The sequence below is a fragment of the Cyrtonyx montezumae genome, unplaced genomic scaffold, assembly GCF_038088225.1.
Source record: "Cyrtonyx montezumae isolate F1298 unplaced genomic scaffold, pur_monq_1.0 scaffold_0, whole genome shotgun sequence".
Taxonomy (NCBI): domain Eukaryota; kingdom Metazoa; phylum Chordata; class Aves; order Galliformes; family Odontophoridae; genus Cyrtonyx; species Cyrtonyx montezumae.
Window position 1 is genome coordinate 4751079 of NW_027071824.1, and position 142369 is coordinate 4893447.

The window sequence follows — 142369 nt, forward strand, 5'->3', positions numbered from 1 at the left end:
AGGAACAAATTCCACTGGTTTGACTGACCACAGCCTTGTGCTATAAAATCTTGGGACCTGATGCACACTAAAGTTATCACAGGACCATAGGGCTGTGTAATGGAAATCATTTAAATTTCACTATTTCACCTAGTTGTGCAGACAGGCCTGCAGAGTGTGTCATTTCAGCTGAAATATTTATTGAGGCTGGCCACTGGTTTCTACAGCAAGAGTTTAAAGGTTAAGAATTCAACTCTCCAGTTCTGAAACAGAGAAGAAACAGAAACGCCAGAGAAATGAGACACTCAACAGCCTGTGAGAAAGTGACGGAAAATTCATTGCTTTCAGTCACTTACAGCACTTGTTATGCAGAAATGGGCTGAACTCAGTTTTGCTTGGAGGCTGTGTCATTTCCAATCTTCCCAGAGACTCAAGCGTGGTTTATCACAGTGATTTGCATGTAGATGAAAGACACCTCTGCTTTCTGTGATTGCGTTTCTGAAATTTAGTCTTTACTAGCTCAAAGAAAACAGCTTCAAGGGGGGGGAATATTACTCCTTAAAAACCTTTTGTGTTCTGAGCAACTGCACTCAGACTAACCTGTTTCAAAAATGGAAAACGAAGGTGTCAGCAGATACAACAGAGCAGCATTGATTTGCATTTTCAACTGACATCACAGCAACTGGAGGACTGTGTTCACTGTGTCACCAGCTAGAAGCTGCACAGGCCCACACAGAACCAAGTTTTGAACACAATTTTTTTCCTCAAATATCATGGATCTGTCAGGGAAAAACACTATTTAGAAATCCCTTCAAAATGTTGTCTGGGAAACTCATCCTGCATAGCATTTTTCATAATCAACTCTTCCAGATGTTCTTCTCACTTTCTTAAACACATGCAAGTAATTGTAGGACAGTACTCTGTATCTCATAAGGAGGTTACTGATGTGGTACATCAACCAGAAAAGATACATTCTTATTTTATTAGCTTGGTTCATTGAGAAAGCCAACTTACCTTCCTATGAATACTGACAGCAGTTTACAAAGAAAATACAGAAGCCAGAGAGCAATAAGAATTCAATAATGATCATCAGTGTTGAGCCACGTGCTTCATGAAATAAGTTTTACATGTTTTCAGCCTGCTAAGAGTTCCTTTCTTTTTTTCTTCTCTATTCTGCTGCTTTGACAAACAACAAAATACTGGCAATGGCCCAGAACCAAACAGCACTTCACAAGCTGATTTGGATGTACCAGAATACTGAATTGCACCATACTGTCCCATGCAACATATTTTCTATATTCTGAAGCATCAACTAACGATGGGTCCAAGATCACTTAAATGGGAGCCAGACAGCAGAAGCTCCAACCAGAGCTTAAATAAAGCAGTCAATGCTACAGAGGTCCCTGATCCCCCCTTCTCTCTTCAGTGATGGCATTGCTGTTTTAGTGTCTGGTAGGTTAAAAACATACTGTACTGTGAAAATACAGACACGCTATGCTATAGCCATGCCTACGTTCATAGCCTATAGTCTGCCTTACTCAGAGGCATATCAGGATGGCAGCATTCAGTATTTAGTAATCAAGACATAATATGGGTCATACATACAGAAAGGCATTAATTACATAAAAGGTAAATAGCTTTGGTATCTTCTCTTAAAGCACTGACAAACAGTTTCAAGTGCTCCCATTTACCACTACACACAGCTGATTTATAGCTGTAGTTCACACAGTAAGACCAACATATTTACAATACCAGAAGCTGGAAAACATATTTAAAACAAATCTTGAAAAACAACAGTGTAGAAACACCAGCTGCTGATCTGCTACTATGCTTTAGAAATTGATCAGTTTTGGTTTAGCAGCAAAAAGCTACAAGAAGCTGATGTTAGAGACAGCCTCTTCCGGAGCATGGGATTCTCCTCCAGCTCAGATTTCAGCTGTGAAACCTCCTCTGTTACCCTGCTACTCTCAGATTACTCACTCTCTCCCCTATCTGAGCCTGATAAAATACAAGTAAATGGGTTTGTGCACCAATGGTTCAAATTTAAGAAGGTCACAGATAAATAAGAATAGCATTTGATGAATGAGAATCGAGCTCAAGTAGAAGACTGAAGAAAACATAAGCAGAGCTGAGGACTTCTAAAAATTCTGTTACAAAGCACTAGAACTGGGGAAAGCAAATTTAGGAAAGCACACTGACATTTTTAAAGATCCCCTCCTTCAAAGCAGACATTCATTTTATAGAAAAACTGGAGTGAGCTGGAATTTCAGGCCTCAGGGAAAGATGTACTGTGCTGATATCACAAGAGCTCATGCCTGATTCACCTCCAAAATTAAAATTCAGGCCTCAGAGATGCAAAGTGAATGTAAAATGACAAAGTCCATAAGCCTCTATTCCTCTATATTAAAATAATCCTGTCTTTGGGTGTTTTTTTTTCCTTAAAAAAAAAATTACTGCTAGAAAAACTTGACTCCAACACAATTTTCATCTATCTTCAGCAGTTTGCTCAAGAAACAATGGGACTTTGACCAACTAAATGCTGAACCCTTATCACAGCAGTCAATAACCACTCTCAACATAACAAAGCAGAGCAGGTTATTTTGCTCCTGAAGGGGATTAGTAAAAGAACTATTGGAGCTGTGTAACATTATTCAGCTGTGTTACCCAAGAGCCAACACCACTAATAAAAACAAGAGTGTTGCAACAGAGCGATACACTCATAGAGGCATTCAGAGAGTTAGTGACAGCAAAAGAAAAGCATTCCATAATTTGTTTTTGGAGAATGGTTTTCTATCACTCACGTTCCCAAGAGTGCTTCCTGCTCAGAAAATGTTTTCTAAGGTGCCTCTCAATTTCTTAAGATTTTTCCTCAGAAGACACTGCTAACATGATATCCTGACTCCCGCCCCCAAAATGGGGCCAGTATTCATCCCCAGGGCCCAGAATAATGTTCATTTCTGATTCTGCTACTAGAAAGCGACACTAAAACGAACAACCTGGCTGCACACCTGCATCAACCCCACCTCATCAGGCTGGGAAATAAACCCTCCGGGGCTGTGCTAACTTCTTACCTGCTCAGTTTTGTGGATCATTTACAACCAAAATCCAGCTTAAACACAGAAACTGAAGAACATACCATAGAGGATTGGAGCATGTAACAGGACACAAACTAATCACACTTCAAACTCTCCTGAAGATTCCAAATAACTTTAATTGAAACAGTATTACAGAACCAAATTTACTCCAATAATAAATTGTTCAGGATTGAAACCAGCTTTTAAAATATCTTGTGGCATAAAGCTTAGGAGTTGAGTTAAAAAAGCACATCCTCTCCTGTATCCGCTATTGTATACTCCTCTGCTGCATATTTGTATTTAGGCTCATTCAGTCCAAACAGTGCAGCAAGTTTCCCTCCAAGGAGCTCACAAGCTAAAAACACAGAAAGGAAAATAACACCTGGAACATCATCCTTCTACTCAGGGGCTTTTTGCAAAGGGCATTTTATCTGACAGTAGGAAATGATACAGCTGTGTACATCCACGTGGACATTAAGGATCAGCAAACAAGATGACACAGGACATGGCTCATTATGTTAGTGAAAATGTACTTGGGAGTCTCTCCCCTACTTATTCCCTTCATAACCCAGCCTTTAAAACTTTTCCAGAAGGCTGGCCAGCGTTTCTGGGGCAGTCAAACCCCTTACCCCACTTGCTGTCCTGAACATTTCATCCACGCTGCGTTTTGATTGAACAAATTCATCTCAGTTTCACTCATTACAGGGCTCAACTGCTTTTCATAAAGCTGCAGTAGATTCAGCACTTACTACCTACTGATTAATACACCTTGTAGGTCACACTGATTCTAATACAGTAATGAAGATCACAAACTTAACAGACACTTTTTGTCAGTGCTGAGACATGGGGAAGAAAGGGACTTCTAAATATTTGAAAACACGGGCAGGAGTAAAATAAGTTTTCTCCAGTCCATGTTAAAACAGTTTTTATTTTATTTTTTTAACAGCCATAAGCCATGGGGGAACTAGAGTGCTTCAGTCTTGAGAATAGACAGAGGGGGTCACAGGTCCAGCTTTTACTGTTTGCCCATGATCAAATACACAAGGTATTGAGAATATTCATGTGCGGAAGGCACACAGGGCAATCCTCTGAAATACTAGGACACATCTCAGAGTGTTTCTCATTGCATCTTTTTCATTAAATCCCTTATTTACATTGAATAATGGAAAAGGGACTGTATATCCTGCTGTCAGATATCCAACCCCTACAATTCTGTGATCAGTACTTCTTTTGCATAACTTACTTCACTATCTTCAGCTCCTTTTTGCTGTTCAACTACAATCATTATAGTGATAAACTACAACTAACCTAAGCAGCTGCCATAATGTTATGTATGGCGATGCAGTGCTCATTCAAAAAAAATCACTACAGGAAAAAGTACAGTGAACGTAGGAGGAAGGAAGGACAACAAGATCGTGTTGCTTCAGATAAGAAAGGTCAGCCATGGGTCTGACTTTTCTTAGAAAAGTTGTTTTTCAGTGCAGGGATTAGCTACCAATAGTTCACAGGAGGATATCCAGAGCAAGGTTGGGCATCTATACTTCGTGATGGGTTGATGCAATAGATAAACCTACAAACACATTTTTACAAACAGTTGTGAGTAGCGTAAAAAATAGGAATACAATTCAAAACAGTATCTACAAAATAAATATTTTGTGGGGAAAAAAAAAAAACCCAACAACACCAGGATGTAAGAAAATTTCCAAAACTATTGTTTTGTACTCCAAAAGATGTGAAACAGCTGCTTAGGTAGCATATGTGCTACTCTGTCTTGGTGAGCCCCAGCTGGAGGCTTCTGTTCTGTTTTGGGCATGACAACATTTGAAAAGCATGTGGACAAAATAGTCCAGAGGACAGCAATAAGAATGAGTAAATATCTTAGGAAATAAGACCAATGCAGAAAGATGCGAAGGCACGGTGTTTAGTCTACAGACAGAAAAGCAAAGGGGAGGCATGGTAACAGTCAAATACGGGAAAAGACCGTGAAAGATGAGAGGATGATTTGTTGATAGAAAAAGAGAGAAACCTGGAATGCAGAAGCCATGATCTACGTTATATAAAGAATTTTTGGTGGAAGCATTCCAAACCACCAGAATCCATTATCAAGTGAGATGAGGCAGTAACGATGCCCAGAAGTCTTTGAGATCTGACAAGCCCATCAAGAATGATGTGATCTATCCTGGGACAACTATCCTGGGACAAGAGCCAGACAAAATGGCCTATCCTTAATGAGAATCACTCCATTAGGATTCTTCTACAAGTGCTTTCTGCCACATTGTTCTAAATGTGAAGGTGGCACACAACTAATGGTGCACCTAATGTACTGTATTCTGGTTGTTGCCTAGCTGTGTAGCAACCAGGCTTTCTCTTACTATTTTCAAATTACTCTTCTGCTCTCACTAAGGCTGCCTCTAGGTACACAAAGGCAAGGAGAGCATCTTTCAAGCTGCTCTAAAAGACCAATAGGCTAAAACCAAGCAATCTATTCTGAATTATTTGTTGATTGATTGATTATATTATCTGACCCAAAGAAAAGCTTAATTTTTAGGATTCTGTCCAGCAGGAGAGAGGTCACTTAAACAGCAAACACATTTCAGTTAATGCATCACTGAAGTAAACCAAGAAATCATTAGAAAGAACAAACCTGAACTTACTAAGAAATGAAGTGGTTGCAATTGAAACCATCCAAAACAAGATACACCCCCCCAGGAAAGCGTAGACTACAGAGCAGACAGAAGAAAGCTTTAAAACCTGAAGACAGACTCATCCATGAAGTTGCACTAAACACAGTCCTGCATCACCTAACTCATACTATAAAGTTATCCGTAACTTTACAGAAAAGCCTGTTATTGTATGAATCCATCCCTTCACAGGTTGTTGCCCATAGTTAGATTTAGCTAATATATTATTTACTTTAGAGAATTCCACCACAAACAGATTTTGTTAGGACAGTTGAGACATGCAACAGCTGTATGAAACCTGAATTTGGAAAGATATGTTGCAGAGATGCACCGGCCTGTTTTAATCACTTCCAACACCAGACCAAAATAAGATAGTTTTAAGTATTTTTATGAAATGTTTTTCCCCTTTCCATCTAGGAAGAATATCATCTTCCAGCTCAGCTCAGAAAAGTCTAGAAACAGTGTTTCATCCATGCTGCATTTCCTGTTGGACCACGGAGAAACAATAAGGGTCTCACCATATCAGCAGGTTGCTGCTGCTCCTCCTTTTCCATGTTGTATTCTCCCACAGTCTCACTATTTGCAAAGTGAATCCTTGGAGATCTTACTCAATCAGGGACTTCACTGTCTCCTCATTCTTCTGAAAAGCAGTATCCTCCTCTTGCTCCACAAATGGTATCTACTGGGAGCATGGCTCTAATGTAGTAGATACTGACAGTATTCTTAAATAAATAAATAAATAAAACATAATAGAGGACAAAACTCTGCACCACAGAGAAGGGTCACAATCTCAGGAAATGCAATTTCAGTGTAGCGGAATGGTGACACAGTAGCTCACAGGTGTCACCTTCAAGACCTTACCATTCATTTATTTAAGAGTATGCTTCTTACGTTTATTTATTTTCACTTCACTTGTCTAGGGAGTTGAACAGGAGAAACCTCAGTAATGACTGCTGAAGTTGTGAACCAAGATGGAACTGCACATCAAAACCAGGAAATCCTTGTGAGTAACTTACAACATATTTATATTCTCTTAAACACAGATGTACTTACATGCCTTGTCATTAATTCGTTATTTATATTTTTCTTGCTGTAAGTCAGCTAAGAAAAAATATATTTTTCAGTGTTTATACACACAACTTGTCTCCTGGATGAAAGATGAGGGAATACAAAATAGACAACTGCAAACAAATTGGTGCAGTCAGCACTGCTGTGCTTTAAATGAGCAATGTCCCAATTCTCCTTATAGCATAAGTTCAGTGTGGAGTTACATTCTGAAGCTTCAAAGGCAATAAAAGTTCCAGCAGACATTTGAAAAAAATATTTTAAAATCAGTGAACTGAAAAGGAAACTCACCTGTAGAATTTACTGGGGACTTTTCATGACATAAATAAAGATGTTGAAGAGGAGTATTTCCACGGATAAACAAAGAACGGACACAAGAACTGGTATATTCAGTGTTTTTGCAGAGAACCCACTCCTTTCAGATGGATCTGCCTTATAGCATTAGCAGCAACACAGGGCTAGTGGGAGAAACCCAACCCTCAAGCTACAGACTGCAAGGGCTGCTCTGCTCCTATTTCAACCGTGGGTGGATCCTGGCCATTAGCAAACTCTGTATTAGACAAAGAACAGGTAAAAAGAGGAACCACAGCAAGAAGAGAAAAAGAATTAAGCACAAAACGTGCCTGTAAATTGCTCCTGTTGAAGCAAGCATTAAAAGAAAAAAAAGCATTTGCAGGCTGTTTTAACACACAGTATTCAGCATATAATTCTGCACAGAATCACACCTAAATACTAAAAACAAACAAGAACAACCAAGCATGAAGTGCTCCACTGTAGTTACAATTTTTCTATGCATTCAATTCACCTAATTCCCCTGTGGCCATACTACAGGGCCAAACTATTCTCTATATCATTATTACATCCACACTGAATTGAAGGAAGTGACATTCAAAATAGATGCTGCCTCTTGCTACTATACTTATTCTAAATGGTGAAACAAAACACGACGTGTTCAGATTGTTTAAATATTCTGAAACTTGTGGTTATATACAATATTTCCAAACCATGAAGCTCAAGATTGTTTGGTGGCTGTCTTCATAAAATAAGCCTGCTTGGTTCAATCTCATCTGGCTTGACTGAAGCTTGATCATAGTACAGGCTTGCTTCCTATAGATGTTTCAAACCACCACAGGAAGTAGGCCTTTCTACATGAAGAGCTGATTAAGGGGCTCCTCAGCTGCCAGGTGACATTTGTTCAACTTCAGAGCACTGCCAGTGGAAAAAGATGTGAGTAAATTCAACAACTGCTGCGGAAAAACTGACATTTTGCACACTCCAAATCTAGAGACAGGTACCCACTTCAGGGGAGTGTCTGTCAACACCAGCTGCTACTGCTGTGACAATGCAGTGACCTTGACAGATGGATTTTTAATTTATTTTTCTTAAGGGATAAGTAATATACATGAAGAAAAGTTATGTTAATGCAAGAATTTCAGGCTAGATAGGAGATAGTCAGTGCAGGGACAAAGTGAAATGTATCAGCCCTGAGCCAATACAGAGAAACTTGTAACTTCTCTGAATTCACATGGAAAATAGAGGGGTTACTGCCTCCTCTTGTGTTTCCTGAATGCTGAAGATTTTATACACAGACAGTTAAAAATACATTTTAGTAATGTTTCTCATAAAAACCTTATCAACAGCACAGTAATGAAATCAGTGCAACCGAATTAAAAGGACAGGAAAGAGTATTTACAATCATAAGGTATTGTACTAAAATTGCAAGATCAGAAACTCTAAAGTGCAAAGGTGACTATATTCTACACAGACACAGCTATCTGTTTTCTTGCTTATACTACGAACCAGCACCATCATTACAGACAAACCACATATTCATGCTGAACCACCAGGTGATCAAATATTACCCCTAGGCTGACAGGCAGAACTCTATCAAATCCAGTGGGAGGTGGGAACCAGCATCCAAGGGCCAAACGCACACCTTTAGTTCTAGGAATCTCACGTGCTGGGTAGAGATTACTCTCAACCCAGAAACATGGAAGAAGCGTATGAGAGGTATTTAAGTATAAATCTTACAGATAGCTTAATAGTTTGATTTATAGAAGATTAAAGTCAATCAGTACACTTTAAAAGGATGAAGTAGAGGGCCCAGCACTCAGTATTTTATTCAGTTGCATTTCAGTCTCAGGCTGAGCACAAGTTTTCAAAGACTATTTACACCAATGCCATGGTGTAGCCAATGAAGGCTTAGCTAGCAGAGCTTCTAAACCAGAGAGAGGCCACACAAACAGGCTCTTGCAGCAAAAGAATATTAAGAAGTCATCATTCAAAATACCTCACTTCTAAAAATTACAAAAGGAAATCATAATTGAAGGAACACGGCTGCTAGGTTTCTAAATTTACTGCAGCTCTCCATCAGTTCACCTATATTCTTGAGCATATTGAACAGGCAATCTATATATTATTTACAGTAATTCTTAACTACCACCCAACAAAACCAAAGAGAGAACTGCTCACTGTCTGATCACACTCGAAACTTTGCACATTAAGCAGTCTCCAGTTCCTTATTCTTGGGCAAAACTATCCAACGTTTGCCATAGGATTTTAACTATGAGTAAATGAAGATTGCTTGAAAAGCAACACATGTTAAGTGAATTAGTTTGTTCCATTAGTCTATTTTTAAGCTACTACATCATCTTTACCGAAACAGTTATGGCATAAGAAGTTACATGGCTAGGCTTAAGTAATGCCATAATCTGACACAGTCCACTTGGTTATGCCTTGAACTATTTACAATGAACTTGATTCAAACAAACCACTTGGCTGAAGAAAACATCCAAAGAATTAAGAATTACAAGGCCTTAAAATAATCTTTCCTCAGTAGTTGTTTGGGAATTATTTAGTCATGATTTGTTCACTTTAAGATATTTATACACTGAAATACGCCCATGGACAAAAGCCTCACTGGAAACAAGTCCCAGCACCTACATAAGCATTAGCAGACTAAGGTAAGCCTTTGCCACACAGCACAGCAGATGGAAAGAGAGAGGAGAAGGAAAAGTGGAATGCAGTCTGTCTAAAATGAAAATGGATTGGGCTGAGACATACAAATACTGACACACAGGAACTTCTTAAGAACAATGAGAAACTAGAAAATTCATGATTATGAAATGCAGTTTTCTGTATCTTGATCCTTAAAGGGCACAGGCTAAGCAAATGCAGATAACTACAGCTGTAATAAGCTTTGTAAAAGGATTAAAAATCTGTTTTGTCAAAATAGCTCCACACTCCATCTTGGCAAAATTTAAGCTGGTCTTTTAACAACGCAAGACATCTGAAAATTCAGCTGATCAGTTACAAACAGATCTGAAAGCTCTTCATAAAATATACCCCAATTACTTCTACAGCATCAGAAGAAATCAGACCTATTTTGGACATAAATTGTTAGTTGTTGTTCTCTACCCACACAAACCCTTAAAGAACAGAAACTTCTTCCAAAGCAACTCATTTGGTTTTATGCTTGTTTTTGTGTACAGATCTGGCTGAAAGAAAGATCTATCAATGGAAGGTGCAAGTTCTGCATTTGATTCACCATGATAGCCAGTATTACATCCTCTTCTACAGCAATGAATTCTGCACTTTGATCTAGCACCTTGGGAAGTCTAGGGGTTCATATTAACCTCATCACAAGGTTTTTGTTCCACAGGCCTTCAAGGAGCCACACTCCAGCTTTGTGAACTAAGCTACTCTGGTCCAATGGAATGTTGAAAGTAAAATTTACTGAACTACACCACAGTGCAAAAAGAACCAATCCAGACAGTACAATGCAAAGAATATTTTTACAGCACACATCATGTTAAATGCACACGCCATCATGTTTTCCTGAAATGGGAACGTTCTCAAGCTCAATTTCCTTCTCAGGTAGAGTGAAATGCAGTAACTAGTATCTAGAGACTGTAAGGCTCTCATTTCAATACATGCACTGTTTTTTTTTTTCCCCTCTTGCAACAAATTGGAAAGCTACAGTTTTGTTGACATGGGTGGTGTTGAGTGCTCAGTACTGAAGAGTACCATCACATTTTCCACAGTAGGCAGATACAGAAAAAGCAAGTTCTGCAAAATACTTTCTCAGTCTTGACTGAGATTGGCTTTCAGTAAAATCTCTTCAAAAGGAGCTGAATTCAGTGCACTACTGCAAAAGCTGAAATGTAGCACAGTTTTCACATAGCATAAAGGAAATCTAGAGCTTGGTGTCACAGCTGTTCTTTCAGTAATTCATCTAATCTCACCTGTTAGGATAACAGTGTCTTTTAGATGTTACCTGGATGGAACCACAGCATCTTAGTTCCCATTCTACTACCTTATGCATTACAACTTCTTATATTCAAACTGAGATTTCCTACTGCCAGGAGATTTCAAATATCTGCAGCTTTCACAGTTACTAGAACTTTAAAAACTCCAAAGCTAAGAATGAACGATGTTGTGATGCATCACTTTCAAGCATTTCCATATTACTTGCTGCATTACTTTCACATACAATGTGATATTAAAGGATTTTCATTTAAGGGCAGACAAGCTCAAGTGCCTCACCAAGAATTCTTATACAAGAAACTTAATCTAGGGAGGAAAGAACACAGGCTAATAGCTTCAGAAGAATATACACTGTGCTCCAAATACTCAAAACTTAAGGATTTCCAAGTGTGAAATACCACCAGTGTTAAACACCAAACCTACATCTTCACTCACTGCAATTATGTGAATTGTAACATGGCAAGAAGCTAAGCTTCTATGAAAAGCCTGAACAAATGTAACTCCTCATGCAAACTTTTGTTTGCAGAATGTGACATTATATAGCATATATTTTAATGGAAAATCCTCAAGCATTACAGTTGTGATATTTCCTTCCTTACTTGTGGGTAGAAACCCACAAAAAGAAATTGTCTAGAGGCACAATAGGAACATTTAAGCCCATTCATTCTATGATACCCCACTAAAACCAAAAATAAATCAGATATAAATAAACTGCTAGAAATATGTCACATTCTTAAGCAAGATAGATGCATACTAACAAAAGTAAATTATATTAGTCTTCTAAATTAAAAAAGAAGAACCAGAAAAAGGGAAATTGGGAATAAAAGCCCCAGAGTCCGATCAATACAGTTTTAAAGTGAATTCAAAGCACCTATGGCACTTAGGAAATCTGGCATCCACTGTCTTTCTGAGGCTTTATATCTGGTTCCTTCAGAGGCTTTACTTCTTCATCTGGTTTTGGTTTAGCCTGTGAACAAGAAGCAAAAGAAATTAAAATACCACAAGTACAAACCGCTGGGTCTTCACAGAATTCAAGCAGCACTAACTTTACATATCCTAATGTAAAAGCTCTCCCTCTTTTCAAGGCTAAAGACTTGAGCAAAGAAGAGGGAAAAAAGCCAAATACTATTTCAGCATCTTCCAATGAATCGTTTTCTTAAAAGGACTTTTCTACAGCATTCTCTCCTGTATCTTCTCAGCATCTCATATATGTTAGAGAATTTCTTCCTATTCAGTACTCAGAAAAATATAACCCCTGTTCTCCAGTAGCTGATAGCGTGGCAGAGAGATCAACCGACTCATCTCCTTGCACAGGGGAAACACAAGCTCAGGTGGTAGCCACACATCTATGTCTTGCACTGAGGTGGGAAACATTACAGAAGGCAAAAATAGTAATTTTTTACAGACAGAATAAAGCTAACGAGAAAGAAAAACATATAGGATTATCTTACAGCATCATCCTTTGGTCTCTTGGTGAGATCAAATGCAGCAAGTGCTTCAGGAGTCCAGTGTGCATTCAAGGCAGGAAATTCAAAGGGAATAGGCTCCACTAAGCCATAGTTTGCTTTCAGCTCCAGCTGGGGAGCCTCTGTGGGCACCTTCTGAAAATAGCTGTAATAGAATACAGCAATGTACTGAAAACACAATGCATTCTCTCTGGAAGTCTCATTTCCAATTCTAAAAAAATACAGTGCAGGTTTTCACCGTGCTACACTCATTCCATTTCATGAAGGCATCATCCAGCATGCGTTCTGTCAGCAAGATCTGCAACAGAAGCAGTTCCTCCTTGGTACTGCTCAAAGAGCTAGGTGGGTTCTTTCCTGCTTCACACCCATCATTCCCAGAACGTCAATGAGAAGAGCATCTTTTGTCCAGAAATATCTTAAAAAATCTGAAAATATTTCCCAAGAAAGAAGAAAAGAGCTGCCCTCTTCATTTGCTACTGAAGAACAGCCTTAACGTGCCACACTGCATAAAAGCAACAACACTGCAACACCCACAAAGACTTGATACAACACAAAGCCTCAACAAGGGTATAAAACTACCCCTGATAAACTAACAACAGCTGACAACTCATGGTTATGATATCTGCTACCTTAGTTCCTGTGCTGTGGCAGAGCTCTGTGGCACGCATATCACCCCAAACAGCCCCTGATTATCTAGTTTCCTTTCCTATTTGGTTCAGCTTGGCATACTTGACAATCTTTGTTGTTTAGTCAATTCCCCTACCACATTGGTGTTCAAATATTGTAAAATGGGAAATAAGCCTACTATTGAATAACATAAGAGGAAAGAAAAGGAGAAAGAAGTCAGCAAGAGAATTTCAAAGCCAACTAATATTGCCATTTTAAACCATTACCAAACTTTCTTGGAAGGAGCATTAGCTGACAGAGTTCTACTGATAGTATTAATTAGACTACTAAAGCTCCTAGCACCTTAAGCATATCCTTCATGGAAGGCAGGACTGCTTTGACTTCCCACTAGTAAATCAGAATCAGCCAGCAGTCTTGCCAATTTTCCCCTCTGTTCTCTTCTGTCTACTAGATCCCATCACAAGGGAAGAGGGCACTAAGCAACACAGCAACTGCTGCAGGACTTTCTCCTGTGCAGAAGGAAAAGGAACAAAGTGGCTGTGGAATGAAGAAAAAGCTTAACCTCTCCAGTATGTCAGTCAAACCCACAAGGAGAGAGTAGTAGAGATACCTGCAATTCTGCAAGCTACATCTTATGCTCTATCACAGTATAAGAACTGGAAAATAACATTTACTATCTCATCCTGGAAAAAAAAAAAAAACAGCCCAGCAGATAAGATATTAACAGGCCATACTGACTATTGTACCAATCCCAAGGTACTTACATGAATCCATTTTCTCTCTGGCATTTTTCAAGCGTGTTCTTAATCAAACTTCCTAATTTCCTAAAGAAGAGATGTCCAGAAGGTTTGGCAGTAGTCCCAGGCCCTTTGGTTTCTCCATATTCTTTGCACAATGCCTCAGCCTTAGCAAAAACTGTGCAAGAAAAATGTAATAAAAAAAATCAGTTACACGAGCCCTGTCAAATGACAGTTCTAATCTACACTGCTTGAGCTTTAAGAAACATCAGACTCCATTCAGTCTTCTTACTTCTCAGAAACAAAAATAAACTAAAAGGCAGCACTTCCAGCCAAGATCTCCTGCATCCAAAAAATGACTAAGAACAGAAATTTAAAAAAAAGAAATTTTCTGAGTAGAGAGCAGCAGAGAAACATGCTTACTTTTGAGGCAAAATGCACAGTTTTCAAGCTTACAGTTGCAACACTGCAGAGAACAAGAACAAATACAAAGGTATCCATGCAGAGCTGATGTTTAAAAATAAACAATACTTAATATGGAGCTGGAAAAGCAGCACTTCTCTGAACAGCAGGCACAATAAAAAAAACACAATCTGTTTTACTGCATGTAATCCAGTATAGTTTGTTCTTTCTCTACACTTTGTAACTATTTTAAAATACAGTTTTTTGATTATTATTTGATTATTTGAGCATTTTTACATGGTGTGGTGCAGTTAAGCAGTGCAGGCCATTGGGATACACTGGGATACAAAGGCCACTTGTCTCTCCCAAATACAGTGTGAACAGTATCTTTGTATTTGTGTGCTGGATGTTCACCAGGTAAAATATAAAACTTTAAGTTTATAAGAAACAAACAAAAAAAACCCCACCACAATACAGCAAAATAAAGCAGGCACATCATCAGACCCGATCATCCAGTCTCAGTCACACTTACATTTTTCTGACTCTTGGAGAGATCTAATTGCTTCGCCACATTTATCACAGGCCAGTAAGGTCTGACCATGGTAACAGTATGCCTAATGAGAGGACAAAATTGTTACCAGCATCACCAGACACATTCCACATCAATTCACTTCTGTTCTTCCTTCCATCAGTTGGCTGTCTCTGAAGATGCCACCCCCCGCAGGCAGCTGACAATTTGGGAAGGCAAAGCAAAGCAGTGCTCACTGATGACTAAGTACATTTACTCTGACCAACACAGTTCAACAGAAACACTTGAGCTGGGTCTAAAACAAGACATCTCGAGTTTTGCCATAAGCATCTCGGAGCTTCATGAAGGCTTTCAAACCTTACAAAAGCAGTAGTGTAGAGTCTAGTTCAAATCTCTTCTTCACTTATATCAGTATGCAGCATTAAATCCTGTCACAGAATGAGGATCAACTACAGTGAAGTCTACAAAGACTCTCAAGATTTCAGATTCCAACTCTATAACCAGATCACAAGCTGTGACGACTACAAGAAGTAAGAAGTACATCAAGTAGTCGGTGATCCCAGTGCTATTAAACCAACAGATCCATCATGTTTAAAAGGACAGCACTTGGAATGGCACTTAGCATTTGATGCAGTTTCCTTCAGGACTTTCAAAAAAGGTGAGCAGCTCTGAATTATGCACATAATCAGATTTTGGTACATATAATGGAAAAACAAGTTACTATGCTCAACTTGATTTGCTTCAAAGGTCACAGTAAACTCCATGCTGAAGAAATTTCACCTGACTCAGCAGAAACACTTCAAATGCCAACAACACTGCAGAATCTCTTCACAGCATGGAAAGAAAGTCAAGGCAACACGTAATCCCCATTCTCCATTCAGCCCAAAGACAACATTAAAAACTTTGAATGATATCAATGAAGTACTTACATAAGCCATATAGAAACAGGTCTTCAAGTTTAAGTACTTCCTCCATTTACCTGCATAGGCAGGATCCAAACTGGATAGCGTTTGATCTGAAAATATGTATGCAAAGTTATAATTGAAAACATTTTCAAAAAGGAAATACCCCTAACCCCAACTCAAAGATCAGAATTCATAAACTCAGCAATAGAACTTATCTTTAACGTAGCTGGAAATTAATGACATGGATTATTCCCGCAGGAGCACAGAGAAGCTCTTAGAAAAACAAACGAAGGCATCTGACTGAGCTATCACACACTTATTCCTAGAATCCCTTAAAGAGCTGACCACTGAGCTTACAAAGTTAATTTTATGAAGAAGCTTTAGGCAGCACTTCAAAGTTGGCTCCCAGGACTATTTCAAGGAGTGATCTATAGGTAGTTCACTCCATCAACCATTTGTTTGTTGTTACTGCACATTCTCATCACTCTGTCTTTTCTCCACTCACTAGTATTTCCCATCCAATAACTACAAAAAAAGATTCTGACAAAAACAAAAGCTCTTATCACAACACATTTGTTACAGTACTGTCTGAAGCCATAAATGCACTAAATAGAAAACTAAATATTCAAAAGCATATCCACTGAGAAATAGCATTAATATTGCAATTAAGAAATGTCTGCTGGCAATAACAGATAAACCAGGTCACTAAGGATACAAAACAAGACACTTACCAGCTTTTTGGTAGAAGTTAGCTGTCTCATAAGCAAGGGCAGCTATTAGACCTGGATTGTGTTTCAGTTCAATAGCTCGAGCAATTGTCACTGAAAAAAAAAACCCACACCACAGTATAATGCTTAACTAAAAACATCACTCCAAATTAGTGCAGGCATTTAGCATTTTAAAACCTCTATATGAGCAGAAAACAAATATTCTGTTCTCACAAGTTGAGTAAGCTCCAGGATGAAGACAGTCTGTTTCCTGAATAGACCAATTGCAAGTTAATTGGAAAGCTGAAGAAACTGTTAGTCTGAAGATTAACCAGTGAAATGCAAGTATTTTAAAGAAAAATAACAGGGAATTTATGTTAGGCAAGCACAGAGGAGACTGCATGAAAGTTGATATAGAGGGAAGGAATGCTGCACATAGTTCTTCCAATTTAGTTAAATTTGTAATATCAGACTGATTTGGAGCATTTTCTCCTATAATTACAACTTATATTTCATTGAAAGCAACCTTCCTCACTAAGCCACAGAACTTCAGTAGAAGAGAAAAAAGAAACCAAAACAGACTTTGCATGAAACCACAGAAACCCATAGACAAAGGCTGCCACCTCCCATCCCCAATAAACAAGCACATTTGAAGATACCTTCTTGAGCTTCAGCTTGGCTCTGGATGATGTAAGAATCGATAAGTCGAGCTTCCAAATCTCTTCCTTTTTCTACAGGTGTAATCAATTTCGGAATGTGACATTCCTAAGTACAAAGCAAGCCCCTATGTCAGTTTAGGCTTAATACCACCATTATTGATGCAAAGTACATTCTTTATTCCTAAAATGATAGAACACTCAGTGAAGGTCCCAAACCAGCTGGCTGCAGGCACTAGTGGGTAGACAGAGTGAACACTCTTCAACTGCCATTGGGAAAAAGGGATTGAGAGAGAGAGCAAAATATATGAATACACTTCCACAAATCATCCAGGCAGTCTGAGGTATTTGCTTACTCTGTAACCTCGTCAGAAAAACAAAGGCTTTTCTAAGACAAAAAGTACTCAGAGACAAAGAACAGACAACAAAGACAGTTCTTCTACCTTCAAATGCTTAAAAATCCCAGCTGCTATCTTCAGGCTTCTGTGAACATCTTTTGCTTCATCTTCTGTTATACTAAGAAAGGAGAAAATATAGAACAAATCACTCACATTTTAGTTGGAAAGGACTTAAGTGTCATCTAGCATCACATACAGCTCTGAACCAGGACTATGGCCAACAGTCCATCAGGTCAGTTATGGCTTTGCCTAGCTGAATCTTGAACAGAGAGTCCCGTGTCTCTCTAAGTATCGTGCTCCAGTGCTGTGCTTCTCTCATACTGAAAAGCTTTGTAGAGTGTTTAAACATTATAAAAAAAATCAAATAGAACTCACTCAAAAAAGGAAAAAAAATGGGGAAAAAGACTTGAGTAGAAGGGGATCTTAGTGATGACAAAATGTTAAGAATCTGCAGGGCTAAGAGCTGTGATTTTAAGAATCTGAACTTCATGCTTAGCTATCTAGAGCAGAAAAGATGAAGAGTTTACACACAATTTACACTTCCTCTATGCCATAGCCTCATGATATCAATGTTATTTGTTCATCAACAGAAGAAGGAACTGAACTGCATTTTGATGTTAAAAGCACGTGAATGAAGATCAGCTGTCTCACTGAAATTCTCTTGTCTCCATTGGACATGCACTACAGCAGTCAAAATTCTGAACCTACTGATCTTTGACGGAATATTGCTGCAATACAATTACTAAGAAAAGAAAAACACTTACTCTTCTTTTCCAGCGAGTCTTGATGCATATTTTGTGTACCACAGAGCTACATTAAAACCCATGGAAACCAGTTCAAATACTGCATCCTGCTGGGCACTAAAGACAGACAGAAAAATAAAAAGAACAATCCCCACAAACAATTTAATGCTTTCCATTTTTTGTTCTGACAAACTCTCTTTGCTGATGGCTTTCTGCAGAGGTAGGCATTTCTCTCCACAAGCCATCAATTCCCAATTAAGGCATTTCTACTTGCTGAACTCCCTAGAAGACACTTCATTTTTTACTTATTCCCTTTAAAAGTTCCTAATTTTAACTTTCCACGTTCAGATGCCTACCCATACCACTTGGGAACTTTTATTTTAAAACAGTAACTTGAGATTTGTTTAGTTCTGGGTGTGGCTGACTTTTTTTTTTTTAAATTGCACATTCTGTGGAAAGCCTTGCTCTGGAATGTCTACTTTAGAAGTCGTAGCTGCTAAGTTAATAAGTCAGAGTCTATTACATCTCCCACAAATGAATGTTACTGCAAGTATTTACGTAATTGCAGTCAACTGGCACGCACAACTAGCAAAACGCTTCCAAAGCTAAAAACACACAATCATAGAATCACAGAATGGTTTGGGTTGTAAGGGACCTTTAAGATCACCTAGTCCCAGCCCCCTGCTATAGGCAGGGACACCTCCCGCTAGAGCAGGTTGCTCACAGCCCCACCAAGCCTGGCTTTAAATGCTTCCAGGGAAGGGCATTGACAACCTCACTGGGCAACCTGTTCCCTCATATGACCTTTGAAAAGACTGCAACTTGCAATCATAAATTCAATATAGTTTAGGCACTAAAAATCTTTAAAAAGAAAGGTGATGCTGGGGAGAACGCTGGTACCAGAACAAATACTTACATCCATGACAAAATTAGAAAAACCGCGACCAGCAAATTGTTCTCCACAGGGAACAGAAGCTTTGAGGAAGTGTACCACGACTTGTAAATACAGCATGACAGATTTGTAAGGTTATACAGTGTGACTGCCTATGATGACTGAGTATCAGAGATGACTGAGTAATCCAGAATGTTCTCTCAAGATCTACACATTCCTTCTTACAACAGCTGCTTTGTTTGTTTGCACCAGGAATATATGTACTAGGAATCCCAGAAGAAAAGAACAAAGTCAGCCCTTGATCATCATCTGGACTTCAGTAAAAAAAAGTTTAGAAGATAGTGGTACCAAATGAAGAAGTTTTAAACTACACTTTCACACTCTGGCTTCTTTATGTGCTGTGTTAGCTTGTAAACAAACTGAAACACAGTGGAGTCTTTTGTCATTAACAAAAATTACCATATCTCTATATAAAGGGAACAGATCATTCAGAACACCTATTACATTATGGCAATTAGGAAAAAATTAGAAAACTAGAAACTACTTTGCATCCAAAGTTCTGTTACATGTTCAAATTTTAACTCATCTGTGTTGTCATATATACACATATGTAATAGACCTAAAGAAAACAGGGGCATAGCATGTGATCATAAAAGCATACACACCATGGAATGTGCCCCTGTAATGTGTCTGTCCACTTGAAATTCTGAATGTATCGCAATTTGCATTCTTGGGAAGAGTCATCCAGTGAAAGGATAAAACCTATAGAAGAAAAAAAAATTAACAGAGTACTGACAGGCAATTCCAAAATAAAGAACAGAAAGAAGTAATAAAGGAAGAAGAATCAGTGAGAATATAAATAAAGCTATCTTTATTGCTGTACTGCTCAAAATGCATGTTACCTCCTAAGACTTCTATTCCCTAGTATCTGGAGTCTAAGACTTGAAAAAACACAAACTGGCTACAAAAAGAAAATCTTTGTCCAACAGGTTACCAGCTCAAAGGATCACAGAATGGTTTAGGTTGGAAGGAATCTTTAAAATATCACCTAGTCCAATCCTGTACTATGGGCAAGGGCATCTTTCATTAGGCCAGGCTGTAAATTTTCAACCCTGCAAGCCTTGATACCTGAAGAAAAACCTTGCATGTCCCATATGGTGACCAGCTGGGAGCTTGAGCTGAGTTCAGGAGTCCTGGAGCTGCTCCCTACTACTGTAGCAAAAGTAAAGTCCAGGAAAAGCTGCCTGGTCAATAAGGAGAGAGAAAAGGACTTAAAAGCATGGATTCACCTAATCATCAGCTACTGTCTCCAGGACTACAAGAAATTACTTCTCTATGTCTAACTGCCCAGAAAGCAGTCAGTGAGATGGAGCTCACCACAGCTGTTCACATGCTAGCAGGAAATCCCAGAAAGGAGGCAGACTGTTTTGGGTCTGGTCAAGTCTTACAAATTTTAAGAGCTCAGGAATTGCAACAGCAGCTATTTGGGCTATAATTAATTCCAGCTTCTGTCACAGATCTATAAAGAAAGATAGTATTTCTTATGCACAAGACATTTTAGTAACAAAGCATGTTTTCCTAAAGAAACTCTAAATCTTATATGCAATAACTTTGCCTGCTATCTTACTTTTATCTGGAATGTTTCATTAACTTACACCACTCAAGAGACTGAGGAAACTGCATCAACTTGAGCTGCTTCCCTTTCCACATATAGAGTATAACTTAGTTTTCATTGTCTAATTCCTGTAAATTTGATCCTAAGTAACTTGTCTGAGAGTTTTCAAAAAACATTGCTAAGACATTGGCAGGAGGAGGATTTCAAGGGAACGTGACAACTACTGAAAATAAGAACCTAGGGGTATACCAAAGATATAAAGAAGGAGCATAAATTTGCAACAAGTTCTGTTACCTAGTATTAAGACAAACCAGGAGTTTACACTGAAGAATGACTCTTATCAACTAAGCTGTTGATTCCATTTATACTTAAGGAGCAATTCACCACAACGTTAAGAGACAGCATTTTCTCCTCTATCATGAAGCACAGTGAGGATAAAAGCAAGAGGACAGGACAGCCAAAGCTTTCTACTCAGGGTGATAAAGGACACTGAAACTTGCACAAGGGGCCTGGCAAGCATCTGTGCCTAGCATCAAGCACGGAACCCATGAAAATGCTGTCCCTCAGAAATGCAGAATTTCACATGAGATTAGTTTAACACACATTCAGAGAAGCATTATTAAAACTCAAATGATGTACTTGATTTATTAGCACTTCTGCAGGTCCCTACCTTGCAAGAGTGAAAAGTACAAGTCAGTTGCGTTCTTCATCATCTCTGGATTACAACTCAAGTCTGTAAACAGCTCCAGCAGTCGTGTTCGAGATAATCTCAAATCACTGTAAGGGGAAGGAAAAAAGAAAAAAAATTAAGAAGCTCTACCTAAACACTGTTGAAGAAGTACCCACCCACATTACCACAACTGTTTTGGCTAAGGAAATTAAAGCAAGCATTCCATTTAGCTACCTTAATGCATGGAAAGGTACTCTGAAAGGAAGATGCCAATAAATTCAGAAAAATCTTCATTTCTCATCTAGATACATAAGACTGATTCTCTCAGTTAAAAGCACAACCTGTTATCAATAGCAACAAATAACAGAATAAAATTTATAGATAACCATTAATATATTACATACTAAAATGAATATTTCTTTATCTACCAAGAGGTTGGGCACAAGTGGAGAAAAGAGCAGTAGCATTCATCAACATAATAATAGGATAAGCATATGAAAGGATAAGAATAGATCTGCAAAATAAAGTGCAGCCTCTTTTCATTATATTCCCAACTACAATAGAGCATTCATGTCCTATTCACTTATGGAGTAATGTGCAGAGGAATGCACAGTCATCAGAAAGACAAAGAAATGTTTAGTCTTTCGCCTCTATATTATTACAATAGGCCTTACTATACACTAAGAAACTTGAAAATCAGATAATTCATCCTTTGTAACTAATTGTTCAGCACTATCACTGTTTTGTTGTCTCTCAGCCTACACACTTCTAGTTACCTTCAGAACAAAGCTTGAAGAGTAACCATTACTTTTAAAGCCATCCTCCAAACAGTCAGAAACAGGCTGAAGCTGATTACAAGCACACTTACTTGCAAATCTTTGATGAAGCTGGAGTAGTAGCTACCCCATAATAATTGAACTGAACAGGAGCTGTAGCCTTCAAAGGGTTGCGATGAAACCAGTGAGTCATTTTCCTCCTGTAGTGCTGTTTACACCAAATCTGAGATGAGAAAAGAAGCAAGCAGCTGTAAGAATACACACAGCTGAGGTGCTTCTGAGTTCACAAAAATCCATTTCAAATGCAAACAATCACAAATTAAAATAAGCTGAAAAGTCACATACACAATTATACTAAAAACTCACTGTCATTTGCTATAGCCAGAGACTTAACCACCCTGCTATTGTTGTAGTATTTTCCATCCCATTATAGCATTACATTACTTAAAACACTTGCTGTTTCCTGTGTAAGGTTAAATTTTTCCTATGTTGTTTACAGGTGTGTCTCAGTTCATTGAGGTCACTAAGCCAGAGGTGTTCAAGAGATGTGGATACTGAGGGACATGGGTTATAAACTTTCAAGATCTCAGGAGGATTTTAAGGCCTCGCTGGCTGGAGTTCTGAGCACCTTGCTCTGACCCCACAGTTGGTGTCAGACTGAAAACTCCCTTGTTCCCCCCAACCTGAAACACCCTACGATCCTTCTTGGAGCTCTAAATTCACTACTCTAAAACACTGTGCAGCTTAACTGAAAACAAGGAGGCCTACTGAAGGAACAACTTCTTGCTGCCTCCCGTAGAACCCACACCTTAGGGAGGGACCGGAAAGTTCCTTATCTATGACCTCCTCATCGCTGCCCACCTGCTTGTTGGTGACCTTAGCCCCCATCTTGGGAATCACCCACCCACACAGCGGCTGCTCCCAGAGAGGGCAGGCCGTGTGTCCTGTCCAGCCCCACACAAAATGCAGTCAGTCAGATAAGGGAGCGCCCCGGGCACCATCCTTCACCTTTTCCCTCCCTCCCCACAGCACGGCAGCCCGTCCGCCTGAACCCTGCAGACCGCCCGGCACCAGCGGAGGCATAAGGTCGACCAGGCCGCGCGCTCCGGCTGCCGCCCCGCGCAGTAACAGCCCCACCGCCGTTTCTACCGACGAAGGGAGGGAGGTAGACCTCCGGGATCCCCGCTACTCACCCGGGACCCTCGTGCCGAGAGCGGTGGGGCCCACAGGAGAACGGCGATTCCCCGCCCGGACGCTACAGCTGGGCGGCGGCGGCGGCGCCCTGAGCGATCATGTGACCGCCGCCATGACACTTAGCGAGGCGGAAGCAGCTCCCCGCGTAGTGCCGCCGCCTCGGTAGCGATGGCGCGGGCGGGCGCGGCCGGCGCAGCCTCCTTCGCTGGGCGGTGCCGGCGGGAGGCGGCCGCCGCGTTTGGTTGTCGCGGCGGCTGAGCTGAGCAGGGCTGGGCTGGGCCGGCGGCGGGCGTGGGGCTGGCGGGAGCGACTGCCCGGCGCGGTGCCCCGGCCCGGGGTGAGCATGGTGCCCTAGTGCTGGGGCTATGTCGGAGGCGGCCCGGAGCCTCCTGCAGCGCTGGGGCGCCAGCTTCAGGAAAGGCACCGACTTCGACTCCTGGGGGCAGCTGGTAGAGGCGATCGACGAGTACCAGATGTGAGTGCTACCCCTGGGAAGGCGCGGGCGGTTCCCCGCAGCGCTTCCCCCACCGCCGGGCGGCCCGGGGCGGGGCGGGTGGCCGCAGGGCCTAGGCCGCAGCCCCCCGGCCTCCCCACCGGTGCCGTTATGTAACGCGGGGCCGCCCCACGAGGCGGGACCCCGGCTGAGGGCAGAGGGTGCGGCCGGGAGCCGCCCTGAGGGACCGGAGCACCCCGGGTGCGGGTGATCGTGGGGTCCGCCGGGGCGGGTGGGCTTCCCTGTGCGACGCAGCCGGGAGCTGAGGGGTGAGCGCGCTGGGTTGGGAAGGGTTTTTCTTTATTGCCCTTACGTGGACATCCGCGAGGAGTGTGCTGCGAGCCCCCTTGGTGCTATCAGCGGTCACTTTCCTTCAGGGAGTTCCCCTCGGAACGGGAAGTCTTTGGGCTTCTTCAGAGCTTGCTTTGCTGAGAAATAAGGTCACTGAATGGCTGCAGCCGGTCCCGTTGGAGAGTTCTGGCAACGTTTTCATTCCCTTTCCCTTGTGTCTGATAAGGACTGAGGTGATCTTTGCACTTGTGCTTTATTCTGACTTAGTTGCAGAGTGATATATTTGTAAGAAAGCTCCTCTGGGTAGCAGCATTGTGAGCTGCCCTTGGAAGCTTTACCGTTGAGTATCTGAATAGAGGAGCAGTCAGCAGGTAAACTCTGTGGCTCCAGGAGGCAGAAGATCAGAGGATGACAGGGATTTCCTGGGGAGGAGCAGAACCTTTGCAGTGTGTGTTTCCAGTTATCTTAGATGTAGCAGCTAGGCCAACAACAGCTTCTATCCATAGGGTAGAATTCGCAGTGAAGAAGCATGGGGTGAGATACCTGCCTCTAGCTCTGGAGAAGTATTGCATCATGGTTTTGTGCTACTTGCTGCCTTTTCAGATGGGAGTTTAATCACTCTGGTGCAGCCAGCTAGATGCTGCTAGCAATTGGCCAAGTCTGTACAGATTTGTGCATGGGGGATGGTAACAAACCACAATGAGCTTGCTTGCACTTGAATCTAAGTAAGTTCAGTTCTGGACTTAGATGGCTCCTGACACAGAACACGATGACTTGCCTCCCTCATCCAGGAGGCCTACATCTGCTCAGGTCTTTGTGTTGCTCCTGGAAGTTTGGTGCCGTGATTGACCCTTACTCAATCAGGCATGTGTTTGTGTGAGAGCCATCAGCCACCAGCAGCACCTCCCACGTTACACTTGGCTTGATCTAACTTTGCATCAGGTCAGGATGCCAGGTACACTTATTTGCATTAGAGTGCTTTTTGTTGGTGGTTTTTCATTAGAGACAAAATGCAAAGAGCATTGCTGTTGATGCTTACAGAGGTGTTAATAGTAAGATGCTGTCTGTTGTGGGTGGTGTGTTGCTGCACGATGGTATGTTTTCTGAACTTGTTTTTTAAATGCCTGAATGATGTGTATACCCAGCTTTCTGCCTATCGCTTTTGCTGTACCACTGGAGAAAGGGTGACTGTTCAGGTTCGAGTGTGTCTGTGCTTTTTTACTTTTCTGTTTTCTCCCATTACAAGGGAGGATGATATAACTAAGCTGTGTAGTTATCTTGTACCATTCAGTTGGTTCTTTGCTGCTGATAGCTACAGTGGCTTCAATCCTTGTGTCTTTCTAATAGTGCTTATTTTTAGGAGCAAAGGTACAGTTGAGTTCTGCAATTTGTTCCTTTTGCAGGCTTTGACAGTCATATCTTTGTGATTGTGTCTGGTTTTACTCCCTCAGGAGTTAGTAAAACAGGCTAGTGCCCATGCACCCATGACAAGAAGCTGAATTCCTTTAAGAGTGCAAAATTATGAGGAGATTCCCAATGGGAGCGTGTTGAGATGTCCACTGTGCTGTTGTTGTCTTAGATTTTCCCCTTAGCCCCTCTCTTTAATATATATATATTCACGGTGAATGGCAACAGTTGCAGTTTCCAATTGCACAGTTTTGCTTGTTTAATTTTCTCCTTCCTCCCTAGTCGGAAACTGTAGCTCTTCCCATAGATTCCCTCCAGCTTCCTTTTGCTTTGGTGAGCTGTTTGCTTGTTGTTACTTCCCAAACCCCTTGACACTGGACTCGGTGGTGGTAATGGGTGGAGCATATGATGCTGACGGAGCAAATGGGAACTGCTGCACCCTGGGAGCCTCAGCCACAGTATTCCCCATCTCCCTCAGTGGGAGAGCGTGTGGCTGTTGCCTGGGGTACCTGCTGCTCCTCTGCCTGCACCCCTCCTCCTGATAATCAGATTCTTCATGAGAAGCATAGTGCTTGTATCACATTGGCTCCTTTTCACAGGCAGTATAATTCATGATAGTTTAATTAAAAAAAAAAAAAAAAGGGTTGAGGGGAGAAAGAAAGTGCTTACAGAAGAAGCTGTTGGCTAGAAGGACCCTCATACCTGTTTTGACGCACTATAGTTAGTTTTTCCTGCATAATACTTCATCTTCTGTTTGTTTTTATTCAGTGTGGCCTACTGTGGCTAAGAAATCTTTGTGGAAAAGAAACTGCTCAGAGCAGCAGTCTGTGGCATGTTTTCTGGAGACTGTGACGATGGCGATGGTGTTCTGTGTTATGTTCTCACTGTACCATTTTCTCCCTTTCTCCTCCAGATTAGCGAGACATCTCCAAAAAGAAGCACAGTCTCAGCACAACAACTCCGAATTTACAGAAGATCAAAAGGTAAATGATGCTGTTGGTGTAGTCAAGGAACTCATCTCAAAGATATTGTTTCTGTGTCTGGCAGACCTGAGCTTTATGATACCTGTTTCCCTCCCTTAATATGCAATAACAGAAGTGGAGCCCAGTGTGGCTGAAACTGCTACTGTCATTAGACGTGACAGATGGTCTGCTGTGTAATATTGAACATCTGATGTCTCACATGCTGGTCAGAGTCCTTCATAATCTGGGTTGTTCTTTTTCTTCTGGGTGACCTTTTGATAACTTGCTTATACAACATTAGCACAATTTATGTTGTGAAGCCTGAATACAAAATGTCTTGAGCTGCAGATGTTGACGGTGTGTGTGGAGGACCTTAGCCTAAGATGTAATGCCTGACTGGGAAGGATTCTAGCTGCACGCTCCTTACTAGTCTCAATGTTATTTGTTTATAATCTTCTGAAATATTGAGCTATCTTTATTCTTTCCTTCCTCCTCTCAGCTGAAAAGCTGATTTTTTTTGTCTGGGTATTATACTTCTACAATTCTGTGACAGAATTTAGGAGGAATATGCTAGTTGAGATCCAGCACATGCAAGGATCTTCATCAGAATACAAGGAAATCAGGGATATGAACTTTAGCGCCTTGTATAAAGCCACATTTTTTTGTAGGAATACTAAATTGGAGAACATCTGTACTTCATGAGTGGGTTGTTTGAGCAGCAGCATTGCCTGAGCAGTGACATTTCCTAGCCCAGAATCCTATTTATGCTAAAAGGGTGCTGGAGTAATGGGGTCTGTTTGTAAATGTCAGTCCTGAAAACAAGCTCTGGATACAGGAATTGGAGATTAACTTGATTATTTATCACTAAGAAATACACCTCTACATGCAGTCTGACAGTGGTCTGTAAATGTTTTCTTGACATATACCAACTAAAAGAGCAAAGAACTGGCCTTCCCTTCTCTGTTTCCCTTCTGTGAAGAAGAGGGTAAGGCTCATGATAAGTCATAAACTGAATCAGAATGTTGGAGAAGGGTTGGAACCCCCTTTCCTGAACTGCAAGATCCTTGTTAACATTGGACAGATGTTTACTTATTCATTGCTTCTGCTCTCTGTCCCTTTCTGGTATCTTTCTCCATCATTGTCAGCTATTACCATCTTTGCAGTGCGTTTCTCCTCTGGAGGCTTTTGAAAATGTGGTTACTTTAGGAAAGAGAAGTTGTTAGTGCCACTCTGGAGGCACCAACTCCTGAGAGCGTTAAGAACCTTAATGACACATGGGACTTTGCTTACAGATGTTCCCTGAATTTTGAGGGAAGTAATTCTGTCCCAGTGGTGGATGTAAGTGAGGTTAGACATGAGGAAATGCTTGGGAGGTTCAGCAAGTGGTGATGTCTGACTTCAGATGCAAGTTGCATGGCTACATTCATATATTAAGGGAACATCCTCTTAGCCCCATCCACCACAAATAATGCTAGTCACAGCAGAGAATGAGTCCTGCTGTTGCTTTGAGTGGAATTCAAGCCTCTGTACTGCTAAAATCTTTTAATCTGACAGTTGCTTGCTCCTCTGGTGTTCCCTACTTCTACAGGAGATTGGCAGGTATAATCCAGTGATCAAGGCAAATTACTGTTGTTGTTGGTATCATTCACTCAGTGTGTAGGAATAGAGTTTATCACGCTTCTGGGTTTTCAGTCAGTTTAGTTAACTAGAAGTACATCTTCTCTCGTTACCTCTCAGAAATGTACCTAGTTGAGCAGAAATAAGTTCTTATCAAGGCATCTACCCTGCTTTTTCATCTCAGATTTGGAAAGTTAACTCATTCCCTAATTTCTTGTATTTTCTAGATACTGCTTGTTATATAAGAGCCGCTTTATTTATCTGAATGTGTATTTGTTTGCTTACCTGATGTCATGGGCCAGGCTGTGCATAGAATTCCTTCAATTGGAGAAGGCAAGTTTGTGAAGCTAATTATGATTTCCAGTTGCTTGGCCTGCCCTCTTCCAGTCTTTGTCTGGGTTTACAGCTAGCTGTTTTCTAAAGAACTGTAAATTGTACCAAGAATCACTGTGGGATTGTTGCTTCTTGCTTGAGGTACCATGTGGAATAGGTGGATTTTAGCAGTGATTCTTCTGTACCAAAGAAAAGCTACTGGCTTTGCAACTGCAAAGAAGGGGCACTGCAAGTTAGAATTCTCAGCCCTTCCTGTGTGTATAAAATTAATGATTGGGTTTATTTCATGCATTGCAGGTGGTGTTACAGGCTCGATGTGGCCAATTCATAATTGATGGTGTGTCACTTACTAATATAATTGTGCAATCTCATAATCTAACAACACTTGATAGATACCACCAATTTCTTTCATAGATGTAGTGTAAGCCAGTTATCATTTGCCTTCTAATAAAGATACACATCTAGGTAAGAATTCAGACACTTAAGTATTCATACTTCTTGCCTTTTTGCTAGTGATCAGGAGCGTGTTCTGAAAGACTTCGTGCATCTTCATTTGTTAGGGAATACCAGCCTCCAGTATTTGTAGTTCCCTGCATTTTCTGTTTTCCATCTATTGCTGGATGTAATGCTGGAGCTTCAGTACTTAGATAAGATTCTGTCTTGACTTGCAAAACTGATGGTGCTGGAATCTTCATTAATGATTATGAATTTTGTTGGAAACTACAGAGAGAGACTGTAAACAGCAAATCCTTGTTTAAATCTAGTTGTTCTGTATTAGTTTTAAAGAGGCTGTGCAGCGGTTTTGTCACTTAGAAGCTGTGAATGTTGGATGTTATCATCCTTTGTCTGAGGGGCTTACCTCACCCCTTACCATCTGCATTCCGCTGCCGTTCACCTTTGTTCTCTAAAATTCTGTCCTCTTTCACAGTCAACCCCTATGTTTTGCTGAGTTGATTCAGTTGGGTTTGGCTGTAACTGTCAGTTTTCCTCCAGCTATAGCTACTCACTCAATTCTCTAAGCAGTAAATCTGACCTTTAAAGCCCTCTGCTAACGGCATTTGTTGTTTCTTGTGTACCTTTTTTACTTCAGTTTTGGAAAACCATGCTTCATGTGCAGTGGTAACTTGCTGCAGTAAGAGCAGTGTTGCACAGTCATAGCATGATTCATTAAACTAGTGGTCTCCTAACAGCCTAAGCTTCTCTTTAAAGCCAAACTCTGCCCTGGCTCTATATTCATGCAAACATCTTTGACTGCTTTACAGTTAGCACAGTCATTACTCACACAACTGCACTGAGGAAACCTTGACTACGAGATCAACTGACTTTATTCCCTTTCTAATCACTGGTTTACATAAAACTGAACCTTAACGACTTTAAACTAGCAAAATTATTAATGTCTGCATCTCATTAAAAAGACTGAAATATTTTTTTCCCACTGCAAAAATGAGTCTCTGCATGGGATAGTTGTAGCTGAAAATGATAGCAGTGTTTAGCTGCATTTTTTAACTCTCGGGTTGGGTGTGGTCCCTTAAAAAAATAGTTATGAATAATGCCTGCTGGGAGCTTGCCATATTTCAATAGATTCCATATAAAACCTTTTCTTTACTATTTTAAGAATCCCAAACTCTCTTCAATTAACTGATTTCTAGAGGTATTACTGCCCTTCACCCCCCCAGGAGCCAGAGGGTATGCATATTTTATAGCTCCTTTTGTTGTTACCAGGTCTCCAGTTCAGGCAATTTTAAGAATACAGAGTTAAGTATTTATAGGATTGGGAATGGTGGTGGTGCTGAGCTTCTTAGTGAGGTGAGACAGGAGATGAGCGGTGTTTCTTAAGACTTAATTTATGGTGTGGGCTTCATGCTCTGTGTACAAGACAGTGAGAAGAGCCATTCACAAGTTTTGATTCCCTAGTGGAGGCTGTGAGCTGGCACCCTGCAAACTCACTGGTAGCTCTTTTTCTGGTGCACTTGGAAGATGTTTGAACTGGCACGCTCTTTGCTCAGAGATTTCCTTTCCCTAGGGAATCTGTGCATTCCTTTCTTTTATCCTTTACTTCACACCTTTCTCTTCTTTGAGATTCTGCCCTTGCAAACATATCTTTCCAGATGTTCTCTTATGAAAAGGAATTCCATATGCTACACTGCCACTGTAGTGTGTTTTTTCCCTAGGGAGCAAAATCTGCTTCAGTAGCACTACTTGATCTTCTCTCGCTCAGTCTGTGTGTGTGTAAATCTGCAGAACCTGTGTAGGCAGTGTGAGTCTGAATGCATTAAAGTTAACCCAGGATTGAATGTGCTCCTTTCTGCTTCAGAAATGTATTTCCCCAGTCTGTGCTGGAGAAGCAGCTGTGAATGTCTGTTAAGTAACAGGACTTGTTTCAGGAAGGTAGAAGTTTGCTGACTGAACATGGACTGTGACACAGATCTCCACAGAAGTTATGATATTTTAATTTTACCATGTTGCATGCAGGTGTACTGTTGAGTTTGAGAATTATAATATGGAGCAACAACACACTGCTGCATGTGCTGGATGTCCAAGGGAGAGCTGAGAACTGTGCAGATAAACTAGTTTATTTTAAAATTAAAACTTTTTGGTTAATCAATGAACTTGTGATGGTCAAAAGCATATATATGTGTGTGTGTATATAACATACCACGCAGGTATATCTGCTTGACATGCCACACGAATCTGAATTCCTCTTGATGTTTTTGAGCTGGTAGTAGTAGAAGCAACTATAACTGTTGCTCCAGCTTCTTATTTTGTGAGACATAAAAGCTTCAGTAGCACTGCTCTGAAAGTACAACTGCTAGTGGAGGGTTATTTTGAAGTTCTTCCCTTCTGTGTTTTAAAATAAGAATGGAAAATTATTTAGCAGTTTTGCTTGGAGGCATTTTATGCAGCTGGCAGGTTTGAATCAAATCAGATCTCTTCCATGCTTCTTTTAGAATTTAAACATGCTGGTAAATTGCAGAAATTACAATAGTAAAAAAAAAAAAGGAATTTAATCTGCCTTTATACCTTATTTCCCTCCAAAACCCTCAGAAGTGGATGGGCCACAATTTTTCTGTGCTGATATTCTTGGCATCTGGTGTCTGAGGAGGGCTGACTTGGTCTGCTGAGGCTGTAAGCTAAAGCAACTGTGAGCATAGCTCCTTACAGGGGCAAACTATAGCAAACAGCTCAAGTTCTCAGAAGGTACAAACATTGGTTTGTTTGGGTTTCCTTTTTTTGGCTCTCTCCTATCACTTCAGAATAGTTGAGTTTATAAACACTCTATGATGTGGTAGGCATTAATGACAGTTTCTGCTAAGTGAATGACCCCTATTTGTGCTGATGAGCTGTGGAAGAGAAGTTAAATGGCAGATGTTTCATTCTCATCTATTGCACTTTCAGAAAATCTTGCTTGTGTATTGAAGAGCTTTTGATGCTAGATGATCTGATACTGAGTAATAGATCTGAAGTCTTTATAACTGTTACTCCTGTTTTTTGTTGTTTTTTTTTAATATAAATAAGAACATGGATTAATGCAATTTCAGTACTTACTAATTTACACTTTTATTTTCAGAAAACCATTGCTAAAATTGCAACATGCTTGGAACTGAGAAGTGCAGCTTTACAGGTACAGTTCTCTTTCCCATGTGTTTTCATACTTGGTGGCAGGCAACTCTAGTGCTGTCTTCAGACATAGCCAAAACTTCTGGAAGCAGAATGAAAAGCTCCTTGAACATTTGGACTTTCCAGCTTGTCAGTGTGATGGCCCACATGGCTCTTGAGGAACCTTTAACTGCTTGTGTGAGAATGCATTATGATTTTTACAGGAATTTAACTTCAGGTTTTGTATCTTTGGTTCCCAGTTTTCCCATTTTCAACCTGCAGTGCTTGTCTGCCTAACGTGTGTGAGGGCAGAGAGATCCTTGGAGTGATCCTTGGGCTAAGCTGCCTGCTTTGTAGATCATAATGGAGTGCAAGGAAGATTGTGTCCAGAGTAAAAAGGGTGCTGGTTGGGAGGGGTGAACTGGTAAGCTTGGTAATTTTGAGTTATGTGATTAACTAAATTAAGAGTTAATTATTAATTATTATTAGAGTTATTAATTATGACAGGGAATTCTCATATCAAGTTACTAAAAGCAGGGCTTCTCAGTGCTTCGTGTTGGTGTAAATAGTGCTGCCTTCAGCTCCCTGACAGCTTTCAGGATGGTGAAAATTCAGTCAGTATTACATTTTGGAGCTGGACTAGTGAGGTGCGAGCAGACTAGTGTAGATGCTGTGCAGCAGTCGGAATTATTTGATCAGCTCTCCTGTCTTTCTGTTTTGATCCTACCTGCACTGTTTGAACAGCATTATGTTTGTTATGAGTCATAGTGATGTTGTGATAAGGGCTGGCTTGTTCCTTTATAGGATGGTTTCTTAGGTAAAATCACCTCTCAAGACAGAAGATACAGAAATGTGACAAGCTGCTGATCTGAAGGGAAGGTGTCTTGCAAGAATGGCCCTCCTTGCTGTAGGTTCCATGGTTTTAGAACTTAGGAAGAGTGTACTAGAACTTCTCACCTAGCACACTTCAGGGAACACTTCACATGCTGTAGTTGTTTTTTTGGTTGATTTCTTGGTGGAGAATAGAGCAGTTAATGGGCATGGTCATCTTCTTCTCCAGACAGTACAGTTGTAGCAGCTTTGCTATCCTTCTGCAGTCTTCTTAGGTCCCTACTGACACTTGAAAGAAAACCAAGAAAATGATGAGGCTTTAAGGAAATGGGTAATCTTAACAGATACCACTGACACAGTGAGAAGCACCTGTTCCTCTGCCTAAAAGGAGATGTCCATTGTCAGACCCCTTATTTGCACTTTTCTTGCACTAACTGCCACTTATCTCAGAAGATGCTGCTTCAGCTTGCCAGACTGGACTAACTCAGAATAAACAATAAGAAAAAGTTTTCTGTTGAGTTAGTAAGTGAATGGGCTTACTAAGAAGCAGGTGTGCTACAAGGCAGATGAAGAACCTGTATCAGCAGAGTTGGAGAAAGAGATGAGAATCCCCATGGTGAGCTCTTAGGTCAGCTGAGTTTTCTTGTCGAGCTCATTCTGTAATTTCTGCCAGCGTTACAATGCTCTAAGTTTGTCTGAATTGCTTTGCGGTTTTAGAGGTGATCTTGCTTCAGTACAGTTTGACTGGGGAGGAATTAAAACAAGTATCTCTGTCCTAATGTTCCTGTTTGTGATGTGAATGAAAGATCAACTTGCTGTTTGAGATCACTTTATCTTGCGTTGGAACGTGGGATACGTTTTCTTTCAATAAATGATAAGAAATATACTTTCTGCCTCATCTATGAACCTGGCCTCTTGTCAGGGATATTTGTAGAGTTGTTTGTTTTAAGACATAGTTTGAAGTAAACAGTATGCTTGAACAAAGGGAATACCTTGCCTGCTTACTTTGTGTTAGCTTTTCCTGAAGGGAAGGTGTATACAAGATTAATTTTTTCTTTAATTCCTAGTCCACTCAATCACAGGATGAATTTAAGCTTGAGGATCTGAAGAAGTTGGAACCAAGTAAGTAGTATGTTTGTATTTAAGTGACATTCATAATTGCAATGAGAAATATGACAGCAGCATGAATACTGACTGATCACTGTGTGGTTTGACAGTATTATTATTTTTAAATGGTTCTTCCAACTATCTGCTACCACGTGAACGAAAGTTGATATGTATTAAGGAATGTGATGTGGGTAATTTCAAAGTGTAGAAGCCCTGCAGTGTTTCAGATGTTTTGGGCAATGTTTTTGGTACTGCTGATTTTGCACAAAACTGAGGTTCTTAATGGCTGTACCAAAATAGAGAGTCCAAATGCTTTTGAACTGTTCCCTGAGTATAGGAAGCAGAGATATGTTACAGGATTGCTAGGTCTATGAAGACCATACTCTCAGGAAAGGCCTCAACTCTGTGTTAAAACTGTTAGATCTTTCTCACTCTGCGTGCTGCATGTCTGGCCTCTGCATCCTCTGATTTGGAATTGTTTCATACTGATACTCCTTCTGTCTGCTTACCAAGTTTCTAAAGTGTTGTAGTAGTTTAGTGATTGCAGATCTTAGACTCTGCTTGCTAAGGGCTGGTGAGTGACTAGTTGATGGAAGTTGAATTGATTTCACTGTCCCGCAAGTGAAAGGAAGTGAATACTGAAGGTTAAAGCTTCCCTTTAGGTGTCTACTTTACTGAAAAGCCAAAATTTCAATTGCACTTTTGTTGCTTATTTTACCCTTCCTCTGAGAATTGATTTCTAGCTGTCAAAACACTGTTCAACAGCATGAAGCCCATTCAACCCATGCTTCATACAAATGACTATTAAAGCTGAGGATGTGTGTGTGGCCGTCAGTCTTCAAAGACACTGAGTTATTTTCCTTGCATTTTCCTCTCCCAACAACAATTGAATGTTGATGTTCTCGATGTTGCTGTCTGATTCGGATTGTTCTGCTTTTTTTTCTGTCAGAATTGTCTTTGTTGTGGTGTTTGAGTGTATCTTGAATATGGTAAATCTTAATCAGGCCAACAGAAGCCATTTCATAAAATAAACCATGAAGTGATTAAATTTGTCTGTTGTCAATTTTCTCTTACATTCCAGCAGAAAAGGCTAAAAAAACAGGCAGTGCAAAGAAGCAGTTCCCTTGTTTGGTCAAGTGGTGTTTTTAGGGTGGAATGAAAACAGCTAGTAGCAAAGTCTAGGTTGTTTTAATTCATTTTGCACCTGAAGTTGTCGAAATGGATGAGAAATTTTGTTTGGTTATTGTTGTCACCAACCAGAGCCCTTAGATTTAGTCTTTTTTTTTCTTTTTCCTGTGCTGTCAGTTTTTCACTCTTCTTACTAATCATGCTTTTATTTCACATTGAGAAAGCTGACTGATTTTGTTTGTAGGATTTGTGACAGAATCTCTTGACCCTCCACTAACATTATCCTGGCACCATACGTACAGATGGTGATTTTGAGACTGTGCTGTGTGAAATCATTGCTCACATGTTGGAACGTGCAAATCCTTTTCTTGTGAGAGCTTATACCAGCGTTACAGTACTGGGCTGTGTGATTGTGCTGGCGTTTGTGCATAGACGAGATGAAGTGGATCAGGAGATGTTCTAGCTGAAAAACCAGTGGGTTTTGGGGGGTCAGTTTGGTGACCTCCTCAGGTGTGAGAGTGGTCATTAAATCTGATATTGTAACTCTGAGTATTTTTTTTTTTACTGTTGGTGATTAGGCAGAGTTGAATGTGTTTAAAAAAGATTTGGTTTAAAAACTGCGCTGCTGTAAAAGCAAGAAGTTTTGGGTGATAGCTCCAGAAGCATTTCTGATAGTAGCACTCTGCATATCATATATCATTTTTGTTACTAACACTCCCAAGATTTTGGAGAGGAATGAGCTGCCATAAGCAGGGCTGATACCAACGTGTACATGTGTAGATAGATGCAGCTCTGTGGCAGAAGTGTGTATCCTTGACTCTGTTCAGGCTGTGTCCTGGATTCAGATGCTGGGAAGCTGCTCACCTCCTCACGGTGCTGGTATTGGTGGAGTGCTTTGTGCCCTCTAGTGATAACTGAGATTATTTGCAAGAAGGCTTTTTCAAGGGATGTTCATTCATGTTGGAGGAGAAACTGATTACTGAGAAGAGGGAGGAATCTTGTTCATACCAAACTTTAGAAGAAGGGAAGGGAGCAACTGCAGTATTTTTGCTTCTGTTTAATGTGTGCACAATCAGTATGAGATTCTACTTTACTGACGTTTTCCTGTGTGAGGCAGTTTCACCTTCTATCTCAGTATGACACATCTCTCCAAGAGTAGGAGAATTCTTTTCCTGAACCTCAGCTGTGCTGGAAAGCTGCCCGGTCTAGGTTCCTCATTCCCTGTCCTTGAAAGTTTTCTTTTCTTTGTAGGCCTTTTGGCTATGAAGTTTTATATGCTTGTTCTTATGCTTCTGGAAATACCTGCATTTACTAGTTTAGGTACCATTACCCTGGGGCACTGTCACTTCCCCTCAGGATGCTTTTAATTGTTGCTGTTTATCACCCCCACCTATATAAGTACGTGGTGATGAAGTACTGCAGTTGCAGTTAGCAGGTCTGAAAGTTGTGGTGATACACCTTTTGTTAGGACTGTATTCATGTTGAAAGTATGAGTGTGGCAGGAGGTTTTTATTATTTTTATTACAGTCTGCGAAGTGGTAGGTGCTTCTTTGTGGATATAGGTTCTTACTGTCTTTTTTTTTCTTTCCTCCTCTGCAGTCTTAAAGAATATCCTCACTTACAATAAGGAGTTCCCATTTGATGTTCAGCCTGTCCCACTCAGGTAAGAGTGAGAACTGCATCACTGTATGGTGTGCATCTGAGATGTGAAAGCCACCTACTTGCTGCCTTGCTTTGTGTAAATGGGTTGAAAAAAGCAGCTTTGAAATCTAGCTTTCTAGTTACCTCTAAAATTAAAGCCTTTGCTTCTGGTGAAGTCAGTCATTGGTCCCACATCTCTGTAGATCTCTTGGTTTTGGGCTCTGTGCTATGTGTAGTAGGAAGCTTTTTACATTTGTTGCTCCTGTTTTATACTTAGATGCTGCTGCACAAGTTGAAAGTCAGGGGATGAATGATCTTTGGTCACAGTCATCTTTTTCATACTTACAGGAAGATATTAGCACCAGGAGAAGAGGAACACTTGGAGTTTGAGGAGGATGATGAGGAAGGAGGAGCTGGAGCAGGGTCTCCAGACTCTTTCCCTGCTAGAGTTCCAGGTAGGAAAGCCAATCTTCCATCACCTCTTTGTATAGCACGTGTAAATTCTGTCTCTGAGAAGCAACAAGATATATCAGAACCTCTAGTGTTGTACTGGAAAACCATGAAGGCTTTCAGAGGACTTTTTTCTGAGCAAACTGTATCTTGCTGCAAAGCAGTTGTACCCATAATCTGCAAGGTGGTGCTGTCTACCTCCAGTAATTTCTTTGTTCCTTCTTCAGACTCAGTATTCTCATTCCATGTGTTTTCTTAATGTTATTATGTGGAGTATTCCAAACACATCTGGGTGTAACCTGTGGCAATGTTTGCTCCTTCAAGGAGTGTCACATCTTGCTAGACATGCGAGGAGCTATTGCTGGTTAGTTCTGTGTTGCATCATCTAATAAGAGAATAGCTTGGACTAAAGCCAAGCTCAAGGAGGAGAAGAGGAGTAGCTTTGGCTGTACTAGCTGAAGTCCTTGTCTGCATAAAGGCATTTTAGAAATGGATGTACCTGCAAATTTCAGAGGTCTTCCATCACCTCAGCTTTCGAGAGTTTAGCATTATAGGAATAAAATGTTCCAATGGGGAGGTTTTTCTCTTTTTTTTCTCTTTTTTTCTTTTTTTTTTTTTTAATTTCTTCCTGGTGTAGTTTCTTTGCAGAAGGACTAAGTTTGGGAGCAGACTGGCAAACTTCCTATTTCAAGAAGGAGATAACAAATAGGGAAAGTAAGACTGGAATGAAAGCTGAAAGAGCTGAGAAGTTTCATCACTTAGGTGACAATAGTTGCATGAATAATAACTTGCTATTATTTAAGGACAGAAACACATTTTCTTCCTAGGTTTTAGACCATATGTACTACTGAATGTGGTCCCTGCAACCTGTATTGGTGTAGATGTGCACAGTCTATAGCTGCTAGGCACACAAACAGGCTGTAATACATAGGATGTTGTATTACTGATGTACTGCTATCTTGGATCTTTGCTCTCCACTGTGATAAATATGTTTATTAAGATGCATTCTGTGTCTTTGAAGTACAACATCTTTCTGAGGCTTCATTTAAACTTTCTCTGGGTACGTGGGTATGTGTGTATGGTACATATTGAACTCAGATTTCTTTTGGATTGTGTAAATGTACACAGTTCTACATTTTTGAGTGGTTCAAGTATTAAGTTGTGGTCTTTGACATCTCTCGGTAACTGGATAGATGTCAAGCTTAAGGAAGAGAGTGATGCATACGTCTGGATTTATTTTGTTTATACCTTTCAGCACACTGGTTATTCAAGATTTAAGCTGGGGGAAGAAGTGAGATACACTGGAGGAAGTAACTTTAGGTGTGCCAATAAGGCTGTGACTGTTGTTGTAGTTCTCTGTGCAAGCCATTGGAGCTGTCTGCATACAGTGGACAGAGAGGCTGGTTATGTGCATAAAAAATAATGTAAGCTGACTCTAAGAAGGTCGTGTTTACAGCTATGTTATTCAAAGAATAATTCAGAAAGACTCAGAAAAGTGTGTGTGTATACTTTCTTACAGAATTACTCACAGGTAAAATGGTGCTTTTAGAGAAGTTGCTCACCCCTCCTCTTACTGACATTTTCCGTTGTCATCTGCTCCTTGATCTATCAGACTATTTGGAAACTTCTGCATTGAGTTAAAGCTCCCTGCATGTTAATCTGAACCCCTAAAGTGGTTCTGTATGACTGGAGCACAGGTCTTGTTTTCCTGTGGAATTTGTGTGGTGTTTCTTACCTGTTGGGATGTTAACTGGTTGCTCTCTCTGTGGTCACTGAGGCTTAAGAAAACAGTCGGCAGCCTTTTGAGGTGAGCATCGTAAGTGGACTTTCCGCGTTCAATTAAGAATACTTTTGTGTCCAGTTCTGGGCTCCTCAGCTCAAGAAAGGTGGGGAACTTTGTTACAGAGAGTCCAGCAGAGGGCAACGGAGATGAAAGCCTGGAGCATCTCCTGAATGAAGAAAGGCTGAGAGCTGGGCTTGTTCCGCTGGAGGAGGGGAGACTGAGGGGAGATTGCAGCAATGCTTATAAATATCTGATGGGTGGGAGTCAAATGGATGGGGCTGGGCTCTTTCTGGTGGTGGTGCCCAGTGACAGATGAAGGGGTAATGGGCATAAGCTGGAACACTGGAAGTTCCATACAAACGTGAGGAAAAGCTTCTCTAGTTTGAGTGACAGAGCTGAAACAGGCTTCTCAGGGTGGTCGTGGAGTCTCCTTCAGAGATACTTGCAACCTGCCTGGATGCTTTCCTGTGCAACCTGCTGCAGGCAACCTGCTTTAGCAGTGGGGTTGGCTCAGATGATCTCCAGAGGTCCCTTCCAACCACAGTGATTCTTTGATTCTGTAACTGGGTTGCACTCTGCTTCAGTATGCCTTTAATTCACAGTGCAAAACTGTATTGTCTAACTGTCTTGTCTTCTACATGCATGGCTTCATCGTTATCACATTGCACCATTCATCTAACCCAGGAGCCAATGAAGGTATGGTAACATTTTAGTACATTTCTCTGATCATGGTCATGTAACTGTGATGTCCATCATTCAGCTCTTAATTTCAAAGCTCAAAGGACAGTCTTGGGGTAACAGTCACAATACTAGGTGTCAATCTTCATTTCCCTTCAGTGTCAGAAAAAGAGTCCTCTTTGACATACGTTGTGTGGCTCTCTAGCAGTTTTAATGTGCTAATAAAGATGTGCTGACTTGCATCCTAGCCAAAGATAGGAGTAGCTAGATTTTCTTTTGTGGAATACACATTTGAAGGGAAATCTTATGCTAAAAGTGCTCATTTAGTTGTACTTCTAGGCTGTTTGAAGATGATCTGACTAATGACTTGCTGCCTCTTAACAGCAGAGGTTTCCTATCAGAGGCTTCTCCTGGTTATACTACCTATACTAGAGTGTTGTGCTGGCAGCAGATCCTTCTGTGATCTATTTCTGTTTCTGAATCCAACAGGAGACATGTCACCTTCTTTCTGAATTGAGAACTGGAGGTGGACAGACTGGGCACCCCCATCCTGGTGGCAGTTGAGCCTTTGTATTGCTCCCTTCTGTATATCTGCCATGCAGCTGTGCAAGAACATTAAGAATGTGTTTGTAGATGCTCTCCTCCATCTCTCAGAACAACTCCCTTCAGTTGTGTTGGAAACAGCTGATGCTTTTCTCGTGAAAAGCCTCAGTATGAGCCTGATAAGGGTTCATGGGCCCAAGCTATAGCACTGCAATGGCCAACCCTAATAATGTTGTACCTTAAGCTACTGCCAGGTAATGGCCCCAGTGTGAAGTGACTGCAGTGAGAGACCTGCCTGGATGGTGGTGGCTTGTGTGGGACAGGTTGGTCAGCTGCTTTAGCTTGTCCCTGGTGTGGCTAGTCCTTCAGCTGAGGCAGTAGTGAGACCCTGTTCCTTAGGGACCACCTGTCTGCTGTCTGCTTACCTGCTGGAAGTGAGCTCAACTTTCCTGTTAGTTGTAACTCCACAATTTCACACATTCTGGAAAGCATTTATCAAGAACAGAAAAACTTTTTTAAAGCTGGAATATACTGAGAACAGGAGTCTGATAGATCTCATAGGTGGTTTTGGTGTGTGGGCATCTTATCGTTCAGAGAGGGATAGGGAAAATGATGTTACAGTTGTTGGCTCTTGGCGAGGCATTCTGCTTTTGGAAGACAACTGGAAGATGGTGGACTTGAGTTTTGTGCCCAGAGAGGGAAGGTTTTTATCTACATTCTTTTAGATTGGAATAAAAACTGGCTTCAGACATCTCTTCATGAGGTGGCAGCAGGATGAACTAGAGTGTGCATGCTTCTTGATAGAAATGGATGCTCTTTAATAAATTCAGTGTAAACGTTCTTTCTGTTATGACCAGAAGCCCATCCTGTTACTTCAGAAGTTTGAGTCAGGTACTGCCATGATACCTTGCTTGTCAAGTGTGCCATGTGTCTGGACATGGCTCTTCCAAGACAGGAAGGTACAGATATGTGCTATCACACAGATGTGAATTCAGGCCTTGCTGATCCTCCCCCTGAAGGAGGGGCTGGGTGTGGGAATGCCTGTGAAGTCTCACTGTGGTTCTGCAGCAGAACGTGCTGCCCACTCTTCTAAAGCTAGGCCCTCCAGTATGACAGAAACGCCTCAGTTCTCCCACTCTTCAAGCAGGTGAAGGGAAAAAAGGGATCGAGAGAAACGCAGATGGAACTCACCAAAGGAAACTATTTAGATCTCAAGTCTTGGAATAACATTAAAAAATAGAAAACCAAAACTTTAAACTTGCTCATGAGTCTCAGCACTTTGTCTTCATGCTTCTTCGTCCAATACTGGAGCCTGACAGTTTTCTGTAAAATCAGCACAAGAAACCTACCCTGCTGCTGGTTACACAGTCTCACAGATTTTACCAAGTTTGGACACTTGGGGTTTCTTGTCCAATAAGTTGTCTTCCTCAGCTCTGCAGGGATTTACCTACACTGTGGTCTGTTACCTGCTCCTGGTGCAGAGCTAGAAACTCCTTCCTTAACACTTTCATTGAAGTACAGACCTATGGAGCTCAGAAAATTAAGAATCTCTCTTCTGGTTCCCTTGCATCCAGTGGGATTTACAACAATGCAGTTTTCCTCCTTATTTTCCCAACATAAGTGTTCAGTGTGAAGCCAAGTCATGTTCAGTGGGGTGGGTGCTCCTGATTAAGTGTCTGAACTTCCTGCAGCTGCAGATTGAATCCAGCTTCCCAAGTTTAATCCTTAAAAACTATATAAATGGAATTCTATGCATGAGTTACTCTGCATGAGAGCAAGAATGAGCACTTTAAACAAAGCTCTTTTCTGTTCTTATGACATCAGGGGCTCTTTAATGAATTCATTTGACTTGAAGCAATCCTGGATTTTTTTGGTGTGGACTTTGAAACCTCTCAAATTATGTGTGGCTGTGCATGCATTCCTGTAGTGCTGTGTGCTGCTGGGATAAGGGGCTGTGGGTTTGGAGCTCCCATTGGAGAACGTCCTCCTCCGCGTGAGGCATTGGGATGAGCGTGGCCTCTGCTGTAAGATGACTCAAAGGTTTAACAACGTGCTTTACTCTTTTCAGGTACCTTATTACCCAGATTGCCATCTGAACCCGGGATGACATTACTCACCATCAACATAGAGAAAATAGGTCTGAAAGATGCTGGGCAGTGCATTGATCCTTACATCACAGTCAGTGTAAAGGGTAATGAATTCTGTTCCTGGCTCCTCGTTTCCAGTTTGGAGAAAGCATGCATTTCCTAAAATTGTATGGATTTTCAGTTTTATTTTCTGTCTGTGGAGAATAGCATTTATTCTTGTGTGTATTTTTTGTGATGGACTTAAGACTTATTCAGGGGTGGGGAAAAAATCTGTGTTTAGGAGGTGCTGGGAGGCAAGTTACTGCATGAGAAAGACCCCTCTGCACTGAGCTGCGAGCTGAGTAACAGTGACTTGGCAGGCTGTTCTTACCTATTTCAGCTTTGGAGCTGACTTTTAAGTGCAAGTGCTTGGATTCCTCGTGCTCCCCAATACTTAGTGGTCTCTGGGCTTCCTGGAGACAGCACACCACAGCTCAACGGCTCCATTCTTGCCCTGTCATTCAACCAGTTATTTCTGTAAAACAAAGACCAAGGTTTAAGCTTTAGAGGAATGAATATGAAGTTGGGAAGAGAAGATTGAAAGTGAAACGAAACAAAATAGGATATACATTTTAACTTGGGCATTCAGGTATTTCAGCTGAAGTCTGGTGGGCTGACTGACCCCTCCTGGAGAGTTTGTGTGGGTCTGAAAGAGTCAGTGCCACTGTCAGCTGCAGATATGCAGTTTTAGATGACAACATGGTTGATGGCTTATGCTTGAGAGTGAGATTTTGTATTCAGGCTTTCATTAGTGGGAGCATCTGCTTCTTCTCCCTTCCCATCCGATAACAGGCAGCCACTGTAGTCGGATTGGTTTCCTTAACCCACCCAGTTTGACTTCTGCTTGACTTTACAGTCACTGGAAGCAAATTATTTTTTCTTCATCAGATAAAAGCTGGTGGTTGAGCCAAAGGCCTCTGCTCAGTTGTGGTAGTGACCTTGTGTTCATCCTTTAGATGTGCTGTTAGGTTCCAGAGGTAGAGCTGAAATACTTGTTAGCTATGATGAGGCTGCTTCATCTCGTGGGTGAGTTGTTGGTAGGCACAAGGAGTGCAGTACTGAGCAGCAGTGGAATCCCAGGATGTTCTGAAAGCTGTCAAAACATACAGGGAGAAAGCTTTATCTAACCCTGCTTCATGTGATGATTTTTACAGTGGTGAAGCTGAAATGTGACTGCAAAGGAAGGCAGGAGTCTTAAAAACATACAGTACTTGTATTTGTGGTATTGGGCTGTGTTTCTCTAGTCATCTTGGATCTTCCTTTGCCTCCAGAGTGTCAGAAAGCTGAGGGATGGGTGCCTTCAGTGGTGGAGCTAGCTGGATGGATGTGGTTTCATCAGACTTCATTCTTTCCTGCTGAGTTTCTCTTGGCCAGCAGGAAAACACCAGTGCTAATAGGGCTCTCACATCAAGAGAATCCAGCAGGGATAACTGCATCTGTGCGGTGCCTCTCCCATTCTCGTGCTGTTTCTTTCTTACAGATTTGAATGGAATAGATCTGACTCCTGTGCAAGATACTCCTGTGGCTTTGAGGAAAGAGGACACGTATGTCCATTTTAACGTGGACATTGAGATTCAGAAACATGTTGAAAAACTAACAAAAGGTATGTAGTAGCAGATAACAGAAACAGGGTTGGAGGGTTTGGGAAATGCAGACAGTGGATTGCTCCTGATCTAATAAACAGGCTGAGCTTGAGCTGCTGCTGCAGGGCTGAAGTTCTAGGTGAAGATCCAAAACCTTTGCATTGTGTCTTTTTCAAATCTGTCATTGTGATGATTTGAAGGCAGGGGAGGAGTGAATGAAACCAAATAAAATGCAGCAGTCTGTTCTGCTCCATGGGTATTGTGTTCCTTCACAACCTTCCCAGGGGTTGGACAGTTCCCTCGGTGTGAATCACTGAGTGAAGGGTATGAGCTCCTGTGAGTGTGGGGAGCATTGTTAAGAATGTGGTGTCACTTTGAAGTAAACTACCAAAGCATTGGAGATGACTGTCCTTTGTGTGTAGAGCATCTTCCTGGCAGAACAGTTTTCTGGTGAGTGTTGGCCCTGATTGCTAACATTTTTCTTATACCGTTTTCCACTCTAGGTGCAGCTATTTTCTTTGAATTCAAACACTACAAGCCTAAGAAAAGGTTTACTAGCACCAAGTGCTTTGCTTTCATGGAGATGGATGAAATTAAACCTGGGGCAATTGTTATAGAACTGTAAGTTACTGACAGTTACAGGTGACAATAACAGAGGAAGTGAACTATGCTTCAGTTACAGCGTTGTATCTTGCAAGGCTTAATGAACTCATTGCCAGGACTTACGTAGGGATATTCTATTTTTAATAAAGAGAGGAAGATAATGTGCCTTTAGACACATGAAATGGCTGGAGACCCTTCCAAAAACAAAGCTATTTCCAGTGGAAATGCTGGGGTTTGTAACTGAATTCTGTGTGAAGTTATCAAGATCTACAGGGAAGACTTTTCTTCCGCCTTCGGTTTGAATGTCAGATCAGCACAGCTGTATTTAACCCAAGAATGTGAGCTCCCACGATCTCCTGGTACAGAACTCCTGAGAAGAAAAGCTGACTGATTTGAAATGTATTTTTATGGGCATTTCAAGCTTTGTTAGGTGGTTGGTAGAGCTTTCTGTTTGTTCTCTGTGTCTACTTTGAATAGATCAGCTTGTTACCCTGCAATGCTTTTGATGCGTGTTGTAACGCTGTTGTGTGGGTGGAGGTCTATTGAGTGAGGGATTTTGAGGTTTTCTTTCAGGAAGAAAGTGAACCTTGCAGTTCTCCACTCTTCTGTAGGAAGAGTGCTGAAGTGAATCTGTGCTAGCTGGAGCACTTTTTTGAGTTTCTTCCTGTAAATCCGTTCATTATTGTTCCCATCAATCTTATCTGTTGTATTTAAAAGATTATGGTAATAGGACCTGGACAGGACAGGCTTTCTAGCATGCTTTCATCTTCCTCACAGCCATTAGCCCTGGCATTAACTCACTTTCTTGTGGTTACAGGTACAAAAAACCCACTGACTTTAAAAGGAAGAAATTGCAACTGTTGACCAAGAAACCACTTTACCTTCACCTCCATCAAACGTTGCACAAGGAATGACCCTACTTGTGAGACTTCTGTGAACTGAACCACGAGTCATGGTAGCTGTGTGTAGTAGCCTTAGGCTTCGAAGGGCAGGAAGATGACTGCATTCATGCCAGTAGGTCAAGCGGGACCATCACATACTGCTGCACAGCACTACTTCAGGGTCAGAGGCAAGCCTACCATCCAAGTGCTAAATTGTTCAGTACCTTCCAGATGCAGGTTGTTTTTCGGAGAGCCCTGAAATATTGTGACTGCTTTTCCTAATTTTGCTGTTTGTTACTTTTATCTTAACCAGTATTCCCCTTTTGCCTCAAACTCCGCCCGAGGTCAGAGGCCGCCCTTTCTCCAGACCCGTAGCAATAAAGATGTGGCAGGCCTACTAACCTGTTTACACTCACTGTGCTATTGTAGTTCCTCTCATCTGCAGTTCGGAGTCCTCTGTTGCGGGCTGGGAGGCAGAAGAGCAGGAGGAAGAGAAGGTGGGGTGGGAAGGAGCATGAGCTGCTGCGAGTGATGGTGAAGTGAGTGGGAGGAGGATGGGGGTCAAGTGAGGTGGCCATGGAAGTGCTCCTCGGCTGGCTGCTGTGCTTCGCTTGGGCCGGGAGGAGGACGGCTGCAGATGAGAAAACTGAACTATGATTTTGACAGCTGAGTCTTGGTTCTTAGCATTGCCTGATCCGCTCTTAGCAAGTTTTGGATGCAGTATGTATCACGGTCCTTTAAATCACAGTTACACCCTAGAGCTAATTTGCAAAGGTGGGTGGGGAAGGAGAAGGGCTTTCTTGGAGGCTTCATCCCCACGGCAGTGGGTGCTCCTCCTTTCCAGCAGTAGCAGGATGGGCCCCGCAGTGTTCAGTAGTCAATCTTGCAGAGCTTTTGTTGAAGTAGACCTGGCTAGTGGGGTGGAGCCCCTTCTACAAGAAACTGCTGTTCTTACGGAAACTGATAGCGTGTGGTTTTCTGCAAGTCTGGAAACTTACTCCAAAAATTACCTTTTTTGTAAGTAGATAGGATTATCATTTATTTTGTCTTTTTGATGCGGTGTGTGATAAGCTGCAGGACACTGGCTTATCATGACACACTTGCATTCACCTTTTGACCCGTTGAAGGGACAGAAGTAGACCCCAGTCAAATCTTTCATATATTTAATACGATCCTTTAATGTTTGATATACTTGTTACGTATCTAACTAGTGCCTAACTACTTTGCTATGCTAACAAAGGCCCAGCTCCCCAGCTAGTGCGGGGCACCATGCTTATTTTGCAGTCTGGATGCTGCTGTCTCAGTGTTTCTTTTCTCCGTGGTGCAGCCCCAAGATGCTTTACAGGGACAGGATGTTACTCTTCATTGTTTGTCTGTAGGCAGCTCTTCAATGTATTATGAGGACAAGGAGCTGTTTTTGAATGTGCTGATTTTTTTCTCTCTGTTCTGGCTTAAGTAGGGGTAAATTTTCCTAATCTTTTCTCACTGAATAACTGGTTAGGTGTTAGTACAAAGGCCAGCAATGCTTCTTCAGATTCTCGTGGTATTTGGAGGTGGTGGTTCCTTTTCTTAAAGGAAGAAAAAGTGCAATTGGATGTTCCTGTTTTCGGGTCTTCGCAATACCCCAACGGTGTTCTGCTGCAGTAACATCTGAGTACTGAGCCCTGGAAGAGATCTCCCTATGAGCTGCAGAATACCTCGAAATGAAGCATTCTAAATGCCACACCAAAGGAGGATGCCCAAGTTCTGTTCGTTTATTTTTCCTTTTTTAAATCCTTCCAATCCTGCTAAAAGATAGAGCAGAGGCATTAGTTTAACTTCTAAGGCTGCAAATAAATCTGAGTTATGGCAGTAGCTGGGCTCATTGCCCGCAGTCCTTGGCTGGCTCACATCTCTCTGACCTAGGAAGCTAGAGTGTCCCTGCCATCCTCTCGCTGCTTCCAGCATCGCTCAGTGCCCGGTGAAAGCACTGAAGTGAGCTGTGCTCCTGCCTGTGGCTCACAACACATTCACCCTCCTGGCACTCGCAGAAGATGATCCCTTCTGGCTTTAAGTTGTCCTAACACTCTCTGGGTGAGGGTGGGAGAGACGTTAACCACTGCACGGCTTGGTGTTGGGAAGATCCTGACTGTTATATTCATCACGTAGATGTCATTACCCGCTCTTCAAATCCAGTGTTCTCATTTTAAACTTCCTGGCCTGTTGTTTCAGCTGGGTACCTCCACTCCTCTCCAGCTTGTAGGTGTCTGTATTAACTCCAGTTATACAAAATGTCAGCGTTGAAGTGTTCTTGTTAAATACACAAGTAGAGCTTTGTATTTAACTAATTGTGAATTAATGGCTGTGGAGTGTGAAATACCATTTTTGAAGGGGTTTTTTTCTCCTGTGAACTGTCTTTCACAGGAAGGACTACTGCCCCTCACACCACGAGCTCCTCCTCCTATTTATGCTTTAGTGATGTTTTGCCTGTCTCATCTTTCATCCTAAATCTGAAGCTTAATACTTGTACTGTAAGACTGTAACACCTACATGGCAACTTTAATGGCTGCTTGTACTCCGGCAGTAAAGCTGTGTCAGCCTTCGTTAGATTTTTATTATTTCCAGTTTTCTGTCCCTTTTCGTGATGTTCTAAGAAGTACTTCTGTACAGAGCACTGTTAAAATGCAGGCAAGTGGCCCTGCTGTGCCACGTCCTGCAGCGTCCTTGTGTTGTTCACCTTTTACATTCATGGACCTCTTTGAACATCTCTAAGTGTAAGGTATGTTTTTAAAGCTGTCCAGTGTTCTCTGTCTATAAACTGATTTTAAAGCAATACAGTTGAATATGGTTTACATAAAACCACTTTGCTTTAGTGAAAGGTGTTTTTTTTTCTTATTATTATATAAATGAAATAGTGGCGAGGAGGTTAAGTTACTCTTTCACACTGAGGTCCCCTTAGCATGCTACGAGTCAGTATGGGAAGTAGTTGTTTTGAGTTCTGGAGTCCTAACCTTTATTTCTGCACTGCCTGTGTGAGCAGGGAGCCCGAGAGCTCAGGGCACCCACGCAGCTTCCAGCTCTCCCACGTCCTCAGCACCACGAAGCACGTCGGTAATAACTTGCCAGATGAGCCATCGTAAGGTTCACTCGATCCTAAACCTTGCAACATCTGCACTCAGCTTTGACTCAGTTCTTCAACTTGGTCGTAGCTGTAGCATTCTCTGCTTAAATTACTAAAGCAGTGTTCTTTCTGAACAAAAAAATGGCACTGAAACAAAGCCTTCAGGGTTTAGCAAAAGGAATTTTGCTTTTTATTATAACTTTCCTTTGAATACAGTGTCATTTGTGCTTCTGATCTCTGACCAGACAGTTAAAAAGAAATGAAACCACACCTCACAGTCCTCGTGTAAACTCCTGGCCTACAATAACTGCAGCGTAACGATGTGATGGAGAAGGCAGGTAAGATGGCATTTTACTTAAAAATTATTTCCACAGGAAATGATTTGATTTACATTTTTCAAGAAATTAATTCATTCACCGACTGGTAACGAAGGCTACATTTAATTAAAACTAGCCACACAGGTATTTCCGTCCTATTGCACGTTTAGAGTAGATTCAAGTCCATCACAAAGAGGTTCTTGCAGCCCAAGAGGAGGGATGAGTTCAAGGTAAACGCACGCGAGATGTCTGCAGCGACCGGATAAAAATCAATCCTGAAAAAACTGAGCGATACTGAAATGAGACCGACGGCTTCAACGAGAGAAGCCCCGCGCCAACTCCTGGCGGCAGGAGGCGCGCTGGAGGCCGTTCCACTGAGCTGCCGAGCACCCGCAGGCCGCGGTTAGGGCTTCTGCACAGGAGGCTGCGCGGAGTCTTTTGAGGCCGCCGGTGCAGGGCCCGCGGGGTAGTCCCTGGGTCCCGGTGCGGGCACGTCTCTGCCCCGAGGAGGTGCGTAGTCCCTGGGGGCGGGCGGGGGCAGCGGAGGGCCCGGCGGGAAGTCGCGTGGGCCGGGAGGACCTGGAGGGCGGAAGAGAGGGGGCCCACGTCTGTAGCTTCTGGGGTCGGGAAGGGGCGGCACTGGGCCGGGAGGCAGATCTCTCATCCCTAAGGGTGGGCCCGGTAAGAAATCTCTTGCAGCTGGTGGCGGTAAGGGAGCACCGCAAACTGGAAGGAAAGAAGGTGGGAGGTGAATTTTACTTGAGCCTGAACTGCGGAAGTTCCTGACTCGCTCTTCCTGTCTTAATTCATTGGAGCAGCTCTGCAGCAGGTCACTACCACGCGCCTGACTTCAGCAGTGACTAATTCTGCTCTAGCGCCTTTTGGCTGCTGCTTTCCCTTTTAGCCTAATCAAGGAAGAGCACCTTGGTGCTATGGAGGCTCGGGGAAAAAACCCACTCATCCAAACATGAGATGAAGATAGCTAAAGCTCATAAAGAATGGGGAAGCCGTCTCCACCCGATGGCATGTTTTCATTCTACAGTACGCTCCTGAGAAGCCCAGTGGGAAAAGCTGGGTTTGAGCACAAGGCAATGCAACTGTACCTAGGGGCACAGGGAGAGGTCGAGGCCCATAGTGTCCGGGGAAAGGAGCTGGTGGCGGACCATAGTTAACGGGTGGTGGAGGTGGAGGTCCCATCACTGGAGAGCTCATGACAGGTGTCCCAGGGAAAGAAGGTGGGCCTTTGGGACCAACGTTAACCTGCGTGAGATGAGGTCAATATTCCAGCACGTTAGTCACTGCGTTGGAGAAGCACCGACACCGCTGAGCGCTGCAACCACTCACCACAGGACAAGCAATGGAGGGGGAAAAAAAAAGACATCCCAAAACTCATTAACCACATAGAAATTAAGGAGATGTGTTCCATTGTCATCCCCTCAACCAGAACACTGTGTGCTCTACCTGGGAGTCAATGGTTTGTGCATCTTCTCAGGTAATTTCTCAAGTACAGCTTTAGCTAAAGAGATGGATCGCTCTCTTCTGCAGCATCCTCAAGTGCATGCCCCTTGGTGAAGGGCTTGGCACCCCACGCTACGTGTGGAATTGCACTTGAATACCACAGCTAAGTCCCACTTATGATGGTTGTAGTTCCTCTAAAGTTCATTGTTTCCCTGCAGCCCTTAAAATAAAGGTCTAATTTCATAAATTCCATTAAAAAATGATAGACAGGAGCTGTTCATCATTACAGAAACCTTTTGAGAGAGAAGTAGCAGCCTTTAGTTAGTTCTGCAGAGCATTTTGTTACTGAGCAGTTCAGAACACCAAGCCTGTTACTCCTCCATGAAAGCAGTGCACCACCACGTTCAGCCTCTGAATACTCACTGTAGCTGGTTCAATAGATGAAGGGGAACCGGTAGTTACACGGGGGGCTTCAGGCTCTTTGGGAGAGGGCTGCTTTTTTTGGGGAAAGGGGCAGACATCAAATAAGGTAGTGACAGGATACAGACAAGACAGCACATGACAGTTGAAGAAGCAGTGGGAAGTACAGTGAATCGTGTATGAGTGTTTCCTGAAGGTTGTTTCTTTTTCAGCTTACCGCCCGATCCTTGGCTGTGGCAGGAGAGGAGGTTCTCGGTGTGCTGCTGACCAGGGATGCTACAGCAGGGCCAAGATCTGTGGGCAGCCACAAAGGCAGGTCTTAGTCATGCTTTGGGAAAAGGAATGTGGTTCTTAATCGTTCACTTCAGAAGTGGAACCTGAAGCGAGTACACCGTGCAATTGGTTGCAGGCCACACAACTCACCAGGAACAGACATCCTTCCTGGGAGCTCCGGTGGCCTTCGTGGAGCAGGGGGACCATCTACCACTGTACCTTCAGAGAAACACCACCAGAGATTCTCATCAACACAGCTCAGAGCTACTTTAAATTAAAACAAATCCACGTGTGTAATAATAAAGCACATATCAATACTTAGACAATTCCTAGAAGCAAAATCAGACCTTAGCATTGGGTTCGCAGCATGCAAGGTACATGTGATGGAGGAACTGCATCTGCTTACCAAATTCAGCTCTGGAGCCTTCCCTCTGAGGAGCAGAAAGGGGCCTGCTAGGAACTTCCATCATCTGTGTGGGCGATGGATTTCCTCCGCTCACAGGTGATGGACCAAAAGAACCATCTCTACTTAAGGGCACTACACCAAGAAAAATAAACAAAGTAATACAACTGTGGTTTATTTTTCTGTATCACAGTTTTTGTTGTGGCTTTTTTTTTTTAGAATCAGTGTATTCTCAAGACCACAGCTTCAGGAGGAACAGGAGCACTGACCTCGTCGTGGCGGGACTTGGCGATCAGGTCTGCCTGGCGTTGGCTTTACAATCAGCGGTCTTTGGAGCATGATATTTTTTTGATTCACTTCTATTAATCTAAATTTAACAAATAACACTTTTTTAGCTTAATATAATTGAGTTATATGCGCGTATATATAAAATGTATACAATAGATAACATTCATGAGGTGTATTTGTTATCGAGTAACAGTATCAGAGAAAACTACATTGTCAAATGTTGGAGCTTTACCAAGAAGTCTTATTTTAACCACCAGAACAAGTTAGTAGCTTAAAGTTATCATTCATACATGCACAGCCCACTGTACAGAAACAAGCTGACTGATCACCCTGCAGAATTTAAGTTCCTCCTCTCCTAAGAAACAGCACGATCCCAGAGCAATAAAAGCAGTCTGTACTGTGCTTACTTCTGTCTCAGGTTGGCTGCTTCTCTTTTCTCTTCAGCCAGAGCTCTCTCAGCAGAGCGAGCAATCAGCTGTCAGGGAAAATTTTGCCAACTGCATTAACTGCACCAACCCAAAGCCAAACACAAACTGTTCGTATCAAAGAAGAAGAATATTCTTACCCAGTTGTCGTGTGCTTTCTTCTCATGAGCAGCAATCTTGAAAAGGAAAGTAATATGTTAGGTTTGTTTTTTTTCCCAACAACTTGATTTCCAAGAACTCATTACAGAGCACCAGAACGATGCAGTAAGTGGTGGCACCACAACCAGCAGGCAGCTGATTTACCTGGTTTTTATAAGATCTCTCTGTTTTTTGCAATTCTTCTTCTATATCTTGAATCCTCTGCCTGAATAAGAAAAAGAGGGAGAAGAGAGAAGTTAAATGAGGTTTTCTTCAGTAGCTGAAGTGAAGAAAAATAACAGCCTTCAGAAACCAAAGTTACTTGTAAACTTTCACTTCCTCAATAGCCAGCACTGCTTTTTCATCTGCAGCAGACAACTTCTGCTCCTTCTCCTGGCGTTCATATTCTTCTTGAGTTAGTTTTCTACATAGGGAAAAACAAACATTAAAAATACATATATTTTACCATCCTACATTTATTACATGATTAATTTTCAAACTCTTTTTAACTTCACTAAAAACGTGGTTTTTTGGCATTTCTCTGCCAGGACTGAGGAGGCTCCTAATGTCTTCCTCTCTTACAGGAGCTATCCTGTAAAGCTGAAGCCACTGAACTACGAGCAAGTTAACTACTCCTAATACCCAGTTCAACTTACATGTGGGAATGGTTTCCCAGAAACAAAAATAATACAGGAAGCCCTGAACTCAAATCAATACATAGTGGCAGGCAGTATAACCTCCTACAAGTTTTGGAAGGAGTAGAAATCCTTCAGTTACAGAGGTCAAGAGGAGCTTTTCTTGAAAGCTCTGGGATCTCCTTTTCCTCTCCACTATATATGCTTATTACAGCTGGATCCCAAGGTTATGATATCAGAAGTCTCACTACTGCAGTACTACAGAACCAAAACTTTTCAGATTCTTCCAATGCTGTTTTCCCCAACCCCACACATTTGAGCCTTACATCTTTCAACTGCTTCACCATCAGAACCTCAGTCTTTATGCCATTTGGCTGAAAACAACCCTGAATCTTACCTCATATTTTTGTTAAACTGAGACTGTATTACAGACATCTCAGTAAGTAATAAAGGAATACATGAATGATGAATGAATATAGACACACAAGAAGTTCTTCTCTGCTAGTAATCCATTTACCTCAGTTATCACTACGAACTTAATTTAGTTATCTCGTGGAAGAGTAATCAAAGGCTTACTTCTGGAGTGCCATTTCTTTCTGCTGGTAGAGTTCACCGAGAATCTCCACTTTCTGCTGTAGTGTTTTACACTCATTTTCCAGTCGAGCTTTGGCTGACTGCAGTGAACAGGAGTCATGTTCTAATTTTTTTATTTGCTCTGTTGGAGAAGCAAAGGTAAGTGAAGAATTTGCAACTGAACTATTATGCAACTTAAGCATTCTGTTTCTTTTAAAATCACAAACAGCAATTCTTTTACTAAGTCTACCCACCTTCCAGCTCATGTCTTGCTGCTACTTCATCATTCAGCTTGGACTGCAGAGAATTTCTGTCTTCTTCAACTAGGGCTAACATAGTTTTTACCTGGAAAAAGAAAAAAGCAAAAAAAGAAAGCAAAGTTTACAATTTCAGGCATAGCAGAAACGTGACTGCATTTATTCATCATCTTACGTAGCATACCCTGGAGGCATCCATCATCTGCTTAATCTGAGTCTTCATCTTCTCGTTATCTGAAAAAGAAAAATATGTTTTGTTTTCTGTATTTATTAACCCCAATTCCCTGGGCTAACACTCCCCAGCATCCAACATGGGACAGGTCCAAAGGAAAAAAAGCTGTGAGTTGTGCAGGAAATACAATGAAACAGAGTAGTAATCCACAGCCCAGCACCATGGAGCTGGGAGAATTACTCCAGAAGGCATTCCAGAAGCTTGCTGCTTGCAGCTTTTCCTTCTGGCCACCACAATATCAATGTGAACTGTGTCTGTTACCAGATGCAGTTTATGAAAATCGAGAAGTGAGAATTTTCAGCCCAATTACACAGCACCATTAGAAAATCTCGGGGCTGGAAGAAGGGAATCAGAGACATAACAAAAGTGCCTCAGAATCACAGGCATAGTGAATGCATCCAACATTAAGCAAGATAAAACTTCCTAAACAGTTCAGCCAACTTCTGTTTCAGCCTTTCAGGTTAAAAGACATGATATAAATCTTTCCTGAGCTAACCAGGATTCTTGATTAAAAACTTTGTATTAAACATAAATGCAGCATGGCAGCAGGGCAGAGATTCTCCGCTTTCAGAATAGTCTTCTAGCTTCTATATAGTTAAGCTTTAAAACTGCCATTACACCCACACCACACTTCAACAGTAAACTAAAAACAATTCTAGGCCTTCTAAGCATTTCTCCATTCAGTCAGGAGATACTTTGTGCTGTCTGAATAACTCTTGGAGCACAAGCAGCTACGTGCATTATTCTCCTTGTTCTCCACATGAGATGTACAAATCACCTGATAAGCTTTAGGTGCTATGTGCATCAGCCAGCAGGTGGGACTACTGTACCTGGCAACTCTCCATTGGCCAGATCATCTCTTGTGCTCCATTCATGCCCTTCACCATCCTTCTTGGCCTCAGATGCTGAATCTGTGTCAAGCTGCTTCAGCTGCATAATGCAGTTAGTTAAAACCTAGTACAAAAAACAAAGGATCAATGAAAGAGAATTGCTCTGCACTTTGTAAGGCATTCTAAAGTATTTTACAACACGTAACACTGAAAGTTTGTAACAAAGAACCTACTTCAATTTCGTTCTCCTTGTAGGCAAGTGCTTCTTCTATGTCCTTCTGAGACTTCCGATACAGTTTGATCTGCTCTGTGAGCTCAGTGTGCCTCTCACTCCAACCTTCTGCTTCTTTTAGCAGCTGTATGAAACACCAAGACAAGACAATTTTTGTTCTTTATTTTTAGTGCGTGCAACAGTAGTGTGTTTTACTACCACCTCTGGCAATAACTCATCACCACAGGTCCCAGGTGAAGTGCAGAGCTGACACGACACACATCACTATTCTACTGTCAGAACTGGATGCCTGGAATCTTTCTGCAAGTCACATTATGAGGTGGTTTTCCAAATTTGACATTTTCTCATCTATTATTCCAACATCAGAAACAAACTACTCCTACACATCAAAAGATTAGGAGTTAATTGCAGCTCAGAGATAACCACACTACGTTTCTTAAAACAGCGTTTATACGGATAAAGAAAACATATTTTCAATTATCCACAGAAGTACTGTCATAACTTTTCAGGGCTAAAGGAGATCTCCATTAACTTCGCCTCAGAACTGATTTTTGGCATCTCTTTGCTATAACATCCTTCAGCCCTGATCCCACGTAGCAATTTCTTGATCACACAGTGACCACCACATCCATTCATTTGATTTTTGTCATTAACTTCACAGAAAGTTTGCACTGAACTGGAAAAGCCTGCATTAATGGACATGCATGGCTTGCTTGCACAGTCCATGAGGCTTAAGGGGGCTAAATTTAATCTTAATATGGAATGTGAGATTCTGGTATGTTAAGAAAACAAACACACTGTGAAGATATACTCAAGAAATCTAGGAATAAAGTGGCAGTATTAAATTCAAAGAGAAACAACATTGCCTCACGTGGGCAGAACTTACTTGCTCTTTGCTCTTTTTCAGCCTAGCATTCTCTTCTTGCATGTGCTGAAGCTCTGCTTTCACCTTTTCTTCACTTAGTTTAGATTCGTTAAGGGCTATCTGCACCTACATATGAAACAAAAAGGAACAAAAAGAGACATAAAAACCAAACTCTAATGGAGTAAGAACTATGTATTACCTGCTAATAGAAAAGACATTCATGCACAAACAGCTGAAATCTGCCAAGTTAGCACTTTCTATCAGATTTTAAGTATGAGTTTTCCCGGTACAGAGCCAACACCTGTGACTCCTGTAAGCATGTACATAGGTAATGCTTTACCTCTGACAGTTCTGCAGAATGCATGCTGAAAGCCTCTTCAAGTTCCTCCAAGGACTTCTGGGTTTCAGAGAGCTAAGGGAGAAAAAGATGAACGGTGAGCGCGTATTGATGCGGTAGGTAGCTGAGCCTGAGTTTGTTATCTCTGTAACCTCTGCATTTTGGAAGCATAAATGGAAATTCAGAACACCAACACGTTTCTATTCAGGGCAGCCATTAGACAAGAAGCAATGCAGTGCTGCCTTAACAGTGAAGCAAGGATTAGAATCAACTTTCCCCTTTGACTCAGTGTGTGCATGGCAGGGAAAGCTCCTTTATACCTATACAGCCTAGAATGAAAGTACCACGTGCTGCTGTCATTAGCAACAACCTTTGATCAAAACACCAAAGAACTTGTTGAAACTTAATATTATCATAGCCTATCAGGCATTAAGAAAGGGAAGAAAAAAAATAAAGGGTTTTTTTTTCTCTTTTTTTTTTTAAAGTACCACTTCTGGATGCAAATTAGGGGCAGCTTAGAGGCTCTCACATTCGTTAGAGAACTAAATGTTTCCTCTAAGCACGAGAAAACCTGCCTTAACAACCTAAAACCTTCAGTCCATATTGTTATGGCACTTCCTGGCTTTGGCTCAAAATCTGTTTGCGTGTGAAAGTACAAGCGCAGAGGCTGATAAAAATCCTAAGACAAGAGAAGTCAAGAGAATCTCCACCGTGAACTTGGAATGAACCCCATGTTTAATTTCAGTTATTTTTGAGGTGGTTTATCTCATTTTCTCTACCATCTGTTAACCAACAGACTGTGAGCAGTTTGTAGGGCACAGTTAAGGTAAGGACAATGCAACGTGTAGGTGTGACTGCTCTTACTTTTTTCTGTTTCTTCGCGTTCTGTTTTCTCTCTGTGTCCAGCATTGTGCACAGACTTTTCATTTTGTCATCTAGCTGATGATTTGTTTCTTGAAGTCCTTTGACAGTGTCCTACAAAAAAAGAGTGTAAGATCAACTAAAGCATGTTATTTTATCAACACCCTTGGTTTTAGTACAAAGATAATTACCTGCTCCTTACCTTAAGCCCTGCAATTTCATCTGAGAGAATGGTTTTTTGTTCTTGGGCCACTTTCACCGATTCCTTTGCATGCTTTATCTAAGCACAAAAACAACCAACTGAACTGAGGACATTTTCAACATAACACTCAGTAAGAATGGAAAATAAGAAGATACTAGCTGGTGCCCTGACTGTGCCATTAAACGAGTAACAAAACCAGTAAGGAAGGGACAAGAACCTAGAACAGTACCTTTTCATCACATTCTGACAACTTGTCTAACATTTCTGTTTTTTCCTGTAGAAGGTTTTTAATCTTCTCAGCCAGTTGCTTTTCAGTCACTGGGAAGGAAAAAAAAGCTTATAGTAAGTGTACTTCATATACTGGGGAAAAAAATAATAAAAAAATAACAACAGAACAACAGAGCTATCACTTCAAGGGACATTTGCAAGAAAGGACTACAGCACAGACCAGGATAGTTGTCCACGTCCTGCCCATCAGCTCATTCTGCACAAGTCTGAACACTTCCAGCTTTCATTTAAAGTTAGGCTCGAAAGCTAGACAGTAAAGCTTGTTAAACACTGATGCAAATCATTCAGCTCTTGCATCTGCTTTGTGGGAGCTGGTCACAGGCAGCACAGCTGAGCAGAGTGAGGTGCTGGCTATACACAGAGAAGGTACATTCAAAAGAAGTGACAGAGTGCTGGAGAAGCTTTGATACTCAAGGAGATGCAACTGCCTTCCCTAAACAACAACCTCTTTCTGTAATATTGAAACTGAGTGTTTGGTCAGCAAAAGTCATGGGATGAAAGCTCTGAAAGGGCTTCAGTAAGCTCAAGGAGCTGTATGGCTTTCTAAGAGACACTATTTCTGGACACAAAAAATGGCTGTCATCAAGTAACAGTTGTTTAGACGTGTATTTTGTTTCTCTCCAACCAACCTTTAGGATACAATCTACATCACTGCAATAAAACAAAGTGCAATAACTTAAAGAATCATCCTATTAGCATTACTTCATTTGAAGCACCTGCTCTACAAACAACAAGAAGCACCGGTTGTTCCAACCACATCCTACACAGTGTGGTGGCAACTGCTGCTCCTCCCTCCCCTCCTCTCCCACACTGGGGCTCCTGGCACAGAGGATCCTGAACCCTTCTGCTTTCAGAAGAGAAGGGCCAACAAGGGACTGCTGAGGTACAAAATACTTCCCAGCACTTTAACGGCAGGAATGCCCAATTAAATTGATCTTCCAGTTTCACTGCCGTGACAAATAATGAGTAATAGGTTACAAATGGAATCTGAAAATAAAATCTCTCAATGCATTTTTGTCACTACAGATGTTCTTCTATTTCATATAAAGATTTTCAGTAACATCAATTTCATCATGCTTGAAAAAACCATTTGTTTGCTCTTAGCTGTAGTAGTTACTATATAGTATCACATAAGAAAATATTTTCTGAGGGAAAAAAAAAAAAGAAGAAAGTTAGACCTATGTTCTTCATTCTTTCAGAGAAGGCTGCTAAGTAATTTCTGTACTGGCAATACACCAGCGTTTTTCCCTCACCAAAAACATTTATTTTTCAGCATGGAAATCTCCTTACAGGCCTCAGACAGACCTTTTCATCTCACCAACCCGTGTGAACTGTATGAAAGAAAACTGCAGAATGACTGAAATGAAACTACAGAGGAGCAAGTAGTATGGTTTGTGGTGAGGAAACATGCAGAGTTCGTGTGAAGGCGGTTCTTTCATATTTTCATTTTGTATTTAAATACAAATTGCAGCAATTGCCCTAATTTAAATTCTTTTTCTATTCAATAGACTTCAATTTTACATACTTCAAGCTACACGTGTATTTAGATCTGCATTTAGGAGGTCCCTTCCCAACTGCACAGCAGCCAGTTTTGGGCTCCTTGCAACTCTAATAGAAGAAGCACCGTGCAGAAGTCAGAAAGCACCACTGCAAGTTAGAAAACCAAACATCCTTCCCCACTGCCATCCTACCAGCTAAGCCAGGAATCACATTTAGGTTGAACAACACTGAGCTTTTCCTCACTCCTTCTTTAATCCCTGGACATGGTCACATTGTTTCTCTTAACTCAAAGCATATTCAAAATCCTCAAATTCAGGTAAGCATCATCTCCCAGCCCAGCTGACACCATGACCCTGAACTCAGTGCTCTCCTTGAAAGGAAATGAAGATTAACACTCGGTCCTCTGAAACAACCTTCCCAACTTTTATGTGCCTAAGTATCAAGCACACCAAAAAGCATAGAGAACTTACCTTGATATATTCTACTCTTCACCTATAGAAGAAAAAAAAATTGCCATAAGCAATATGTGAAAAATACTACTATTTCCTATAGAAGCAAGTTATCATGTATACACAAATTAAAGCAGCACATGGAAAGTACATCCCTCCCTGCCAAATGGAGTTGAATAACACTACAAACAAGCTTAAGCTGTTTTCTAATAAAAGCTTCCAGGCTAATGACCTGTCCTAGAGTCTAAGCAAGTATCTGTTTACTCAGACACTAAAAGGATAAGAGTAAAGTGACCACATCCCACAGGGAATAAAGAAAATTAAACTGCTTTGCAAAGAACAATCATGAATTTGCTAACATAAAAAAGCTTGCACCTCACTCAGATCCTCTGTTTTAAAGCAATGGTGTTTTCATGACAATTGCTCATTTCAAAACACCAATACAGGAACTCAGAAGCTCCCTTTTTTATACTGTTAATTAGCAACAGTACTTTGGAGTTGAGGTGATACTGATCTAGTCTATTAAATATCACAACTCAAGCAACAAGGAAAAAAACAAACAACTACCAATGTTGTTTCAGATAATATTTGGTTTTAACTTATTTCTGTTAAGCTAAGAAGTATTTCACAGGTTTCCAACACACATCACTGAAAGGGACAGCTATAAAATGAAACAGTTCCAAGAGATTTTTACCTATCCATTCTCAAAGGGACACAGTGGAACACTCAAGAGCTACTGACAGTATTTTTCTTGTGCAGAAGGTTACCCACGTATGAAGGAGCAGTGTAATGCAAAGTGAGAAGCACAGCACAAAAGGGGCTTTTGGTTTCCAAGCATGGTGCAGCTGGGCAATATGAAGGGGGATCAGCTGCTTGTTTTGGGGACTGCTACCAACAGGCTCAAGAACACGGAAGACATCTCACACCAAAGCTATGCTGACTCTTTCTTTCCTCAGCCTTAGGTTGTGCAGGTTTACACTGCACTTTGTTATTCTGATTTGGAATCCACCACTTACAAGGAACTCTTCAATTAAGAGCATAAAAGGAACACCTTAGTTTAAAAAACCCCTACAAATTATTTTATCAACAAAGCCCAGCATTTAGCTGATACTAACACAATAAATGGGCCAAATGCATGGGACTACCTCTTGCTTTGATATCCCTGACACCAAAAATGATCTGGCCACATAAACAACATTCCCTGGACTATCAGCAGGCTCACGAGCACGAGGTGCACTCACCGAAAGGCAGGTTCTCCAGAAAACTATAGCCAGTGTGGCCATCCCCACTAAGGCGGTGACGATGACAGGCTCCCATGGAAGGCCATGGAAATCAGGCCCAGGACGGATGTCCTCTGGCAGGGAGGCAGCCAGCTGAAAGCCAACAACACAGGCAGCGGTGAATACGTTCCCGTTAAGCTCTCAGGTGAAGTAAGCAGTGAAGTAAGGGCTGACAGGTAAAGCAAGCGCTCTGACAAACGCTCCTATGCCTCTCGCACCTACAGCTTCCCCACAATTCTTCAGTCTGAAGCCGAAAACTGAGAAGGACCAAAACCAGAAAGGCGTCTGAAACGCGCCCAGCAACCCCCCCCCGCACACCCACACACACACCCTGCGACACAGCCGTCACCTGAGCCGTGCGCACACACACGCAGCTGCGAGGACAGGAAAACACGGGGGAACAAAACCCAACTTCGCAGCCGTTCGTACGAAAGCGGTGCCAGCAGCTCGCTTTACCGCCGCTCACCCTTGTCACAGGGTCAGACGCCATCTATCTCGCGATACGCCTCTCTAGAGGCCGCCGCTCGCCGCAGCTGAGGGGCAGCCCCCCCCGCCGCCGGATCCCCCCCTCCTCCGAGAGCCGCCCCTCCGAGCGGGGCAGGAAGCGCTCAGCCCTGCAAACCGCCGCCCCCACCTGCAAAGGCCGCTGTGCCGGGGGCTCGGCGCTGCCCGCCGGCTCCATGGCGGCCAGAGCCGCCTCGCAGGCACACGTCAGCCCGCCGCTGCACCCCCCCCCCCCCCCCGCCCCGCGCCGCGCCCCACGTCATCGCCGCGCGCCGCCGGCCCCGCCACTCACCTGGCGCAGCGCGTCGCTCGCGGCTCCCCGTGAGCCGCCGCCTCCTGGAGGAACGGCGCCGGGCTCTGGAGGGAGGGACGGCGGGACGGCCGGAGCCTGCTCTAAAATACCACACAACAGCTGAGCGCTTAACGCCGCCCGCCATTTCAACGTGCTAGGGATTTATACAGTCAGGGTTCCCTCAGCAACCAAGCAGTTGCGGGGGGTGGCACAGTAGCTCACAGGGTACAAAGGCTAAGCAAGGAGTGCCTGCGTTTTATCTCAGCAAAACCTCAGAGCGTAATCAGAGGTGAATGCAGAACGGCTCAGCACAGCCCACACCACAGCAGAGCTAGAGAAGGTGGCAGCAGCAGGATCCCTCCTTGGCACATGCTCCAGAAAGAGAAGGGCCAATTTCTCCCCGAAGGCAAAACAAAATCTTTCTCCTGCTCCAACAAAATCTTAGCCAGAAGTTACTGGGCTGCTTGAATGAAGCTAGAGTCCCCGTGAAGAGCGTTTGTGGGAAAAGAATAGTCCAGAGGCATGGGTTTAAAAGAACAAGACGAGATCGTGATTCTGCAGCCTATGGCTGGATCACCAATCCCTTCTGCAACTGAAGAAAACCTGGGCTGCCAGTCATCGCTGCTGCCACCCTGACACAGCCCACCAGCCCCAGTACCGTGCTCACAAGAGAACATTACTCTCGTTTCTGTAGTGCAAAGAAATGGTAGAAAAATCTTTACCAAGACAAGCGGCAGTTACACAACAGTACCACTAGAGGGGGTGTCAGTGATTAGTAAACTGTCAGGATTACAGCAACGTTCAATGAGAACATGAGTGAAAACCCTCGGAATTTCCCTCAGAAAATCATTCAGCCATACTCCTCTATAAGAGCAAAATAAAGTCCAGAAGATTACCTGGAGCGGTATCTTCCTTGGCACTCTCTCCTGAATCAGTCATCCCAAAGGAATCAGCCAGTGGCAATCCTCTTTCACTGCTGTACCCATCCTCAGCTTCTCTATCATCCAAGAAGGTGGCTTCCTCATCCTCAGGTGAAATATTAACAGCTGTCTCCTCCTCCTCCTTAGGAAGAAATGGCCTCTCATCTTCAAGCCGATGAAACTTCTGATTGCTCTCATCGATGCCATTTAGGTTTGTGACAGGAACTGTGTCATGTTCAGCTTCTTTTGCAGCACCTGTGACAGAAAGACAAGAATTTAAGCACTGAAATGATGCATAGTTCTTGCTCGCGGTGCCTCCAGTGAAGTACTGCACTCGACAAAGCTTTCTTTATATTTTTTGACACTCTAACTTGAATCTGTATGTGAGTTTCAGTGGCATCTAATTAAATGTCCCTATGGAATTTACGCAGAGTATCAACCACTGACCACACGGTGAGGTTTTTCCTGTTTTTGACAGGACTTTTATCAGAAATCACATATTATTTTCACATAGTATTTATTACCGTGAAAGGAATCTTGCTAAGAAAGCATGTTACCACCTTACATATTAATTTGTAACAGGCTCAAGGGCTGGTTCTAACCCCATCAGAAAGATCGGTTTATTCAGTATTTATGCTTATGAACACGTTTTTATGAATGTGGACAAAAATAAGGCAATAGGGACACCTGAGATTTTAGGTGCACTGATTTAGTGCCTGAAATTTGGATTAGTCATTGCATATCCCTCAACATAGCTAGTTGAGAAAAAAGACTGCTCTAAGTACCCTGGCAAATTCAGCACATTACTGCATGTGAATTCACACTTCTTGAAAGGGAGCTAAATGTCTCCTCCAAGCCACATTCACCCTCAGATTCCCCTTTCTTACACAGAAGCTGGCCAGAACAGGCACACTGAACACAGTTTTCTCAGGATCTCCTACCCAGAACAGAAAAAATAATAGTAATAAAAAAACACAAGCAGATTCTGCAGGGCCTCTTCTAATTCTGCTCCCTCACCCTCTTAAAAGCTTTTTCAGTGTACATAGCATTGCTTGGGATATGGTTTGACTTCCACTTTATCCATTTAAACAGCCAGCCAGTTAACAATGATTTATTGTGGGTTTTGTTTGGTCTGTTCATGCAGAACAGAAAGCTCCCTCAAACTGTCCACAGAACAGCCACCATATGTGCATTACGATATCCTACCTTGAGCATGTAGCTGATCTTCTTGATTGAAAAGAGAAGCAAGTGGGACACTCTCACTAGCAGATGAGTATTTACTTCTTAAAGAGTATATTAATTCTTGAATATCATCCATCAGTGCACTTTCTTCATCATACAAATCCATTTCTTTCACCACCTCCTCTTGATTTTCTGCCACCCTGGAATCCAGGACCTTCCCTACAACATCCATAATGCTTGAGTCTGAAGACTTCAGTATCTGGTCCAAAGCTTTTTCTAGATCTTCATTGTTCTGGCTTGCCTTCCGAGCGAGCTCCATCTCTATCTTCATGTCATGAAACATGGCTTCGATCCTAATCACATTTTGAAGCCCAAGGTACTTTTGTAGGCGTATCACACGCTTTTCATCAAGGAAATCTCTCGTTATTGTGAGTCGCTTCACAGACTCGCTGTAGTCTGCTACAGTGTCATTTGTGGCTGTTGACACGTCAGCAGGGCTGGGGAAATGTGCAGAATGCTGGTAGGTATTTCCTGTATCCTCTGAATTTTGCATCTCTTTTGAGTCTCTCCATGAAATGCCCTCCAGATGATGATCTTTCCTATGGTTAAAGTCATTGCTGTCCTCTCTGTGAGGAGATTTGAAATTATATTTTTCCATAGCTAGTGGTTCCTCAGCTTCAGAAGACTCTTTGTCATCTTCCATGACATGTTCAATCTCATCTACTTTGTTGTCTTCACTCACTGGTTCATCATCCTCTTTGTTTCCAGTGTCACGTGCATCCCACACCCTGCTTATTTTTTTAGCCTCCTCAGAAAATGAGTTGGTTTCCTCTCCTGTACCATAAGTAGGATTTGCAGTTCCTGAAGCAGCTTCACTCTGTACTTCTAATTCAGGGTTTGTACTTTTAATACTCTGAGTATTACTCTGTACATTTGCAAATCTTGCTTGCAACAGTTTTGCACTTGCAGCATTCTCATCTTCCAGTAGTTCCTCCTCTTGCTTCAAGTCAGGGTCTTCTTCAGCATCTGGCTCTTCAGACTGCAATTCCAGTCCTTGGTTTTTTTCTCTAGCTGAATTTGTGCCAAGATTTCTGTCTGAGTCTTCATTATCAGCATGACCAGCTCTTTGCTGAGTAGAATTCTCTGCATTAGTATTCTGTGTAGTGCTTTTTGGTTTTTCTTCAGGGGAACTTTCCTCAACATTTTCTTCAAATACTGTCATCTTGCCAAGATTTCTTGAAAGCTCTTCTTTCACATCTGCCTCTGAATACTCGGACTCATTTTCCCATGGCCTAGGTTGTTCAGCATCTCCTCTACGGTGTGGGTCTCCCTCATCTGCAGAGGTTTCTTTCATGTTTACCTTCTCTATTTCTGGTTCTTTGTTAACAGAGATGGCCTTTTGATTTTCATGATCAGCCTCCCCTGTTTGTTTCAAATCTTCTTCCTGTCTCAAGATTTCTTTTTCCACAGCAGGCATTCCTTGCTCCAGTTTGTCTTTTAGAAGCTCAGTATCTCCTGTATCACTTTGAGATGCATTCTGTACATCTTCCACGGGTTTTGCTGGAACATCATCAGAAGGCTCATACTTAGCTTTTCCCTTCTCCTTCATTTTCCCCCATAACTTTCTGTGCTTCAAATTACTTTCTGAGCTCTGTTTTAAGGTTTCATCCTCAAACTTTTCCTCTTCTTTTTCTATTTCAGCAAGTGGCACTCCTCCTGGATTTTTGTTCATATCACCAGCAGGTGGACTTAAAGCATCTTGCTTATTTTCAACAAGTGATTTGAACTTCAGACCATCTCCTGGACTAGGCAAAACATAAGGATCACGAGCAGTTGTACTCTTCAGCTCTTTAGCATGCAACACCGTTTCATCACTCATGAGCTGCTCTTCAAACTGTTCAGTTTTGTTTGATTTTTCTTTTGAAGCTGGATCACTTGCACCTACAGGTTCCCTTCTAATGAGCTCTTTGGAGAGATCATCAAGTTGAGTTGCTGTTGGTACTTCTCTGTTACTAACTGGCATCGCTTCATCGTGTTTCTCCTTTGTTTGTTCAGATTCAAACGTGTCCATATTTACACTATCACTCAACTTCTTGTTCTCATGGAAGGCATCCTTAGTAATTAATGCATCTGAATCACGTTCTTCCTCATTGTCTCTTTGGTTGTGTAGCACTGTAGCACCATTTGCATATTCATCAAGTTTATGATGTTTTGACTCAAAGCGACTGCTTTCATCAGCTTCTGAATCCACTGGGGATAGACTTTCTTCTTCTGTCATAAATGACAGCAAAGGAATTTCTTCAAACTGATCTACAGAGTCTGACTCCTCCTCTGCATCATAAGCATTAATGCTCAAATCTTCATTAAAATCATTTTCCATCGAAGTAACGAGGCGAGTCACTTCATCATCTGATACAACAGCATCAGCAGTTGAGCCAAATTTTGTTTTCAAGTTCACAGAGAGCTCTCTGTTTAAAAGTGTATAGGCATTGACTTCTTCACTCTCTTTGTCAAGTTGACCAGTTTCACCCTGAGGAATACTAGAGTTTTTGGTATTTTCACTTTCTAGCCCTTTTAGATTCTCATTTAACATTCCTTGTAAGTGCTCATGTGCAATTTGTTCTCCCTGAGAGATTTCTTCATGACTATTAACACCGGGGTTTATCCCAGTATTTTCAATTCCTTCTGTAAGAGAACTGTCTACCTCCTCTGTCATCGCAAGGGGTTCCTCATCCTGCTTTGCAGTTAGTTTGAGATTGTCTGTCTCCAAAGCATCATGGAACTCTACTGTATCAACCTTTCCCTCCTCTCCATCCCTTTCAGTTCTTTCAGCTGTTTTTGTCCCTGGATCACTTGATTCAGTGTCCCTTCCATTTGCTATCGTCTCTTCTGATGATTTCAAAAGCTCATCCACGTTATAGTTATCAAAATCATCTCTTCCATCTTGAAAGCAAACAAAGTCTGTTTCCTGAAATGAAAAACGGTATGTACTCATAATGGCTTATTTATTTTACACGTTACAATGATGAGACCCAACCCTCTTGTTCAGCTACAGAAATGCAGCAGTAATATTATTAATCATGCAGAATTCTTAACCAAAACTCTCTTTCAAATCAGTGCAACTTTTTCCAAAGGGCTCATAAAAACTTAAATAAAAAGTTAATGGTTTAATCTCTTCCAAGATCTAATAGTAAAAAACAGAAGAGAAGTCAACAATGGACTTGATAGTATTTTAATTTAATCATCACATACATCCTGAATTAAGAACAATTCTATTGCTGAATACTACTAAGGAGAAGAAAGCAAATGTCACTTGTCCCAGTCTTTGTTAGCTATTTTCTTCTCAACTGACCAAGCCGTCCAAGCAGGAGCTGCCTGTCACACAGTTTCTGAAATAATAAACTGTAGCACAAGCCTCTGAATACAATTTTATCAGGTTCTGAAGTCGAATCCATACAGTTCCGGAGTTACTAGCTATTACTGCATGAGAGCCATTTCCGTAAGCTTTGAAGGATCAATTCTACCATCAAAAGACTAATAGCATAGCAGGTTTTGATTGTTTCTGATAGCACTTCCAAACTTCTGCAGTTCCAAACAAATAAATAATTCTGAATCATGCCAAACAACTTATGATTGAACCAGCTAGCAGTGTTTCTAGAACTCAATTAAGATACATATTACTTTTAACAAATCATCATCATTCAAGAAGCGAAGCATCAAAGCCCAGAACTTGGGCTGATGATTGCACATGCATATCTACACAAACATTTCACCTCCCAACACATACGTGAACATATGCAGTGAGCTGCTTATTGAAACAAGAGTAACTAAGGACTGATGACACTCCCCATTCTCCTCAGTGATTTTACTGATTGCTGACATAGGAAACAGTAAAAAGATTAATTAAAAAAACAGTAACATATAAGACTTACCTCTGTTGGTAACTCTAGCTCCTCATTGGTATAATTATGATTTATTTCAAGTAAATCCTTTGGAAAATATCCAAAATCACTTCCAATCTGCCAGAAAACAAAAGCAAGCAAAGAGAAAGTGGTAAAAAAGCTTCTGAAATCATGTGACTGTTAAAATCCCGATCACTGACACTATGACACTATTAAACACGTTCATCTAATTCTTGGGTATTTCTAGGTGAAACTTAACACAGTGAATGGAAGAAAAAGATCAGCAATACCTTGTTTGCACAATAGTTTCTACTGATTTTATGCTTCCATTTCACCAGGCTTTTGTGAAGTTGCTAAGTTTTATGATTTGTGTTCTAAAGATCAATATAAAGAATTAGCTGAGTTGGGAGAGAAAGCCAAGCACTGTGGCTCACACGTGCTGCAACTGCTATAGTACACTCTCTCAACAGTGCTGTATTTGCATCAGGAACTTTCTCAGTAAGCAGAAGAGTACCTTTGTGCATGAATGCTAACCTCGTTAGTCAACATTTCGTACCTGCAAATATATTTACTTTGTAGTTCAAGGCAAAAAGTGGATGTTAGGAAAGCTCAGCACTGCCTCTGAGCTAATACTGTAGTCTGTTTTAAAACCTGTATGGAAAACGTGCTCCCCTCTGCAATGTTGTTCTTGATCTGCACTGACCAACGTGAGCAACAACTAGTTACAGATGGCTGTTATAAAGAGAGGCAACGTGCTACGCCAATGCAAACAGTGCAAGACATGAAACTCCCTTATCTCTAGCTGGATAAGATCTATACAGTACTGCTCACTCGAGAGCTCTAACAACGGCTGTCAAGAAGCCAATATTAAAAGCATACTATCACTTCACAGATTAGATAATTTGGGCAATTAGAGCACAGTGGACACACCCAGAAAGGAACAAGGCTCCTCAAGGACCCAAAACCCGGAAGAAAGAGAAGTGTTGGTCATCTGTTTGTTTTTTGTTGTTGTAGGAAGAAGATGACAATAACCAATTTTCACGATGTTTCTTTGGGAAGAGCAGTCAGATAAAGATCAATTTAAAAAGGAAACAGAAAAAGAAAGCAATTGTGTTCATATAGTTAGGAATATACAGACAAGTATTGCTACACTGCTATTACTGAAACAGGTAAATTGGGATGAAATTTCCTCAATTGACAATGACAAGAGAAAAATTGTTTTCAGTAGATAATTCTTACTAACATTTTTTTTAACTATGCAAACAAGATAAGTGTTGGTACGTAGTAGGACTTCCTTTGACAACTACTTCTCACTCAAGACCTCCCATAGTTGAGACCTCTCAGTTAGAGAGGGAAAAAAAAAATCTATTCCATCCCCAAATACACACAGTTATTTTGTGAACACACTGCAGAGACAACTAATTATTCTCTTACAGAAAAGACTTAGGCTTTTGTCCTTGTCCTGCATAGTACAGCTTTATTCTAAATTGACATACTTCTGTCCATGAACTTGTATTTCAGTTTTAAATGATCTTTCTTGAAAACAAAAGCTTCAAAGCAGCCTTCTTACAGACTAATCTCAAAGACTACCATTATAATTAGACATCACAATTTGAAACTCATTTGGTGCAATCCTAGCTGCTGACCATACAACTCCTCTGCAGTGACCCAGTTTGCCATTTATGTGGTTTATGAACCACACACAGGATCTACATGCCCAAAATTTTATCTGCTCCTCTCCCTACAAGTCCAGTCTTGTAAAGGAAAATAATGCTCCTTTGTGCAAGTGAAGAAAACATTCCTCATTCTCTACAGACATTATAGAGAAAATGCATTAAAAATGCCAAGTAAAGAAGGGAGATGCACCCTTCAGACCACTTCAAAAGATGGTTTCACTCCCTTCCCAGATAAAATGCCCGGGGGGACAAAACCAAACCATGCAGCATTGTGTACAGCATCTGTCCTCCCCAGTGCCCAACACATGCGACACCAGCTGCAGCAGCCTCAGCAAACACTGCTGGCCAAAAAGCCTGCCCCTTCCACCACTTATCTCAGCAAGAGAACAATTAATTGGAAAAGCTGGACATTCAAAGGCTTTTAAATCTTAAAACCCTAAAGCACTGACATCACAAGTACTCAGAACTGCCGAAAGAACGGGGGCGACTTGATCTGCCCATTCTGATTGCTTGCAACATTAAGAAAACACAGAAATGATGGGAATGAATTCCCTGATCCTCTGGGTCCTCCAGGCACATGTCTTCCCGGCTCATTTGAAATTTAAACTGACCCCACCTCTCTTCCATTCTACCACTCTATGCATGAGACTGGGGGGGGAGGCATGATCCACAGCCATGTCTATTTCTTTTAAGGCCAGAAACAGTTTTCTTAACATTGAAACAATGCAAAAAAAATCTTTGTGAAAACATGAAACAGCCTTTTGCAACAAGAACTTAAAAGCATCTCTGCTGTAATGCCTTACTAAAAAGGATCAGTTTCAACTTGAATTACCTGAATTTTGGAGCTCTGGACCCTGCCAAAGATGAGGGCAGAGTGCGAGTGAACTGCACAGGAGAAAAATTTACATTGCAAAACATGACACTGTAAACAGTGGGAGGTGAACACTAAATATGAGGACAGTTGTAGAGTAGGATGTGGTGCCTGGGGCAGTGCCAGTGCCAGATATCCTCCACCTTCTGCTTTTGGGAAAAACTCATGCCTTTTCTTAGAACTGTTATTCACAAAATTCGTAATGTAAAATCACAAATAAATGATGTTTGTGGAATACTGCCCCAGCATTTGGCTTTGCTGTACTAATGCCAAAAACAGCCCGCCATGTCACGTGCAGAATATGTATTACTGTTGAGCTCCAGAAATTTTTCACACGCAAAATACCAAGCTCAGTGGAGATTCTGCAAGTAATAAAGCATACAAGGCTGGGATCATAAAATAAAGGCTCTGTTTTGTTACAGTACAGCATGTTTGCCAGCACAGGGCAAAAAAAATCAACAACAGCTTGAAAAGGGTGGAATGAGTTTTATAAGCAAAGGCAAATAAAATCCAACTGATACCGATTGCTCACCTTTAGTGAATCCTTTCTTAAAGGATCATCTCTCTTCTGCTCAGAAATAGTGCTGTAATTCTCATGGCTCCTCAAAATCAGCTTCAGGACTATAGCCTGTATTTTTAACTCATTTGAAACAAACCCCAGCTTGCAGTTATCCAAACTTCCCACACACATTCTCCTAACCTCTGCCCCTATCTGAAGGTCAGAAGGTGAGAGCTGTCCCCTGAATTCATAGTTTCTATTAGGCTCTAATAAATAACTTCCTCCAAAACTCCAGCAAAGGGAAGAAGTCAGTAGGGTAAACACATGGGATCAAATGACACAAGGTCATGGGACAAGATACTAAACAGGCTGTGGCAGAAGGAATTTGTTCAAACACAGAACCCGCTAGGTAGCCTGACTCTAATAGCTAGCAAGAGCCTCCCCTAGCTCCACAACCACACACAATAGGCATGGCTGGTCGCCATAAATCAAGCTGCCAAATCTGGCACAAGAAGTCACGGTGCATGAGAGAGACCGCAGCACAACCCACAAGTGCACGACTGCGGGGTCAGCAGCAGGGTCACATGTGCCAGTCCCCTATTGAATGTGCATGGGAAGGCACCTCTGGTCCCTGCACAGCATTTGCAAACTAGTTGCACTATTCCCAGTCGAGCACAAGCAGGTGGTACAAGAGAAATGAGAAAATGAGACTGAATTGGCCTGTGATCATTGCAAGAAACACAGAAAAACATGTAACACGATTAAAAATGACAGCAAACAATCGGGCTTTCACCATCCTTTTTGACACGGCAACTTCAACTTTTACTTGTTAAACTGAGAACAAAAACCCTTTTAACTTGGAGACACACCTAAGTGCTGCATGAGCTTCCAGTCAGTGAACAGAGGTGAAGTGCACATCAACACAGCAATTACCTTAAAGCTGCTGTTTGATCTTACAGTCTGGACTACACCTCGTCAGTAGGAGATGCACAATCGGTCCCATGTTACTACTCCTCATCTCAAGAACTGGCAGCCCTGGAAACCTGCACCATCTAATTAACCAGATTATTTATGGCCCACTACATGTCAGAAGGGAATTACCAGCACAATACAATTATGAATTCTTCTTTAACTGTGCGCTGCAGCTTTCTGTTCTCTTCTGTATTGTTCTAATTGGATTCAGCTCCTGCTGAGAGCTTGGCAGTCCACGCCCAGCCTGAGCAGGTCAGAGAAAGCCATACATCCTGCACATCACCAAACCACTGGTCCCTCAGCACACAGCCAGGTGTGGCTTCCACCAGTCTGCACCACAGTGACAGGCAACCGCCTTCCCTCAGCAGAAGAGCAGAGCAAGGAGTGAGGCTGAAATAAAACACTTCAGACGTACAGAGAAGGTGTAGAGGGAAGCAAGGGCAGGGGGCAACAGGGAGATGGACTAAACAACCTCCCAGCCTTTCAATGGCAGCCCACAAGCACAACTCTTCCCCTAGGGTATCTCAGCTCTGCTTCTACCAGACAAACAACAGGCATACCATTGAATCCCAGCGGAGTTTTTCTTTTGTTGGTGGTGGTTCATTTTTTATTTTTTAATATAATTATAAGCTCACATTTGGAGAAGGGCTTGCTGCAGGAATGCTCCTTTCCCATTACTGCTACCTTCTCAGACTGCCTGAAGAAAATGACGACTCAGATATAGTCACTATTCTGCAAGGTGCCACAACGAGCTACTAAAGCTGAATGACTGACAGATCTTTTAAAATCCAATTTGCCTTAATTCTTTTCAGTTTTACTACTTTTTTTTCCTTTCAGTTCTGCAGCAGCTCACATAAAAAAAAGACAAGATGGCAGCTGAATATTAAGAGAAATGTAATTAAGACACATCTAAGGGTCAATCTTTAGCAAGATTATACAGAGGCAGAATGACACCACCTCATGGGTAAACACAAGCGCAGGCTTAAGTCTCAGTAGATGGGATGGAAATTTCAGCTTCTATGTAGCTCACAAGCCACCAGTTCCAGTACTGCAATGCAAGTCCTTCAACACAAAGGAAGCCTTCTAAAAGAAACAGTTTTTAATCCCATGTTAGCATGCCTCAAATTTGATGTGAATGCATCCCATTTCACATTGGCCTTGAGATCAAATGACATTCATCACATTATGTTTCCAGGTGATAAAACTCAAGAGTTTTCTTGTACAAAGCAAAACAAATTATTATGACAGGAAAATGCCAAGAGAAGCAAGGATCAAATGTTTTGCAGTACTTACACTTCCAGCCCAAAGCTCAGTTGACATTCCTATTAGTTTGTAATACACATATATTGTTTCTCCTTTCTTAAAATTTACAAAACGACAGTCTGGACCTTGAAAATCCTTCATGGCTTTCCCTCGGCACATTAGCTCTGTATTGAGAAAACAAAAAGAGCATTACTTAAAATAACAACAATAAAAAGCCGTTTTATGACAGGAGCTTTCCTAGCCGGCAGAAAAGATCTCGCTGCACTCACAGGGGTGAACCTCGGGTTGAGAGACGAAGATGTAACAGAAAATATAAGATCGGAGATAAGACGTAGGCTCACCGATGGAGTGCTTGATAAAGCGCTTGGGAATTACGTCTAAGAAGCACATTGCGAGGCTAATTATTAATATTAAAGAAGACGAGCTGAAACTTGCCGCGTAGCGAATCAGCCTCACGTTATCCAAAGCGCAAAAAATACCCGGAGAGCACAGGAGAAAAGGAGCTGCTGTGCTCTGAAACTTGCTGCGAAGGACGAGCACGGCCAGCGCTGGCTGGGCACGCGTCCCGCTCCGACCGGCTCTGCCCCATCCCCACGCCAAACACCGGCCCCGCGCGGGCCGGGAGAACAGAGAACCGCCCCCCCCGCCGGAACTCGACGCTGGCACGCGCTCCCCTTCACGCCATCCCGCCCGCACCGCACAGCGGGACCCTCCCAAAAGCAGCGACCATCCCGCGGGCGCGTTTTTCTGCCCAGAGCGATGGAAAAGAAGCCCCCCCTCCCCCCCCTCCGCCCGCACCGCACTCACTGCTGCACTCGGGGTCGGCGCAGCGCTTGCGTTCGGTGAAGCGGCGGCTCAGCTCGGGCCCGGCGGAGCAGAGCGGGCCCGGAGGCGGCAGCAGCAGCAGCACGGCCAGGAGCAGCCGAGGGTCCGGCGGCGCCGCTGCGGCCATGTTGGCGGGCGCCGGCGGCGGGGAGGGAGCAGACACGTCAGCAGCGGCCGCGGGAGGGCGAGGTGGCGGGGGAGGGCCCCGCCGCGGGTGGAGGCGGCGGGAGGACCCTCCCTCCATCGCTGAAGGAGTGGAAGACGCAGAGCAGAAGGGGCCGGAGCTGTAATTGAGGTTTGTCGATGAGTTGTCGGATGTCGGGGAAGAAATAAAACGCTCTTTCCTATGGGCAAACGCTGAGGCTGCTCCGACACCGAGCAGGGACTTGGCAGAGCTGACGGTCGAGCTGTAGGGTTCTGACTGCGTGTGAGTGCCGCAGGACAACTCCAGGCAGCTACGTTCAGATGGTCTCCCTCGTTCTTCAGAGCACCCTTAACATTTGCTGCCTGGGCTCTGTCTTGCGATGGAAGCAGCTGCTCATACCGCTGCTCTTACTGCCAGCTTCCATCAGAGCAGTAACCAGTCACTGCTGCTCATTGCATTACAGCTACTGCTCGTGTTCTCAATGTATCCGCATCGTGATTGTGCACATAGCAAAACTCATTCATTTCCACAACCCCTTCGTATGGGGTTGGAGCTGTGTTAACGCTTCACCTCCTCTGAGAAAGGTGTAAGCACTTCACCCTCTGCCTGCACCAGTTTCGGACTTTAATCCCACTGTGAAAAACCATCAAGGCAGAAACACATCATCTTCCTTAGCTCTGCCATGCTCAGCTCTGCCAAACTTACTTGAGACATCTTGCCCTTCCTTACAGCCAGGCCCAACCCGAGCATAAGGAAAAGAGGCAAACGCTACAGAAATACAGCGGTTCAGAGACACAATGCCCGCAGATATTCTCTCAGGCCTAGTACAGTATCGTGGATGTAGCATGCAGTGCTGCTGATGGCCTCCCTGGGATTCAGTTGACTTTCTTTGTATTACATACTCAACTGACTCATACTCAACTCATACTCAAAAGAGGTGGCACCTATTTCCCATTGCCAATACTGTCTGCTGAAAACTCTACGAGAGCCTGATGTGTAAAACTTAGACATCAGGTGAATCAGTTTGCAACCAGTTTGAGCTCTTAGTTGTGATTCTCCTGAGAAATATCTTGTAAGAACATGTGACTCCAACTGTAACCTTAAAAACATACAAATTGTACCAAAGAAAAACAGCATACAAATGTGGGAAATTTAGAAGATTGTGAAGCACTCCAGATACAGAAGTAGAATATATTCAAGTTATATTTTATGATGACTGAAGAACGAAAGACAAGCCAGTATTCCTTTGACATTAATTCCCTTATGACTTAATTCCCAGCCTGGTCCCCAGCTTGGTCCCCAGCTCCACTTGCTTGTGAAGGCAGAGCTGTTTAACACTGTCAGTACAAGGTTATCATGCTTATCTGCATTAAAAGACCAAGATAAAAGTCAGTGGTGCCTGTAGTTGTAAAGACAAGGGCAAGAAAGGGAAATGTGAAGAAAAACATTGCATACTTCTTGCATAAGTCATTATTTTTATTGTGCAATAATGACTAGCTTGCAGTCAATAGGTGTACATAACTTTCATCACTACAACAATGTAGTATTCCCTGCAACTTCAATTACTTGATGGTAACAATGTACCCACAGCTTCCTCCAGTGCAGGGCATAAAAAGAAATATTTCACTTCATTTTAGATAATTCAGGGAAGTTTTGCTTCAGCCTTCAACCCAAATCCTAAAAATGCATATATTCCAATAAGAGACTTTTGTTGTGTGGAGAGAATGTAAAGTTTTCTTTGTTTATACACTTAAAAAGCAGGTTTTTTCTGCACAAAGGTAGCAACCAAATTAATAATTAGTACCTATTAGCAAGATCAACCAGCATCATTCACGTAAGAATCAGCAAAGACTCATTCATGTATGACACAAGATAAAAGTACTTAAAAAGTAACAAGTCAAATGTGAATATACCTCTAAGCAAATTTAGGACTTTAAGAAATAAACTGGGGCAAGCAGGATAGCAAAACTAGGGTACTGATGTAACAAGAACAGAAATGTTGTGGGATGTGACACCACACTGTTAACAACTGTGATCAGCAAGACACGCATAGGAGGGACAAATTGTGAAGGATAGACAAAGAAGAGATCACCAATACATACCAAAGGCAGTTTGTAGTCATGTTAACTATCAGCAAATAATACCAAACTCTTATGAACTGAAATTCTTGACAAAAAATAGAACACAAGGTCAATAAATAAATAAATAAAATAAAATAAAAAAGCTGCAAAGGGACACTTATTTATCAGCCCCCAGATCCATTAAATGCCATATTAAGGAATGATGCTGAGGGTGTTGAGATACTACAAATAGCTGCTCTGCCTGTGACATCTGTTATTGATCATGGATGAACCAGAACACGGGATGAGATGAACCTGTAAATCAAGCCAGTTCAGTACTTACTCATCCCCTCATGGATGAGTTTTTCTTGGAAAAAACAAACAATAATGAAACCAACTTGCATTCTTACTTGTGGCCAGTAGCTGAGAGGTTTAATGAAACAAGTTCTAGCACAAACGACCACTGTGTGGTCAATACAGACAGATCCCTAAGATCCAGTACTTTGTGGAAGCACAGGCACTATTATTATTCTACAACACAGATTTGGACTCGCAGTTGTGGGTAGATTGTGATGGCACAAGAGGGAATGGCTTCAAACTAAAAGAGAGGGGACTTAGGTCAGATTTTTTACTCAGAGAGGTGAGGCCCCGGCACAGCTGCCCATAGAGCTGTGGTGCCCCATCCCTGGAGGTGCTTCAGGTCCGGTTGGATGGGGCCCTGGGCAGCTGAGCTGAGGGCGCAACCCTACCCACGGCTGTGGGTTGGGGCTAGAGGAGCTTTAAAGTCCCCTCCAACCCAACCCATCACAGCCTAATAAGGAACCAACAGTAACAGTGAAAAAAGCGCCAAGAGGAACTAACCAACCGTTATTTTTAGAGTCACCTTCGCACGAAGCGCAGCTCTCCACGCTGCCAGTAGCAGCACAGCCGAGCTGCCCGCCGCGCGTCCCTCACGGGGACGGGACGACACGGTGCGCTCAGCACGCAGGCGCACGAGACGATCCGCTCCCAACATGGCCGCCGCCCTGCGCCACGTCTGACAGAGCGCATGCGCGCTCTCGGGGCCTTCTCCACCCGAATTGGCAGCTGAAGCCCGTCCCTTTCCCGCCAGGCTCAAAGATGGTCGCCGCCCTCAGGCGCTGTTTGGGGCGGTCGTAGGGGGGTTTTGTTGCCGCTCCTCGCGCGGCTATGGAGGGTCTCCGGGCGGGACGCGCTCTGCAGCCGGCCCTGCACCTGCCTTTCCTGCCGCGGCACTTCTACCGAGCAGGTAAAGGCACGGCTGCGCGGTGGGAGCCCCGTACTGCCGGTCTGCCCGCCCCCCCCACTCCGAGGCGAGCGGGGGTCTGGTGTGGCCTTGTGCTGTTCCCGCTTCGTGTTTTCAGTCTCTTTCACTCCTGCAGAAAATAGGTGTGCTTAGCTCCTAAACCACCTAGCTTACCGTCGCCTTCTGTAGCGGCTGAGAGAGCTCCTGTAAGAGGGATAACTGAAGTGGCAAGCAGGTTGTTATCTGGCAAATCTCTGGTCGTTGGGTTTATCTGACTTTGCGTTTTGCTTTGTTTAGTGTCTTCCAATGAGCACAGATTAAACTTCTGGAAGAGCAAGGAGCTGTGTCTGAGTTACATCCAGGATGCACTGTTACGGAAGCAGTGGAAGAGAGCTGCGGAGTTCCTGACCTCCTACATCGAGTCACTGGAGAAAGACTTCTCTACAGTGTTCATGGGCCCATCAGAGGTAAGCCCGTGTCCCCTAGCACAGTTCTGCAGTTGAAAAAATGCTTGCAGGAAGCATCTGTAATACCTCAGGGCTGCTCATAAGCTTAATTAAAAAAATAAAAGTGATGAAACTCAAACAGTTAGGAAACATCTGTCAGTTAAAATTAGCTAATTTAAAAAATAAGGAAGTAATAGAGGCATAGGAGTTCTAAAAACAGCTAAGGAACCATTGGATGGTAGGTGGCAGGAAGAACACCAGATTTCATCACTGATGGTGCTGAAGGCAGCATGCTGTCCAGTTATTCATTAAATGTTTCTCAGGCTGTCTTTGCATGAATATGCCTTTGTGCTGGAAGTTTAACTAATCTTGCTGGAGCCTGGATTTTGCTGAGGTCTGTAGATGTGTTATTTTGTTTTTTCTTTTGCTTGTTTGCCTTCCTTTTACTTTTCTTAGAGGTTAGTAGCAGAACAGATGAACACTTGTCTTAGGATAAGTTAATTCTATCAGTAGCATATCTGTGGAGATTATTCTTCATGTAGCCTTCTGAGATGGAAAAGCAGTGACTATCCTTGCAACTGGCATGCCATCAAACAGAACCTGGAAGTTAATGGCTCACTGAGGTCTGTGCTAGCTCTTCCAGTGCTTTCAGAACTCCTAAACAGGTGCTGAGAGAGTAGCAGCAGGGAGGGAATCAAACAGTGTTTCCAATTAAACTGATTTTATTTGGTTTCCTTGTGCATGCAGGTCTTGAAAGCAGATTTATGTAGATGGAAAAGCTGTGTCTGATTGCAAATGGTCTTTATCACTAAATCTAAAGATTTGTGTATGTTACATCACAGAGGGAACAAATAAAATGAAAGCAGAAGTTTTCAATGACTTTGAAACATATTGTTTTTACTAAGATGAGAGTAAACAAAAGCAGTTTTCATAAGCTTTGCTGAAGTGCTGTATTTATAATGAGCAGTTGTGAAGCACCCATAGGGTGTCAGTTTAAAAAAGAAACAACAAAACACTAGGTTTTGTGTAACTATAGCAGTAGGCAACACTAAATACTCTTTTTTTATCTGCAATGCAAATGTAAATTTTCTTCATGTGTTACAGTAGCTGCAAGTTTGATAAGACTGTGTATATGGTGACTACTCCCATTTTTGTACTAGGGTTTTTTACATCTTTTTTTTCCCTCTTTAATAGATGATCTGGAGAATAGGAACAGAAATTCTCTGCAATCATTCCCGCAGCAACATAAGAGAGTTCAACTCTTTCATAGAACAGATGAAAACTTTAGGTGTAAAAAGGTATTTGAAGGTGAGTGTATTTTAAGCAATCTTGGTGATTTTTCCACATATTTACTTGAACATCTACTCGAGTGTTATTAGAACTTTTCTCTTGAAGTGTTACTGACAATAGTTTCAGTACAACTGAGTTACCAGTTGCATGCTGTTTCAAGTTCTATACCTGACCGCATTTCATTTGGCCAGTATGTTTTTGTCTGCCTTCTGTGATGCATAGACTCTTTGGTTGCTGTTAACTTCCATGTTAATGGGGCATGTGTGAAAATGAATTTAACATCTAATAACATGCTAACACCTGCAAAGTCTTGTTTCCAGTCATTAATTGTGATGACTGTGCTCCTGATCAAACAGTTCTAGTTAAACTTTACCATCAATATCTGTATACTTTTCAAGTAGCTCCTTTGTGCATAAAATAGTAAAGCTCATTCTGTGGACCCCTGTGTCGCTCAGGACCCAGTTCTTTTCCTATGATTACTTATTCAGACTTATATTGTTCTGGTTTACTTGACTGTTTCTGATTTTTCTGTCTTTCAAACTGTTGTTTGTTCAAGGTCTCCAACACTAATTCCATATGAGAATTTACTAACTGAAAGTGTAGACTGACCCAGTGCCTAATCAATATGGTAGTGTGGTAGGACATCTCAGGTGTTTGGCAGCTGCATAGCAAATTGAGTGTACAATTCCAACTGGATTTCTTCAGGCTAGATCTTCTAAAATAGATGCCTCACTTATTAATGACAAGTGAGGTTTTGAGCCAGGTGCTTTCAGCTGCCTTGATAAGTACAGCTGAATGTTTTCTACCTGATTAATGACTTTCTCCCACACAAGTTTCAGGAACTTAAACCCTTTTCCTTCTCAGATTTACCTTTGTGTGTCAGATGTGCCTTTGATTAATATTCTTTCTCTAGCATCTTCAAACAGGAAAAAAAATAAGTGGGGTACTTGGTGCTCACCTCTGTCTCCTAGTGACACTTGCTAAAGTTCCCCAAGAGGATACTGTTTGAATAAAACAATGTGTAAAACCTGCTTCTAATAAAAATATTTTGCTGTTTGCATTTTTTTTTTATTTGTAATGAGTGTCTCTAATTCTCCCTTTCACTTCCATGCAGAATTTTGCTATATTATTGAGATTCTTTCTATTTATGATGTAAAACACTGAGGTATGGACTGCTTGAATTGCAGGTTTGTTTAGAGCATGCCTTTCATCTCCTTTGTAATGGACTCGTAGATGAAGCCTACCAAAACTTGTCTCTGGCAGAGAGCTGGAGGTTTGGAGAACAAACAGTTCTTCAGGATAAAGAAATGAAGCTGATCCAGGCTTACAGGGGGCTGCTGGACTACTGTAGCTGGTCCAATCAGAAGAACATACTGTTAGAGTATGGTAAGTTCAGATATTGCTTTTGTATTGAGCTGTATGCTTCTTATTCTTGCAGACGTCACTGTTTGCTGTGGTAGTATTTCCTTGTAGGCTGCTCTTCTGCCTGCATCTATGTATGAAGACATCAGAAGGAGGTACTAGCCTTCAAAAGCTGAGGTATTGATGGTATACAGATAGTCCTGCAACAGTGGCGGTGCCAAAGCAGATTACTAACATGCACTTTTCTAGTGTCCTGAAATACTGTTCTGAAACAAAGCTGTTTTCACCCTGAATTGTAATCCTTATATCCAGCCAGCATCACCTAAAACAACCATGAAAGGAATGTATTCAGCTATAGCAGTGACTTCCTTGTACTGCTGCTAGAATTGAGTGCTAACAACAGCCACCCAAACTTGAGTTTTCCTGGGTTATTTTGTTTTTTGTTTTTGAAAGGTGAAGACACAGAGATTGCCACTTGGATGTGGTATTTAATTCTGTATACAGCTGCTGGCTTTGTTTGGATCTCTACTTGTTTATTTGAGAAGATAGACAGACTTTTTATACTGGTAGTCTCTTGGAACACTGCCTGTTGTGATCTTGGTTATAAGTTGGAATACAGAGCAATGAAAATCTCTTGTTCCAGTACTGGTGGATCTGAGGCCTTTTTTCTAAAAGCTTTGACTGGAGCCCTTGCTTTGCAGAATGTGATCACCTTGTAGGTACACCTCTTCTTTAAGATATATATATTTTTTTAACTAGAAAAGCTAACTCTGGCATCCTTTCACGCTTTCATAGGGAAGGATGGACTTGAAGACTTATCTGTTGCACAGGAAATGCGTGCTTGCTTTCGGAAGGCAGCAGTGAACTTAAAGGAGATCATTAAAATACCTGGAGTCTGGGATCTCTTTGTGAAATCCTATGTGGATGTAAGAGCATGTTTTACAGATCTCTTCCTTTTGTGTTTCTCTAATTTTCATTAAGATTCAAGTCTGCAGTTCAGTTATGTGTATGGATGACAAATAGTTTAAGAACAACGTATGTAATGATATCTCACTGACTTTGATTTAGGCATGTTTGTAGGACCATAGAGCCTGCATAGTGTACAAAAAGGGCTTTGTCTGTGAGCTGCCAAGAAAAAGAGACAACTGACTTGCACATTCTGTTTCTGTGAGGCTAGCAGAGGATCTGGAGCACAGCTGCTTTGTTTAAATTCCTGAAAGCAAGTTCTCTTTCTGGCAGAGCAGTGTTTTTCTGGTGGTACTAAATCTTGGACACCAAATGTAGTCACTTTGTGGGGTTTTTCTAAATATCTACTTATGAATTTTAACTAAGAACTAAAGCTAATCTTAAAATTGAAGGGATTGACTTTTTCTAAGTGCAGATAAGCTCTGACTGCCTTGAATGTTTCTTATGGAATTTTACTAGGTGCTGGCAGCTGCCAAGTTCTCTGAGTTCTCTTCAAAGACGTGGCAGCCTGCTTCTATTTCTTTTTCTGCTGAGGAATGATGGTCCTTCTTTAATAAGCAAGGAAGTGCTAATGTAATTTTTTTCTGTAGCTGCTGCTAAGCGTAAGTTTTTAGCTACCTATGTGAAGAGTAGCCAGTAAAATTAAAGTACAATCAATGTAACTCATATCCCATTTGCTACACTACTAGATACGAACTGCATGGTTGGGTAGTTCTGTAGCAGCCTAGAATGAACTGTAAGAGTTTAATTGCTAATGTAAAGCAAACTAATGATGGGCTTAACTTCTTAGCTGTTGGAATTCTATGGAGACCACCAAGAAGCTCGTGAAGTATTAACAGATTATGCTTACAACTCCAAGTTTCCTGCTAATCCCAATGCTCATGTTTACTTCTATCAGTTCCTAAAGAGACATGGTGCACCCAAGAAATCACTCATATCTACACTCAAGGTATGTCTAACATAGTCAGTACTGTCTGTGTCTGTTCATTTTGTGAAGCTACCTGATGGGTTAGTTGTTTCCTGTTAGTTTATTTACCTTATTGTATTTTTTTTTGTGAGAAGCAAAGGGTTTGGAGGGTTTTTCAAATGGGTGGAGCAGATTGTATCCCTTACTGTGTTTGTTCTATGTAACTGATGCATCACAAGACTTAGGTCAGTAAAAAAGCTCAGATCAATTTTTCCATGGCTCAGGAAATACATATAGATACAAGTGCATTGATTTCCACTGTAGTTTGGTCTTTACAATATTGAATAAATGATTAGGTGCTTGCTTTTTTCACATACCAATCCTGTCTAGCATTTGGTTTCATTGTTCTCAGTAAGTGGTTGACTTGAGCTTCACAAAATTTTACTTCCACTGCCTGTAGATGAGCAACGATGCAGCAGTGCCTCTTCTGTCTAGTTTCTTTTAGATTCCCACTTTTGTTGCCCTTACTCATTAATAATTCTAGCAATGTTTTTGAATCTCTTTTTGCCACTTGATGGCACTAAAATGCTTTTGTTTGGGCAAAAGGTTTTAAAACAGCTTCATTAAATTTAGACTTAGATTGGAGCCCTGTATATATAAAATTTCATCTTCTCAGCATTTTTTTTTTTAGCATTCATTTTAGAGACTGATTTTTTTGTAAGATAGTGATGAATCTGAGAACCAGTCTGATACATCCTGCAAATGCACAGGGCAGTAGATGGGAGCCTAGGAATGAGCTAATGCTCCTTTCTAAAAAGGAGACATTGCATATGGGCTGCTTCTGGAAATGGTGCATTTGTTTCAGAGTTTCTCAGTAGTCATGAGGGCATTTCATCTGTTGTGTCACAAAGTATCACAGATGTGCAAAATAGCTCTTGATAGTCATTCTTTGTGTCAAGACAGTTGAGTACCTGATTACATGGTTTTCCTAAGGTGCAAAGTACTCTGAAGACATTGCTTCTTTGTGTCTGGTAGAAGTCTTCAGGAGCTTTCACATTATTTCAGTGTATGTTTTGGTGTTTTTTTTTCCAGATATTGCATGATATTGTTCCCTCTCATGAACTAATGATAGATTTTAATGCTATGCTTCAGAAATCAAGTAAGTCTTTAAATATATTTGCTTTTTCCTTATGTGGATCTAGAATATTATGAAATTATTCTACAGCCTTCTTTGTGCCTACTGAAGTAGTTGTACTTTTTAAAAGAAAAACCCAACCTGGCTTTCTGTTCACAAGAGCTTTTAATGCAGATAAGTAGGTAGGTATTTACAGGCTTGTGTAGACAAATACCTGTCTATGTTTGAAGGCTGACCAAGCAGTAGGTTTAATGTGTGGTCTGCCTATTTTTTTTTTGAGATGCACTAGTCTGAATGCTTGACTCGCTGTTTCCAAGATAAACTGTTCTAAATGCTGTTCTCAGTAGTTTCATTATGGGGACTCTTCTCTTCTGGAGGAGTTGAGATGGCTTCATGCATTAGTTTATTTGTGAAAGAACAGTGTCTTCAAATGAGTTTTATCTTCAATTTGGTAGAAAAGTCTTATAATTTGGAAGCTGCTTTCCCATGCTGATCAATTGCTTTCCAAAATGGGCATCTTCTTGCAAGCTGGTATGTTCCAGCAAGTAAGCAGATGGGTGGAACGTCTTGGATTCAGAATTGTTCTCTTCTGTTGTTATTTTTTTTTTTTGGGGGGGGGGGGGGGGAGGGTTTTTCCGTTTTGGCTTAAACCTCCCTTTTTCTGTTCATATGTGACACAGTTGTTAAGTTCTTGTAGCTCTGGATGGCAGTTTGATTTTTGAAGAAATAGTTTATACTAGTAAATATTTCCAGTGTTTAACTACTGTGGTTGGTCATTTATAAGAACACCTTTGGTATATTAGCTGCTGTTGTGAAATGCCTGTTTTATTCATATCAGTCCAATTTCTTTGTTTTGGTATCTTAGGGCTTGAAATGTTCCAGGGCACTGTGTTCTTTTCCCATAGTTAAGAACATTTTGAACAACAGCACTGACTGGGAGCACTGATTACAGCAGCAGCAACTGTTATAAGCAAGGCCGTGTGGGATAAGAGTGGTCTTGTGTGCCTCTTTGAGTCAGCAGCATTTAAGGAGGGTGTTTGCTGGAAATTGTGCTCTAGACCCTTGAAGACTTCCTTAACTTATGCTCTTGGAAGAGGCAGAAAGCAGTGGGTGCATGCCCTTAGTAATAGGGAAAGCAGCAACACGTGGGAAGGCAGGTTGGAGAAGGATGTATTGCTTGTTAGTGAGTTCAGATTAATCCTACTAATTCATTAATCAGCCTAATCTCTTCCCAGAGAAACGAAAAAGACGTCGACTGGGGCTGGAAGTTATTTTTGCAGTCTTGGATTACTCTGGCTGGAAGGAAAATGTAAAAGCATGGAGTTGTTTGGCAAGACAGGTGAAACAAATTGTAATGTAAGTGTAACTCTGATATGAGGTGCTGAAAAAGGAATTTGTGTCTCAAGTCTCCACTTCTGGGCAATTGACAAAGTGACTCTTCTGGAGCCTTTGTCTCTTGTGCTGGAATTGTGGGCTGGCCTGTGCTGAGTTCTGTGGCTGTGTTTGGCTGCAGTGTGCTTCCAGGGGCAGGAAAGAAGAAATTATTACTGAGAGAAATTCCCACATTTCCAGTATTATCATTAGCTGAAAAAGGTTTTTAGCAGGTTGTGTTTATGCAGAAAATTTGTTCAAATGTTTGGATAACATTTACTGCCTGTTGCTCTTTTCCTTCCAGGAGAAAAAAGTAATGTTTGGTCTTCTGCTGTTAAAAATACATTGATTAGAGCATGTTTGGGCATCAGTGGGCTGCAAAAGGGACATGGTGTAATTGTATTCTCCTTTGTTAGTTATTTGGGTGGTGACTGTTTCAGAATACGTTCTTAAAAGCCAAGTCAGGGTGCCTGGGGATTGATGAGTACTTGCCTCTGTGTTAGGACAAGGACTCAAGGATCAGAAGGAGACATCTCCAGGCAACCCATGCCCAGAAGGTCTCTAATGTCTGGCTTTTTTCTCCCAAAATAGGGGGTTTAATTTTTTTTTAAGCTTTATTTATTTACGGTGAATAAATTCAGTACTGTTTGACCCATTTTGATGTTCTATTGCTGCTTCTACCTATGCAGAACGCCCAGAAGTTAATGGATTAAAACTGGGAATGTTGTTGCGTACAGTTAGGAAAAATGGTATAGTACTTGAACTTTGCCTGCAGTTTTGTTTTTGAAGACAAATTGAGTACCTTGAAATATACAGGGCATATCTTGGTCATTTCCTAAGAATATCACTTCCCTGTTGTATAGGTAGTATTTCAGAAGTGAAAACAGTAAGGTCTTCTTTGCTGAAGTTAATGGAATAAGGGAAGTATTTGAGATATGTTAGTGCTTGATTATGCATAGATTAACACAAAGGTTTTTAAAAAAGAGTATTGCTGCTTAAATTAATACTTCAGTCTGGAGTGCAGTGTCAAAGTCTGCTAGCATATCAAGCTGATTATAAAGCTCACTGCTTCCTCCCTCTTTACTGTTTCATCTAAATTTTTCATGGTTTACCTTTTTGCAGTTCTGAGAAGCATCTTGACTGGATTAAGGAGCAGTGGAACTCCAGAAAGGACTGGTGGCCAGCCTTCCATTTCAGTCGCTACTTAGCAAAGAGAAATTGGCAGGAAGATAAAAGCCTTTCATATGAGAAAGCTCTGGTGGCTGGAATCCTCCTAGGAAAGGGTAATACTAAATGTTCTTTCTCAGTACATATACTAGAAATAACAACTCGTTCTAGCGCTAATGAGATTGAGCTGGGGTGCTCCCTGGAAGAAATGCTGCTGCTTTCTTCTAGGAAAAATTGTGGTCTTTGAAGTTAATCAGGAGAAAAACATTTTAAATGGTTTGATATTCCTCACCAAGAGACATACTTTGCATAACTTGCCTTATCCTGGTTTTGAGTTCAATTTGATTTGGCCTCCTCAAGCAGTCACAATACTACTTACTGTTTATAACCTTGAAACCACAATTTCAAAAATAAACAGCAGGCTCCTGAATGAATGTTGTGAGAATTGTGGAAAGTTTGCTTGCTGAGCTACAGCTGAAGCGGTGTCGTAGCAAATATTGAGGACCAGGTGATCCTTAAGGACTTGTGAGTGAAAGTGCATAGAAAAGAGGAGGAAGGAGGTCCTGAGTGGAAAGTAGTCACAGTTCAATAAAAAGATGAAGATCAGGACTTGTCTGGTAGTATTCACTGAAACATTGCTGAAAATAAGTGGAATATCTGGCTGAGAAGTGGTGACGAAGCTGAGAATGAGACTGTGGTGTGGAGAGCATAACATATCTATTAAGTTTGGCCCTTCAGTTGATTAGAAGATTTATTCTTTGTCAGTTCCCCTATAGCTTCCAGACTGTAGAACAGTTTCTAGAATTGAAAGCCCTTTTTGCTTTCAGTAATTTGATGCTGCAATTGTGTTGGTAATGTGCATGTCCTGGATTATTTTTTTGCATTTGTAATGGAGAACTTGCATGCTTGCATGTTACTTAGAAAGTAGAAGCATTTTGTTTGCTTGTATTTTGGTAAAGCTGACGTTGCTTTTTCTTCTCTTACTTAGATTGCAAGTACTTTAAGTATGTATCACACCAAGGCTGCAAAGCTCGGGTGAGAAGGTTTCGGACACTCAAGAAGTTTGTGAATGAGCACAGTCCTGCATATCTGAGAATATCTGGTCTTTAAGATTCCTAAAAGGTGTTCTTGAGGACCTTAGTGCATTTTTTTCCCCTTAATGAAACTGGCTTTTGTGTTGGCATTGATCTAAAATCTGCTCTAAAGAGACAAACTCTGTTAAGTAATTTTTTAATATATTCCTGTTAAAAGTACTTGGCTTATATTTATTTTATAATAAAACAATGTAAATCAACAGTTGATGAAGAATTTATTGAATATCAGTTCTAGATTTCTCTGAAATACAAACATCAATTTCAAATATACTTTGAGAACTACTTGATAATTATGGTTTATAGAACTACATAGATATAGTATCAGCAATGGAGAAGTTCTGTAGGGTGGATCTTATGTTCAGTTATGTAGGTGTTGGTTTAAATGGCTGCTGGAATGTGGTTCAAGATCTACTCAGGGCTAGTTGTGCCAATTGTGTAAGTGGGATGTCTTAACCTAGAAACAGTATGTGGTGCAGCTTGAAAGCAAGTTTCTTGCTATAGATGTTCCATAACTTGCTGTTTATGACCCATTTCCTGAAATATATGGAAATACGGCCTGCACTTCATTCTTTGCATTGTATACTGATGGTCATGAAGGTACACCACAACCTGCTCACATAGCTGAGGCACTTCAGCATACCCAAAATCAGTTGCCCCACATTGTGTTTGTTTGTGGGTTATGTACTGTTCAGGGAATGCCTTAGCACTGTAAGTAAAAGCTGAGGGTAGGATCGCTGCTGTGGTGGTTACAGGGAGAAGCTGGTGTTGCAGTGCTTCAGAGAGAAAAGGCACAGAACTGTTGAAAACTATACAACCTGCAAAGAGGCTTGCTAGGACATTTTGCCAGTGAGTTGAAATACACACTGTTGCTGTGTTTGGAAAGCAAATGTTAATGTGTTGTCACAAACTAGCATTCCAGTTCATTAAAAGCAACAACAAAAATGTTTCCAAGTACTGCTGTTTTAATGGCAGGTCTGTAGAACTCTGTTGGATGGCCTGCTTGAGCTGCCACTAGGAATGAATAAAGATGTCTTTTACAGCGTGGTAGTATATGGATAAGTTCAGCTGTGCTTTTAATAGATGAGTGTTTATCTGGGAGTTTAGTCTAGGTTAGTGTTGGGTCTTGTGATGTGCTCTTAGTATTTAAACAGTGCAAGCTACTTTCTATAACTGCTTCTTTATTTCTGGCTTTGTAAGAAGGCTGCTGCCTTGTTTTGTGCTGATCTACTGTTTTCTTATAAGTCTTAAGGTGAATTTTGACTGTTCTGACTGCCATTTCAAAATGCTCTGTCTCTACTAAGTATCCTATACGCCCAGGAAGCAGTTCCCTTTAGTCCAAAGGGTGATCCAGGGAGCTATGTGCAACGATCCATCTTTTTTGTGCATCAACAGCAGGGGCTTAAGGCTCTCCTGGGACAGCCCTGGGAAGCAACCAGACAGGGTGCCCCTTCCTTGAGGTCCTTAATTTGGGTTCCCACCTTCCACTGTGCTAGAGGCTTCAAAGCTGGGCCTTTGTTAGTTCAAATAACTCCCCTGAGATGGACCTGGAGTCTGATGGTTGTCTTCTGTACCTCTTTCCCCCCCTTATCTCTGTGCTGGTGTACGGGTGAATTTATATCATATAACTTAACACAGAAGAGTAACTGAACTGGGTGTTAATTCCCCTTCTGTCCCCTCAGCTGCCTGCAGGAAACACGTGCACCTTTCAATAAAGAGGGGGAAAAAATGTGAGAAAGAAGCAGAGATCGGTGGGGCACTAAGGAAAGTGTGAGAACAAGAGGAAGCTTGACATCTTTGAAAAATCTGTTAATCCACTCACAGCTTTCTCCTGTGACCCACTCTGGAAACAGGGTTGCTGCCAGGGATCGTGCTCTAGCGACAGGAGGGAACTGCAGAGCTGCAGTCAGCAAGTGGAGGGAGGATGAGTGCAGTACTAGTTTTCACACGACAATCTTGAGTATTACTTCCACGCTGTATAGGAAATTGCAAGTTTCTTTATGTGCAGTACTTGCACCTGGAAAAAAAACAACCTGTAGATCTCAAGTCCTGAGTGGAATTTCCTGTTCATGCTATTGAATGCATAATGTGTTTTCAAGCCTGTGCATCGTACTTTGAATACGTTAACTCCTAGTGGGTTGGAATATTCTGCCTTGGCTCTGAATTCTGTGGTCTGGGTTGGGTTTTCTTCTGAATTAACTTCTCATCCTGCTTGCAAAGCTTCTGTGAAGTTTTTGTTTCCCTCCTATGAAGCAAATAGCATATCTTTGCTTTACTCATTTATGCTGGATTAAGGAACTCGCAAGGGAATCCAGATCTCACACCCAGTGTGAGTCGACTTTCTGTTATTCCATCTCTTGTTCTGGAATTTGTGATATTCAAACTGAACATGACTTCACAAAAACAATTCACTTCAGCTCTGCCCTCACTTTCCATGTCGTTATGTGATGCTTCTGCTTAAGAATATTTTCACTGAATGTCAAGAAAAGCAGAATGATGAAATGCCATCTGCTTTTAAAGCACGTTGGCCTGCTGTGTTCCAAGGTCTCCCTCCACTCTTACCCACCAGGTTTTGTGCTGTGGGCAGCTGACTGGTACCAGAAACTTACACAAGACTTGGATTTGCATTTGGAGCAGTGTAAGCAGGTTTACTTGTCGCCTTTGGAGTAGGCCCTGCAAAATCTGTGTTGGTGTACTTTGTCCTGCTTTGAATTTAGAGTTCTTGGGGCTCATAGTTGTTCTTCTTGTCTGTGATGGTAAATGGAAAGTTCCACTCAGACATGTCTTGCTGGGTTTAGAGTGACTTGAGATGGTATGTTAGCTGAAGAACAAAGGTAACCCACTGCAAAGAGTGCTTGGGTAAAGTGAGCAGTAGGCTCTGTGGGACATTGTGTTCTGTCCTTGTCAAAAAGCAAGTAAAACCGTTGTAGATTTCTCACCTCTTCACAGGAGCAGAGAGCGGTGCTCTTGCCACTGCTGCTGTGCAGTAACTTGGAAGTGCAGTTCTCTGCACGTGTAAATATTCTGGGCTGCTTTGTCTGCAGACGGCACGCCTGTGGGAAAGGAAGAAGGAGGTTTAAGTTCTCCTAACAAGAAAGGTTTGAACTGGTGGACAAGTTCAGTTCAGTGCAGCAGGAATGAAAGGCGGAGTGAGGTAAGTACATCCTCTGAACACTGGGCTGAGGGCAGTGTGTGTGAACACAGCACACCTGTGTGTGTGGCTGATACTGTACTTCATCAGCCAACTGCAGGAAGCACTGCACGTCCTTCACACGAGGGAAAAGTGGACGAACATTTAACGTTATGTTAAGCTGTTTTCAAGGCACGTAGCTAGAGTCAGCGAACTGAAGTACAGTACAGGGATGCCATGTAATATTGCACTCAATTTCAGGATCTGATAACTTAGATGTGTTTTCTCTTTCATTTTCTGAATATCTTTTCATGTTAATTCCCACCTAGACCTGTGGGTAACAGCAGTCCCTCTGAAAATGTTTTTGTCCTGGGATGACTTCTGCATATGGTCAGCTACTGCCTCAGCTTGGTTCCAAATGATTACTTTTCTCCTGTTCATACTTCATGAAACCAGACCCAAGTAAAGAGAGATATAGTAATTGGAAATTATTCATCTTTTGTTTTGTAAATGGAGAGAGATATCCTATTCTCTGTATAGCAATTGTATGGTATACTTTTATGTTCATATTTCTGGGGGAGTGATTTCTCAATTTCTCTAAGCTGTAGGGATTTGATTTGTGAGCACTTCTAGGGACATGAGAAATGTCCAGGGGGAGGGTTCAGCCATGTGACGTGTGAAATACCAAAGGGGCAGGCTGAAAGGTTTCTCTCCAGCCAAATAGTAAACTTCAGAGAAAAAGGGAGGGAGAATGTAAGCAAACCTGAGCGAGTGAGTATTGAGCTCTGTGGCTGGCAATTAATAAAACAGAGAGCATGAATGAACCAGAGGTTCAAGATTTCTATGCATCTGACCTCAAGAAGCCTATGCTGAAGAAAGTGGATGTTTGGTCAGGCTCTGGAAGGACAAACAGCAGCTCTAGAGCTTCCTTTTCTTGTCCGTGTGTCTTTTTTTGCCTCTCCTTGTTCTGCTGGGTAGGCAATCTTCTGGGGCATCCTCAGTGTCTGGATTATGGGCCGCCTTTCCAGCCTCCTTCCCCTCTGGAGTTCTGCTCTGCCTATGAAAACTTTGGCTGCTGTGACCGAGAGAGAGACAATAGCATTGCAGCAAAATACCACGAGATCCTGGGTTATATCCGTCCTCAGGGGCGTAAGCTGTGTGGAACGTATATCAAAGATATTCTCTGTCAGGTAGGGTGGAAAATCAGCTTTGTCCTATGCTTTGGGCTTTCTTGGGTGTTAGTTGTCATTCTGAAAGTCTCTTATGGGTGTCCTACTGGAAAAAGAGGTGTTGGAGTGGGAGAGAAGTAGACAGATGCAGTAATGGCATCAAATCTTCAGTGTGCGTTTAGCCAAGTGCTTTGGCAAGATACAGTGACATTTGATAGCAGTAATGGTTTATGAAAAATCACTTGATTCAGATGATGATGGAAATCCTGCTGCTCCCCTAGTTTTCCTGTAACAAAGGGGAAGTTATAGATCAGTATTTTATTTTCTGCTTGTAGTTAGGTTCTGGATTACAAATTCTACAGGATGAAATGATACCTGAATTATCAGGCAAAGCACTAGATCCCTTGATGATGAGAGAGACATCTTGATTGTGATCCTGCAGAGTGTGCTTCGGATGTTGTGGTGATTAGAAGTGTGGCAGTTTATTAGGAAGTGGTTTTGTGCAGCTGCTACAAAGTCCTGAGTCTTCAGCTGCTGTGTTTTTATTGGTGCTGTCTGCACAGTGTCCACCTGCCCCACAGAAACAGGCACTGTGTCAATGACAAAAGACCATAGACACTGCGCTGTTCTTCCCAAGCTCTCCCTCTCTGTCCTCCTAATTAAAGAGTGGATCTGAGCTCCTTTTTAACAAGTCTTAGTCATGCAGAGTAGTGCTTATTGTGTGCCAAAGCACCAAGCAGCCAAAAGCCACACTTGTTCTTACTGAGAACGTATAAAACTATTCTAGTTAAAATTTCCTTTGACATAAAACATTTTCCGTGTACCAAAATGTCACCATCCTTTCAGATGCTGTTGGGGTGTTGGCATCTGTATGGGGAATGAGAACCCTTTCAGCACTAAGGCTGAGCAGAGTAACATCAGGGTTCTGTTTGTCACTTTACAGTCAGTAAACCAGCAAGCAGTGCGTTGCAGGTTCTGGCAGGACAACTGGTGCTGGTGTTACGAATGTTTCCTGCATGATCCAAGTAGAAAAAAAAACACTAAAAATTCTGTTTCCTCTGTAGATTTAGGTTGCTCATTCTGTAGGGCATAATTTTGTATTTGTTATAGATGTATTTTGTAGCAACAGACCTTCCCCTCAATTGGTACAAATACTTCCCAAAATAATAAGGTATGATTTTCCTTATCCTAGAATTTGATTGTTGTTCATCATTTATGGGGAGGAACTTGGGTAGGTATTACCTCTTGCTGTTCCCATTGAGTTTGTTCCTGTTCAGGTTGGTGACAGCCATGGGAATAAAGTTGGGTTGTTTGGCTGTTGAAATAGTGGAGAAGCAAAGATCTGCAGAGTGGTTTCACATAAGTGACGTTACCTTGCTGGATTGAATTGTTCCAGATGATCTCATCTGAAGGGGATAGAAAATAGTCTTCATTCTACACCTCCACAGTGTCACAGTAATTAGTAGTTGCTGCAGCAATCTCAGTGGTCCTGCAGAGCACAGCATGCCACAGTGTGCACTTTACCTCTGCAATGAGCTGTGTGTTTCTTTGCAGACAGAAGAGGATTCATTGAGGATGTGCTCAGGATCGTGGATATCCTTCTGTAACTCTAAACTTGATATGTTTCTCTTGCTAACTGACTCGAGGAGGTTTCCAAGCAGCCTATAAAGCCAACTGTCTTTGTCAACTGCTGGTACAGTTTCTTTGTTTTGTGGTAGTTCTGCTAGCTAAGCGTGCTGTAAGCATTGGTAGCTTTGGAGTCTGACACTCAGCTGAGCAGTTTGAGGATTTAGCCCAAAAATGGAAAATATAACTCTGAAAACTGCCTCTAATGTTCTCAAGAAGATGTTGTTCAAGTTGCAAGGCTGTGAAATCTCCCTGGATGCAAACCCTGCTCCATGTGCTAGAACAGCTGTTTGGCTGCTGGCTGAAGGGATGTTTCTCTGCTCAGGAAGCTACTAAAGCAGAGGATGAAAAAAGCAAAACCTAAAAATAAAACAAACCAAAGGCCAAATAAGCCTTTTTAAAGCTGATTGAAAGCTGTGAGTGTGGAATAAGAAATCACAACATGGGATAGGAGGTGCAGGCAATTGGTCTTCTAAAAGGGAGTTTTAAATCTCAGGCCTCAGCTTGCTGAATGCACGCTCTTTTTGCAGATGAGTTATTAATTTTATCTCAGCAGCTACTGCTTCTTATGCTCTGTAGTGTAGCTGGATAAATTAATTGTGTTGCTTCATACACGCTTGAGCAAAGTGAAAGCAGACTTGCAGTAACTACTGCAAGGCTACCTAATCCTTGGAGTTTCTGTGGAGCCTAAGGAACACTGAGTTTTGTTCAAGCAGATTTATTTAATACAGAAGTAAAACTGCTAGTATAGAAATTCTTCTTTCTTGGGCTTGTCTGCATAGCTGCCTTCCAACGTAAGGTCTGGAGTACAAGTGTTACAGGGAGCAGTGGAGGGAACTGGGGTTCTTCATCCTGGAGAAGAGGAGGCTCAGGGGACAACTTACCACTCTCTGCAGCTCCTGAAAGGAGGTTGTGGTGAGGTGGGGGTTGGCCTCTCCTCCCGGTTAACAGAATAAAAGCCAGTGGCTTTAAATTGTGCTGGGGAGGTACAGGTTGGGTATTATAAAAATCTTGTCTCGGAAAGAGTGGTGATGCAGTGGCACAGGCTGCTCAGGGAGGTGGTGGCCATCCCTGGGCGTGTTCAAGAACTGTGAGTATGTCACCAAGGGACATGGTTAGTGGGCATGGTGGAGATGGGCTGCATGAATTGCATAGGATTAGATTTATTTTTTCAAAATAGTTTTAAATCTCAACTACAGTTGGCTTTAATATGTGTGAGAATGTTACTGAAGTTATACAGCACCAGACTAATGTAGCCCAGTGTCCTGTCCCAAAGTAGCTGAAAGCTGCTGCAGGAGCATTAACAGGAAGGAGGGTGAATGCACAGGATGTGCTCCCAGCTTCCAGTCGTTTTCAGCTCAGGCACTTCTGAAATGACACGTGATTTCTTTTGCACTCAGTAATCATAAATGGTTTTCTATTCAGTCATTTCAGTCTCCCTGTGAACCAGTGTACATCTCTAGTAACTACACTTTCCTCTGGCAAAGCGTTTTATTTCCTTTTCTAACTTGTCTCCTGCTAACCTTATTTGATGCTTCCTCATTTTTCTTCTGGGGGGAAAAGGGTGAACAAGCAATCCCTGTTTATCTTTTTAAAGTGACTTTAAGAGGCAGCTAAGATTTTACTTCATTAAGATATATTTATGCTGGCTGACTGGAAGGATGTGTCCAAATTTGGGACTGCTGGTCTGGGGAAGTCTCAAGTAGAAGGCTAATGTTCTTTGTAGTGCAGAAGATCCCTACAGCAAGGGAGCAGATGGAACCTGCTTTTAATAGGCAGAGAACAAAATGCCTGGCTTAAAATCTAGCAGAGGAAACAAAGGGAGGTTTCTGTAAGCAAAGGTTAGAGTAGGTTGAAAGAAAAGTCTCCCAGTTCTGTAGAAACCTCTGCTAATGGAGATTTCACAGCATTCATAAATGTCCTTATTTTGGGAATAATTTAGGTGTAGCTGATAATACTTTTTTTTTTTTAAAGGAAACTGCTACTGAGCTCCAAGTTCCTTTTAGCCATATTTTGAGTGACTTTCTATTACTCCAAAGATGACTCACTGTGGTCTCTACCTTGTTTTTCATTTAACTGCTTTGCTTCTACGAAGAAGGAACTTGGCTTTCCCTGTATGTGCCCAGCTGCATTCTTTTACTTTCTAGGAATGTTCTCCATATGCTGCACATCTCTACGATGCTGAAAACCCACGGACCCCTCTCAGAAACCTTCCAGGACTTTGTTTGGATTATTGCTCTGAGTTTCATTTCAATTGCCACTCTGCCATCAGCTTGCTTGCTAGTGATGAATGCTGCGAGACAAATAAGACCCGCTTCTGCAACCTCCTTCACCTGCACGACGAGGACTACTGCTTCCCCAATGTGCTGAGGAGCACAGCCCTCAACCACAACCTGGGCTCAGTGGTAGAGGACCACAGAGGCTGCCTTCAGCTCTGCCTTACTGAGGTTGCCAATGGCCTGAGGAACCCGGTCCTCATGCTGCATGCCAACGACCATACCCACCGTATGTTTGTAGCTGAGCAGGTGGGGGTCATCTGGGTCTACCTACCTGATGGCAGCCGCCTGGAGGAGCCGTTTCTGGATATTAAGAGTATTGTGCTGGCAACGCCATGGGTAGGGGATGAGAGAGGCTTTTTGGGGATGGCTTTCCACCCCAACTACAAGAATAATGGGAAATTTTATATCTATTACTCATATGTGGATAAGAGACAAGTGGAAAAGATCAGAATCAGTGAACTGAAGGTTTTGGCCTCTGATGCCAACAAAGCAGATCCACGATCAGAAAGGTAAAGTTTATGTTGAATGCTACTGAGTGCCATGGTAAGAAAAAGTTTTGTCCTTGGTTTTCTCCCTTACACGTTCCTAGTCACCTTTACCTGGGATCTTTGAGTGGTTCAGTTAAGCTGCTGAGGCAGGTTCACTGAAGTCTGCACAGCAAACTAAAAAGACATGAAAATAGAACCCAGGATCCAGGCTTTTGAGTCATCTTCTCTTTCTGTCTTGTACTCTTGCCTTTTTAAAGAGCAGTGATAACTTTAAGCCTTGAAGCTTATAACGCACAAATTCCTTGAAAGTTTTTTGTTCTCTGGGAGAATAGGGATGTTTAAGTACAGTACTGAATGTGCATTTGATCTGACGTTTCCCCACCCCTCTGCCAGTGCTAATTCTCAGCTATGGAGAAGAACTTGTTAATAGCAGACTTATTTTCTTTCAAGTTTCGTAGTCACTGGAGCGTAGCTCAACTTTTGCACTATATCTGAAGTGTCTGCACAGCTGGGAAATTTTGCTTACTTCCACAGTAGGGATGCACTACTTCTATGGCTTGCCTGACTGGTCAGTTCTTTCCAGTAATTACATCTGGATTTCATTTGCTTTGTTTCCTTTTAGGAATCTTTTGGAACTTGAAGAACCAGCTGCAAATCATAATGGTGGGCAACTGCTCTTTGGTGTGGATGGCTATCTGTATCTATTCACAGGGGATGGAGGGAAAGCTGGAGACCCTTTTGGGAAATTTGGGAATGCTCAGAACAAGTAAGTAGGAGCACAGACAAAAACCTTGAGCTTGACCACCAAGTTGCAGGGCTTGGAGATGAGGCAGTGTGGAAGAGTAAAGGAAGAGTGCTTCTGTGAGGTGCTTGTTCTTCATTTCAAAATGGAGCTAAAATTTTGTTTTGAAAGTTGAGGGGACCCAATTCACTGAGAAGAGCAGAAGAGTCTTCTGTGACTTAGTTGCAAAACATAGCAGCTGTTGTTTTACTTCTTTTGAACAGGTAATTTCCCCTTTGGAAAGGGGAAAGAATGAGCTAACTGACCATGTTCTCACTTGTTTCTTGCACTCATGTTTGTAAACCTGTCTTTATCTGTTGCTCTCTGTAGGAGTGTTCTGTTGGGAAAAGTCTTGAGGATTGATGTGGATGGGAGAAGTCCTGATGGGAAGCCTTATCGCATCCCTCCTGATAACCCGTTTGTGTCCGATCCCAAGGCTCGCCCTGAGGTTTATGCTTATGGGGTCAGGAATATGTGGCGCTGTGCGGTTGACCGGGGGGATCCTGCCACAAAGAAGGGAAGAGGGAGGATATTCTGTGGGGATGTTGGACAGAACAGGTTTGAAGAAATTGACATCATTGTTAAAGGAGGAAACTATGGCTGGAGAGCAAAAGAGGGATTTGAATGCTATGACACGAAGCTTTGCCGTAATTCCTCCTTGGGTAAGGAAGAAGCTTCTCACAGGAGTGTGCTTTATTTATGCTAGTAGTATTTAGTTGGCTATAGTATCATTTCTCCATGTAGCTAAACAATCCAGTGTTGTGTGTTAAATGAAGTTTCCTTAAAAGCAGAAATCTCTCCTCCCCAGCCCTGAAATGTTGATATGAAATGCTGCCCTCCTTCTTCAGGGAGAGAATTCCTTATCCTGCAAAGCCTGTGGCTTCTTCAGACTGTTTTCCCAAGGAAGTAAGGAAGGGTTTCCGTACAAAACTGATTCTGTTTCCTTAAGAGCTTTAAAAAAGAATCAGTTTTGTACAGAAACCCTTTCCTTTCTTCAGAAAGCTCTGAGCCATGGCTATGGCAAAGGCAGGGCAACTCAGCTGATGCTGAGACCATGAAACACATCTTACAGAAGAGCCAGTGAACCCTGGTGAGTAGAGTGCTGCAGCAGAACATGTGTGCTGGATCTGGGTGTGACCAGACACAAGCCAGCTCACTTGGCTTGCTTTAACAGAGCAGATACTGGTGGTCTGTGGAAAGCATGGTAGTAGGACTAAGTATTGTGTCATATAATGTTTCTTCAGTCCTTGGAGGAAAACATCTGGTTACAAGCTCGTGTGGATGTTTATGAAGCATTTGCATGAGCAAGCTTGCATTTACAGGTATAGAGTATGTCATCAACAGCTCTCCTATGCTAGTACACATATGGCTCTTCTTAAAATAAAATAATTAAAAAAAACAAACAAAAAATCTGTTTTTAACAATAACCCAAGCCTTAAACGACAACACACCTGCTTTAGATTTTGCCTTCAATTTTTAGTGAGCTACATTTGCAATCTTTATCCTCATTAAGATCAGAGATGAGATATGCAGTCTGGGGGAAAAAGTGAAGAAAGGACTATAATTCTGTGGGATCTGATTCTGGGCTTCCAGAAAGTGTTGAATTTAGTGCTAGTGTTGCCAGAAACAAAGTATGTATCTTGAAATCTTATGACAAAAATTGTTTGTAGGTTGCATATTTATGCATGTTGTGTTCTGAGAATGGCAGCAAGCCTACAAAGATGCTGAGCTGACTTGCAATTGTTTGATTGTATCCCCTTCAGCAGAAGTACTGGAATTTGTAAAGACAATCTGTTAAAATGGGTGTTGCAATGACAGGTCTGTATGATATTTCTGCCTGCAGGTTGATACCTTTCTGCAGAGAGCTCTCTAAAGCCCCTGGGTCAGTTCTGTCCTGGAGTGAATTACTGAATCCCCATTGAAGTTTTAACTATTTATTCAACTGTACTGCTTCTTCACATCACTTGGTGCTCATCGGTGTTACTGAACAACTGCTTTTTGATTCTCTCTGGTTATAAATCTTGTCTCTTTTCATGTTTCTGTGTTTAACAGATGACATTCTTCCAATATTTGCTTATGGCCGCAGTGTGGGAAAGTCGGTCACTGGAGGTTATGTATACAGAGGATGTGAATCGCCCAATTTGAACGGTCTCTACATCTTTGGTGATTTCATGAATGGGTGAGATGAGTCATTTTCTCTACATCTCCTGTCCTGCATATGTACACATCTTAATAATGTCAGAGCATCCTGAGACCTTTTGAGCTGGAGTAAATGAGAACCCAAGGCGCTCGTGTATTAGATTAAGAGCTCTAAGCATTATTAACAGCATTTTGGTCAGGATCTAAACTTCCTCCAAGTTAGGTCCTTAGGATGGGTTTGTTTTTGTTCAGGCTTTATTTTTTTCAGAAAGATGTGATCAAAACTAGTCAACAGGTGGGGTTTAACTGACACTTTAATGTCAGTTATGCATGATGTTGGCAGAAACAAATCTCGATAACCAAAATATAGAAGTTTTATTTTTCATCTAGTCGACTTATGGCTTTACGGGAAGATGAGAAGACAAATAAGTGGAAGAAGCAAGATATCTGCATTGGTAGCACAAAAGCTTGTGCTTTCCCTGGGATGATCAAATCTTATAGTAAATTTATCATCTCATTTGCTGAGGATGAAGCAGGTAGAGTATCTTGCCAGTCCTACCTTTATTGGAAATGGGTACTGCTTTTTGTGCCAGTTTTGTGTTCTGTGGCAAATGTTGAAATTATGTTGTTTCTCACAAATGCTGCTAAAGAACAAGTGCTGCAAGATGGGTTTATAGCAATTTCAGCTGGCAAGTATGGGAGTTCAGAGGTGTTTTGTGCCCTGTGAGGCTATTGCAGGCTGGCTTCAGGAAGAGCTCAGGAATGAAATCTTCAAGTTAACTTCACTTGGAATACTCCAGATTCCCTAGAGAGTTTGAACTTGCCTTGAGGATTCACCCTCTTTTTTTTGTTATTTTATTAATGGAAAGGCTACATCAAGACAGTTTCTTTTATTGTAACAGTTCATTTAGAATACTGTGACCAGTTCTGCACTTCCCAGTTCAATCATTGACAAGGATCTTCTAGAAGGTGTCCAGTGGAGGGCTGCAAATCTAATAAAGAGCCTGGAGCATCTCCTGTATGAGGAGCGGCTGAGAGACCCCTTGGTCTGTTCTGCCTGGGGAAAAGACAACTGAGAGGGGATCTGGAAAATGTTTATAGATGTCTAAAGGGAGGTGGGAGGCAAATAGATGAGGCCAGGCTTTTCTCTGTTACATGTAGTGATAGGACAAAGAGTTTACTACTTGAAGTAGTAGGAAGTACCATACTAATGTGGGAGAATATCTTTATGTTAAGGAGATTGCTTGTTTGTGGAAACAAGCAACAACTAAGAGAGTGCCCAAAGGACTTTTTTGACCACATTAGCTAGTGAAGAGACAGGGAAAAGTAGAACTGGGTTTTAGTTCGGGCACTTGACTCAGAAACTGCTTTTCTTACTTCACTCCTGTTTAGGCGAGCTGTATTTTATGTCTACTTCGTATCCCAGTGCCTATGCACCACATGGATCTCTTTACAAATTTGTTGATCCTGCAAGGTTAGTAACGAAATGTTTTCAATGTCAAATTCTTCTGTAATCACCACACATTCTCTGGCTATCATGGGAGACAGAATTCAAAGTACTTCTAAAGCATAATCTCACTAACTTCTACCTCCAGACCTTGATTTCTGTTGACCCACTGTACATCTGGTGCAACCTTTCAGTTTCAGTGAGCTTGTTCCTCACTTATCATATCTGTGTACCCAGAAGCAGTCCAAGTTTTGATGATTTTAAGGCCCGGAACAATGAGGATCAAAATCATGTTTCCTTGTTTGCACCTCCAAAGTATAACACAGTGATACTTAAAAATCCATGTTCTTCAAGGTTATGAAGGGCAGCATAGTTTTGGCACTTGAACCAGAGCAAACAAATAGAATTAAAGAAAATTAATTTAATAACAGCAAATCAGTTTCTTTTTTGATTTTACTTTGTGCTGACTACCATGTTTCTTTCCATCATTAAATGGAATTTAGAAAATGAACTGATAAGCCATAAAGTAGTAAAACACAGTAAAAGGCTGATATGTGGCAACATGAAAGCAAATAGTTATGGTCTTCAAGGCTCTTGGCCCATCTCATAAATTCAAAGCCAGCCTAAGCTGGGAAGAGTTGAATGTATTTCAATTTACTAGCAAATTAAAGGTGCAAATCGGTTGTCTTACCAAGCATCTTACCAAGGCTTGTTTTCTCTAACTCTAATCTGCCTGGTGCAGTACATCTGAGAGGGCGAGAAAGACACTGCCAAACCTCATAGCACCCAATTTCTCTGTGCAAAGGATTTTGTTATCTTGCATGGTCACAACGGTGGTGACTGTTCCCTGTTCCTAAAGCAGTCTAAATGGAAAACAGATGAAGAATGCTCTTCCGAGGCCAAGGCTCCTGTGAGCTGTTCTGTTGCATGTTGAGGCTGATGCAGTTTGACAAGATCAGCTATGAACCTTCCTTAGGACATTTAACAGTGACCTTTTGCTGATTATTACATAATTGAAAAGTACTGGTAGTTTGATTCTTTGGTGTGTTACTGCCATTTTTGACTTGGCACAAGGACTGCAGGGATGTCTGTCCCTGATTTCATGCAAGGAAATCCAGCTTGCATGAATCAGCCTCGTGTACCCTTAAAAACTACCATGTGGAAGGCAGATAAATAATTTTGAATCTTTAATTTTCCATGTGATAATCTTTTCCATGTGAACTGGAGAAATAGAAGAGCTGATGAGGCAAAGGGGGAAGCAGGTTGCAAGATCATTTCTTGCAGGTTAAGCACCCAGTTCTTCCTGAAATCAGCAGGGATTAGTTGCCAAGTGGAAAAGTCCCCAAAATGTATAGTAGCACTTACAGAAACCAGAAGTGACAGCAGATATGTGTTATACTTTGGGTTTTAAAACTAAATAAAAATCCAGTCCCAGGTTTAGCTGCAGTTCCTCTTATCAGAGAAAAGTGAAATCACAGAGTTGTTGAGGTTGGAAGGAACTTCTAGAGATTGAGTCCAATCCCCCTGCCCAAGCAGGCTCCTTAGACCAGGTTGCACAGGTAGGCATCAAATCTGGCAGTTTATGCAGTGTTTATACTATTAGAGTGTGAACTTGTGCTTTCCAAGCAAAATGTTTTTTTCTACATTCAGTAATTGTCCCTACAGAAGTCTTTTCACAGTGAGCATGCTTATGTGACTTTTTCCAGAGTTCTGGGATTAAGAAATTATATTGTGAATGACCATAATCATGGACCATTTGAATATGCTTTCTTTCTTTGATAATTCTTCAATAAAAGCCTTGCATTGCCTATACCCTGAGGACTGTGATAAGTCCTCTCCTTTCCCTGCTGTAAGGGGAGAAGTGCAGCCTTCTGTTTCCCTGCAGGAGCCTCTCCAGGAGGCCTCCTGCTCAGGAACTGCTGTGTGGTAATGCACTGCATTAGTATGGTTCCATGCAAGCAGCGAGCCCCTGCCAGGAGCACGATGCTTTCACTGTTCTGAAAGGCTTTCTGGAAACAAGCCAGCTGTGTCCTTTGCTTTTGGGAGGATCTTATTCATCATTTCTAGGTGGGTCTGTGGAATATAATTCTTGCATTTTCTGGCTCCCCTTAGCCTAGATGCAGATCTTCTCAGCTTTGCCCTTGCTTGTCGGGTTAAGCACTTGGCAAGTTTGTCTAGGGTGTGCTAAGCTTGGCCCTGGAGTAGAGTGCTGATAGCTCCAGATCCTGGGCTGCACTCTGGCCTTCTCCTGATCATACCATAAGCAGAGATTTTTTTTCCATTCTCCTTTGCAATTTCATGCTCTTTATGGGATTAATCTATTTCCACCCCATATGGCTGGCATGCTTCTGCCTGGATTGGCACCAAACCCCTCAGTCAGGAGTGGAGGGGGAGAAGAGCAGATTGCCTCTGTTTTTCTTTTTAATTGGTGTGGAGGAAGCACTCACTTGGCTGTTGCCCGTGTCTGAAGGAGAATGCTAATCATAAGAAAATGCTGTGCATGAGGTCATACTCTGCTTTGCTCTGTGCTTAAAAGCACGCCAAATTGGAAAAGCTTGTTCTTATTTGTTGCACAGCCCTTCTCTTGGCAGAGATCAGAGAGCATAAGCAAATGTAGGTCTTGTTGCTCTTCTCAGTCCCTTTGATTATGTCCAAAGCAGCACTCCTTGAATGTCACACTGAATTATATGGGGCTGGCTGGAGCTCCTTACGCCATACTGTCTGTGGGCAAGAAGTGCTCTGCCATTAGTGATTAGCAGCCCTGCCTATGGCAGGGGGTTGGAACTAGGTGGTCTTAGAAACTTCCTGGCTGTTTCTCAGATATCTTTATATCTTTCTGTTTTTGTTTGTTTTCCTCAAGGAGAGCTCCACCAGGGAAGTGTAAATACAAGCCTGTAACAGTGAAAATAAAGAGCAAACGGACAGCATTTGTTCCACGTGCAAGTAAGTTGGGCTTTAATTTCTCCAAGAAACTGAGCTGTAACAGTCTCTTTTGTATAAGATTGATGTAGCTAGTGAACTTCAGAGCCGAAATGCTGAGCAGGACCTATCTTGAAGTCAGGCAATCACATTTACTGTGACTTCTCTTGACTGCTAGATGCAGTGACTTTTCTTAATCTTGGTCTTGGAACTTTCTTACGCTTTCTTACGTGTTGTTTAGTAACAGCATGCACACAGGCATCCCAAGGGATTTGATGGCTCTGTCTAGGCATTTGGATTTGGTCTGGGAAATTGAGTGCCTGTCCTGGCTTTGTGAAAAGCTCCTTGAGTCAAATAACATCATTCTCCCCTGTACATCTAGGGGTGTCATCTTTCCTTTCTTCTGTTTATTTTTTTTCCTGTCCTAGGTCCTGTTAGACCAGAGCAGAGGTTACACTGTGTTACTGAGTAGAAACAACATTTAGCAAGCTGAAGCTGCCTAATCAGAGGTTTTCAGATATTGGTGTGATGTGAAAAATTTCAAGTCTTAAATTGTCCAGAGAGAAAAGCATGCAAGGCTTTCTTACATTCTTTCTGGACTTGTCTTCCCAAATAGACATTCATAATTTCTAAGTTTTAAACAAATTTTATTTCCAAGAAACCCAAGAATCATTTGGTAGAAGAAAAGATGCTTATGCAGTTTGTTTCTTCTTTTTAGGATGTCAGGTATTTTTCTAAGCTGTACTTCTAACAAGAGTTTGTGTCAGTATTTTTTTAAACTAGCCTTCTGCCTTAAAGGAGGGATAATGGAACATCTCAATTTCTCTTCTCAGAGACCGTCCTTGAGTTGCTTAACGAACCTTCACCAACCAAGCCTCCAAAAAAATCCTCCACCCCCCCAGGAGCTGTCCCGACAGCTTTTTCTAAGAAATCTAAAAAGATAGCATCCTCCAAAATAAAAACATCAACGGTGAAACCACCTCTGTCCAATGGAAAGACACCGAAAACCAGGGTTGGTGGGGAACAACACCACAAGCCAAAAAAGCAGAAACAGAAGGTTGCAGGGGAGGTCTCCAGAACGACACCAGCATCATCTTTGCCAAAAAAGAAGAGCTCCCAGCGAGCTGGAGCTGAGAAGCTTCCCCCAAAGAAAGCTGCACAAGCTAAGGGAACGCAGGGAAGGAGGGGGAAGGAGAGTAGATGAAGCAGCAGCTTTTGAGCCTCACAGCCATCCCTCAAAACAAGCAAGTCACTGATAAGGTGTGGGGACAAATGTCCCCAACTGATTCTTTCCTTTTGCTCATTGTCGCTCTCGGGTGCTCCTCCATTTCTGTCAGCATTATCAGTCTGTACGTGTTCTATTAAACCTTAATGGCACCAACTGCATTTAACGATATCTTAAGCAGTTTTTATTCAAGTTATGATCAATGTGTGGGTGCCCGAGGGCTGGGCATGGGCTGGCACCCTTAGCAGTGCCGGGGGACCTCTAAGGAGAAGCTGCTGTGTTCTGTAACCGCAGGGTTGTTGGTTTTTTTTCCCAGAGCGGTGTATTTGCTGGAGGTGCGGGGCCGTGCCGTGGCTGAGGCTGTGCCCGCGCCGCTTTCCCTCCCCTGGGCGGAGGTTGCGGTCGGCGCCGCAGCGCGTGGCACCATTTCGCAGCCCGGGCTTCAGCCGGCGCTGCTTCCCGCTGCTGCCACCTGCTGGCCGGCTGTGGGCTCGGCGGTGCTCGCTAAACCAGCAGCCGGCGGCGCACCTTCCCCGCGGCCGCGCGTTTTTTTTTTTCCCAGTGGAATGGAGAGGCGGATTCGGAACGGAAACAAAAAATTCGACTGGAAGCAAAATAAAAAAAAAACATAAAAGAAGACACAGGCCCCAGCGAGGATCGAACTCGCGACCCCTGGTTTACAAGACCAGTGCTCTAACCACTGAGCTATGGAGCCACCTATCAGTTCGAGCGCTGCCGATGCCTGCTGTCCCGCACGCGCCGTGCCCTGCAGCGCAGCTCCGCGCTTTGCCGCCTCCTCGGCTGCCCCCGCGGCCCCGCTCAGCCCCGCCGTGCTGTATCTCCTCAGCCATTTCTTTTGGCGGGAAGAGCTAGCGGAAGGCGAACCCAAAAGCTGAGCGCTGTCGCCTGTGGGCAGCGGGTCGGCCTCACCGGCTGTACCCACAGCGCAGCGAGTGCGGTTGCGGAAACGTGGAGTAAAGCAGCGTTTAGGCGGGAATAGCTATTTCAGCAAGAAGGATTCTGTGACAAAGCGGAGGCACGGTGTTTTGTGCACAGTGAAAGCTTCCCCACCCCCAGGAAAAACACCCCCAAACCCAACCTCCGCCAGCAAAACCGAGAGGTTACCATCAGCTCGGTGATGTAAATGTTTAACGACAGGGAACGGGGTCCCCTTCTCTTTGCATACAAGAGCCAGCCCTCTTCACGCGACCATAAGCAAAACTCCTTGAAATAAAAACGGCCAGAGAAAGCTGCTTGAAGGCATTAAACATTGCTCATCCATTTCTCTGGTCGTGAAATCGTGTTTTTAAATACACTTTCTCTTTAAATGGATGCGATCTCTGTGGACAAACTAAACAAGCTCCAGTGAACTCTGTCTTCTTTAGGTAAGACACTGAAATTACTTCAGCATATCTTATCAAAATGCTTTTGACCTCTGGAGTGGCGGCTGATGTACTTATGAATGATCACATCTATTGTTTTCTTTGTTTTCCCCTCCCTTTGAAGGCTGTGAATCCAGAGTTGCTGAAGCTCTTCTAAAGGAGGGCTGAAATGACTGTGGTGAGTGCTCAGTGTGGAACTGAGACATAAGCAGCACCTGTGCTGGAACTTTTCTTCAATCCAGGCAGGAGCTGTCTTACATTTTTCCTACAATACAGAGAACCAACTTCAGGCAGTTTAATACTGAACAGCAGGGTGAGATGTATTCCAAGAACGGAATAGTATTGAAGTTTTCTGTGGTTGTACAGCTACTTGTTGCTGTTGTTTTCTATGTGCAAAGTGCTGTAATTCTGCTTCTAGACTCCCTTTCCTGTCTTCTTAGAGCTCACTGAGAGATGGGAACAAGTGCTGTGCAGCACAGCTTTTGTTAGGCAACCTGGGTGGGATTCAAGATGTGATGCAAATATCATCATATCGATAAGCTCTTTAGAGTGTCGTTATAATGGAAATGAGGAAGTGAGACGTAATTAGTCTCACCTGAAGGTAAGCCTCTAAAATAAGCTTCTGAATCTCAGTCTAGTAAGTGCTTGTTTCTCACTTGACTCTGAAAGGATTCTGAGCTGAAAAAGTCTACTGTTTTCAGGCTGAATATTAGGAAAAAAATTTTCTCACAAAGAATGGTGATGCATTGGCACAGTTTGCCCAGGGAAGTGGTGGAGTCACTGTCCATGGAAGTGTTCAAGAATTGTGGAGATGTGGCACTGAGGGACGTAGTGGGTGGGCGTGGTGGGGATGGGTTGGACTAGAGAATCTTGGATGTCTTTTCCATCCTTAATGATATGATTCTATGAAATGAGACAAATCTTACTGGTCGTGGCAGATTTGTTACCAGCCAAGTTCTGCTAATGTCCAGACACTACCCTACTGATGCATGGCTGAAGTTAGATGCAGGAACTGCTTTATTTAATAGACGACAGCACTGTCCAGCTTCTGTCTGCAAGCTGCTCATGCTCTTAACTAGCCCATCATTACAGTCATGTTTGCACAGGAATACGCTTTAGTTATGATATAAGACCCTTTTAGGGCTGGAGAACATCTCTGAAGAAAGGCTGAGGGAGCTGTGGTTGTTCAGGTTGGCGAAGAAAAGGCTCGGAGGAGATCTCATTGTGGCTGCGCACATCAGAGGGCAGTGAGGCCCTGTCACAGCCACCCAGAGAGCTGTGGTGCCCCATCCCTGAAGGCACTCCAGGCCAGGTTGGATGGGGTCCTGCGCAGCCTGAGCTGGGGGAGCAGCCCTGCCTATGGCTGGGGATTGGGACTGGGTGGGCTTTAGGGTCCCTTCCTTTCCAACCTAAGCCCTTCTTTGATTATTTCAGTTCAGATATCTAAGACAGAGTAATGTAGCTGAAGAATTCCTGTCTGTGGGCCAGGAGAACTTTTAGGGAGGAGGAAAGATAAATTGCATGTCTAAGGAAGAGTAAAATCAGTTCTCCAAGTAAACGCACATTTTCAAAATTGAGCATTTAGGCAATAAAATGTTTATCCGTCTGATGTTTAAAACCACTAGGTGGAGCCTAAGTACTGTGTGAAAGGATGGGGGAGTCCGTTTTAACGGACTCCAAATGCTGAAATATGTGTTTTTCTAATACACATTAAAAACAAACAAACAAACAAAAAAAAAAACCAAATCTATAGAACGGCTTACCTTTAAAGATGTGCCAAACATGAAAGATCTTTGATTATATATGGCCTGTAAAATTTCTGTGATTTTGCAAGAAGATTAAACTTACGAGTTCCCCTTCTTTATGAGGCCTTTAACAAGCAGTAATTCTATTCATTTCAGTGCATTACAGCTGGTAGAAATGAAGGGCTGATAGCAGTTGTTCAGTGTGAAAGCAAGCAGGCAGGCACTATGCAAACTGCCTAGCCAGCGTAACCCTTTAGTTTTTTTCTTTTGTACAGAGCAGTTTTGTAGCAGTCACTCCTAAGGTAAGGAGGAATGCTGAAGGTCATTGAGAGCAGCACACAGAAAAGTGTCTCTTCCTGAGGAAAGTTTTTAAAAAGGGGCTGTATTTGAAAGATGCCACCTAGACCTTCTTGACTCCAGGGATAGGCACTGAGCTTGAAAGTAAGGTGGCCAGTGTACAAACAGACTTAGTCTTACTCTCAGTTTGGACCAAGGCCATTATCAATAAAATGAATTGCTTGTTCCTGACCAGCTGCCTCAGTGTCCTTAACAGCCCCACTGAGCAAACACGTGTTTAACCATGTGTAAAGCTGATGTCAGTCTGCAGATGTCAACCATGTTGCTGTGAATTTACATCCATCTCACCATTAAGAGCAGTGAGCCAATCTCATGCTTATTCCATATCTTGTTGCCATATCTTGCATTCAGCTGCTACCAGGAGAAGCAAAACAGAGGAATGACCCTTCACACAGCTGGCTTTCTCTAGAAATTCTCTTACACTGTGGTATTTTCTTTTCTAAATTCCTTTTCCTGGCTATCCATCCAGCTCATCTCCCTTCTGAACTCAGTTTTGCTGGTATTTTGCAGGGTTCTTTCCTTTGTTACAGAGATAGCTTTGGGCTGCTTTGATCTGAGATAAACAGCAGTGACAGTTTTCTCTGCAGACGTGGTGTGTCTCCTAACAGGTTGCCACGGCTTGCCTACCTTTGTCCTCTTCACACCTGATGCTCTGTGTCCCAGGGGCAGCCGGGTGCACCAGGGGTTATTGCTGCAGAGGTATAGATCAGTGGAACTGGCGTGCTTGCCTTTCCACATCAACCTCTGTGAGAAAGGACTTGCAGCACTGCCCCAGTCTTCTTGTGAAACATGATGTCCTGGGCCTTTCTGTTTTGACAGATTCAGTGCTGTCAGTTTTGCTTCTTAAAGAAACTCTGTAGTAATCTGAAGTTGCTTAATGTGTTCCTTTTAATTGGCGAGTAGTGATAGATTACTTTGTTTATTTAATAAAATGTAAAAAAATGAAAAAAAACACCACCAACAAAAAAGAAACAACAAAAAACCCACTGCCAAGATATTCTTCAGCAAATCATCACAAGCTAAAACTAGTTTAAAGTCAGCAAAACTAATCTGCTATGATTTTTCCATTGCAAACAGCCAACAGAGGCTTCTAAGGCAATGTCCATGTTTGAACATGTGCACTGCTTCCATCCATACTCCAGCCCAGCACGAGATACAAGTGTGCACTTCTAACCTTCCCTGATACTCTGCTTTCTGTATGAATGTGGTTCAAACATGCAATGGATATGGTGACCTTTCAGAATTGCTTTGTAGTCTCAATAGCCTTCTTTTGGACAAGCATCCATTATCACATGCAAGAACTCTTTTGCCTTTTAAGCAGCTGTTTGAGCAGCTCTGGAGGAGAGTTAGGGACTGTATATTGATGAAAATTCATTTCTCTTTTGTTTTCTTCAGGAAGGTAGCATAGATTGTAAGGAAAACTTAATGATGGTTGTATTCCATGTATCCTATTCCTATTTGCTCATAGACCAGCGTGGCTGATGGATGTTTTGGTGCTCATCACTTGTATTTGAGCATCACTAATTTTCTGTGGAGAAGCTCTCACTGTTCTCAAGTCATACTGCAGAGTAAAAGTTCTGTTTCTGACTCACTATGAACTCTTGTTGTGCATGCAGTATTTTTTTTCTTGAGGCTAATATGCATCTTACAAACTTTCCTTAATGTTAGGGATCGAGGCGGAAGAGGTGTTGTCTGATTAATTCTTTATGCTTGCAAAGTTATTTCTCCCAATCAGATTTGAAGGTTCTTGTTAAAATGTAGTGTTTCTAATTGTGATATATCTGGTGATGCTTAAGATCTTCGAAGAATCAGGATGTTACCTGCTCAAAACTGGACCGGGTACAAGGGAAAGATGCTTTCATGACAGTTATGTACTTTCAGAAGGAGCTAGAATATTTCTTCTACCAGCTCTGGATTAAAAACAAGTTGTGTTTGAGCGAGTGGGTGAAGGCAGTGCAGCAACATCTGTATCTCACTATGTGCACTTTTTTTTTTCTCCCTGAATCTTGCTGAGCCTACCCAGAGCTCCCTGCAGATTATGCAGGGCTGCTCAGTGCCGCTCAGCCCTGGCATGTGTGTCAGCTATACAGGCTGCCCCAATAAGACAGCACACTGAATGCTGTGTGCTACTCTTAACTGCGTGCCCTGTTTCCATAGCTGCCCAACATTTCCCTCTGAATTCACAAAGGGATGGCAGAAGTGTTTATTTGTAGCACGCCCTAAAAATATGAGGTATTGTTATTACCACTGTAAAAATAGACTTGGACGGTGTCAAGTAGGCTGTGATGGAATCAAAATGTAGCAACAGGATGGCCCCAAACTGCCCATCTCTGGGAAAAAGAAAAAAGTTCATTTTGCTGTTGCTGTTTTTAGACACAAGGAACACCATTTCTTCATAGGCATCAGAATTCTTGTTTAAAACATTTTATGGTGGTTTCTTCCTAGAAGCTGTGTAGCTATAGGTACTAAGATCCTTTTGAACTTCTGTGGGAAGTAGGGAATGAGTATGTGTCACAGCACTACTGGAGATTGGAGCCTGTTGCCTTAGTTGTGGTTTTTTTGCAAGAGTTTGAATATTTGGCTTAATGGAAGATGCTGAGCAGGAAACAAATGTGTGTCTGCTCTGAGTTTCAATTACTGGGAAAGGTGAAAAAAATTAACAAAATCAGTCACAATTATCAGTCACTTTTCACAAGTGCTCACATTCCCCTTTCTGTGAAACACACTGGAGTCTCTCAGGCAGACAGCATCTATGCTAATCAAGAAAAAAAAGATGGAGGAAAAATGCATGTATAATAAATAATATATAAACTGTGAAAAGCTAACTGTTGCTTAAGTCTGGACACAATAAGGAGAGCTAAGTGATTTGTTTTTTCTTCTGGGAAAAGCAAATGAACTGAAAATAATGTTTTGTTCCCAGCCCTGTTTCTGGTTTTGCTATATGTTTGCTGCTAGAGACAACAGTTTGAGAGTCAGTCACAAAAGTGGCTGCATGTTACTCTGCTATGCATTTAGTTCAGAATATTCTGGCCCTGTTTTCTTGTGTGCCTGGAGGTATTCCTGCTCAATGCTCCTGTCATTCTGAGACCTGCCATCACCCCCTGGGCATTTGCGCTGAAGCAGAAACACACTCGGAGGAGTGACTGGAACAAGGTCTTTTTGCACTCAGGGGCTACAAAGGAGTTGACCTTAATTATTATGACCTCCTTTATTTGGGTTAGTCAGCAGGGTGAGGGAGGTGATTGTCTCCCTCTGCTCTGTTCTTGTGAGGACCTTGGAGGTGATCAGAGGGCTGGTGCTCACCTCCTGTGGAGACAGGCTGAAGGAGCTTGGGTTGTTCAGCCTGGTGGTGAGAAGGGCTGTGGGGAGACCTCATAGCAGTCTACTAGTAGACTGACAGGAGGCCTACAGGAAAGCTGAGGAGGGACTCTATCTAGTAGTGTAGTGATGAGGCAAGGAGTAACAGTATTAAACTAAAAAAGTATAGATTTAGATCACATATAAGGAAGAAATTCTTCACTGTGATGGTGGCGAGGCACTGGAAGAGGCTGCCCAGGGAAGTTGTGGCTGCCTCATCCCTGGAAGTGTTCAAGGCCAGGCTGGATGGGGCCCTGGGCAGGCTTATCTGGTGGGAGGATGTTGGAACTGGCTTCATCTTTAAGGTTCCTTCCTTAACACAAATCATTCTATGGTCTTGAAGAGAGTGAGATATGTATCACAGGTTTTGCTTTGACAGATGAAAGCTGAATCAGCTGAAAGAGAACAAATTTGAAGCTGTGTCTGTCAGCTGGATAATGAGGGCATCAGGCTGAAGAGTTCTGCTACAAGTGCCAGTGAGAAGTTCATTGCTTTTTTGTTTCTGGGGTTAAAGTGGATAGACGTGCTTGCATGTTCCTATGTACACACAGACCTATCAGTTGTCTTGTAGACAAAGCATGTAATTCAGCAGCTATTCTTTCCTGGAAGAATACATTCATCCTCTCAGATACTGATCTGGTCTAACATATGTCAAAGAACAAACTAAAATGAATAGTGGGCAAGAGGTTTCAGTATATTTCCCTCCTCATATCATATTGAAAGCTCCCTCAGCAATCCAGTCCCTGGGTTCCCATTGCTGGTTCCCATTTTGAATAAAGATTATGCAGACAGCTGCAGTTCTGCTTTCTCTTTTTTTGTTTTCAGCTGCAAACTGCCAAGAGTTGTACATACACTCTGACCAAACGATGAGTATCTGTATTTTATGAGGTGAAAAAGAACAGCAATAGCATTTAGATACACTACAGCCTCACAAAATAAAACCTAATGCCTTTTTTTAAGTTAGAAAACCTTAAGAGTAGCCATTCCTCAGCTCTGGTTTATGTTAGAAACAAGCTAGAAAAGAATCAGAGAAGTGAACAGTCCTGAATGCTGGGAATCCGTGATTCTCCCTCAAATCTTATGTTACTAAATGCTATTACCCCTTTCTACCAAATTTGCTTCTGGAAAGCTTTCCTGAACCATATGCTTGGAAGATCTGAAGGTCAACTATTGAGCGATCTGCTCCTCTTCTGATCCTGTTTCCATAAACCTGCTAACTGAGCACTGAAAATCTGACCACATGCTACTGCTTCAGAATTTGCTTTTGCTGACAAATTTCAGGCTTTCTAGGTGATGAGTAATCGGTTGTTTTCAAATCTCTTCTTTGCTTCTGAAGGACCAACCTGTTCACCAAACCTTGAACTTCCTTTCTTTTGAGTAAACTTGGAATCACAGTTCAGCTTTGTACTTGGTTTTGTCTCCTTTGCCATTTCTCCTGCTCTCTCTTGGAAATACTGATAGTAGTCTTCTTCAGTGTACCAGCTGTTTTCTTTGGCTATCTAAACATAATGCATCACGCAGAGCTGAAAATCAATGGAGAAAGAACTAATGGAATGTTTTGAATTCTGAAGATTTGGTTGAAGCTTTTTGTTTGAGGCTCTTGTCTTTTAGATTAGCTCACTCTGTAACAGTGCAGATATAGCTATCATTGAAGCCCCAGCTAGCTAATGGAGGCTAAGGCAGGTGATACAGCATCCTTCAGACACTTGCTATGGTCTCAGCTTTAATGGCTTTGACAAATCCCCTCAAGCAGAATTGTCAAGCTGACTCTGTGATCAAATGTGCCCAAAAGCTTTAAAAACACCACTCAGAATGTCAAATGAGACTGATGAAGTTAGATCACATCTGTGTGAGGGGATAAATTGTGCTTGAGTGTAATTCACAATCTGAACATTTGACTGTTGTAATCAAAGTCCAAGTGAGCCTCTGTAAGGCGTAAATATCAGCAGCTGCTCTTCATATACTACAGATCCTTTTCAAAGCCAATACATGCATATAAATTATTTTCCCAACTGTAATTTCCTTAAAGGATGCCTCAACCTGCAATAGATTAGAGAAGATATCTCAGCATCTTTATTTACTTAGATAACTGATGTTTTAAGGCTTTTATTTTGTTTGGGAATGCTCTTTTCAATTTACTTAGCTATTACGTGAGTAAATTTAGAAGTGACTCACATGTAACCTCCAATCAGGATTGGTTGAAGGGCAGTGGCTTTATCAAGCTCATTATTTTTGCAGTGTTAAATAGAACAGAACCAACGCCTGTGGAAAGGCTGGTTCAAAATGTATGTGTAGTTGGAGATGGGAAGTGATCAGGGTCAGGATACAGAGGTACTTATGCCCAGTGAACGTGAATCAGATCAGTCTACAGGTTACACTGGTAAATGCAGGTCTTAATTTCCTGTGGGATTGAATGGAGGTGATCTGGAGTTTGTATAGATGAATCTGAACCTGTCTAGACTGTAAAATATTGAGGATGTCACTGTCTGTGGTATTCAGAAGAGTGCTGAAATGCCTGGATAGTAACAGTCCGTAGGCCTTTTCTCTGCCTACTAGTGTGCCTTCCTTTGACACATCTAGTTGCAGAATGGCTTGGGTTGAAAGGGACCTTAATGGTTCCAACTTCCCTGCTGTGAGCAAGGCCATCACCCACCAGATCAGGCTGCCCAAAGCCCCATCCAACTTGGCCTTCAATGCTTCCAGAAATATCATTCCAACTACACAATTAAAAAAAAAAGTAAAATAAATACATGTGTTTGTAACACTAGCATGTGTGCACAAGAGTTTAATAATACCATGTCACCTTTCATGGAAAAATAATTCAAAATTTCAAAAAGTCAGGAAGCAGAAGTCAAACTATATGGAGACTGTCCATTACTGGTATCCTGGAAGCGGTAAGTGCTGTCCCTTCAAGCAATGTGTGAGAGAGTGTGCAGATCAACTTTAGCTATTTTTGACACCTCTGCAAATACTGAGACAATGTGGAAAAATGCAGGCATGTGTCCACTTCCTCTTAAGGAGTTAGCCTCTGTTCTTCAAAACAAAATCACTGTATTGTATTGAAATACTGTCCTACTTCAAAGGGCACTACGTCGCAGGTAGTGATTTCAGTTACTGCTTTGTCAGTAAGATGTCCTGCTTTACAAAATGCACTGCAGTCTCTCCTGCACTCTGTAAATTTCACTTTGCTGAGACCTGAAGTTCTACTGGAAGCCTTACTGAAGCTTCCTGAGCATTACTCTTAGCTGTTGTTCAATTGGCTGTTCTTCTGATGGAAGAAATTCTGGCAGTGCGATAAATCTCCTGGCCAGTGGTGGATTGCTGTTTTCCTGTCAGCTTTATAACTACCTTTTCATTCAGTTCTACAAGTGAAGCAGGATTACTTCAAGGTTGAAGGCACTAATACCCGTTAATATAGAACAAGTGATTACCACTGAGGAATTTTTCTGGGGAAGAAATGGTCGTATCTTCAATTAAATGAAAATTGGCCCATTCCTATTTCTGATAAATAAATAATTATTATGTGGAGGAAATGGTACTAAAAGAGAAATGCTTTTCAAGATTGATTCAGTTATTGTGATTTTTATACTATGAGTGACTGCAGCTTGTTTGAATTCTTCCCAAAACAAATATACATGCTTTCAAAGTCCTCTGAAGAAAACAAAGAAACTGCAGCAGTAATGCAAAAGTGCCAGTTTAATCTCTAGTCCACCAGGTACTTTTTTTGTTAGTGTGGAGAGAACATGGGCACTCCTAAACCATTCTTATGCCTATAATCACACCTATACATGTTTAACCTTCGGAGTCTTCAAACATGTATGTGAAGCAAGTGTAGGCAGATACAAGTTGCTCTTTTAGTGCACTTAGATAAGAAAAAAGGCGAAGAAAGAAGCATAGAATCCTTGGGACCTATCCTCCTAGACATGTCCTTGGACTGAGAGCTCTCTGTAAGGAGAATTCTTGGTATATATTGTGGGAAGACTGGAAAACAGTAATAAATACATCATTTTATATGGATGGTGGATAATTCAGTGCCTAAGAATGTGAACTGGAGAATAAATTAATCCAAAGAGACACGCTATTCTTTGGTGTTGATCTCTCCATTTTCTTTCCCCAGTGAATATTCCTCATCAGCCCCAGCAAGGGGGTATTTTTACAAGTGCTCTGCTGAAAGTCTCAGATCATACTGGCTCATGAGAATTCAGAACTGCAGGCTGGAAGGTGGTTCATCAAGCTTATGTTTGAAGCAGTAAGTAGCAAGTCAATGTAATTTCAAGACTCAGCTGTTGATTTAAATTGAGCTAATGGTCATTTGTTCTAAATCACTCTGGATTGCATAGTGAGAAGACACAGCACACCACTGTCCCCTCTGAATTCTCAAATTTGCAGTAGTAATTGTACCACACCAATCTGGGTTTAATGTAATCTCCAGTTACCTCTTCTGTGTCCATCTTAGGACTGTTTGCTCCCAGTGACCCCCCTTCAGATTTCCATCTGTATAAATTCTTGTTGCAGAGGGTTGTCAGGTTTGAGGAAAAGGAGAAAAGATAGTGAATAAAAAGAAACCGAGTATCCTTTCTCCACTAGATAGTCTACGGGAAGTGAATATGACTGCTCTGGTCTGATTCAGATAATGCAGAGCCCACTGCTAAATGAATTAATCTAATACAATCTAGTAGGAGTTTGTTAATTAGTTTGTTTACAAAGGCACTTATAGAAACAATATGTTTCAACAAGAGCAGGTCAGTCATGCTTTAGCTGAAGAAACCCCAGAGAGACCCTTTCCACCTGACCTGCTAGGAAGCAGGTTAGAAAATATCAATAACACCAGCTATTGGCTGCTGCAGTGTGCTTTTAGTGTCCTCTGTGTGCATTTGGGGGAAGCAGGGAGAGATTGTTTTTTCCACCTCAGTTAAAGTATTCATCCTTTTACAAGTACAGCTTTGCCAAGAGAAAAATACTGAAAACTTGCCAGTCTAATAAATGTGAAGATTATGTAGATGAAAATCCCAAAGCCCTTAGGCCCTGACCACAGTGTTGTTTAGATGTATTGGCAGAGGCCTGAAAACCTTTATCTCATTTCTCTGACCTACGGTTATTTCCTTAAATGCCTTCTCCAGGCTCATTCTCCCAGCTCCCATTTTAGCATTTCCCTCCTGTGAAGCAATGCAAGGGAGCTCTAAGCTCATATTCTCTTTCAATGTTACTTGGAAAAGGATCATCACTGAGACTGATGTTCTTTCGGTGGATCAATGTGCTTGTGTCCCAGCTTGTATTGATATTTACATGTTCTGCTGGTCCGTGGGAGGCAAAGGCAGCCTCAGAGGCTGGAACAGCATTTGTGAGAGTGCACGTCCACCTTCTATTGGTGTTAGGTGCTGTTACCACGAGCTTTACTCACACTGGTGGGCGCTGTCTGGTGCATGGAATCACACGTTCATGGCATCCATCCTCACCAGCAGAAGTGACAAAGCTTTGTCCTTGATGAAGCGTCTTCATTAAGTGCTCCTTATGCTTGAGTGAAGCTGCCAAACTTTAGATGATCACCTTATCTGACAGCAGCTGCTTCATAGGTCCCTGTGGGTGTATCCTAGATTCTGGGGTCCTGCCAAGCACTTCTCATTTGTTAGCCCCAGGTGAAGGCACTTTGTGCTTAGCAGCATGAGTTATGCTGCATTCTAAATGTGGAATTTCAGAGTTAACATGACAGGTTGAGCTTCTCAAAGCTCTTTGGGCTGATCACAAGTTCAAGCTTGGAACTACTCCCCGCATTAGAGCTATGGTACGTCCAGGTGATGTACTTTAAGAGGTGCAGTTTACGTAAGTCAGATAACACGTCAAAGGTAGAAGTACACAGAAAGGTAGAAGGACAGAGTTTCTTTCTTCTTGGAGAGAATTTGAGGCTCTCATGTACTATCTTCATGCTGTGAAGAACAGATCCTACCTTATACTGTGCTGCCCTAATCTATGCTAGATGACAGTCTGAGTTCATGACAATCTAAGCCTGTAATACTAAATGAGTTTTAGCTGTGTGAGTCAGGGTCTGGACATTGTTTCGAGGTGCTTACATTTTAAGCTATATTGCTTATGTTTAACATCCTCTCTGACCCTCATGACTGCTGCATGATGGAAAAATCATTTGACTTGTGGGATGCTATTTAATAACAATAATTCTTTACCTCTGAATTTATAAACTGTGATCTGTAGCAATAGAGAAAACTGTAGGTGATCCCATCAGCAAAATCTCAATCAGGTGCTCTCCTCTGGTTTTCATTTTCATCTCAGATGTGGGGAGAAGAAACTGAGACCTTTTCAGAGCTGCAATCTGCAATTGTCCAGTGAAATGAGATTTGAATTACACACTTTGCTGTGCAGGGAAGGACATCATCTGGAACTGTTGGAGTTGGAATACATAAAACTGCACTTATGATAATTTGTCTAAAGTTGTTATCAAAAAGAAAATAAGGGAGATGTCAGTGTCAGCCAAAATGTTGCACCTTGCAGGCTAACAGCTGGATGAAGTGATTTGCTGACTTCCACCCTACTCACAGGGCCAAAGAAGTCTTCTCCCTATGCAATCTCACCTGTCTTTCTCTGACACTCCAGCCAAGGCTATGCAGCTGATAATTTAGAGTGTTACTAAGGGGACCTTATCTGAGAATCACAAGTTATGCTGCCTAAAAGATACATCCTTGTGCTAAAACAGGCTGTTTTATCAAAGCAAGCGCAGACAAGAATTTCTACAGAAGGTGTTTATTCCATGAGTTTGGGGAGAGAGGGAGTACTGCAGGTTGAGAGAGGACTGGGAACTGTGCAGGTTTTTTGGTAGAGGTTATAGATAGGATGAGATCATGGAGCACAGGGATCTTGTGAGCAGTATGTGAGACAGGTTGTGAGAGAAGATCCCAAATGTATGTTAGAGAAACTAGCTGGAAAATTTTTTTCAGTCTCTGTTAAGCTTTGTGCAACTGCCCGTGTAACATTAAAATAAGTTCTGGTATCTGTTAAACTCACTTGCAAATGATCTGCTTGGAAACAATAAATTTAACACTCTTGGTCATTTCAAATGCATGGAGTCACTCGGGCATGTGTAAGGCCATACCAGGTCACTTCTCACCCCTGTGAACCTCCCAGCCTCATACCACAAAGCTGCAGAGAGAAACGTGGGACTGTGCTGTGGCAGGTACAGTGACATTTCTGCTGATATGACGCCCCCAATTCCTGTCTGTTACTGCATCTGCCAGCTTCAACAAAGAGTGATGGTGAATTTGTGATGCAAAAACTGGAAGGGAACTCACACTTTATCCAGTCTTTCTATGACACAACTTGTAAGTCACCTTGAGTTAGTGAGGTTTCCAGCTAGTGACTGATTCACGAGTGCTCATGTGGAATGTAACCCAAGGAGGCATGCAGCCTTCCCAGTAAGAGCTCCTGTGTTCAGTGGCAAGTCTGACACCCCAAATGCGGGCAGTTTTGTCTTACTCTCCTAGCACTTAAAGAGAGATTTAAAACATGTATTTCAGGTTGCAAAGCATATATGTATGTTAATTTTTAAGTTTTGATCTGCCGCAGCTCCCTGGATTTAAAAGTTGCAAGATACTCGAGGTTTGCATTTTCAAGCTTGGTTATACTCTTTTCCTAAAGGCACACTTACTGACCCTAAGTTCTGTTCTGGGACACTAGGTAGATGGGATCTTTCACCCTGAGATCCTGCTACAGCCTGTCTGCTCTTGTACTCTGGTGTCAGATGTCTCACTCTCTTCTTACAAGCACGATTTCCATTCATTGCACATAGTGAAACGCATAGTATGAGGTTTTTACTTGCTCTGAGGCTTACTGTGGGGTGCAGTACGCAGCCATTTAACCAGCCATTTAATGCCTGAGTCAGGAATCTTGTACAATGGGAGAAGATACTTTGTATATGCCTTGTTGTATCACAGAAGAAAACTGGGAGTAGAAAAGAAACAAACACCCAGCAGTTTGGCGGTGCAGGGCCTGGAGCTAATGTGTCAGGCACTAATTTATCCAGCTGAGCACAGGCAAGGAATACAGTTCCCACCTGTGCAGTTACTTTTCCCAGCTGTTTGGCTGTTGAGAAGTGCTAAGTGTGATACTAATGTTGCCACACAACAGACTCTTGAGCTGCTGGATCAAAACAGAATGTTACCTGCTGGGAAGCTCAGGCTGAAGAGGGGGATGAGTGGGCTGTCAGGTCAGCGTGAGGGGTAAGAGGAGAGTCACATGCATGTCTTAGAGACAGATGAATTCAATTTGAGGTGGCAATGCCAGAATCACTTCCAGCCCTTCACTCCCCCATCTGTCTCTCTGATCATGCTATCACTCCTGCCACAAGAATTCAAAACCCAGCATAGCTTGATGCAGCTCCCAGTTCCTGTGGAAATGGGAAGGAGTGATAGGAGGGTCCTTTCTGGCTTCAGCTGATGTTTATGTTGCCTTAAAGTAGTCATAGAGCTGCAGCTCATAACTTCAGTTACTCATAGGTTGTAGTAATTGTGGATTTTGTTTATTTGTTGTTTTTTTTCCCCCACATCTAGAACACTTAGATTTATTTTAATTAAATACCCTTGTTTTTCAATTGTTTTGGAGAAATATGCAACATGCTTTATGTCTAGTGTATCTCGAGTTATTGGTAAGCACTCTCTAACACTTCCTCTGTTTCTATTTGGAGGTCATCTTACGCATTAAGTCTCTCTTTTCACTCCAGAATAGAAAGAGCATAAATGTGAGTGGTGTGACGCAGGGGATGGATACTCCTGCTCTTAGCACCAGCACACCCTTGTTGGTGTGATGGCTGACAAAGAGTAGTTAGGATTGTGTATCGGTGTGGTTCTGTTTCCAGTTGCTCTCTCCTGAGCTGCTGTTTTGAAGTGAGAATCCTGAGCTTGTCTCTTCCAGCAGGAGCTGTCTGTCCCTCCTGATGTCAAGAGCAAATAGTCTTCCTAAGCTTAGAAAATCATTGGGCTTTTGGAGCTACTCGCTTAGGCTGAGGATGGTACAGCTGGAAAGCAAACGAAGGCAGAAGAGGGTCAGTGATGAGAAAAAAATAAGGCAGTCCTATATTGTTTATTCAACATCTTCTGGATGCAGAACAATTTAAAAAAGGAAAACTGAGGCAAGCTGCTTTCTACAGAGTGGTAATAGCTGCAAGTCTTTGAGGAGTGGAGAGAGAATTAGTGTTGCTTGGATGAAAAGCACTACACACACAAAGTGTTTGCCACTGAGTAACTGATCCTATTTCATGATGTTTTATCAACTGTTTATCTTCTGTTCCTTTGCTATCTTGCCTTTTACAGGGATGAGGAGGCATTAGCGAGGGGTTCTGTTTGCTTTCCTTAACAGCTGATTCCTATGCTGTTGGCATGCTTGTTCAAAAGGAGGCTGTGCAGATTTGTTTTTGAAAGCTTTACAGAGATCTGTGGACAAATTGACTTAGCCCAGGGCATTTCCAGATTGCATATCCTTAATTGTATTAAACACTTCAGAGCCATCTGACGGATTGTCTCACAGTTCAACCATCTGGTCTGGAAATTAAGGCAAGCTTTATGGAGAAACTCAAAATCTCTCATACTGAAGTTTTGTTAGAATAGCCTCTGGGCTGCTTTTTGATGGAGAGAGGCAAGTACAGTGTCATTGCTGATAGTACGCTGATTGAGGGAAACAAGGTTTTAGGGGCTCATTAGTTTTGATTAATCAGGCTAAAAAATCCATCTTTCTTGCCTTTCTTATTCTTGCAAGAAGACTAGTTACTCCCCGCAGCCCAAATCCAAACCATAAACAGTTGGCATTGTTATTTTAGTTGCTTTGTTATTGCAAATCTACAAAATCCACTCTGCTTTTAAAACAAATCCACATTGTTTTTAGATTGTTAAGATTAGATTAGCATAGTGCTTACAAGCTTGTGATGCCTGTGTGAGGAAAGGATGTATGATTATGTCACAGTAGCAATGGGAGAATGTACAGAGAAATGAAGTCATGTTGGAGAAGGTGACTTGCCTCTTCAGTGCTGGCTTCATTCATTCTGGTTCCTGTGCTCACTCTCTTTCTCTGAGATGGAAAAATTATGTAAATAAAGTTCAAAGATTATTTTGTGGGAGAGACTAGGTGTCATGAGGCTGCCCTTGTTCCCAGGCCATGTGAACATGTGGTATGTGAGGGCTCAAGAAAGCTCCTCTTTTCACTGGGGAGATGATTAAGGCCCTCTCCTAATGTGCTCTGTGTGCCTTGTGCTGGCCAGCCCAAAGGCAGTCAGGGTAACGGCTTCCCACGCAGTAAAAGCTCAGCACGAGACTTTCATTCTCTTTTGTATTGATCTGTACTCGGTGCCAGAAAGAGGGGAGGCAGGGCAACTGATAATGGAAGGAAAGAGCAACAGTCAGAGAATGCTTTCAATTATATGCTGAAGACACTGCAGATTCAATTTTCACAATTTTTGCCAATAAAGCAAGTATTCCTATTCAAAATCGTTTGGAGACTAGAAATCTATTTGTGTAGGGGAATCTGGCAATTTATTTATTTATTATAGTTTATTGATCTAGGCCTAAGAACACACAGTATTTCCCAGAAATGCTGTGGACTGCAGAAGATTCAACAAGCCTAATTCTCCAGAGTCACTTTTAGATTTACAAGAGAACCCTAAAATTGATTTGGTTTGAAATTAAATCCTGAACAATCCATGTCCTAAAAAGCTAAGTTTTACCAGGTGACGTATCTGGAGGCCATCCCATTCCTCCCAGTTCTGAGGTTTGCAGTCAGCGAGTCAAAATGAGAAATGAATTCTGCTGAGCTAGAACTCTCACTCCACTATCAGATATATTGTGATAGTTCCATGGCAGTAGTACCAGGAGAGGGTGCCATGGGATGAAAATTCAACATTTGTTTAGTTCTGTAAGCTGAGAGTGCTTGGCCTGTAGCTAAGGCCTTGCTGTGTGATTCCATGCAGCAGTGCCAGTAGCGAAGGGAGGAAACCATGGGCACAGTGCTGAGCTGCTCACTCTGCTCACCTTCCTGTGGTGGGTGAGCTGCAGAGCAAAGAGTTTATTCAGAGCTTTTCAGAAAAGGCACCATAAGGTGGTGTTCACGTGAGCTGCTTCCTTCAAAAGCTTAGCATTTTGGTTTGTTAAGAGTTTGGCTGCCAATAATTCTTCCAAGGCATTTTGATTATTAAAAAAAAAAAAAAAGAAAAGAAAAGAAAAGAAACAAACAAAAAAGCCCCAACCCTCTGAATACAAAGAAAACAAAAAAGAAACTTTTTTTTTCCCAGGAAGAACGAAATGTTCAACCCAGCCCTTATGATTGCCTCACTATTTGGGTGAACCATTTACAGCAGAGTTGAAGCCTGTTCACTGAAGCTATATAGTTTGTGCAATAAGAGGAATTTCCCATTATAGGCATATGTAACAGTGTTTTGTGCTTAATATTTATGCAGTGTGGTGTGGGTCTCTGACTAAAACATCCTGTCTGAACATGAGGTATCAGCAGTGAGCCAGTTAGACGGTACACTGAACCCTCTCAACTAGACATAATATATGCTTAGTTGTCTGATGCATGTCACAGACATAATGGAGTGGAAACTAATTGGTTACAGTCCCTCAGTTGAGGGTGTAATGTAAAGGCACCTCAGCATCCCTGTGGGTTTCCTGGTGGATTACAAGAGCAGCGTGCAGGATGGGTTGATGCTCCTGAGAAAAGATGAGTTGATGCTACAGACGTAACGTTTAGTTTCAGTCTTATTGCTTCAGTGAGCCATGTCTTGGCCATATCCATCAGTGATTTCCTCTTCCTGTTTAGCTGGAGAGATGGAGCGAACATAGCTGTGCCCTCTATTTACTCCCCACATGATTAGCAGACTGCCTTCCCCATGGCCCCCAAGTGCATTCCCTCCCCTAAGGTCTTACAGCTTTTCCAAGGTGGACATAGTGTGAGCTACGCAAGTTCTATAGCAAAGGTTATACAATATTTGGAAGTGTTTTCCAGCAACTATTGTGGAAAACAACAAATACAAAATGCAAATAGTATGTTGCTGGACTGGAACTACTATCTTCTCATTTTCTACTTGAGAGAACTTAGACTCACAAATAATTTTATTTCTAGTCTTTTTCCATGTATTTGTTCTGAATTTTGTATTTTATTCTCTTATTTCATGACATATTGCTGTTTGTCTCAAGTGAAAGAGGGAGGAATGGGCTTGCTGACCTAAATATTGAGGGTCTAATTGCTCTTTTCCACAGAAATATGCATGCAGGAGACTGAGAAAGGATTAACTGAGCATTTTTTTCTCTCAGTTCCTCATCCAGTAATAGTGGAAATACATCCCTTCCATCTGAAATGAATCATTTCCTTCCAAATATCTCATGCAGATCCTATAGTACTCTGAACAGGTCTGTGCTCGTTGTGGATGGATGGTGTGAGTTTTGGACTAGATTCCTTGCTGCTCTGATCAGGTCCTGCCAAAGCCAGTGGCAGAACCTTACAAAGACGTGTATTTAGGTCAGAGAGTGGATCGAGCCAGCCCTGTCTTTTCTGTGGTGTCCTCAGATCTGGGTTTTCTGTGAACACATGGAAGTCCAGGGAAAGACATTCTAATTTCTCATCTGTAACTTCCTGAGAGTCAGTGCATGATTTACTTTGAGGAGGAACAAATGACAAGACTTTCAAGAAAAGCTGTGCTATGGACTTTAAGAATAAGAATCCTAAGGATATTTCTTAGCACCAAGAGTTGGCCTGGCTTGTATACCTTTGCCTTTCACTCTCACCCAATGCAGGAGTTGAAAGCTACGCTGCCTACCTGGCTGCCTTTTAGTGAGGCTGTATGCTCCGAATCAAGTCCTGTATTAGTCAGTGTTAAAGAAGGGTAAAAAAAGGGCTACAAATAAATCTTTCACCTCTGAAAGCCCATCCTGTGGGGTAATAAGCCTGGGAAAGGGAGAGTTTTTCCTTTTTTGTTTTGTTTCAGATTTGTTCTCCCAGTGCCCAGTATCTTAAAATGGTTGGATAGTAATGGACCTCTGATCTGATCTAATTTTATTTGAAAACTATTGATCTGTGATGCAAATGAGATGTGAAAATAATGTGTTGGTGTTGATTTTTCTTCCTTTTTAAAGTCTTTAAAACATGGAGCATACAGTCATCAGTGCCAACAGGGAGAGGAAAGTGATAAGAGATGTTCTCATGAAAGGTGTTTTTATCATCTGTGCTTCTAGTTAGTTTGCTCTCTAAGGTACTTGCTCACTACGGGAATCTATTAAAGCAACAGCTGAAGAAAAGGGATGTTAAGATGCACTCTGCCAGAAAGCAGTGGAGAGATTTTCACCTCTAGATCTCGGTGCAGTGGTAATTTAGGTGAACACAGCATTTGACATCTTTGTTTTCAGCCACTGCTTCCCTCCTCCTTTCTCACTGTATAGGAAAAGAGTAAATCTTTGGGAACATGGCCATGGATAAAAGGAAGGTTCCTGAGCCAGGTGGCTGTTAAACTCAGATTCTGTCAGATCTTGCTTGCTGTATGGGATTAGATGGGGTCAGACCTTTAGGAGAAAGCTATGGGGCTGCTGTTCAAGTCCAGAAACAGTGTCAGGCAGCAGCAGGGGCAGGCTGTTCCCAAACAAAAAGAATTGGGCAGAAGAACAGGCTGGGAGATGTAGGGTCCTTACCAGCAAGGGTGCAGTCCCTCAACACCAGAGCAATGGCAGTTTTGTCCAAGAGCCCAGAGCCCAGACAGTTGGACAAAGACAGAAGCAACCTGTCATGGAAATATTTATTAAAGTAGAAGAATACCTAGAGACTCATTTCCTTTCCCCTCTCACCTCTTCTCTCCATTTTGCAATTCATGGAGATCAGGCATCTCTTGTCTTACCACAAAACAAATATGGGCAGGTAGTAGTAGCAAGGCTACAGGAAGGCTTTTATATCCTTAAACTGCTCCTGGAAATAGAGCTGTATTTGGCTACTGAGTACTTGGTTTATATGAGAAATGCAATATCTCGTGCCAACTCCATGTTGAGACTTTGTGTTTAAAATAGCTACAGGTCCGGAAGTACACAACTCAGGCTCCAGTTGCAGCTCTGACTCACAGTCCTGTTGAACATTCCAGGGTTTAGTGTTTTCCCTTCCTGTTTAAGTGTATAAATGGATGGTACAACATACACCTATTTTGGGACTTCTCCTAGTTCCCAGCAGAACGCAGAAATAGAAAAGAAATAGAAATTAGAAATAATTTTATTAAAATTAGAATGAATAGAAAAAACAATGCTGGCTGCATCTGAACTTTGGTGTGTTTGGAGTTTAAATCTGGAGCTGAATTTGACTGTGACCCAATGTGAATGAATATGAACATTGTTTATATTGCATTGTTTTATCAGATGCTACTTATCATGAAAAAGCATTCAAACAAAAACAGAACTTGAATTGCTATTTGGACCCATTTCTGGTAAGCCTTCAAGAAAGAAACAAATGATGGTGTTGCTCCAGTGTAAACATTTGGTTTAATTTGTTCTGATTTTTTATACGACCTTTTCATCACCATAGCTGTTATTTATTACTGTTCTTGGTGTTTTCAGAGGAGCTTCAACCTATATTCCTTTTTTTCTATTTCCTCTTATTCCTAGCATAGTGAGTGGCTTATTTCAAAGTAGACTCCAACAGGCACTGCTGTACATTCATTGTGCAATTTCATGTTTTTGATGTCGACGTTTTGTTGCAAAGAGACAAGCCTGCTTTTAAACTCAAACCTCCCAGGCAGAATTCTACTTCAGGGCATTTTTCTTTGTGTCAGTGAAAATCCACTGCAGACATACTTCTGGATGCCAGCTTTTATTCCTGGTGGAAGAAGTGAATTTCTGTCAAGTATATCCTTGCTTTTGTCAAGAACCACGTTACGCACTGGTAAAGTAAGGGCAAGACACTGGAATATCAGAAAAGTTGTGTGACAAGAAAACTAGATAGGGCACGATCAATACTATAATGCAGAAAAAGATTTCCTCTTTGAAAAAATGTCCTCTGTCACAGAGTATATTCAGCGTGTGGAGCAGCATTTTTTTTTAAACTGCTCACCTGAACAGGGATTTATCTCATGAAATGTCACGTTTACTGCTACTGTTTCTTAAGTATTTTTCATAATATACTTTTTGAAAGATGACATATTTGGTCAGAGGGGAGATGTTTGTGAGTTTCTTAGTTGTTGCTTCAGACAAGTTGGAACTCTGCTCCCATTTACAGAGATATCAATCAAGATCTTGCAAATTTAGAGCAGAGGCTGATTCTGTCCACTACTATAACCTGAACTAGATAGAGTGAGGCTGTTTGATACTCTGAGCAGAGGGATAAACTGTTTTGTCATTTTTTAGAGTGGTTTGGAGGTGGAAGTCTAAATCTTGGAGAGCTTTTAATACCTTTAAGTGATTAAGTTCATCTTTGTAAGCTTCTAGAATAGTCTCCCATAAAATTGGAGTAGTCTATATTAAAAAATCATCATTGCAGTTATTCTCTGTAAAGAATGATTTAAGCCTGAAAACAAGACAGAAAACAGAAGAAGCAAACTACTGACTCAGGTTTGCATACAGGGATTAGGTTAAAAAAAGTATAAAGGCCTACTTATATTAAAAGAGAAGAAAAAAACCTTCTTACTCTATAGAATCCAGTAGTGAATAAATGCTTATATATTTTCTCCAAGTTACAAGTCATGATGGCATCAGATTTGATTGCACTTATTTCTGTTATGCCCTCAAGCAAAGAGGAGTCTCTGTGTTGCAGAGGCATTGCTGGTATGGACAGCCATTCTGATGTGCTGCACGCAGAATGCTTTGCTGTTCCCTTAGGATCCCTTTCCAGCAGCAGTTAAGGCAATAAGCCACACAGCAGTAGAGGAGACTGTACCTTGTAATTTAGCAAGCCAACAAGGCAAAATACAGCCAGTGGAGGAAGTGCAGCATATGGCAAATAGTTAAGAGCAGCTTCACAGGCAGTTTTTGTAGTATTTTTTGAGTTGAAAGAGTATCTGGTCTTTCCACCAGTGTTGCAGCTCTTCCAAAAACACTGTGTTAAGAAGGGAGAAACCTTTAATTTCAAAGAGCAGCAATAAATTTTTTTGCTTGTTTAGGCTCTTATGCTTTGTCTCCCTCCCACGTAAGAAAAGAAGTACAATGTTTGAAAGACAGTTGATTGTATTAAATTATCTGGGGTGGTTTTCCTTGCCAGATAAAGCTCACTGTCAGCAGCAGGTAGATTGTGGGTATGTATAGTGTTGTTGCCATGTTGAGATACATGAGGTATATGTTGTGTGCCAGGTATCCAAAGATGTGTGTCTGCTTGATGTGGCTGGGGTACTGGCTCTGAGTTGGAACATGGGTTCAGTCCAAAAGTTGGCCCCTAGCGTTTTCCCCAAGTAGAGGGGAACACATAATGAACTTCAGGATGTGGGATCTGTCTCTCTGACTTGGAACACATCTCAGGCAAAGAGCAGGACATACTGTGGGTCAGAGAGGAGCCTGACCTTGCCCTCACAGACCTTTGTGCCTACCCTGCATGTTTGCTGGTTGGATCTTTTCGGGGTCTGCCTGTTGTGCAGCAAGGCTGATGGAGCACACAAGCCAGGCAGCCCCTGCAACTTCTTTCTGCCTGACTGCAGCTCTTTGTCGGGCAGTTCAGCCACTGACTGTGTTTGCTAGGAACAAGGCCTGAAACAAGTCTGTCCCCTAGGAACTGCAACTCTGACCACCATGGGATTTCTCAAGAAGATGAATATGACCTTCTGACTGAGTTTGATGAGATTTACAAGTACTAACCCGGCTAAGTGCAAAGGTGGCCTTGTGTAATGTTGGGATGTGCTCCAAACAAGTACTGTTCCCTGTGCTTTCTCATCTTAGCACTACATCAGAGCACTGGGGGTTTTGCTGCAATTATTGACCCAATTTATTAAAATGTTAATACAAACTGCCTACTCTGCAGAAGAGTCAGGCAGTATCTGGAAAATGTCTTACAAAGAGCCATCACAGTTCCCAGTGCATGCACTGGGTATTAGGAAACACTTAATACACTCAGCCAACCACACGGCTGGGCTGTCTGAGCTGTCCTGTGCTCAGAGGAGTAGGTGGATATGTCCACATTAGCACTTGGGCTTTCATACATCATCATGAGTTGTCCCAGTTCTCCACAGCACAGACAGTGCTCAGACGAGAGGGAGCAAATGAACCCTCTTACCCTGCAAGTGGGGAAGAATGCATATTTTTTTACTCATTTATTGCATCTGGCCTTGCCCTACATTTCCCAAGTCTGCTCTATCTATCCCAGTGATGTCCTTGATCTTCCACACCGCTGTTACAAGCTAGCTTGCACCCTATACTTGCTTCTTTGAGTGATCAGATGCACAACAAAGGTACATTAAAATAAACAAGACCATTAGCTCTGCCAAATCAGAACTTCCTTCTGCATTGTGGATTTTTTTTTTTTCTTTTTTCTGGGACAGGATGGAAGGACAGACCACAGGAGGGAGAAGCTGCTTGCTAGAGTACAGTGAAGAGGGGCTCAGATGCTGCAGGAGTGGCAGTAGCATAACAATAGCTTGTCTGTGCCTCTGCTGTGTTTCAATTCTGCCACAGCCTGTTCTGCTGGGGGTAAGACAGGTTAAAGGCTATTGTGGTGTCTCAGCAGCTCGCTAAGATATTAGGATCATCAGAGTCTAAATGTGTTAATGGTTCTGTGGAAAAGATCTAGAATTGTTTGAGTACAGTCCTTTTGGGAACTGCTAGGCCAGACCACTGGTAGTTTGGAAAGGAATTAAGAGGTTGAGTCCCAGGACTGGTGCAGAGAGCAGCCTTTTCTTTAACTGAAGTTTGAACATGGGGCAGGCGGGATGGGAAGCATCTGTGAGGTGGTCACCGATGGTGTCCTCAGTGTCTGGTACCTTGGGTTTTTCTGGAAGTTAGAAGATTGCATCCTTCTTACATTGCAAAGTTCTCCAAAGGCAAAACAATTCATGCTATCTGCTAACCTGCAACATGGGAAGTATTTTTCTAGTACTTCTAACATACTTGTCTCAGAAAAGTTCTACCTTAGCTAGATTTGGAGATTACATTGATAGTTGTAATGAAAGATTAGAATGGCCTAGAACAGTACAGTGTTAACAGTAGAAAACCACATCGTTGATAAGAAAGTCATATGGGATTTTGGAAGGCACAGAAAAGGAGTCAACAGCCATGTGAAGGAGATGATGTTTTCAGAGTGACTTTTAGGAGTATTGGAATGAGACAAAGGAAAGGAAAACAGGCGGCTGAATGTGTAGAAAATGTGTAACTGTGAGTTTCATTACACCAACAGATCCTTTCCCAGGACACAAGGTAGAAGAATCCCCTGTCTGAGTAATTGGAAGGTGATGGGTGGATAAGCCCTGGGGAATGGTGCTTCTTGTTAGAGTGGGACATGGGCTTAGACTTTCCCATCTCCAGTTTCAAGGATTATATGTTTGAGTGAAGAGAGTAACAGGACTCCCTTCCTCTGTGCCAAAAGGCCTTGACTGTTTGCTGCTGTTCTCACACCCACTGGATACCAGGTTTTTAGGACACTTATAAGTCCCTTGCACGGGGGTGACTACGTTGCATATTTAAAGTAAGTTTAGAGGTTGTTCTTTAGCATCTGAGATATGAACCCAAACCATCCTATGATTCTATGATTCAATGAAAGATGGTGAGATTTTCATGCATGCTGAGAAGTCTGACCTGATCTGACAGTTTGGAGTGGGTTAATTCATCATTTTGAACAATTTTCCTTGAGTGAGCCATGTCTTGTATTTTACAGGGAGAGAGGTGGAACTTTCTTATAATTGCAAATCTGTTGAATCTGGAATGAGTAACAAGGCAGTGTGGTTGCAGCTACTGCTCAGATGGTGCCTCTTATGGTTATAATCAGGCAGAATGTGGTGCAGATTTTGGAGCAGAGTAAGGGGCATAGGAAGAGGTTTTTAGCATCAATCACTGTGAGTGATGATTTCAGAGCAGGACAGGCCTTATGGGGTGTTTTAAACTGCATCAGGAAACATAAAAACAAAGCAAACCTTCAGAAGAAAATTACGAATAGATTAGGGAAGGCGGCAAGATGATGGCAAGAGGGTCAAAATATCTATTAATGTATTTCTTCAATGAAAACTCCCTTCTGTGTTCATTATTTCAGATTTCTTTTTCAAACTGATGTCTAGAGTAAAAAAAAATTGGGGTGTAGAGGGAACCCTGTTTTTCCTCAGATTTCTTATCCAGGATAGTAATGCAGACAATTTGTGCAGCAAGAAGGAATAGCAGCAAGCCAGGCTTCAAATGCTTGTCTCCAGAACAGTTCCATTGCAAGCAATACTCCTGTGCTTTGCTTTCTCCAAGAAAGCATAAGGAGTGCAGGGAATTGCCCTGCAGTACAGGAGTGAAGTGATGCTCCAGTCCATGAATGCTGATCAACATTCCTATCTGAAGGGCATGAATGACTCTGAAAAAGTCTCTTGACAATGCAAGCAGAAATTCAGCAAATTCATTTTTGTTTTTTTTTAAACAGAAGTGTTCATGTACACACTTTCTCTAATTTGATTTTTTTTTCTGTAGTGTTAACCTGCCTAAATTTGTCATGCATTGCTGTAACTTTTCTGAGGAGAGGCAGTACTTCATGCTTGTGTTTAGGTGCCATAGCTTGAGCCTTCCATATCTGGGCAGCTGAGTACAAGTGGGGTCACTTTAACAGGTTAGCTGCAGAATGTGGAGTGCTGCTATAAATTTAAGCTGTCTGGCTTTTGCTGCAGATCCAGCCTGGAGCCGGAACTCCTCAGACATGGCAGTTATATTTCTGTGGAGATATATTATTTATGAATTCCCAGATGTCACCATATTTAAAAACATGTGAAATCTGTTGGTGAGCAGAAAATGAGTCTGGGAGAGGTCAGCCAAATAGCCAAGTGTGTGAAAATTGTGGCAGACATCCACTTAGCACTGTAAATCAAGTACTTCCCTGGTTTTCAGGCAGATACTTGTTTCTGCTGGATTTGTCATATGATGGTCTCTTAATCAGATAGGAATTTGAGGCCATCCTATTTCACTCATTCTTATCAGAACCACATGCGCTGTTTTATTATTACATATTATTATTATTATTATTATTAGGGGAAACAAATATTTCTTTACAATTGCTGAGGCAGTGTGGATTGTTCTGTGTAGCTGAGGAATCTTGGTTCCCTGTAAATGAACAGAGGTTAAGAGTTCACTCCACTGAACAAACGGGCAAATTTGTCCTGGGCTATTAAATTTAAATCACAGTTTATTACATTACTTCATGTAATAAACTGCTCACGCAGTGGACTTTTCTGCACGTGGTCATATACTCACTGGAGGGTAACAATCATTTGGCCAAATTTAGTTTCAGATAAAAACAGCCTCAGATCAGAGGTGTTTAGATGAAGCGGATTGATTTGGCCCATCATATTAGCAGAGAAACAGTTGTATACCTGCCTATAGTTCTGGTGCAGGAATCTGGATCCCAGCTACATGTAATGTTTGGCAAGTGCTTATTTTCAACATACTCTGAGGAGCTCTGATGCAACTTTGAAAGTATTTCAGTAAATATTAGTTTTTAATGCAGAACATCTGTGCACAGTCATTACAAGGAACGTGATAGACGTTATCTAGCCCTGTTTGTGATTACTTCATATTAAAACTAAGCCAAACTTTATAGTTGCACTTCAGCTTGTATGCTTACCACAAAGGAAAAAAAAGAGGGAGATCTGGATTCACCATGTTAGATTTTATAGGGTTTCTCAAGCACTTAAACCAGGGAAGAAGCTACCTGAGCTACTGAAAGAACAACCTAACCACCCCCTCCAGCTGTTCATTTCTGTACAGCTCCCTGTGTTTGTGTGGCTGTGATGAACAGCCTTTTTCTTAAACCAGTTCTCCCACCTGGCTCCCCACGCTGGGGACACAGTGTCTGCTGGCAGCACTAGGGGGACAGCATGGGAGCAGGAATGGGGCAAGTTCCTGTAGCTGTAAATGCTGCCAGCTTACAGAGCTGAAGTGGGATACCTGAAGTTTGAAAATCACTTTTGAGTTTTTTCTGTAGCAACAGGAAAAAGTGAGCAGACTTTAGGTGGCTGAATTCCCCACTGAAAGGTGCCTATTTCTCAAGTCTGCTATCTTCCAAATTATTTATTAGTTAGGTTTGTTCCTCAGAAGTTGGAAATGAGCAAGTAAGTGGGTGCCCAGCAGAAGCACCAGGTGCAGTGTTGAGAAGAGCTACGGTTTAGCATTAGAGTTGTGCTAACTGCTTGTGATCCTGAAGAACTGAGTACCAGCAAAGCTGAATCCTGCTTAATATCTGAGAGCCAGTAAGACAAATGTACTGAAAACCAGCACTACTGATACATACTTTCAACAGTACTAACTTCCCTGCAAATTAAATCCAAACATAAATCAAATTTAAACCATTAATACATTTAGCTAGTATATTATCTTCCAATGCCTGAACTAAAACTGTCAAGAAATTTAAAATAGATGCACTTCTTGATGTGAAAACCATATATTAACAGATCAGGCATTAATTTATGCTTCTTTTTGTTATATTAAAGTTTGTGAGATGGAATTAATATAACAGTCACATTAAGGTTTACTCTTAGCCCACTGCTGGCAATACCTCTGTATTAACATTATGATGGCAATGATGACATTGAACAGGCAGACAAAAATATCATTTTTGTTAAGCTTTTTATAACCTATTGCTTGCGTGGTGTGGTCTGGAGGTGCACCTTACCAGGGCAGATCTTGTAAACATTCATCCCTCCCTGGAACCATTCATATAAAATTGGAGGTCCTTGTAATCACAGAAATGAAGTAAAAAGAGATATTATATGGAGGCAGTGGAGGCTACAAAGGTCTACAAGGATCAGCGTTTGTCAGAAAGGAACAAGGGGTTGCTGACTCTTCCTTGTGCAAGCGTGTACGTTTATGTACTCTAGGATGCGAAGAAGGGAAGAAACAGCACTTGGTAATAGCTATCATGCCAGAGCTCCTGCATTGCTTTATATCTGAGATTAGAGGTGCAAGCAGGGTGTGAGAACCCAAACAAGACAAGATTGCACACAGTTGTCACCATTATGACTGTACAGTGAAGAAATTAAAAAGCTCATTTCCCCTGCAGAGTATTAGATAACACAGGCAGATCCATAGAAAACATAGTTTTCACTTCTACCCAGAAAATTATTTTGTTTATCTGTTTTGAGCTAGGTTTTGTGGAGAACGCTGAGAGCAGTTCACTTAGAAACTCAGAAATTCCAAATTGAGAAATACCAATTAACACACTGAGTTAGTAATTATCTCTTATTGAGTTTGTAAAAATTGTAAAAATGTTTAATTCAACAGGATTGTTAAGATATTGAGTATATGTGCTGAGGGCTGTATCTGTGAGAAAGGTTATAGGTTCCACTTACCCCAGTGGAAACTGAGGGATTGTACCGCCTTGGAGGAACAGCTTTCTAGGTGCTTGGTGTTGCAATGCATTGAAAATAAGTGTGTGACAGAATTTTTGTTGACTCCGTCTGGTGATTAGCATATGCCCTTTTGGATAACTGCAAGTGCTGCTCTTTCTCCATTCTGTTTTTTTAACTCTCAGGTCCCTTAAGAATATCTTAGTAGGTGCGTCTATAGGAGCGTTACAAGTTGATTCCTATTAAAATGTCATTGTTTTAAAGCAAAGGAAGTGGGGAAAAGCTCACGAATCTAACAGGAAAGTCATTTATAGCTGTATCCATTATGAGGAATAACCTGTTATAGTGAAGTAGCATACCCTGTAATCAATGAGTCATACATACTGATAGAAGCTATTTTAACAACAATGAATAAACAGAACATAAAAAACTAAGACCAATCCATAATCTGCAGGATCACAGAACTTTAGTGTTGGAAGAGACCTCAGGAGATCACGGAGTCCAACTTCATGCTAAAGCAGGTTTCCTCTTTAATAGCATCTACAGCAGTTACAGGTGCAATAAGCTTCATTTTTCATTTCTTGCTTTCATTTATTGCTTTTCACTTTCTCTACCAAGGTGACTGGGTTTATATTCTTTATGTACTGGCCTTTTTCTCAGCCTTTTTCTGGCCTTTTCTTTTTGAACAATGTCAAACGTTGGTAAATCTGGTGAATAATAAAAAAAAGTTGGTCAAAGTTCCTAGACTTTAGGATTAATTTTCAGACCGTTATACACAATGTTTTGTACCAGTACATGAACTGGAGTGCTCTGATGAGTCACAGAGCAGACAAAAACATTTCAAATTCTGCTTGCTTCTGGTTAAGTGCTCTTTGGTCAGCAGAACTGCTGTTTCTTGGACACGTCTCTGTCTTCACCAGAGCTCCATTCTTCAATTATGGGGCAGTATGAGTGGATTATTCCTTTGCCAATCTCTGTATTTCTTGGGAATTCTTAACAGTTGGATGCTCCTTCCCTCTTTCTCTTCTCTGCAAATGGCAAAAAATGAATAAACAATAAATTCTCTGCTTTCACAAGCCTATCTCCGCACTCATCTTCTATCCAAACTGCATTTTTAGTTGTTCTGTCACAGATGGAAATCATTGTTAGTTCAAACACAGTCTTATTTACACAGATCTCTTCATCTTACCCTGCAAGCTCCTCATCCTGTGTCCTGCTTTGAGTTTGATCCCTGTGCAGAACACAGCTGCCCTATCCCTCAGCTGGATTTGTAAGTACAATGACTTCTGCACAGCTTGGCTGTGGCAAAGCAAGACTGGGCCTGTGCCTAAGCCTTGATTCTGCTTGCCTAAGATCTTCAGCATCAATCCTACCCTACTCACATCTCCTTGCTTCTCAGTTGCAGCATGTTTATTCCTGCTTTTTTTTTTTTTCCTTTTTCCACATTTTCCCATTAAGCAAACTTTCATAGCCTGTCCCTTTGGCTATGTCACTTTTCTGCACTGGCCATTAGGTTAAATATTAAATTGCTCAGCTCTTCTTTGAAGGCCCATCATTACCTCTTACTGCTCATCTATCCTCTCTTTTATTAATGAGTTGTCAGTGCTGCTGTTCAGCCAGGCTTACCTTGGTGCTCAGGCTCACACTAGCTCTGATGTTTGGGAGGAGCTCTGCTTAACTTAACTCTGCTTAACTCTGCTTAACGTTTGCTAGATCCCTATGTAACCTTCCTTAAAGCTATATTTGTTCATTGCTGACTTCTGAAAACTTGACAGTGATAAATGGTATAGTTTATTATTTCTATTACTATTTATACTGATTATTTTAGCAAGTCTAAGAGCCTGTGAAGCTCTTTTTATAATTATATAACTGTTTGCATCATTTCTCCTGTTAAGTATTCAGAGTGCTGTAATATTATATGGGAATATAGGGAATATGGGATTTTAGTGCTGGGCACTGATAATAAATCTGTACTTTGGTTCCTTGGAAATCATTTGGACACTGTTTGGAAAGTAGATATGGTGATGCTACAATCTGCTAATCTGGAAAGTCACTGAATGGTACTACATTTCCAGATGCAAGATGAGAATATGGATTTTTCCAGGGAGGTGACTAGCAATGCAGATTTCTTTTACTCCCATTGCTAATCCAGAGTGATTTATTGTCTGGTAGGAAGGAGGATTTCTTCTCACTTTCCCTTCTACTCTTTTTCACCATCAAGAGCAAATATTTGTCCTCCAAGCAAATGGGACACATGAACTTTTTACCTTAAGTGACTCATAAATGCCTTTAAGGCCACATGGCTTTTTGCTAGATACGTGCAGCACTGGATAGCAAGTAGAGTTTTTGAGGAAAGAAGTTTCTGTGTTCCTTGACCCCAGATCAGCTTTAAAGATTATATACTACACCTGCAGGAAGAAAATTCTTATCTTTGATAATTTTTCAGTCTGGAACTCTGTGCTGCCATTTTCAGGACTTGATCCTGCAAATTGATTTCAGCATCTGCTTTCATGACAATTCTCAGATAACTGAAGTTTACAAAGATGATCTGCACCTTGCAGGCTATGACTCCTACTGAACAGTGGGTAGTTTCTTGTGGATGGGGACTTACAGTGTGAGCCTATGGAGTTGAAAGTGAATTACATCCTTTGTACATTTGATAGTTGTCTTGTGGAAGTCTGTGATACTTCAAAGACTTGTAAAATGTTGGGGAACTTCAGATTTGACAGTTAATGTGACTTCAGTCTGCCAGCATTTCCACTCCAAACATAAATGCTTTAGTTGAAGCAGGCACCCAAAGGCCTTCTGTATCTTTCCAGTGTTCGGATCCATCCAGTTAGAGCTGAAGATAAATTCTATGGCATCCTAAAAGTAAATAAAAAAAAAGACATGGATACATGCTTCCATTTCTGTTTTTCTTCATCAACAAAGGAGTTAAGAAAGCCTTGTAATTATCAAGTGGAGGGTTGTTTCTATGAATTAGAGAAAGACTGCAGTGGGAGAAGACAAGGTAGAAGATGTGGTAAGAAGAGACAGATGTGGTGAGAGATGAAGGACTGTAAGATCAGTTCTGCTTTTCTTGAACTCTCTGCGCACTTGGTGCAGGAGAGGCTGTCAAGAGGCACATATGTGTTGTGGATTTTGGGAGGATCTTCTTTCTAGAAGGTGTAAAACTGGAGGTATTCAAGGAGCAGTAGCCAATGGGTGTGTTGTGTTATCACTGTAAATGAAGGCTGGTGAAATGACCGTGGAAGCTGAAAATGGACACAGCAGCAGGAAATGCTGGGAACTAGTTCTGATTATTGAAGAAATCGAATTCACGTGCTGTTTAGGTATCACTGAAAATCTGTGTGGATTTTGTTTCTTGGGAGGCAGTTACAGAACCTGACCTCGTAATGGCAATGTCTGTAAGCAGTATATAAATGGGATATATTTAAGAGAAATGTGGGCACAATAGCCCATATCTTGTTCTTTTCTTTTACTTTTTTTAATTTGAATAACTTCAACCTATGATTCATCTCATGCAGAATTTTCTCACCTACTAATGTGGGGGAATTTTGTCCCAACTCCAGACAAGATGTCTGTGAATGCTAATATTATTGTTTTCAACCCAAAACAGTGATATAACTGAGAAAAGGGCTGTCAGCTGAGGACATTTGTATCTCCAACAGCTGTGGAGAATGAGCCAAGCCTGTGCAAACTCAGTGGTTAATCAGTTGGGGGGAATCTGCACATCTTGTTTGCCTGAGTCAGCTACCTAAAGGATTTGCTAATAGCTAAAATTTTGCCTGAATCATTGGGCTGCTGGGTGTAGTAAGCATCTGTTCACATCCTGGCTGCTGTAATTAAAGAGACAGAGATGTGCTGTCTAAAAAAAGAGGAAAAAGCAGTGCACTGATAGATTGAGAATTTTCTTTTTTCCATGTTATTAACATAGTCTCCACTTTGTCCTTCTACAAGGCCATTAGTTGTGACTGTCCATGCTGTATATAGCTATGTTTTGGGGATTTTTAGCTCTGAGGATCCTTCCTCAGTCCTTTGTGAAGGAGGATGAGTAATGTGATGGATGATAGTTCTGTCAGCAAGGTAGGAAGAGGGCCTGCCAAGGTGAATTGTGGAGGCAAAGACCATCTACCAGGAGGGATTGGTTGGGATTGGTCAGGACTGAGAACTGTCAACACTACTTGGGTATTGCAGTACTGGGGTTGCAGCTCGACAGATGGAAGCTGCAAGGTAAAGCAGCCTCTGCTCTGATTGTGCATGCAATATTTGCTTATTTGCACATTAACAAAAGTTGCTGCCACTGATAAACTCAACAGATGGACTCTTTTAGTCCACTGGGGAAGAAGCAGTTAAATCAGCTACGTTATTGTCACATTTGAGAACTTTAAAATTAGTCTTACCACAAACACTTAATACCATTGGAAACCTCTGAGATCCCATAGAAAGAAAATGCTTCTGATGTGTAAGTGGCAGGTTAAGTCTTCCAAAGCATGATTCCTTCTGTTTGCATCTCCTATCTAGAAGGAAACGTGGCTGATTCTCAGTGTTAGTAAGATGTTATGTTATTAAGAATAATAGAGTTTCTGTAGCTTTGATAGCCTGGGGATATGAGGCAGATAAAGTTTTATTAGGTCCACTGATCTAACTGGAGCAAAATAGATCCTGTAGAAGGCCTGAAGCTTTTCTGGTTGTTTCTTTTTTTCTGGTCTTATATAATCCATTAAATCTTCCTACCCCGAGCTATTATAAATTACCATTGTCAGCTTTGAGAGGAATGTTTATCCAGACATAAAAGTTTCTAAAATTCAGTTGGGGATATTTTAATGATACTTTTAATTTCCACTTTCCTATTGATATGCAGAAAATCAAAATAAATCGAGATTCCCATTTTTTGTGCTACCTTTCAAATACTTTATCACTGCTGAGTGTTGAGCAGGCAAGACAAAAGCACAAGCAGCGTGATAGCCCTAAATGGGGACCTCATTCAATCGTTTCCAGTAGAGAAATCCACTCACAGACTTGAGTGCATTTTGCATTAAGGCAATTTTGTTTCTTTTGAACTGATTCCAGAGCATGTGCGAGGAGTTAACTAAGGCTAGAGGATGACACATTACCTAACCTAGTTATCATGCTGGTCTCTTGAGATACATGGCTCATATGTGGAAATGATCTGTGGAGTTCAGTTTGTCTCAACATGGCTGACAGATTTCTCTGTATCTTATGTGAAAAATAAAGTTAGACTTTAATGCAAGCATTTTGCAGATAATTGTGTGTGGGGGGGAAATGTCTGAAATTGAACTTTCAAGCTCTTAAGCAGAAGCCTGCTGTCTGCTAGCTACTGTCGTTACGCTCTGGTTGTAAGTTTTGATAACATTTAGACTGAAATTTAGTGACATATCATAGATCTTCCAATTAATGTCTCAAATCCTTCAATTAATAAACAGGCCCGAGACAAAGCCAAGAAGTAAGGAGTCTGATCATGTGTGGTGCTCCTGTGTTAGACTGTTTAGATTGTGAAAATCAGAGGCTTAGGGTGCTAGAAGAAAGAGGAAGCCAATTAGAAGGCTTCCCCCCAAAAAAAGTGTTGGAAAAAAAGAGACCTGGAAAGTAGAAGGTGGAAATCCTGGCTGGAGAAAAGATCCTAGCAGTGGGTGTAGGTCCCGGAGTTCTACACCTGGAAAGAAGTAGTCCTCTGTCATGGAACAAGACGTAATGGCAGATGCCATACAACTTAGCATCTTTTCTTGCTATTGCAGTGTATTTATATATAAATGAATGCAATTTATTTTAATGTCTGTGCAACATGAATTGTAGTCAAATGGAAAACTGTCTCTAATTTTTGGACAGTTACCATGTGGGATGTCTTCATTACAGGCATTCTCGCACTGTAATTATGTCTCAGTGAAAACCTGGCAAACATTTTGTATTTTACATTCTATTAGGACAGTTAATGAGGTGCTAACTGCTGCAAATAGTAGTCTTTGTAATGCAGACCCTTCTTAGAATGACGGGACAGGAAAGGCCCTCAAAGCTTTTGGAGACCACAGCCGTTCACTGCTGGTCGTCTGAGAGGAATTTCAAGTGGGAACCTGAAGTAGAAGGAAATCAAGAGACTGTTGCGAGGCAGCTTGCTCAAACTCTTGCAATCCTTATGCTGGGATTCTGATTTACAAAATGTTGAAGAGCTCCGGAAATGTGAGGTTGTGCCCTGATGTATATGGAAAACAACAATTCTTCCTCTACATATTCAATTTCCATAACAATCTGTAATTATTTAAAATCAAGACATAATAACTGCAAAATAGAGCCTGCTACCTGCTGAAGGAAGTTACATTTAAATGCTGTTTATCTGTGTCTAAGCAAACCCGTGAGGCTGAAGCCACAGCTAAGCTTCGCCGTATTGCATCTGATCAGAAGAACGGGATTCATTATGTTCCTGCACACAAGACCACTGGGAAGCAGGGAATAGCCTTGGCAGCTTACTGCTTCCCCTACTTTAGCTTCAATCAGGTCTGACCCATCTTCATTTCCCCTGTGTTACAATGCAGTGTTCTTCATAAATAGGTGTGTATTTTGGATAGTAACATGCACAGAGAAGTGTTGAGGATGATATTCAGTGTTAGAATAAAGTTATCTAATGTAGATATGTGAGAGCTGTTAATTAGATTTTAGATGCAGATGAAGACTCCTCTTGGATTCTGTGCAAGGTTGGATGCTGAAGTGCAGCTTACGGCTGGCAATTGTCCCTCAGAGGTTTTGGCCTTTGCTGCAAGTTGCAGTGAAATAGGTTACTGTAGCAGATGATTTGCATTGCTTAGAAATGACTTACAGCACACTCACACGCAGATTTCAAAATTCTTTACAGAAGTGAATATGGCACATTTTTTCCCCCTATAAATGGGAGCAGGGACAAGTTCACTGGATTGCCTACATCTTTGCTGCTGGTTAGTGGCAAAAGCAGCAAGCCAATTTAAGGGGCTTGGATTATGTGAGTCATTTGCTTCATATATAATTTAAGAAAATGAAGCCCTTTGTCAAAGTTTATTTTGCAGTGTTTTCCTCTCAAGGGAGTCCTCTCCAAACATCTCTCCTAGACCTGGTTTCTTCCTTAATTTCAACTTATCCTTGAGTCATTTTAGGATCTGCAACCAGCTTAGTTGTCTCTTTGCATAGATTGGGTGCTGCAGTTCTGTCACTGATACAGCTACCTCTATGCCCAATGCCTGCAGTACTTCCTTGTTTTCTGCCCATCTGGCTGGCACACCCAGTGTAGATGACCTGGACAAGCACTCCCAGTGGTGTTCTAACCCACAAGCTCTGCATGGAGCTCTGTGCTCATGTCTGCTCTTCATGCAGCAGGTGGTTTTGCTTTTGAGAATAAATTCATTACACTTTTCAGAAGAGGTATTAGATGTACATTTCTGCTTCCTACTTTTAAAATGTAATGGTTGACTTCTAGGCAAAATGCAGGGACATGAATCCAGCTGTTTTCAAGCAATCATTTGAGCTGATGCCTCTCTACAAACTCACAGGGAACAGGGGTAATGGAAAGAGACAGCAAATGTCTGAAGTGGGCCAGCATTTGGCTGAAGATCAGGACACAGAATGTGGAACTACAGAGAGAAACATCAGCCTAGCTGGAGTTTGTTGGAATAGTTCATCAGTGATTAGTTTATTTCTGATCTTGTTTAGCATTTTTTATTAACGACCTTGGCATAAAAAATAGACTGTGTTAATGAAATTTCCTGATGATGCTCCACTGGGAGATGAGGCAGAACTCCAGCCCATCTTCAGAGTGTAATTAAAAGCACACCTGTCCTCTTCAAACAGCTTTTTGTACCTCTGCCTTTTAAAATTCCAGAGGTAAAAAAGCGTTTCTTGAACATCATCCCTTTTCATTTCATTGGGTGCATGATCTTGGCCCAAATGCTTGAAGAACTGAATTTTTTTAAGGTGTCTGTCAACTTGGTATTCATTAATTTCCCCTGCCAAAGCCCAAATGAATAATGTAAGTTGATGTAAAATCTCCAAATGAGTGTAATAGGTAATTATTCATGTTCAAGTCTTAGGCTATGAATCATTTTTACTCTTCAGTCCAACTGTTTATGTTGCACCACTGGTTTCATATTTCCTGGCTTCTGATGTAAATAATTTTCAGTGATATAAAATGTGAGAGGGAACACATTTTTGTTGAACACAGGTAACTCTAGGACTGCAAGAAACAGAAACCTTTAAAACAAGAGTTATAGAGGCATCTAAGTGGCAATTAGAATCCTTTAAAAATTCATTCAGATTTAGGGAAATGTTGCTGGCAGTCATTCATAGAAGTAATTGCCCTGTGCACATGAAAAATTTAAATGTGGTAATTTAGTAATGAATCTGAGCTGTCAGAAGGTATTTTATGGGTAATCAGACATCCCTGCAAGCATAGAAGTGACTGAAGAAAATGGAAAAATAACTTTATGGAGGCAAGATTATCTGAAATAAGTGTTTTTTCTGGAAGCAAAGAAAGAACCCTGTGATTTTTAGAAGTGCAGTACACTGTTAGTGAACAAGGGCAGCTATTGGAAGCAAATAAAGAACCAGTTGTGTCCACATTATTGATTCAGTTCAGTCATTTTAAGCAGAGATCTTTGAGGACTGAGGACTTTGGCTTCCCAGATACCGTGTGCAGATGCATTACCCAGCCCCAGAGAATGGGAGGCAGGAATTCTTCATTACAGCTTGCAAACCACGCTGCCAATTTAGAAAGCAGAAGCTCAGTTCTCCTTTGATTTCACTCAGTTGAAACTGTGTTCTGTATTGGGATTCTTTTGTGTTTACCATAGAATTAGGAAGGTCACTAGCTACATCATTTTGGGAACAGGCAAATTTGAGACATTTTGCAAGTGTATTTGAACTCACAGTTGAATAAGGAAAGTTTGTACACAACACTGCACTTGGATGTGGCAGCA

The 142369-nt window shown here is 41.8% G+C and overlaps 5 protein-coding genes and 1 non-coding gene across 9 annotated transcripts; 3 read left to right on the plus strand and 3 right to left on the minus strand.

Moving 5' to 3' along the window:
* Positions 1 to 8381: 8381 nt before the first annotated feature.
* On the minus strand, positions 8382 to 23448 carry BROX (BRO1 domain and CAAX motif containing). Its single transcript, XM_065742754.1, has 14 exons — positions 23382 to 23448; positions 22281 to 22411; positions 21413 to 21519; positions 19793 to 19889; positions 18257 to 18352; positions 17538 to 17610; positions 17098 to 17203; positions 16463 to 16552; positions 15756 to 15841; positions 14830 to 14911; positions 13923 to 14073; positions 12517 to 12676; positions 11127 to 12032; positions 8382 to 11075 (listed from the first exon to the last, which is right to left on the minus strand). The coding sequence occupies exons 2-13, from the start codon at positions 22379 to 22381 to the stop codon at positions 11946 to 11948; spliced, it is 1236 nt and encodes a 411-aa protein (XP_065598826.1). The 5' UTR covers positions 22382 to 22411; positions 23382 to 23448; the 3' UTR covers positions 8382 to 11075; positions 11127 to 11945.
* Positions 23449 to 23624: 176 nt separating this feature from the next.
* Positions 23625 to 46198, plus strand: AIDA (axin interactor, dorsalization associated). Its single transcript, XM_065738624.1, has 10 exons — positions 23625 to 23857; positions 26487 to 26556; positions 32054 to 32107; positions 33981 to 34035; positions 36748 to 36811; positions 37138 to 37244; positions 42312 to 42434; positions 43850 to 43972; positions 44456 to 44573; positions 45373 to 46198. The coding sequence occupies exons 1-10, from the start codon at positions 23748 to 23750 to the stop codon at positions 45467 to 45469; spliced, it is 921 nt and encodes a 306-aa protein (XP_065594696.1). The 5' UTR covers positions 23625 to 23747; the 3' UTR covers positions 45470 to 46198.
* Positions 46199 to 49223: 3025 nt separating this feature from the next.
* Positions 49224 to 73838, minus strand: MIA3 (MIA SH3 domain ER export factor 3). Of its 4 annotated transcripts, none has more exons than XM_065739900.1 (29): positions 73688 to 73838; positions 72911 to 73044; positions 67630 to 67716; positions 63722 to 66665; positions 62492 to 62770; positions 61596 to 61696; positions 60761 to 60892; positions 59541 to 59562; positions 57512 to 57600; positions 57283 to 57360; positions 57084 to 57194; positions 56223 to 56294; positions 55904 to 56008; positions 55019 to 55141; positions 54786 to 54909; positions 53908 to 53957; positions 53721 to 53811; positions 53470 to 53608; positions 52581 to 52682; positions 52424 to 52484; positions 52261 to 52296; positions 52103 to 52170; positions 51677 to 51774; positions 51411 to 51542; positions 51155 to 51223; positions 50949 to 51025; positions 50735 to 50803; positions 49957 to 50113; positions 49224 to 49579 (listed from the first exon to the last, which is right to left on the minus strand). In XM_065739900.1, the coding sequence occupies exons 1-29, from the start codon at positions 73830 to 73832 to the stop codon at positions 49257 to 49259; spliced, it is 6018 nt and encodes a 2005-aa protein (XP_065595972.1). In that variant the 5' UTR covers positions 73833 to 73838; the 3' UTR covers positions 49224 to 49256. The 4 variants fall into 4 exon arrangements, with proteins under 4 accessions (XP_065595972.1, XP_065595889.1, XP_065596143.1 ...); XM_065739817.1 differs by having other exon boundaries at positions 50735 to 50806; XM_065740071.1 differs by lacking the exon at positions 73688 to 73838 and adding an exon at positions 73222 to 73276 and having other exon boundaries at positions 50735 to 50806.
* Positions 73839 to 76999: 3161 nt separating this feature from the next.
* TAF1A (TATA-box binding protein associated factor, RNA polymerase I subunit A) lies at positions 77000 to 87069 on the plus strand. The gene is made up of 10 exons (XM_065738852.1): positions 77000 to 77177; positions 77472 to 77641; positions 78815 to 78928; positions 80098 to 80296; positions 81068 to 81198; positions 82029 to 82187; positions 83238 to 83304; positions 84516 to 84636; positions 85774 to 85934; positions 86807 to 87069. Exons 1-10 carry the CDS (start codon positions 77099 to 77101, stop codon positions 86926 to 86928), a joined length of 1323 nt encoding a protein of 440 aa, XP_065594924.1. The 5' UTR covers positions 77000 to 77098; the 3' UTR covers positions 86929 to 87069.
* Positions 87070 to 90854: 3785 nt separating this feature from the next.
* Positions 90855 to 104178, plus strand: HHIPL2 (HHIP like 2). The gene is made up of 9 exons (XM_065738725.1): positions 90855 to 91229; positions 94982 to 95622; positions 96224 to 96367; positions 96713 to 97044; positions 98435 to 98561; positions 98912 to 99057; positions 99914 to 99995; positions 102829 to 102911; positions 103721 to 104178. The coding sequence occupies exons 1-9, from the start codon at positions 90855 to 90857 to the stop codon at positions 104089 to 104091; spliced, it is 2301 nt and encodes a 766-aa protein (XP_065594797.1). The 3' UTR covers positions 104092 to 104178.
* Positions 104179 to 104754: 576 nt separating this feature from the next.
* On the minus strand, positions 104755 to 104827 carry TRNAT-UGU (transfer RNA threonine (anticodon UGU)). Its single transcript has one exon. It is a non-coding gene; the product is annotated as a tRNA-Thr (tRNA).
* Positions 104828 to 142369: the final 37542 nt, after the last annotated feature.

Coding starts and splice junctions, on each gene's coding strand:
- BROX (XM_065742754.1), bottom strand. CDS start 22,381: ATGACTCACTGGTTTCATCGCAACCCTTTGAAGGCTACAGCTCCTGTT. Junction 17,611..18,256: donor AGACTCGCTGGAAAAGAAGA/GTAAGTGTTTTT, acceptor CTCCTTTCTTAG/TATAACAGAAGATGAAGCAA. Junction 16,553..17,097: donor CCAAGCTGAAGCTCAAGAAG/GTATCTTCAAAT, acceptor TTTTTTTTTCAG/TGACAATTGCTCGAGCTATT.
- AIDA (XM_065738624.1), top strand. CDS start 23,748: ATGTCGGAGGCGGCCCGGAGCCTCCTGCAGCGCTGGGGCGCCAGCTTC. Junction 23,858..26,486: donor GCGATCGACGAGTACCAGAT/GTGAGTGCTACC, acceptor TTTCTCCTCCAG/ATTAGCGAGACATCTCCAAA. Junction 37,245..42,311: donor TTTCCCTGCTAGAGTTCCAG/GTAGGAAAGCCA, acceptor TACTCTTTTCAG/GTACCTTATTACCCAGATTG.
- MIA3 (XM_065739817.1), bottom strand. CDS start 73,832: ATGGCCGCAGCGGCGCCGCCGGACCCTCGGCTGCTCCTGGCCGTGCTG. Junction 66,666..67,629: donor AGCTAGAGTTACCAACAGAG/GTAAGTCTTATA, acceptor TTTTCATTTCAG/GAAACAGACTTTGTTTGCTT. Junction 53,812..53,907: donor AGATGATGGATGCCTCCAGG/GTATGCTACGTA, acceptor TTCTTTTTCCAG/GTAAAAACTATGTTAGCCCT.
- TAF1A (XM_065738852.1), top strand. CDS start 77,099: ATGGAGGGTCTCCGGGCGGGACGCGCTCTGCAGCCGGCCCTGCACCTG. Junction 77,178..77,471: donor GCGGCACTTCTACCGAGCAG/GTAAAGGCACGG, acceptor TGCTTTGTTTAG/TGTCTTCCAATGAGCACAGA. Junction 84,637..85,773: donor CAGGTGAAACAAATTGTAAT/GTAAGTGTAACT, acceptor ACCTTTTTGCAG/TTCTGAGAAGCATCTTGACT.
- HHIPL2 (XM_065738725.1), top strand. CDS start 90,855: ATGAATGAACCAGAGGTTCAAGATTTCTATGCATCTGACCTCAAGAAG. Junction 95,623..96,223: donor GCAGATCCACGATCAGAAAG/GTAAAGTTTATG, acceptor GTTTCCTTTTAG/GAATCTTTTGGAACTTGAAG. Junction 99,996..102,828: donor AAATTTGTTGATCCTGCAAG/GTTAGTAACGAA, acceptor GTTTTCCTCAAG/GAGAGCTCCACCAGGGAAGT.